The following is a 144,179-nucleotide window of genomic DNA, read 5'->3' as shown; positions in this document are numbered from 1 at the left end:
GACGTGCTTTCGAACCGCTAGGTTGGCAGGAGCAGGGACTGAGCAACGGGAGCTCACCTAGTCGCGGGGATTCGAATCGCCGACCTTATGATTGGCAAGCCCTAGGCTCAGTGGTTTAGACCAAAGCGCCACCCGCATCCCGAGAAGTGTGTTACTTTCTGTTAAATATTTTAAAAGCAGGTTTCTTGTCACATAGTGGGGGTGGGTAGGAGAGCAGGAGCCAGCAGTTGTTTTTGAATGCAGTTTAAGCAATTTTTGAAATTTAAATTTATAATCTATGTTCAACTACTAAGGCTTTAAAACTAAGATTGATCATTTTTCTATTTATAGGCTCCTGTCTATGCCATGAACAGGCTTACTCCTCAGCAGCACATATATACATATCAACAGCCAATGCATACTCCTCCACTGCAGAACACTTCTGCTTGCATGTTTTCACAAGAAATGTGTGGTACTCCCCTGCGTTTCGATTCTCCGGCAACCGGAATGTTGTCTCCTCGTGGCAATGAGGACTACTACAACTACAGCGTTCCGCCACTTCCCGAGCCAGGCTATTTTACAAAACCTTCTGCAGCACCCCCGGTCTCCCGGTCTGCAGAGTCAAAAGTGATAGAATTTGGGAAGCCTACCTTTGGGCACCCTGTACCACCAGTAGAGGGAGCAAAACCTTCCTTGATAACTTCTGCTCAGTCGACACAGCCAACCACTTTCAAATTTAATTCCAATTTCAAATCTAATGATGGAGATTTTACTTTTTCATCACCTCAGGTTGAAACACAGCCACATAGTACCCCCTATAGTAACAGTGACAGTCTTTTAGGCCTTCTTACATCTGACAAGCCTATCAAAGAGGACCGATACGCTGGACAAAAGCCGCTTGCTGAATATCCCACTGGACAGCGAAACATCTTCAGCTTTGGTGGGAAGAATGCGTCAGGCATTTCATTTACGGATAAAATGGGACAAAATCAACCCAGGCCCTCTGGTTTTAGTAAGGGTGATGGGTTCAGCTATCAGGATCCTGGCAAGCCTGTATTTGCTACTCCACATTCAGATGTAGCAAACAGAAGTCACGAAACAGATGGAGGAAGTGTCCATGGTGGTGGTGGTGAAGAAGAAGATGATGGCCCTCATTTCGAACCTGTTGTGCCATTACCTGACAAAATTGAAGTAAAAACAGGTGAAGAAGATGAAGAGGAGATGTTTTGCAATAGAGCAAAACTTTTCCGCTTTGATGGTGAATACAAAGAATGGAAAGAGAGAGGTGTTGGTAATGTGAAAATTCTGAGGCATAAAATAACTGGCAAAATCAGACTACTTATGAGACGGGAGCAAGTGCTGAAAATTTGTGCAAATCACTATATAAATCCTGGTATGACTCTGAAACCAAATGCTGGATCAGACAAATCTTTTGTGTGGCATGCCTTTGACTATGCAGATGAATCAGCAAAACGTGAGCGACTTGCAATCAGGTTTAAAACTCCAGAGGAAGCGATGCTTTTCAAGCAGAAATTTCAAGAGGCACAAAATATTTTGAGAGTATCTGAATCAAGTGATAGTCAACAGGCTTCTCAGGGTATTGTGTCATTAGGAGAAGCTACTGCTCAAGATGCAAAAGATTCTGGTAAATCTGACTCGGGACTCATGAGCTCTGGGTTTAACTTCAAGAGTGGGACATCATCTGTCAGTGGTAGCTATCAGGTTCCTGTTCCCGATGTGAGCAGTTCAGCTAAAAACACTAATGCCAAAAGTACTTTTACGGTTGCATCAAGTGCAGCTACACCTGCATCCTTCTCTTTTGCTAAAGAAGGGTCGGGAGTAAATGCTACATATGGATTTGGTGAACAGTTCATGTTAAAGAAAGATCAGTGGGAGTGCAACACATGCCTCGTTCGAAATAAAATAACTGCACAGAGTTGTGTAGCATGCCAGACTCCAAATCCAGCTAATCGGGAAGCACAGGCTGTGCTTCCTCCGGCAGAATCGACTGTACTTTTCAAACCCAACACTGAAGGTGCACACTGTAAATTTGGACCAATTCCTCCAAAAAAGGAAAACCAGTGGGAATGCAGGACCTGTCTTGTGAGAAACGAAGCCAGTGCATCGCATTGTATTAGCTGCAAGAATCCCAGCGGTACAAATGTACCAGTGTTTGGTTCCCAAACCACATTCAAATTTGGTCATGTAGAGGCTCTAAAAGTCCCCCAAAGTGGTTTTGGGGCTGCTTTTCAGAAAAAGGAGGGCCAGTGGGATTGCAGCGTATGCTTAGTAAGAAATGATGGCTCTTCACCAACTTGTGCTGCTTGTCAGGCTGCAAACCCATCTAGCGATGCTCCAGCTTTACCAGCTAGTGATCCTCAACTGCCTGTGTTTGGCTTCAAAAGCAAATTATCCGAACCCACTGGAGGACCACAGGGGACGGGTTTTAAATGTGGCATAACAGAGAAGGGTTTTAAATTTGGCCATTCTACAGAGCAAGGGAAGTCTTCTTCCTTCACATTTCAGGTTCCTGCTAGCAGTGAAACTAAGCCCTTAAAAGGAGGGTTTAATTTTTCAATGCCTGTACCTCCAGGTGAATTTAAATTTGGTATACAAGAGCCTGGCAAAGATGTTGTAAATGACCAACAGAATAAAAAAGGTGGTACTGATGAAAGAGAGGATGTGTCGGAGGAAGAAACGGCAATGAAATCTCATGATAGATCTAGCAAACCGAGTGGTGATTTGGTGTTTGGTCAACACAGCAGCACATTCACTTTTGCTGACCTTGCAAACACAACTGCAGGTGAAGGATTTCAGTTTGGTAGGAAAGATCCGAATTTCAAGGGCTTTACAGGTGCAGGTGAAAAGCTATTTTCTTCTCAGGCTGCTAAATCTTCATTCAAAGGAAATACTTCTGCTGATCTTGAGAAGGAAGATGAGTCATATAAAACAGAAGACAACGATGATATTCATTTTGACCCTGTTGTCCAGATGCCCGAGAAAGTCGAACTGGTGACTGGCGAAGAAGATGAGACGCTGTTGTATTCCCAAAGAGTAAAACTGTTCAGGTTTGATGCAGAAACAAGCCAGTGGAAAGAACGTGGTGTGGGCAACTTGAAAATCCTTAAGAACGAAGTTAATGGCAAGCTACGAATCATCATGCGGCGTGAGCAGGTATTTAAGGTTTGTGCAAACCACTGGATCACAACTACCATGAACTTGAAGCCCCTCTCTGGCTCAGACAAAGCATGGATGTGGTTAGCCAACGACTTCTCTGATGGTGATGATGGAAAGTTGGAGCAGTTGGCAGCTAAATTCAAAAGTCCAGAGCAAGCTGAGGAATTTAAATGTAAATTTGAAGAATGTCAAAGGCTATTGCTAGATATACCACTCCAGACCCCACATAAACTAATAGATTCTGGGAAAACAGCTGAGCTGATACAAAAAGCAGAAGAAATGAAAAGTGGTTTGAAAGATCTCAAAACCTTCCTGACAGATGATAAAACTAAACTTGCAGATGAGGAGAGTAAAGCTTCAGTGCCTGCTACAAACGCCTCTGATTTGGTTATCAAGCCACACGCTGAAAGCACTGGGCCTACATTAGAGTGGGACAACTATGACTTGCGTGGGGAAGCACTGGATGATAGTACAGACAGTTCTGTGTATGCTTTGCCTCGGGCCAGTAGCCCTGTGAGGAAAAACCTATTTAGGTTTGGAGAGTCCACCACAGGGTTTAACTTCAGCTTCAAATCTGCATTAAGTCCCTCTAAGTCTCCTTCCAAACAGAACCAAAGTAGGACTTCTGTAGGCACAGATGAGGAATCTGACATTACCCAAGAAGATGAAAGAGATGGTCAGTATTTTGAACCAGTAGTACCTTTACCTGACCTCGTAGAAGTAACAAGTGGTGAAGAAAATGAGCAGGTTGTCTTCAGCCATCGTGCTAAACTTTATAGATATGATAAAGATGCTAATCAGTGGAAGGAGAGGGGTATCGGAGACATAAAGATCTTGCAAAACTATGACACTAAACAAGTTCGTGTAGTCATGCGAAGGGACCAGGTATTAAAACTTTGTGCCAATCACAGAATAACCTCAGATATGAACATCCAGCCAATGAAAGGCACAGAGCGAGCCTGGGTATGGACCGCATTTGACTTTGCTGAAGGGGAACGGAAAGTAGAGCTCTTGGCTGTGCGATTTAAGCTGCAAGATGTTGCTGACTCATTTAAGCAGATCTTCGAGGAAGCAAGACACGCTCAAGAAAAAGACACCTTAATCACACCGCTCTCTTCACGGGCCAATACTCCAAAGGAATCGCCATGTGGAAAGATTGCTGTTGCAGTACTTGAAGAAACCACCAGGGAAAGAACTGATATAAAGCAGGATGAAGAAGAAACAGTTACACAAACTGCAGAGACTTCGCCAACAGTGGGCACTTCTGAGACACCAACGAAAGCAGTGGTATCACCACCCAAATTTGTCTTTGGCTCAGAATCTGTCAAAAGTATTTTTAGCAATGAAAAATCAAAGCCTTTCACATTTGGAAACACATCAGCAACGGGATCTCTCTTTGGCTTCAGCTTTAACGCTTCTCCCAAGAGTAAAAGCGATAGCTCAGTGTGTCATAGCACAAAACAGCGAGAACCAGATGGCACATATGATGCCTGCAAAGGTGCTGAGCATCAGGAAAGTGATGCTACTGTTTGGAAACACTCAGATGGCAAAGGAGAAAGTCAAGTGGCTACCTCAAAGGCAGAAGGACTTCCTAATTTTTCATTTAAAGGTGAGCATTTACATAATTTTTAATAAATTCAAGTTGTTATAAATGTACTTGGGTTCCACGTTATCCATCTTCATGAGTTTAAGTTGCCTGCTGGTGTACAGTTTCAAAATCTATAATGGTTAACCCTAGGTAAGAAGAAAAAACAATACTGAAAAATCTTTAAATGACTGTATCCTGGTTTACTTAAACATTATTGAGGAAGATTAAAAAGAAAAGATCTGGTATGCAGGACCCAAGCTATTTAGCACTTTAGAGATCAAAAGTAACTCTTTGAATTACAGATAAATCCATAACTGGTAGGTAGCACAGTTATTGCGCAGTTGTTCTAAGTTCTGACTTTGCCCATTCAGAAGTGGGCAACAGCACACTGCAGTTCAACTAGCAGGCCCGTGTAGGCCAAGTTGCTGGAGTCTGCCAAAATGTCATGGAGGATGAAAATTTGAGGGGAACTTGATCAGAATAAATATTGGCACTAATAAGTCAGTAAAAGGAAAACATGGTTCATGTTTTGTTTTCTTCTCTTTAAAACTTCGAAATGTAAAATCTTGAGTTAGACGAGAGTCTTAGCACTTATTTGCCAGATTGACTCCCCATGTTCAGAGACTGTATTTCTGAATGCCAGTTGTCACAACAGAGTGAGGGAAATTCTTACCTTCGTGTCCTGCAATGTTTCTTAGAAACTGGTTGGCTACTTTGAAAAATGGGGGTAATGAACCTTTGTTTTGGTTTTTTTAGGTATCTTGCATTGAATGCCTAACCATGTCAGCTAAGAAGTAGGCTCTGCAGTGGTACCTCGGGTTACAAACACTTTGGGTTACAGACTCCGTTAACCCGGAAGTAGTACCTCAGGTTACAAACTTTGCCCCAGAATGAGAACGGAAATCATGCGGCAGCGGGAGACCCCATTAGCTAAAGTGGTACCTCAGATTAAGAACGGTTTCAGGTTAAGAATGGACCTCCGGAACGAATTAAGTTCACTAACCCGAGGTACACTGTATTGAAACCAATGGGCTTACTCCCAAAAGTGTAGGGTCAGGATTGCAACATTACTTCCTGTACTGATAAAATTGTTTTGCTAGTTGAAAGCTAATGTCTTAATTGTTGGCGCTAGAAAGATCACTGTTCCAGATTACATTAGTATAATAAGTTATGTAAAATCATAGACAAGTCTGTGTGTATGTGACTGTGTGTCTGTGACTCTGTGTGTGTTTGGCAGCGCCCCTTGACCCTTTAATGAATTTAATTAAATACTTAAATCCACTTATTTTCTAGGATTTAATTTTAGCCTTTTTAAATCTAACCCAATGGCCTTTTGGACCAGCGCATCTCCCCCTCAACCCAATAGTAAAGGTATTTACATACTGCACTGAATGTCGTGTTGTATCACTTTTGGGTAAACACTGACAGCTCCCCAACTTTAGCAGACTACTATATTGGCTAATGGAATTATAGAAAAATTAACATGCATGTTAAAAGAGAATAATAATGACTGAATTTGCTTTACAGCTGTTGTGGTAAGAGATTGGTTCTTGAATTCTTGGATGTGATTACCTGATTCCTATGTTTTCTGAGTGCCCAGCTATAGACTTTTTAAATTTTTGCTTGCTGGATGGTAGGTAGGCAAGGACAAATGGATAGACATGGAATAAGTATGTTTCAGGGGTCCTTATTGTCCCCCAGTCTCGATACTAGGATTTTTGTTCTTGAACCATCCTACAAGGCAAAATATTTTTCTTCCTGGAGTGGGGAGGTTTATGCTAATTCATGGAACCTTTCCTGAACTACTATCCAACCTCATATTTTTTGCTTTTGTTTCACTTCATAATCTGAAGTCCCTCCATCTGATTAATTTTTTAAAATGTTTTTAAAGAACCTAGGAACTTCCTGGGGAAAGACCATTTTTCTTTAAGAGAAAATGGCTGCAGATGTTGAGTTCTATCTAGAGAAGTTTTCCCACTAGTGCAAGGGCTTCTGCATGGGACTTTCACACTTCCTCTTCCTCCCATGCACCCATCCCCCAACCCCCTGAAGCAGATTGGAAAGGGGGCATAAGGAAATAAGAAATTCCAAGGCTTATGTTTTACTAAAGCTGAACCTAGCACAACTACTTGTGGTGATGGTTTTTCTAAATTGTGCATTCTGAAGGAGACTAGAAGTCTGGAACATTTAACTGTTTAGGTAGGATATGGCTTGCATTCTTGTGTGAGACAGTGCACACTGATAATAAGCATGCATGAAAATGTTTTGTGTACTTGGCATGTATTATTTTAATATGTATTTATCAATTGACATAAAGACTTTGCCTTGCAGATGATTGTCTGAGCTTCAGAAATAGTTTTTTTAGTCAAATAGTAAGGTGTTATAGGATGAAGCTTTTGAGGAGCAGTTTAACCATTGTGTTGTTGGCGCTTAAATTGCATTACTGAAATAAATGCACTTTTCGACGATATTCTAATTTTCCGAGTTTCACCTCTAGTCATCTACCTTGTGCTACCTTGTGCAATAAACATTGTGTCTCATTCAGTGAGAAGAACTTAATGCCATGTGCTCAACTCTCACTGAAATCACGTTTTAGCTTTGTCAAAATCTTGTGATTCAAAGTCAGAGTTTGGGGCCATGCACACTTGCCAAGCTCCTGCTTGATATCTATAATGTGTAATTTGAATAATTTGAAAGAACCCGACTTTATTGTTATTACAACTGTTTAAAGTAAAATTGAATTCTCAGCTTCCAAATGAATAGAAACAGATCTGTTTCAAAGCCTATCAATTTATTCCCACTGTTAAGTGACATTAACAAAAGATACATTCATATTTTAATATCAATAAAAACCCAACCTAAATCAGGTCTAAGATAAAATGGAATTAAAGTGCTATCAAAAGTACATTTTCTTCTGCTTTACAAGTTTTTAACTTAAAATATTGCTATGCCATTTCACTGAACTTCCCAGAAGTATATTTTTTCTAAGCACAATACATGCACAGTGTAAGTTCTACTTAAAAGACAATAGATGGATGGAAGATTTGTTGTGTCTGGAAGCAGCTGTCTTACGAGAAGCATGGCATGAGTTTGGCTTTATGGAAAGGAAACCCATCTCATAGTGGCTAAACTCTTCTTATTATTGGTTTGACTTTAAATCTTGCTTGTTTTCTGGTTGAAAGTATTTCTTGCCTGCTTTGTAAATGTGTTAGTGTTCAAGTGCAGCTGCTACTTTCAGACTTGCTTAGACAATTCACTTCTTTCCCCAGCAGTTGAGATTAAGAAGGAGCCAGATGATACTGCCACTTCAGACGATGTTTTGATTGTATATGAGTTAACACCCACGCCTGAGCAAAGAGCTCTTGCAGACTCCCTTAAGTTACCTCCAACATTCTTCTGCTACCAGAATGAACCTGGGTATCAGAGTGAAGATGATGATGTTGAAGGTAAGAAGCATTCCTTGAAAACTCTTCTTCTTGCGGATTATCGATGCCTGTTGCTTTTGTACGCAGACGATGCAGTAATTCTTTCCTACTCTTGAGTTAGGCTTAAATGGAGCATTGAAGATATTTGTTTCCTACTGTCAAATTAATCATCTAGTCATAAATCATTCAAAAACTAAAATAATGATCTTTTCTAGAAGCCGGAAACAATATGCTTGGAAGCTCGATGGCGTGGTTGTGGAACAAGTTACTAAATTCCAATACTTAGGCATTCTCTTTCAACAAAACATGAGGTGGAAAGCAGAGATTCAGTATCTCCTCAATAAAGCAAAAGCCGTGTCTTATGCACTCCCTTCAATTTTATTTCATGGAATCGTGCCCTGCATGTGCCCTCAGGGTTGAAGGTGTATAAATTGAGAGTAGTTGCTCCACTTGGGGCTGCTTTGGCAAATTTTATCTCTCTTGAGACCATTCAAAACCAATTTTTACGCCATCTTTTGAAAGTCCCTACTTGTGCGAGTAACATGGCTATTCGTGTTGAATTGAGGGTGCCTTCCCTAGAGACACTCCTGTGGAAACGCGTCTTTAGCTATTGGCTAACACTTTGGCACAGATTACCTAATTCCTATCTAGCCCAATGTCTTTGGCGTGATGAGTTTAGCAGTCCTTGGGCCAGCAAGATTCATGCTAGACTTCAAATTCCCTCTTTCATAGATTCTCTAAGGGCCAAGTTTCGGTTTTATGTTCCTGTGATAATCGTTCGATTGAAACCCTTCAGCACATAGTGTTTATATGTCCTTTATATTGTGCTGTCCGGAAGAATTTATTGCTACCATTAATCCAAAAATTTCCTGGGCACCCGGCAGATTTCCATCTTGCCTTTTTATTGCAAGATACAGATCCATTTGTAACTTTACAAATGGCAAAAATTTTAACTTCTGTTTTTTCATATAAGAGACGTAATGGATTGCTGTATGGAATTTGAAATTTCCTTATATTTATATTTAATTTTGTATATCTATTGAGCCTTTTATTATTCTAAATTAAATTTGCGCGTGTATTTGTTCTTGTTTTTGTCTATCTATGAGCTTCTTTAAGTTACAAGAACACTATTAAAATAATGAAGGAAGCATTGGTCCAGTCCAGAAGGACATCATTTCTGGAAATGTATTTGTCTTCATGAATTAAGGGCGGTGGGGAGGGTATCACATGCACAGTGCAGTAGATCATTTCTCAGGGATCACAAAGTCTCCTGTTTCTGGCCCTTGTCAGTCATATAGAGCAGGATGATACTTAATAGCACTCTTCAGCTAAGCAGCACTGACTTCCCCCTGCATCAGCTGATGCAATGGAAGATCAGTCCAGCTTGATTTGGATGCACATGAGAGCCCCCTGTGCACTCAAATGTGCTGTTTAGCTGAACCTCGAAGTCCTGGTGTCAGGACTTCAAAATACCTTGCAGGCAACAATATGCTGCTAATAAAGGTGAAAACCTCGCTTTCAGCAGTGTGTTGCTGCCTGCAAAGTGCTTTGATGTCCCAACACCTGATGTCATTTGTGACCTACAAGACAGATCCTGATATGAATTTGGCTTGTGGAGCCAAAAAGGTCCCTCGCCCTATTCTGTGGTATTCCCTCACTTGGGACGCGTGTCTGGCACTCACTTTATCAGTATATTCATACCTGGCAAATATACTCATACCAGGCAAAACCCAGGTATTTTTAAGTTCCATAGTTGTCTAATTGCTGCATTTTATTATTTAAGCTATTTTGCATCTTTTGGATTTTCTCCATGCTTAAGGTTGTTTCTCCCTTTAAAGTAGTGGGGCATACAAACCTAAATACTTACTTGCTAGTGGCATAACAGATATGCAATGTAAACAAACTTTCATTTTCCTATTTCAGATGAGGACTATGAAACAGCCGTGAAGAAGCTTAATGGAAAGTTGTATCCTGATAAACCTGAAAAACATGCACAACTGAAAGAAACTGATACAAGTAAATTTTATTGGGAAGAAGATTGTAACTTAGCAAGCACAGGGCTATAATTTTGAATTTTGGGGGAATGAAAATACATTCTAACTCAATCTCGTTTGCCATGCCATTTATGACATGGTTCCATAACTTGAAATACAACATAAAAGAATGGGGAACTGTGTAGGGAAATGGTAATTTCAAGTTTGTAATGAATTTGCTCGCTATAATGGGATAAAAGCTGAAATAATTAAAGTGTTCCCTGTAGTACTAAACACTATTAGAAGAAGAATAGATTTAATAAGAATGTGTTACAATCCCATGCATATGGGGTGAAATCCCCTCAAATGCACTCTGTGATACCTTCCTAGAAACTTAGCAATTTTAGCTTCAGTTTTACAATTAAAGGCTGAGAAAACAAGTGAAAATACCAAGTGGTAGTATAATGAGAAATTTGTTACAGCAAAAGGTTGAGATTTCTGAAGATGCAAAAAGCAGCAGAGCTCCTCTGCTCCTTCTCTTTTACTAAAACCTAGATTCAGGTAGGTAGCCGTGTTGGTCTGGCACAGTCGAAACAAAAAAATTGTCCAGTAGCACCTTAGAGACCAACTACTGTAAGTTTGTTCTGGGTATAAGCTTTTGTGTGCATGCACATGAAAGCTTATACCCAGAACAAATTTAGTTGGTCTCTAAGCTGCTATTGGACAATTTAATTTTTACTAAAACCTCTTCTCCCTAGGCTTCATTATTTGAGATTTTAAGTTTATCATTGGAATATTTTGAGGTTTTACTTTATTCTAGTATTTTTCAATAAAATCTTATATTCTCTGTTTAGCTATTGAAGGAGAAAATGAAGCAGAATGTGGGAGTGAGTGTGTTCTTGTGTGGGAAAAGAAACCAACTCCTGAAGAAAAGGCTAAAGCAGAAACCCTGAAGCTTCCTCCAACCTTTCTGTGTGGTATTGGCAGTGACACTGATGAAGACAATAACTTAGAAGACTTTCAAACAGAACTTAGAAAGGTCCAAGAAATGAATGTAAGTAACAAAAGAATGGGATTTTAAGCACCAGTTCAGCTGGACTTGCTATGGTCCAAATGTGTGATTCTTGAAAATTAGCATAACTGGAAGACTTCCTTCTTCCTGACATGCTATACTTCTAAGGGAAGAGATGCTGTTGCTTTTTGTTTGTTATTGGGGCTGAGAGTTGGGTGGGATATATTCCACATTGCCTGCACCCTAATGCCATTTTGTTACTAGAAGTTCATGGAAGAGATCTAGAACACAACATACATCAGGAAGCTTAGTTTGGTCAGAATTGAGTATACATTTCCAGAGTTAACAATGAATACATTACTCCTGGTAAATGAGCCACCATAGCTGCTAGAGGGCCATGAAAATTTGTGTCCTGGGATTTTTAGACTCTTCTAACCATGTACTTGGCCACTGCTCCTGCCAACCTAGCAGTTCAAAAGCATGTCAAAGTGCAAGTAGATAAATAGGTACCGCTCCGGCGGGAAGGTAAACGGTGTTTCTGTGTGCTCCTCTGGTTTGTCAGAAGTGGCTTTGTCATGCTGGCCACATGACCTGGAAGCTGTATGCCAGCTCCCTCTGCCAATAGAGCGAGATGAGCGCTGCAACCCCAGAGTCGGTCACGACTGGACCTAATGGTTAGGGGTCCCTTTACCTTTACCCATGTACTATCTGAAACCATAGTGGCGCATTGGTTGCTAGATGTGAAATAGATCGGCATTATTTTCAGCTCTCCTACCCCACTACAGATTTGTTGGACAACTTTGGCTTCTTAAATTTTGAGGGCTGAGGGATTATGTCTACCTCCTTTATTCCAATAAGATATTTATAAGAGACTTCATGGACATTGGGTTGGATAACAGAGACTTCTGATTCCTTTTAATTCCCAATTCTAAAACAAGCATTTGATAGTATGATGTGAAACCATTTTGAAAGTGCAGAGGTGCTTGGCAGTTTTAGTTTCCTCCACTTGCCCTGCCAGGAAGATACCTATTCTAGAGATCAGCTAGTTCTGGTTTCAGATACTGTCCGGTACTTTACATATGCATTTACATAAAGAGGCTATGAAGACTTGGCACCAGTTTAAAAAAATAACTTAGTGAGTTTCTTTTTAGGAAGCTCAAGTAGAAGAAGTAACCAGTTCAACTGATGATGTGTGCTCCATTAAGGAGGAACAGCCTGCTGAAGCAGTCAGTAGAGCTGAAGAACCAGATTCTACCACTGAACCTATATACACTATACAGACGTTATTAGCAGCAGATGACAAACCTGTTGACTTGTCAACGAAAAAAGAAAGTGATGCCAGTTCTGCAACCTCTACAAACCAAGGTAGACTCATTTGATGTGTGAAAGACACATATACTATGGAAACTAACATTGCAAAGTCTTAACAATGCATACAGAGAATCTCCAGCTAATTAAAACTTCTATTCCTCTGGACATGTACTTTTAAGTACACTTAATTAGTATTTTGATTGTTAAACGCCATATCAATCGTTTTATTGTTCATGTAGAGAATTATGCAGAAATTCTGGTTTAATATGCTGGCTGTTTGCCATAATAAACATTCACTGACTGACTGTATAGAATACGAAGGGTTGAGAGTTTAACAGAAAGCGGCCTTGACGAGTGGGCAACACTCATTGTATCTCCAGTGGACTGACTAATGCCTTGCTAGTGTCCTTTCAGAGGTTACAGCTGACTTGTTCACTTTCTCCTTCTACCTGAGCTTATGTCTGGAGCTATAATAGTGGGGGAATGTGACCTATTATGCAATGTAAAATGGACCACAGAATGAAATGAACACTTTTCCTCCCTTTATTTAGAAAGCAAACCTTTCTCATTTGCCCTTGGCAACAACATACCTGGCTTGTCATTTGCTGACCTGGCTTCAAATAATTCTGGAGATTTTGCTTTTGGTTCTAAAGGTAAGATGCACATATTGTAATAAATCGATTCATCCATTCATTCATTCAAACTGAGGTCCAGCTCCGAGGGTCTTCTGGCGGTTCCCTCACTGCGAGAAGCCAAGTTACAGGGAACCAGGCAGAGGGCCTTCTCAGTAGTGGCACCTGCCCTGTGGAACACCCTCCTACCAGATGTCAAAGAGAAAAAACAACTACCAGACTTTTAGAAGACACCTGAAGACAGCCCTGTTTAGGGAAGCTTTTAATGTGTGGACTACTGTATTTTAATATTTTGTTGGAAGCCACCCAGAGTGGCTGGGGAAACCGAGCCAAATGGGTGGGGTATAAATAATATATTATTATTATTATTATTATTATTATTATTATTATTATTATTACATCTACTTAACTATTTATAGAAACTGCTTGCTGCTAAGAGAGTTACTGTGTGTGAAATCACATTTTGGGGGGGTGGGGGGATAAGAAAATGTAATCTCAGAAATATTTTTCTATAGTATTAAGATTCTCTTCCCATCTAAGCAGACAAAAACTTCAAGTGGGCAGATACAGGAGCAACTGTGTTTGGCGGACAAGTGGCCACTAAACGTGACAATGAAGATGATGGAAGTGATGAAGAAGTTGTACATAGTGATGATATTCATTTTGAACCAATTGTATCACTGCCTGAGGTAAGATATGAATCTGTTAAATAAAATAAGAGTTGGTCCTTTCCTCTAACACATGTGAGGACAGTGAGCTGCACACTTTCTCTTCTGTGAAAAATAGGGTTGTTGTTTTTACTTTAAAATGGAAGAAGTCTGCAGATCATTTATTTTTTAAAAAAAGCTCCCATAATTCAAGAATATACTACATTAAGAATGTGATCCTTTGCACACTAGCCTGAGATTAAGCCCCACTGTACACAGTGGAATTTACTCCTTAGTAAACATGCACAGAATTTATAATAACTCGGGAGCAGTAATCTGAGTAAATATGACTACTTATCCCTGCTAGGTTGAGGTGAAGTCAGGAGAAGAAGATGAAGAAATTCTCTTCAAAGAGAGGGCAAAACTCTACAGATGGGACAGAGAAGTCAATCAGTGGAAAGAACGTGGTGTGGGAGAAATAAAGATCCTCTACCATACACAGAATAAATGGTATAGAATCTTAATGAGAAGGGACCAAGTTTTCAAAGTCTGTGCAAATCATTTGATTTCAAAAATGATGGCTCTAAAGCCATTGAATACTTCAAACAATGCTATGGTTTGGACTGCAACAGATTGTGCCGGTGAGTATTTGTAAAGATATTCTATAACTTTATTTCCCATCCATTATATATGACATATTCCCTTCCTAACCCTTTGTGGTTGTGCTGGTTCCCATGGAGTGAGACTTTACCAAGTAGCTATGCCCCTGATAATGGGTGCTCCATTGGGCCCTTTCCGTGGCTGCTGCAGAAAGCAGGCATTGGCGTGAAGGTTTCCACAGAATCTGGAACCTTTCTGCATATAGCAAGTAAATGAAGAACCCCCTCAGTACAGATGCTTGCACAAATGTTGGGCTGAATGAAGTTTGCTATGTCTGGGGCAGGGCTACTCCGCACAACCCCTCTCCTAGCTTCCATGTTGCTGTAGACAGGACCAAATGTTGAAAGAAGGCTGCATTCTGATCATTACATCATGAATAACACTTTTAATCTTAATTTCAGATGGTGAAGCTAAGATAGAACAGCTTGCTGTCAGATTTAAAAGCCAAGAGCTGGCTGATTCCTTCAAGAGGAGATTTGAAGAATGTCAACAAAGCTTGTCAGAGTTACAGAAGGGTCATGTTTCTCTGGCATCAGAATTGTCAAAGGAATCTAACCCTATAGTATATCTTGAAGTTTCAGCTGATGACGAACCTCTAGGTCATGTAACCATAGAATTGTTTTCAAATATTGTTCCACGAACTGCTGAGAACTTCAGGGCATTATGCACAGGAGAAAAGGGATTTGGATTCCGAAATTCCATATTTCATAGAATAATTCCAGATTTTATCTGTCAAGTAAGTGAAAATACTAAGAAAGCGCATACATTTCATACCAAACATTGATTAACAGGAATATATTTTAAGGCTCAGTAGAAAAGTTCTAGTTTGCAAGCAAATTAGTAGAAACATGAAACATGATATGAGCCTTTCATATCATGAAAGTCTGGCCTTGCTTCTCAATTTATATTCCATTACTTCTGTAGTTTCTCTAGTGACAAGTTAGCTTCTCCTTTTCTCTTACCTACTTCAGTTATTACCAATAGATGTACACCTACACAGAGAATGTAAATGGATACTAAAGGCCAATCTCTTAAACCCTGGGGTGGGGAATGTTTTAGCCCTGCAAGCCAGATTGTGGGGATCATATTTGACATGTAGGCAGAGCTGCACTTCTGTCAAACACCTAATGTCACAATGACACCAGCTTTCCTGTTTTGCTTCTGGGGTGTTCAGATGCCTCTTTGAAAGCAAAACACCTTTTTGACTGAGTCAGGTGGGCACTGCAGGACAAATTGGGAGCTCTGGCAGGACCAGTTGGCCCCACAGTCTGGAGGTACCCCACCCCTGCCTTAGAAGAATTGGAATACATTTCTAGGCTCACTCTTCCCCTTCATTAATTTTGATCAGTGACAGTATGAAGGAACAAGGGTATTTATGCTAGCCTCTGAAGCTATTGGGACATAACACCTTACAGTCTTCTATATGAAAAGAAAGGCAATTGTAAGTGAAAACCATGACTGCATTCAAACCTGACAAACCATGGTTTGTTATTAATGTGTGTGAGTGGTGGTGAGCTTTGGGTTCAAATGACATCTACCTGAGACTTGCTGCTGCTTGTGTACATAATATGACACCATGGTTTGCTGCAATAGCTAAACACAGGAGCTGAATGAAACCACTATTGATTTAACAGTTGAGAACACCAGATGGCACACCACATTGTAAATGTATTTCTACACACATTTCAGATGTTTCAACGTGTACTATAACCAAGTGAATTTTCTCTATTTGTTTACATTCTAGGGAGGTGATATCACTAGACAAGATGGTACTGGTGGCCAGTCCATTTATGGAGAAGCATTTGAGGATGAAAACTTTGAAATAAAACACACTGGCCCTGGCTTACTGTCAATGGCAAATCGTGGCAGAGACACCAATAATTCCCAATTCTTTATCACTCTCAAAAAAGCAGAGCACTTGGACTTTAAACATGTTGTTTTTGGGTTTGTAAAGGATGGGATGGATGTCGTGAAAAAAATAGAATCTTTTGGCTCACCTAAAGGAGAAGTGTCAAAAAGAATTTCGATTACAGACTGTGGTCAAATATAAAATCATTGCTATGACCTTTATGTGGATTAAAATATTCTGATTTAGACAAAATTATGTTCAGCTTCTTAAAAAATGAACATTTCTGATGTATAAATGTAAAGTTACAGCTTATAGCTGAGTACTTTTTTAGTGTTTCAATTGACTGCATGTTGTGAAATAAAAGTTCAAACACTGGTAAATTTTAGGTGTATTTTTGGTTCATCCCCATTTTTGTATTAAATGATTTAAAATTAAATACGAGTCTGAAGTTCTATTACTCTGATTTGTGCAAATTTCCCAGTTTAATTGAATGGTTTAAATAAAATTACAAACTAGTGTGTGGTTACTACTTTCCTCTCTTTACTTCCTTGAAAAACAGACAACCCCAAAACATTTATGTTGACTTGCCTGCCTGCATGTGTAAATTTAAGTGTGTGGCTTTGGGCAGTCTGCAGTGGTTCATTCACATGAGCCATAATTGTATATTAGTGAACAAATCATAGAATTGGAATCTGTTGATCTCTATTCAGTACTTTTGGACACCATTTTTTAATTATTTTTTTATCCATTTTTATTTCATAAAATGTATACACTGCTTGCTTGTTTAAAAAAATACCCCAAAGTGGTTTACAAGAGGATAAAATAAAATTGAGAAAAAATTGCAACCATACTTTAAAGGAGATTAAAGTTATCTCAACTTTCTATCATCTGGATAAGCTTGTCTAAATGTATTAGCAGGTGCTAAAAAGAGCACAATGAAGGCACACCTACTTGATCTCAATAGGCAAGGGATTCCAAAGTGCAGGTACTGCCACACTATACAATGCAGTTCTTACAAATGCAGAATGGGTAGTCTGTGTTAATTCTGCCAGTTGAATGGGCATATGGGGTAAAGTGATCTCGTAGGTAAACTGGTCCCAAGTTGCTACTTGAACTTGGCCCAGTAGCAAATAGCAACTAGTGCAGATCTCTGAGCACCGATGTTATATGCTGACACGGCCTACCTCCTGGATCAAGTGAAAGGGAAGCCAGCCCCACATAGAGCGCATTGCACCAATCCTATATCTGAAGTAATCTGCATGAGCTGCTATAGCCAGGTTCGTAGTCCTGAAATGGCTGTAGCTGTCCAACCAGAGTTGGTAAGAGAGCCACTTGAGCCAACCGTGACAGAGCTGGACCCAGAAGCACCCACAAACTTACATTCCCCATGAAGGCTCCTCTTGAAGGTTAACTCCATCTTGGGTAGGTAACTGATCAATTTTTTGGACGCTGAAACTACTTTCCCACAGTGCCTCCATCTTGCCAAGATTCAAGCTCAGCTTGTTTTTCCTCATCCATCACATCACTGGCCAGACAATGGCGCAGGGACTGCATGGCCTCTCCTGATTCATTTGAGCAGGAGAAATAGAGCTGCGTGTTATCAGCATACTGATGGCACCTCACCCTGAAATGCCTAATGACCACTCTCAACAGCTTCATGTAGATACTAAATACCACTAGAGATAGTCCCCATAACAGAAGGGGGCCGATTTGCACTCTCCCAATGCTCTCTAGACTTGGGCCTGAAGGTAGGATCAGAACCACTGGACAAGGAGCAGCTACTCTTAATTTTTGTGTTATAACCACACAGTCCAAAAAGCGTTGGCAACCCCCAAGACAGAGGAGGCAGCTGATGGAATGATTTATGTCTGTTAATATTACATTGAACAATTTCATTTTATTTTCTAACCAATCAAAGGATTGCCTGGTGGCAAAAGGGGGGATTAAAAATTATATAGATGCATATAACTAAATACTGCCATGGTGATCATTCTTTGCTAATTGTGGTGGTGCTAGCTCTTGACCCCGTGTTGCTATGGAGAATTTGATCTCTTCCCCACCTGGCCCCCTGCTCATATGCACTGAACTGAAAAAGCACCGATCTCTTGCGTATGCTTGGAAGCGACTGCCAAGGAGTTCATTGGCATGCAAGTAGGCACCAACAGTATTGCATTGATGAAGGCTGCAAACACGGAGACCGTAGTTAACACTGCTTGCGAGTTTTTATAGCATCCAAGTCAGCCAGCCAGCAAGAGCCAAGTGTGGCATTTACAAAAGGTTTGCTGGTGGCTTTTTGCATTCCGAACGGTTGAAGCGTGCCAAGCGCCATTTCACCGTGTTGGGTGCACACCGGGGAATAATAGGATCTTGAAAAGAGCTGCACTAGATTACCCCCCCTCCCCCAGGGTCATCTCAGCCAAAAACCAGGAGCAACCTATGCTAAAAAAAACTTCCAGGTCATGGAGTGGGGAAAGCGGGGAAGTAGTTATGCCAAGTATGATCTAGTGGAGAATCCTGCTGCGTGGCGGGGGAGGGGGGAGTTGGGGGTTGGGCTAGATGACCCCATGGGGTACCTACAATTCCAAGGCAGGCAGCTCCTGTCTTCTACATAGAAATGGGACTACCCTCCAGGGAGTTCCCTCCCCTTCCTGCGGCGTCAAAGAGAAACAAGCTGATTTCCCCTCCCGCGGAGGAAAGGAGGGTCTTAGGTAGAGCGCCGCCTTGGAAACAGGCCGCGCGGCCTCCCGCTCCTTGTTGCCTGTGGCAACCGCGGTAATGAGCGTCTTCGCGCAGGCGCCCTTCGGCGTCTCCTCGGCCCTCCCCTTTCGGGCCGTTGCTGTGAGTGGCGGAGGCGGCCGCGGGCTGCTTGACTGTCTCTGGCCTTCCTCCAATGGCGGCTTCCGCCGAGCTGAGCCCCTCTGTCGAGCGCTGGAGGAGACGCTACCTGGCCGGACAGGTGGGGCTCCTGCGGGCGGGAATGCGTGAGGGAGGGTGGGCTTGCGTGTGTGGAACAGCTGCCTGAACAGGAGGGCAGACTACATATGCGTGTTCTTCCATTCCCACGAGACGCGGGGTGGGCCAGGAGTGCTGTCGGCTTCCCCCCCCCCACGTTCTCGTGTAGCACTTTTAATTCCGGCCGCTCACCTGTTCGGTTCTTCAGGTGCTGGGGGCTCCCGTCCTCCGGAAAAGCCTTCAGCCTGCAGACCTCAATGTAGGACGATGAGTTGCTGTTTGTCTTGGGTTGGGAAGCCACTCTGCACGTGCCCAGAGGCATACTCGGGCCCAGAGGGGGTCCCTGTCATTAAACAAACAAAAAGATGCACAAAACATAATAAAACACTCAAACAAAGAGTGAGACTTAATTCGCTTTCTTTGTTTCACAAAGGCTTTCCTAGCCTTTTTCTGAGTGCATACACTAACTGGCAGCTCTAAACTGTGTGTGTGTATGTGTGTGACATTTGGCCCTATAAAAACAAGCATAGCTGTCAGGTTTTCCCTTTTCTCGCGAGGAAGCCTATTCAGCATAAGGGAATTTCCCTTTAAAAAAGGGAGAACTTGGCAGCTATGAAAAACAAGTTGTGGAACTTTCTGACAGATAATTGCCCCTTTGTATGAAGACCAGTATTTGAAATGTCTATCTGTATTTACTCCCCCTTCTTCTTGGTGTTCTCTTGCTATTGCTATTGTTCTTGCTCTTGTGTGTGTGTGTGTACACACACACACACAAACACACCGTTGGCTAAATATTTTGTTTAAGGGCTGGCTTAAGGAAAACACCTTTGACTTCTTGTAAAGTTTTAATGGAAACCCCTTTCCTGTTTAAAGGTGAAATGTCACTTCAAAACAATAAAATAAACACGCATTGTGTAGATGTAACAGACCAACATATTTTTGATGTTAGTAATTATAGAACAAAATTCTTCTTTTAGAATAATTCTCTGGATGCAGCGCAGACCAAATGCAAAAGTAGAAGGTCCCTAATATCTACAGGTAAGGCATTTAAAGGTGTTTGATCTATTTGTTTAAAAGAATTCTTAAATTTTGATATGAAAAAGTTAGGAAAATAGAATGGGGATGCTCTTAGCACAAGGATGCGTCTCTTTTCTTTGACCTTTTCTGTCTGACCTTCCTATGCCCTTTAATCTTTTATTCTTCCCTAATTTGTATTGTCTATAGTTTGCAGCCTGAAGAAGTACCCATGCTAGAAGTACCTAGGAGTTTTAGGTGCAGTGGAAAGTTAATAATTTGGGAGTTTTAGACTGGAAGTAAGTCCCCCTGAGAATTCTGAGAAGATACGGTTAGGATTGTGGGCCAGTGCTCCCATGCTAGCTTCTTAACAAACCTGGGAATACCTTTAAAAACAAGTGGTCTCAATGTTTAAGTCAGAGAGTAGCTGTTCTGTTGTGTCAAAGTCATGCCTTCCTGGTCATTGCGCACATCCTTTCCGGGGCTGAAAGCGGTGCGTGTCTCGGCAGTCACCCATCAGTTGGGTGCTTGCAAAATGGTTGCCGCCTGTATACAAATAAGTACTTCTTTCCAACATGCCCAACACAAAAACTCTTCTCTCCAATTCTCTGTGAACTGTGGAGGTTGGGAGTGGTTTTTTCCCTTTCCACTGGCTCTATAAATGACGCCACGTGTCTTTTTAGAAGTGGAGAGTGGACAGGCTGCTCATCATTCTAATGGCTACATATTAAACCAGTTGCCAATGCTGAAGACTTCCTAGGATTTGCTCCTTCACCCAGAGTTCACTCTCCCTAGTCCCAGATTTGTGGGGACTGGCTCTTAGCAGGGTTTTCAGGTACTCGTGCTGGGTACATTAGCAGGATGGCTCTGTTTTTCTAATTTGCACAATCCTATATTGTTTCCTTGCAGAGAAAATGGACAGCTCACTTGATGATACAATTGCATCATTACTCGAATGCTCCTCACAGTTAAAATATACTGGCAATAGAAGAAAGCAAAATACAAAGCATTTTTCAGACACTTCAAAGAATGTTAAAAACTTAAGTCGGTAAGAAAACCATTTTTCTCTTTGAGCCAGTCTTTTCTTTTTGTTGTAAAGCATACCACTGAATCTCATCATTGTAGTCTGGAATATTATATTTTAAGATCTGAAAGTTTTATTGGATATCTTTCCCACTGTACAAGGAATGTGAACGAACATTATTTTATAACACTGTGTAGCTTAATGCAATCATTTTGTGTCTATTAGGCAGGGTGATGAGTTGGATTCTCTATATGGCTCAAGTCAGCATGACATACAGCCTGAGTTCATTGGAGATTTTCCCAGAGACACGTATTCAGAATCAGGTAATCATATTCTTATGATTTCTAATACAACTCAAATGAAATCTCATCTGATAGCCCATTTGCAACCTGAAATTAAATGAAATATGTAACTGGCAGCTCAGCTGATTTACTGCATGATTTTTTTCTAGCACTTTTACTCCAGGATTGGTAGTGACATCTTATACGAGGTAGTAAGTTACAGTTCAGACTATGCCTATGCCCCCTCTCTTAATTCACATCTTCACAGGTGAAGTTTTGTGTTAAATTAGTTGGAAAGCATGGTGGGTAATTTACCCTACCCTCCCTTACATGGATGCAACAGTGGCAATGATTGCTGTGCCAGTGGGGGAGGGATCTCTTCCGAATTCCAGACAGGTGGGTGAGTATCCCCTTGTTCTACTATTGGAAGCGTCTTGCCTGGCTGGCCTGTGTTCTTCTACACATGGGCAGCGGAACATAACCCTGTGTTGCTAGCTACATAACGACTCTTTATAGGAAACCAAGCAATGTATTGGAAGCATTTCTAGTTAACTGCATTTCTTAATGTCCAAAATTTACAACAGTAAGCATTGTTCTCAGAGGAAGGAGATGAAGCTTTTTCCCCATTTGAGATGAACCAAAGTATACCTCTAGACTGGGGATCCACTTAGACTTCTGTTCTGACCAAGGCAGAATGTTGTTGTTGTTGTTGTTTAGTCGTTTAGTCGTGTCCGACTCTTCGTGACCCCATGGACCATAGCACACCAGGCACTCCTGTCTTCCACTGCCTCCCGCAGTTTGGTCAAACTCATGTTCGTAGCTTCGAGAACACTGTCCAACCATCTCGTCCTCTGTCGTCCCCTTCTCCTAGTGCCCTCAATCTTTCCCAACATCAGGGTCTTTTTCCAGGGAGTCTTCTCTTCTCATGAGGTGGCCAAAGTATTGGAGCCTCAGCTTCACGATCTGTCATAACACAGATCGTGAAGGCAAACTACGTAGTGCAGGACTATTATTTCTCTTGACTGGGACACTATACATCTGTTGATGCAGCCTAGATTAACATTAGCCTTTTTGTTACTGCATCACACTGTTGACGCGTGTTAAGCTTGTGGTCTACTGTGACCCCAATATGCTTTTCACATGTACTGTTGGCAAGCCAGATGTTCCCCACCTTATATTTGTCCCTATTTAAAGTCATTTTGTTAGCTTGGGTCCAGTTCTCCAATCTGTTGAGATCATCTTGAATCCCATTTCTGTGCTCAGTTACATTTGCTGCTACTCCCCGTGTGGTGTCATCTGAAAATTTGATGAGCACCCCCTCAATACCTTCATCCAAGACAGAACCTTGCGGCACCCCTCTTGTCACTTTTTTCTAGGATGAAGAGGAACCATTATTGAGCACTCTTTGGGCTCGGTCAGTCAACCAGCTACAAATCCAGCTACACCAATACGAAACAAAAACCTAAAAAAACAGCATAGAGCACACAATTCCAAGAATCAACTGCAGTCTAAAATGCTTTTGCATAGTAGCTGTGATAGCTTTTCAGAGTCTAGTGGTAGCCAAGTAATAAGACATTACAACTTCAGGATGAGATTGCATTGAATGTCATAACACTGCTCATTCTGGACTTCTCAACAACATTCAGTAGCTATGGTATCCTGGGCAGGCTCTTCAAATAGTAGTTTTGCTCTTACACTGGAGAATTGACTGCAAAAAAGATCGCTTTTCAACATGAGAGTTATCATGTGAGGATTGGGAGTGGAGACTTATCAGTATATTGGTGACACCCAACTATAGTTCCCCATTACATCTGATTTAAATGAGGCAGAGAACATGGTAAATTGGTGTGTGGGATTTGAATCACTAATGAAAGCCAATAAACTGAAGCTCAGTCTAGGCAAGGTGGATGATTTGATGGTGGGTGCATCGGTCAACTTGGGGGGGGTCATCCTTTTCTAGGACAGGTCAACAGTTTTCAGGGTGCTCCTAGATATGGCTAGGTAAACCTATAAATGAGGGCTTTGAAGATCACTTCCGACTGGTTCACACATTATGTTGATTACTTGATGAATTATCAACAGAAGTAGAATGGTAGAATGGTAGAGTTGGAAGGGACCACGAGGGTCATCTTGTCCAACCGCCCTGCAATGCGGGAATCGTTTGCCCATCGCAGGGCTCGAACCCATAACAGTCTCGTGCTCTAAATAGAGGAATGGTACACTGAGCTTCTGAGCATGTCTGTGTCTGTGTCTGTTTTCACCCATTAGACATTACTCTGCCGTCCAGTTTGACAGTGACCACATCTTGTAATTATGATAGTGGTGGTGAACCAGCAAGAGAGAGTGTGAGAATTCATGAAACCCAAGAACTAAATGGGAAAAACTTGATACCATCTCATTTCAGTCAAATCTATCGCAAATTATCTATCATACATCAAAAGCTGCAGGTAAAAATCAATAATGATCAGTAGGTTTTTTAAAAAAATTAAAAACATAAATTTTAATTTAATGTACATCATGTATGTTTTCTTACTGTTCTCTGTCCTGCAGTGGCTTGCTTATTGTTAATATCATGTTTCTGTTTTTCTAATCAACAAATTTTCCTGAATTATTTGATTGTTTAGATGCTGCAGTGCTATAAACGTCAATTTTAACCAATGTTTCCAGTTTTTTATTATTGAATTTTACATCTGTATCAAATTCCATCTATAATGTGAATATTAATGTATGTAAAATACTATTTCAAACAAACTGAGGAAATTCAATTTTTTTTTTACCAAAGTTTGATCTCGGCTGTCATATAAAAATGAGTAACCTTCAGTACCATATGCAGCTAATGTGGTTATGACTGAGTTACTTTAATTGCTTACTTCAGTCTTCTTTGCAATATACAAGCTTATTAAAACTGCCTTCATTGTTACCAGTGTTCGGAAAAGATTCAGCTCTGCCCTTTCAGGCCAAAGGTACATTAAGGAAGGAAGGCAGACTAGCGCATCTTTTGTGGAGTGTAGTCATTTCTTCTGACACTTAATTGCAGGGATGACTTACATTTAAAGAGAAAATGCTGAATTTTATGAAAATTTACTCACAATACCACAGTTTGTGCCCCTCTTTGTGCCCCTCTTCTATTCTGATGCAGCAAGAAAAATTAGCCCAGGAGGAATATGCTTTAAAACTTGAAAGACGTGAGCACTGTTTGGCAGAACGAGAGACCCTGCTTTGTAGACATGAAGCTGCTTTGACCAAGATAAGAAGTGTGGAGGAGGAAGTTCACACAAAATTTCAAATTATGAAAGAGGTATGGTTACGTCTAAAAATGCTTCTTTACCAGGGTGAAATGTTTCTGGCTAAAATATTCACAAGAGTGGGAACTATTCTCACATCTCAGCTAAGCAACTCTCATTACTTGATACGTAGAATTGTAGAGTTGGAAGGGACTCCCAAGGGGCGTCTGGTCCAACCTCCTGTAATGCAGGAATCTCCACCAAAACACACATAAGCCTTGATCTGGAGCAGGCATCCCCAAACTTCAGCCCTCCAGATGTTTTGGACTACAATTCCCATCTTCCCTGACCACTGGTCCTGTTAGCTAGGGATCATGGGAGTTGTAGGCCAAAACATCTGGAGGGCTGCAGTTTGGGGATGCCTGATGTAGAGGCTGATGTATATTTTGCTCTAGGAGGCTTAGTTTGGTTAGAATCAAATATACGCTTCCAGAGTTAATGCTTTTTGGACTTTTCTACCTACAGTATTTACTATCTGAAACCAAAGGAACACATTGGTTGCCAGTTGTGTGTTGTTGTTGTTGTTTTTAGCTCTCCTACCCCACAACAGTGCACCAGAGGAAAATATTCCTTTTTAGGTTACTGCTCCATAATATTCTGTATGCTGTAGTGCCACAAGTAAAATTTCCCCCAGATAATTTGTGCGCTCATACAAGTTTATATTAAAGAAACAATCTAAATTAAAATAATTGCGCTCCTTTATCGCTTACAAGCCACATTCAATCATATCACAGGGTGATAAGTCAAGATATGAACAAGCTTTGCACACCCACAAGCAGTCACTTTGCTCCTCAATTCTTGTCAGGCAGGAGACAAGCCCCCCAGCTCTTGTGAAGGGATGTGTAAAGGGACTGGTTATGGGGGCAGGAAGCTAATCTCTCCACTTATTAAGCAGACCTACAATCATCCAGATGTAGGCATAGAAGCTAATTATGAAAAGGCATAAGGAAGAGAACTGGAAAACATAACAAGTAGCATTTTGGATGATCAAGAGACATAACGTCTGGATATTTAGGAGGGTGTTCAGAGGAGGGCTACTAGAAAGACAGAAGAATGAGAGGGATTGTATGGCCAAAGCTTATTCACGGGTAGTATGGTGCATAGACGTTATCCAGAGGACTGGACAGGAGGTAACTGAAGTGCCTATATCAGAATTTGGACATTCAATATATATGCTTTCATACAATTGGGGATCTATTTCTTTATATTTCACTTGGCACTCCTAAGTCTGAATCAGTTCGACTGGCTGTACCACTGAGCAGGGCAAGCACAATGACAGATAAGTTCCAGATTTATCTTCTTTTAGATTTTTCTTTTCCACCTTACTCACCTTAAGAGTCTTGGATTCACATTATGTCAAGAATGTGACAGGGTGGCTCATAGTTTCAATGTGATTTTGGACCTTTTAAATGCTTTCAAAAACACAAAACTTCTAATTCTTTTTTTTAACAAGTTCTTCGTTTTGTTTCTAGCAACATGAAGCTGAAATTCAACAGTTGTCTGAAGCTTTGAAAGAAAAAGCAAAGGAAAACAAAAGGCTTAAATCATCATTCGAAACTTTGAAGGAACTGAATGATGGATTAAGACAACAGGTAAGTGTTTTTTTATATTGTATTTTTATGTTGTGAACCGCCCTGAGATCTACAGATGAAGGGCGGTAAGCAAATTTAATAAATTAAAAATAATAAATAATAATATACACATAAAACAGGTGTTTTAAATGTTACAAATAGAATGTTTTTTGTAAAGTGTTCTAATACTAAATGGTTATTACAGTTTCTGTTAGCTTTATGGTGTATGGGTGATGCTGGGTAAGAAATATAGTCACCAGAATAGTTAAACATAATTCACACGTTATCTTATACTAGCCTAGTGTAATACTTGAAGATGTCTTGCAATTACTGTATTTTAAAAGCATATCTGCTGCACCGGAGTGTTCGCACCTAATGTTGTAGTTGTTTGCTTTTGAGTTCAAGTGCTTCTCTCTCTGTCAGCGGTGCATTCCAATGCTTGTGGGTCTCTTAGAGCTTCAACAAACTATGGGGTACCCATCTTTCTGCTGCAGGTAGGCTACATCTGTTCCATTTCAGGAGCCATTGTCTGTTTGGGGGAGCCTTAGCCCATTGTGGCTCTTACAAATATTGACCACACTTTTTTTAAAAAAAAAAACTTACTAGTGCCTCTCAGGCACCCAGAATTTTTAAGGACATGAGGTCAAGGACTTCAAACCAGAATGGGCAGGACTCACAGGGGGAGCCCCAGATGTGCTTCCACCAGATGAGCCTGTGGCACTGCTGTCCTCAAATTCTGAGACCCAGTGAGACCAGATGCTCCCCAGTTCTTATCGCAGTAGGAGGCTACTGCTGCAGGATGGGCCTCTAAGCACCTTCCAGTGCAGGCAAGGCTGACAATTGAAAGGCAGCTGTTGCCACTCTATAATTCCCAGTCTCATTTTGTTTGTTGCTCAAGTTCTGCATTTCGATAGCACAGCCTGGAATTTTGCCTCGCCTCACCACGGAGCAGGGCACTGCTTTTCAAAAACGCCACAGAAAGGATGCAGTCACCCTGAAGTGGCTTGTGTGTCTTTCGTCTCAACACCAAAAAATGACGTGAAAGCATGTTCCTTGGTTTCAGCAAAACTGACTTCTCCATAAATGTGTTTAGAATTGCAGCTGCAAACTCTTGGCAGCTTGATCTTTGCATATGTAAAGGAGGATAAAGGATGACTCTAGTTCTCTTCACTCTTACAAGCTGTGAAGGGTGGGGAGGACTTACGCAGACAGTTTTATGAGCAGGAGAGGAATTATTTGTGAACCGCCCGCTACATAACAGAAAAGTTTTATCTTTAAGGCTTGGCTCAACATCTTCCACTTCTTTTTTTAGCTAAATGACATAAGTGAGCAAAACAAGAAGTTGGAAGGCCAGTCTCGAAAGGTGCAATCTCGTTTAGAGAATTTGCAGGTAATAATTCAATATGCTTTGTATTTTTTGTCAGCTTTGCAGGAGGAAAAAGTCTAATGTAATTTCTTTTCATTCTGTCCCGTTACAGCGGAAGCATGAATTTTTATCCATACAGAAATCTAAAGACGCTTTCCACACAGCCCAGGAACGAAAGGTTATCAAGCCAGAAAAAACAATAACATCAAAAAGTTGCAAAGTAAGCTGTACACTATAGGGGGAAAGGGGAATTCCTGTCCACCTATAGTGTATCTATATCTATATTGATACTTGTATCTATATCTATATTTATCTATATTTATTGATACTCTTCCAAAGATATAAAAAAGTTCATACTCAATACAAAGTATCTTTTTATAATACACTGAAGTAAAAGAAATGCTTAATCTATAAAGGAATAGAGGCAGAAAGAAGGAAAGGGGTAAATAAAGGAAGGAAGAAAAAGAGAAAGGAGAGAGAAAGTGAAAAAAAATATTATTTGTATTTTTTTTATTTGTATCTCCCCCTCCCCGGCTGAGACTGGGCTCAGGGCAGCTAACATCAAATATAAACATTGATATAAAAATCAAACAATAATTAAATCACCTCTTAAAAACAAGTCGGGATAAAATTAAAATCTGAATTAGATGGCTTTCCGCAGGATTTGGGTTGGGAACAGTAAATGCTCATCAGGCCCAACTGTGTACACTGATCTTATATGGGCCTGTGAGAATGCTGGGAGGCCTCTTTCGTACTATTTCTTAGACAAAAAGGGAAGGGGAGTCAGGCTGAGCCCTGACCAAAGATAAAGACTTCTGGTTCTCTGTCCTGCACCTTTGATGTTTTATTGTGCTTTTAATTCTGTTGGGTGCACTCCCGAGTGGCTGGGGAAGCCCAGCTAGATGCGCGGGGAATAAATAAATCATCACCATCATCATCATCTAATTCTAGTATTCACTAATCAACACCCAACCATTTTATTTTCTGTAAGTCTGTAAGACAATATTTTTTCAGTAATCAATTCCAGATTTTACAAATTCATTTTCTCTTTCTCTTGCATGCACAGGGACATGTTGGTTTGGAACGGCTATATTTTATTGGGAGGGGAGTTGTAGGGTAAATAGTACTCTTGAAAATATTCTTTCCAAATATGTCTCCCATTTCAATAAGCTTGGGTTATATTTAGTTTTTGATGTTTCTGAGAAGACACTGGCTGGGGTTAGTTGAAACTGAAAAGGCAAAAAAACGGATTTCTGAAAAGAAGGAACTTGTAACTAGAAGAATTCCCCCTCCCCCCAAAAAGACTAATGACATACCCCAACAGAGGAAGGTACCAGAACTGTGTTTAGAAATGTAATAAATAATAATAATAATAATAATAATAATAATAATAGCTGTCCTCCTAGTGTCAATCCTGCAGGAATTCTCATCCATATATATGATGCTGAAATGGAGTAACTTTCCCCTTCTTCAAACCAGTACATCACCATCATCCCCAGGCAGATTTGCATATGCTCTCAGTGCACGTCAGATGTGTGTTGCAGTGCAGACGGCACAAGTCAATGCACGCTCTAGATAGTCATCTCATAGTAAAGAACTTTTTCAAATTGTGCCCTAAGAGATTCACTTTTATGTTTGCAGATACCAATTAATTCACACATATATGACCTTTTAACGGTGTTAATGGACTGGATCTCAGATCAGCACCTGAGCAAATTGGTAGCAGAGGAAGAGAAAGCTTCTGAATGTCTTCTAACAGGCATGCTTGCTTCCAGCAGAAACTACACACAGGAGAAGTGTATCAGGGTAGGGTTCCTCCTTCCTACATCTTGTTTTACAGTAAAACTGCTTGTATCATATTTGGATGTGTGTCTAACAACGCTGTAGGCCCCAGAATTGGTGTTCATTTTCATGTGATCTCCAAACCTGAGCTAGGGTGTAGTCTGTGATATAACCTTATGTATGATTGCAGCATTTCCATATATACAAACTTTGCTTATCTTGATTTGGATGCTTTCCAGGCCACTCTGAATAATGAATTCATATCATTGTATAAACCTATAAAGGTTGTATCCAAAATTAGTCATACTAAGAGTAGTTAGTCACATACATTAATTACTGGGGGCCTTTGGTGAGTATGGCTAATGTTGAATATAGTACTTTCCCCCCCTAAGTAGAAGGTGATATAAAATTACAAAACAAAGGTATTTTGTGTATCCTTAAGCTCCAATCCTAAACACTTACCTAGAGTTAGCCTTAATGGGCATAGTGTGACTGACTTCTATCGTAGGATTCCCCTGTTAATTCTGTACACATGTGGGACATGTTCTATCTACCAGGTTTCATACAGAAAATATTTAAAGGCTATTAATGTTGGAACAACTTCAGACATACTGTTTGTCAGAGGAACACATTTGTGAGTATGTGGAATGTTCGGTCCTTCCGTTGTAGTTGGAAAAATCTTAACTGCAATAAATACTTCATTAACTGGCTTTTGCCATCTCCATTAGCATCTGATCCAGCAATCTGTTCCAGATACAGTAGTTCAAATGCATGCATAGAGATCTGCTGCTCAGAATAGAATCCCCTTTCCCTGCATTTGCATTACTCTTATCAATCGCTTCCTATAATCCCAGATTAATTAGATTTCTATACCACCCTTCATCTGAGGATCACAGAGCAGTTTACAATATAAAAACACAAAAATACCTACCATAGTAACAAACAGAAGCACCCCACCCCAAACACAGTTTAAAAGGTTATAGGCCTTTTAAATTAGCCAGTGGCCTGGGAGAAGAGGAATGTCTTTGCCTGGTGCCTAAAGGTGTATAATGAAGGCGTCAGGCGAGCCTCCCTGGGGAGAGCATTCCACATATGGGGAGCCGCCACAGAAAAGGACTGCTCTTGTGTTGCCATCCTCTGGACCTTGTGGAGAAGGCACACAAAGAAGGGCCTCCTGTTGTTGTTGTTGTTGTTGTTTGAATTTATATCCCACCCCATACCTGGAGGTTATGATTGCATGGTCCAGGTTGGTTCATATGGGGAAAGGCAGTCCTTGAGGTATTGCACTCCTGAACTGTTAAAGGATTTATAGGTCAAAACCAGCAATTTGAATTGAGCCTGAAAACTAATTGGCAGCCAGTGCAGTCGGGCCAGGATTGGCATTCTATATTTAAACTGTCTTGCCCTGGTGAGCAACCTGGCCACTGAATTCTGCACCAGCTGAAGCTTCTGAACTGTCTTCTGAGGTAGCCCCACGTATAACGCATTGCCATAATCTAACCTAAAGGTTAGAATATCCCCTCGATGGGCTATTAAAAAGCAATCCAAACACAAGTGTTATGATTTATCATGACAAAGTAGTGATTAGATGTGGCATGAATTCTGTCTGATGTAGCTGTTGTTGTGCTTGTTCCTACTTGCTTTGGGTAGGTGCCTACAAGGCTCCTATTCCAACAGCTGTTGGCTGACGTGTTGTTCCTTGTTCACACCTCGGCATGGAGAGAACACCTGGAGTCAATAGCACCCACACTCTGGAACTGACGGTGCTTTTTCTTCCCTAGTTGTGCTTTGGAAACATCACCTAAGATAACACAGTTGCTTCCAGTTGTTGCCCTTGCTGGTGGTGCCTAACAGAAGCTCATAAGATCTGTCCTTGAGCTCTCATGTAAATAAATGCTGCCTATAAGAGTTTCTGTAGGCTTCTGTTGCTCACTGGGCCCCTCCCAGACGGCACTCTCCAACAAGATTGGGTAGTGTGTTGCCACAATAGCCTATACATGCCATTTGACTACACCATCTCCTTCAACCTGTGCAGCTTTCCCCTATATTGCTAATGTACTCAAAAGCCTTACATTGTGATATTAATGATAGCTAACTGATACCTCTGTGTTCAGAGGCATGTAAGATGCTGGGGACAAATAGCAGCTGCTGCTTGCATGCCCTGTTTGTGCACTCCAAGGAGTATAGAGAGAGGACAGGATCGGGGTTTCTCCCCACACTATTAGAAAAATTGGAAATTTCTGCAAAAAATAATAATAATTTTATAGTATTGTCTCTTTCAGAATTCCAGAATTTAAAGGTAGCAATATTAGCATTGACAATAGCATTGAATTCGTCTGAATTACTAAGCAAGGCATGCTCTCGGAAGTAAAGAAACATTCATGGTGCTAGTCAGCCAACCGTGTTGCTGGTTTTGTCTTTTTTTGCTTAGGTAATTTTTCATGTGGGATTATGCAGCATCACATGAAAGATATCCACTGGAAATAGCTTGCAAATAGGATCTATCAGTAGAACCCAAATTTTGGAAAGAGAAAAAAGACAGTAATGATGTGTTTGTGTTTTCCAGTTTTTGCCTCTAGTTGCTGAACAGTTTCAGTGGATGCCCTTTGTGAATCCTGACTTGCACATGCATGTGGTTAAATTCATTTACTGGGCTATCAGGCAGTTAGATGGAGGCACACAGGTAAGAAGTATTCATGCAAAGTAGTTCATTTGCATTTAACACTGCTTCTCTACGGGAGGTTCCATGTTTTACTTGATCTGAATTTGACCCGGAGTTGTTATTTATTATCATTTATATGTTGGGTAAATTGCTTCCAGTACTAATGTACTTGTGTTCACAATTATTTTGCTAGGTAGAGGGTTGTTATTTTATTGTGAATAGGGTGCCAAAATCAAGAACTTGATATTGCAGGAAAAGCTAGAATGTGGTACATTAAGACCACATAACCTTTCTGGGTTTTAATGTACCTTACTTCCGTGAAATGCAGTCATGGCCAGGATAAAGCTACATTCCATTGAAGTCAGTGATAACATGTTATTAATTCTTTTATATAGTAGGCTTTTTCAAACACCTATTTCAATTTTTGTTGGGAGTCTCAAAAGTGCTGCTTTATAGATCATCTGCGAGTGTTCTTCTCTGGGTGCTCTTGCTATCTGAAATGCGTGTCCGTCAGAAAGAGACAGCCTTCTGCATAGTGGCTTATAATACGGTGCTCACATATTGATTGGTGTACTTTGATATTCCTTTTTCCACCCGGACGTCTCAAACGTAAAGCATTTAAAACATGAATAATGTTGATGAGACCTGTTCAGAGTAATTAAATGACGTTTGCATTTATCCTGTAGAATGCTATGTTCACTTCATACAGTTTTATTGCTTGTATAACAGTATGCAACAATGACATCAACGATGAGAAGACTGGGTGAAGACCTGTTTAAAGGTGTTGTGCCGAAGGGATGTCAATATAGTTCCCCTGAACATACTACCGAGCCCAAGCCAAAGTCCGCAGCGTTCTTTAAAAGCTCCAGCTTGCCTTTAAGACTTGTATCAACCTTAATTATAATCAAAACAGTGACGCAAGGTAAGTTCTACCAATACTTTTGATGTCCGCATGCAACATATAGTGCCTCCAGCCACACTTAAACAGCAAACTACAGAAAGACTGTTCTTCCGACTGACTGACCCATGAAGTAAGTTTGATTTATTTATTAAGTTATTTCTGTACCACCCTCCATCAACTTGGTTACAGGGCTGTTTGTGTCAGAATAAGGCAGTTCAAAACATCAAAGCCATTCTCAACAAACACATGGCCTAACCAGCAGTGTCAGAACTCAGAAATCACTTCACCCATCATTCTCTAAAAGCCTGGCAAAAAAAAAAAAGATAGGTTAAAGAAACTTGATTTTTAAAAAATGGGGTGGGGGCTAAAGTATTTCAGTATGCATTTTAAGGGGTAATGGCTAGTTCTGTCTGCAGAGCTAAACTTCTAGACTTTTGCATGTTTGGCAGCCCAAGAGGGCCATAAACATACAGTGTAAGGGCAGTTCTGCTGGATCAGGCCAAAGGTCATTTAGTCCAGAATCTGGTTTTCCACCATATGCCTCTGGGAAGACCTGCAAGCGGAGCTTGAAGAGCAAAAGCTGTTGTTTCCCAGGAAGTGACATTTAGCAAGATAGGGAAGCTCTGACGAATACTCATTGTTAGATATTTCCTTCAAGAGTTTATTTTATCCCCTATTTTTTAAATCCATTGGCTATCATCACAACTTGCAGCAGTCAAATCCAATGTGTTTGTGCAAATTGTTACTGTATGTAGGCATGATTAAATTTCAGTGATCACCTATCACATTAGCACTTAATAGAATTTGGATTTTTTTTTTAAATAAAAAGGTTTTGGAAGAAGCAAGCAAATGATGGGCAGGAGGGAGATCGGGGTAAGATAGTGGGATAAGCAGTTGGCGCGAGTGATTATGGAGATGTGGTTAGAGGCCCTGAGAGAGTGGTGCTTCTTTATGGAATGGATGAATACCGGAATATTTTGGTAGTCACTGTCTGCATGTGTTTGAACTTACTTCCATAACCAGGAAACGATAGAACAGGAGTGGGAAAGCTCTGGCCTGTGTGCCTAATTAGACCTGGCATAGGTCCCAGTTTGGCCTGAGAGGTCATTTTCACCTGACATCAGGTGTGGGGCAGATGGGGACATGGCTGCTGGTGCACCATTGGGAGCCTTTAAGTGCATTCCTGATTAGGCAGAAAGCCTCTCCTGCCAATGCACCATCTACTGATAGGCCAATCCTAGTTGGCTTGCCCTCTCCACCAATCACCTGATAGGAACTCAGTTTAAGTGCCCTGGGATTGGCCACACAATTAAGTTTCCCCATGTGGAACTCCATAGCTAGCTGGTCCATGAAAGGGCTTGCAAAGAGCTGAGCAGCGGTGCACTGCTCTTTGAAGCGCCAATAACCAGCTGATCAGCAGTGCTTCAAAGCACCACACAGGGGTCCTTGAAAGGGGCCACCTTTCAAATTTGGCCTGTGAGGGGTAGGGCCAGATCCATCTCTCCACCCCCTGTGCTAGATCCTTAGGGCATGGAAAGTAACAGTCCCCACACATATAATCTGTAAATATTGTTTAGTTTGGCTTGCCATTCTGAAGCCAATGAAAACTATTTGTCACAAACATGTTACTGATAATGTACCGGTGATCTGTAGGTCATTGATTTCTCCCTAGGTATACTCAAGAAAAGGGATGGCAAACCTGTAGCCTTCCAGGCGGTGTTGGACTACAAATCCCATAATCCCTGGCCAATGGCTAGCTGGGACTGATGGGAATTGGGTGTTGAACAACATATGGAGGGCTACAGATTCTGCACTCCTGCTCAAGGACAAAATGGCCAGGAATACTGACCAAAAGGGGTCATTTACCTTTCTACAAAAATAAAACTTGGTTTCTAAGATGGTTATAGTTACACCTAAAATATTTAATATACATGAACAATTCTCTGTCATCTTATTGTTTTAGTGTAGAATCTTTAGATAAAGTAAGAATGAATATACAATATAAAAATGCTAGCATAGATTGGTATATAATTCTAGATAGTTTGTAAGAAATGTTTTGCTTTAAAGTCACAATGCAGTAGGGGGCATCCTAATTAAGGTTTTGTAAGTTCAGGCATGATTCAGTTTATGTAATAATCCTTTAATGCAGTAGAATAAGTGTTACTGTGGTTTATTATCATTACCTGAAATCTGCAATATTTACTTTTGATGGAAAGCCAACATACCAAAAAATAGCAAAGGAAACCTTTTCTCAGTCAAATCATTGGGAAATTAAAGGGGACTTAAAATGTTTTTTAACACAGTTAGTAGTGTTTGAACATGAATGCAATAACTGATTACCAAAGGAAAATGTGATTGGTATTCATATAGCTAGTTAGTAAATGCATATTTATTCTTGTTTCACTAAAAATTTGGGGCCACCCAGCACAAAGCAATGCTATTCCTTGACTTGTTGAATAAAAGCTGCACAGCAGCAGATATTCAGAGGACATTAAAGCCACTAACACCTTGTTTATAACTGAATGTTACTAAAGTTAGCATTTAACCTTTAAGTTTGGAGAAATCCTTTCTTTGTGTAGGTTTAGGTTCTAAGCATAGTGAGAAGCGTTCAGCAATGTGAATGCTAGGCAGGGTCAAGGCTTTATGAACTTTGGCTTCAAAAACAACAACAACTCAGCTTCAGTTACACAAACCTAAATGGTTAAATACAAAAGGGTACGAAATGGGTGCTATAGGACCTTCTGGATTCACAGACAACAATGGTTTCCTGTATGTGCTGCTATTGTTTTCTATCAGAGTAGATAGAAACCGATTTTATTTTTGAAACCTATGGGTGGTTTGGTTTTTTAAATTGGATTCTTAAAATTTATAGAATGTTTTTTTCTTTTTTAAAAAATAACCTGGTTAAAATCAAATCGGAATACAAACCATGTTGCAAGTCTATGGAAATCTCTGGGCCCTAGGTTGTGTCTAAAACAGTCAAGAGGGATAGTCAGGAATGAGGAAAAGTTTTTCATTCTAATGATCCCCCCCTCTTTTTTTCTATGTTTTTTATTTTATTTAGATTAATGTTGGATTTTAAAAAAGATATTTGGCATTAAGTTTTGTATCTTTTTATAAACTAATAAAATTTATTTAAAATAATAATAAACATTGTAAGGACAGGAAATGTGAAAAATGAAACATTTTATGGTTATTTGATTTAAAAAAAATATGAGTTGTAAATATGATTTCCTTCTAGTAAAAAAAAAGAATGAACGAGGCTAGGCATTAAATAAGCAACACACTATAAAGACATTTTGTTTTTGATATCCCATTATATCAGTATCCTCTTTTGCCTAGCTTGTTTGACAAGTGACCCAAAATAGTGGTGCGGTTTTACTGTTTTAAATTCTAATGCATATTCTCTAGCTGATTACCTGGCTCAAGCCTTTGATTCCCTTTGCGTGGATCTGAAGACAGATGAAGGGAAGGCCTTGTTTTTGGACTACCAAGCTGTGCCTGTTATCTTGAGTCATATAAGAATATCGAGTAAAGGTGTTCTTTCCAACGCCGTTGACAGTTTGCTTCAGATGACAACACAATCCAGTAAGTGTGCTAAGTGACGATCAACATTTTCATACTGCTTTGCTCAGCTTTCCTAAATTGCAGGTTTCCTTTGAATTGGCCTTTTGCTTGGTCGTCCAAGTAAAACAGGCTTTACTTCCCGCCCCCAAAAGTGTCTTATTTTAATGCTTTCATTAATTTACTAGCAGGCAAGCTAGTAAAAGGGGGAGAAATTATTTTCTGTAGATCTAATGCTTAGCTTTCTACTTTTCACACTCAGAGAGAAATCAAAGCGAGGAAGAAGCCAGTAAGCAGGCTTCTCTTTAAAATGCAACAATCCCCTGACTTCTACTTAGCCTGTTTGGTAAAACATGACACGAGTAGGGTAAAGCTCATTCTTCTCCTTTCCCAGAAGACACCTGTCCAAAGCGCACAGTAACTTGCCGTAGGATACAGTCTAGAAAAATAACTGCAAATGATTCACCCATAAATTTAGTGGGAGGATACGATGCTTTATCTTCTTCCTCTTGAAACATCTGTGACTGTACAAAAGGAGTATATACCGGCCTGAATAACATCTTGGGGGGGGGGGGGCTGATATAAACCCTATGTGTGTTTCTAATGATTTGTGAGGGAGAGGAGTAATCAAGATTTCACTTACCATCCCCAACATCCACCATGCTTCCATGTCCGTGCATTGGATATCGTGTTTGCATAGGGATTGTGCATTGCGCATAGTCTCCAATTGCATAGTCTCCACTCCTTATTCAGTGCTTTTTTAAAAAGAAAAAAAAATGGTGCTGATACTCACCATGAAGTTGTTACAGTAAATGCCACACTTTTAACCCTCGAGTACCCTGTAAATTCTTCATTATGTGAGGAGGTTAGACATGCATATATCTGCATGGCGGAGTGTTTTGTGTACAAGATTACTTTGTACAGCATATCTCATATAACTGTCTTAATTTGTGAGATATTTACATTGTTACCTGAAAGAATGGGCTATATCAGGCATCCCCAAACTGCGGCCCTCCAGATGTTTTGGCCTACAACTCCCATGATCCCTAGCTAACAGGACCAGTAGTCAGGGATGATGGGGATTGTAGTCCAAAACATCTGGAGGGCCGAAGTTTGTGGGTGCCTGGGCTATATGATATCCTTCGGTTTTAAGTGGCACCTTGCTTTGAAACCGTTGCATCAAGTCTACAGTATTAGAATGCAGTTGTTTCAGTCTCTCGAACTGCTTGCTCCTGGATAGACTCTTCCACAGAACTAAGATCCCCAGATGTGCCTCCAACCAAATAGAATAATCCTTCTGCATTAAAGACCTGCAGCTAGTTGAGCTAAGAAATGGAGAGCTCTTATGCATTCCTATGCAAACCAGCCTGCTTGATCTTCCACTAAGATAAATCACAGCTTGGGACTCATCCCACGCTTTCTGCCTAGGGTGATTATGCTGTTTTATCTTAACCAGGAAGTATTACTCCTTTTTATCTTCAGCCCCCTACAAACTAATGTCAGGAGAGCAATTTTTGTGCACGTCATATGTGTTGGATGCACTTTCCTTCTTATTTCAATTGCACAAAATGCCCGGAAGGCGTGATACCGTAGCTTAGGACCTTTGGTGAAATACAGCTTAGAAGCAAGTCTCCTTGCAGGTAACCAGGACTTCCGATATCACCCATTACCTGGTTTTGTACTGAGTGTTCACTTGATAGGGGGCAGAAGTGAATTCCCCCCACCATCTCTAACGAATGTGCCCGTATGATGCATGTGGCTGTTAACAGTTTTGAACATTATTTTAATGGTTTGTTTATTTATTTAGTGTTCTGATGGTCGAATGTGAACTGATGCATTGCAAGCTGTCCTGGTGCTTTAATGCATAATTAAATAATTAAATGATTTTATACTTTGTAGTTTTAAGTGTACACGTGAAACCTCTTGTACGCACACCAAAAACATAGAATGTGGCTTATAGCAAAAAAGATCATTAGTGGATGAGCGTGGAGTTAGCCCTGCGTTTTGTAGCGAACTGTAAGTGTTACACATTCAGTAACAAAAAACCTACCACAGCTTTTATTGTTTCCCATGGCTGGAAAACAGCCTGGAGATGCAGAGAGGAGCAGAGTCACGCAGAGCGAACTAGATTGGAAAGCGGAGAGACCAGGTGGGCTGTGGAGGATGGAGCTGTTGGAATTTAGGAAACATAAGATTAACTCCACCAACCATGGCTTCTGGGGCAAGCAGTGTGAGAGGCAGAAAAGAAAGGCTATATCAGCAATTATGAAAGGGGAGCAGGGCAACAGCCACAAGACTGGGATCAAACAGGTTGAAGAATCATGGAGGGTAGATGGCTGCTGTCTGGGTGAGAGAGTGGCAGATGGAACAGGAGAGACAGCGAATGGCACTGGAAGAGAGGAAACCAGAGGGTGCTCTAATGCCACAAGCCACCAATGGGATGCTGAGGACAATGTAGGGGACAGTAGACTAGACTCTTCAAGGAATAACAAGGGGCTCTGAGAAACAGAGGACTTGACCTTGGCAGAGCAAGGCCTAAGGTGCTGTGCAGTCAATCTTGTGGCACATTAGGCTTCTTCAGCGGTTATTTCTTGCAGAAGGACATGAATGAGAATATTTAAAGAAGCTACCTAGCTAGATGGAACTACACATCATCATCTACAAATTAAATCCCACCTTCTTAATTTTTATTATGTATTTTGTGTTTTTATACAGTGGTACCTTGGGTTAAGAACAGTTTCAGGTTAAGAACAGACCTCCGGAACGAATAAAGTTCTTAACTCGAGGTACCACTGTATTTTGGAGAGTCCTTTACTGGACCTGCTGTGTGCTAATGCAGCTTCCCTCGCCCCACCCTTTTACTTGCAGCCCCGCAATGCAGTGTGGAATTTCAGGGTTGTTTCTTACGGCTCTAGAATACCGTATATTCCGGCGTATAAGACGACTGGGCGTATAAGACGACCCCCAACTTTTCCAGTTAAAATATAGAGTTTGGGATATACTCACTGTATAAGAAATACGACCCGGCGTATAAGACGACCCCAGACTTTTGAGAAGATTTTCCTGGGTTAAAAAGTAGTCTTATACGCAGGAATATACTGTATATCCCTTTTTCATACAGTCAAAGCGCCCTCCATTTTTTAGAAGAGTACTACGGTATTATACTTGCGTCAAAAGTTCTCCCAACAGCCAGAGCCACTAGAGGGAGTGTGCTTGTTTTGAAGCTGCTCATGGCCGGAGTTGCTGTATTAGCTTCTTCAGCTTTTAAAGATCTACTCCACCTGTTGGCATTTCTTTCTACTCTAAATCCCAGTTAAAAGGGGTTCTTGGTGGAGGTTAGCAAGAAAGTCGGGGCAATGCTCTGCCTTGGGCTTGTTGTGCACTCTCCCCCTGCTTCAAGAAGAACACAGGGCCAGGCTCATGCTTCAGGCTGTTTAAAAACATGCACCTGTACAGGGCTTTAGCTGTTTCAAGTTGCTGCACATGTGAGCAATTGAGCACATTACAGGAATTTTGACCCGTGCCTTTTATTTGGCATGGCTCTTGTACCTGACTCTTGTTAAAAGGTTATAAAGGGCTCAGATCTGTGTAATGGTCTACTGCAGGCATCCCCAAACTGCGGCCCTCCAGATGTTTTGGCCTACAACTCCCATGATCCCCAGCTAACAGGACAAGTGGTCAGGGATGATGGGAATTGTAGTCCAAAACATCTGGAGGGCCGAAGTTTGGGGGTGCCTGGTCTACTGGAACCAAGCATTGCTTTCCCTGCACAGAACATGGGTGATAGTCAAATATTGGGCTTCTGGCATTTTTAAAGAGCAGTTACCACTTCTTCTTCTTTGTATAATAAAGTAGAAACATGCATGTTCTTAGCCAGATATTTTTCTTCCAAAAGGGTCGCATTATTCTTGACCTTGCCAAGGTTGTAGGAGGATGGCTTCTGCTTTAGACCAACTTCTGCGTAGCGTTAACTTTGTTTTAAGAGTCTAAATGACAGTACAGGCAGCGCTGCAAGGATTAATCCATCACATCCATTACTCTTCTAAAGGGCAGGTGCGAAGTTATCTTGAAGAGAAACATTTGAAGTAGGAGCAGAAGAAATAATTTATAGCTTATGTGGGATAAGCAGTGAAACATCTCTTTAAAGGATTCCCTTCCTTTCCCATCCTGTCTCTCTTTGTAGTCTTCCTTCCGATTATTCATCTAGGATTCTCTTTCTCTTCTAGAAGCCGAGCTCGGCATTCAGCCAATGTGGTGCTGATCTGTGTAGTGCAAGGCTGGGAGTTTTCATCTGTCTTGGAGCCTTAAAGAGCTGTTATCTTTGAATAAAATCTCTCTTCCATGAGAAGCCTGTTTAGTATCTTCCATCCTTTGTTGTTGTTGTTGTTAAAGGTAAAGGGTAAAGGGGCCCCTGACCATCAGGTCCAGTCGTGTCCGACTCTGGGGTTGCGGCGCTCATCTCGCTCTATACGCCGAGGGAGCCTGCATTTGTCCGCAGACAGCTTCCGGGTCATGTGGCCAGCATGACAAAGCTGCTTCTGGCGAACCAGAGCAGCGCACGGAAACGCCGTTTACCTTCCCGCCGGAGCGGTCCCTATTTATCTACTTGCACTTTTTTGATGTGCTTTCGAACTGCTAGGTGGGCAGGAGCTGGGACCGAGCAACGGAAGCTCACCCCGTTGCAGGGATCCGAACCGCCGTCCTTCTGATCAGCAAGCCCTAGACTCTGTGGTTTAACCCACAGCGCCACCTGGGTAACCTGTTGTAACCTGGGTAACCTGTTGTTGTTAATGGCCTTCAATTACTGATGCTGCCTCTTCCTGCTTTACTGTGCTGCTTTAGATTTTGCTGTCATTATTAGGATTTGCATTCCTATAGCTGCTAAAATTCCTTGCACCAAGACTTTTGTTTTGCCCAGATTTGTTATCCCAAGGTTGATCTACCATGAAAACCCTGACCTTTGAGTTAGCTATCCTGGCTACAGCCAATTTTACCCTTCGCCACTGCAATTTGAACATCAAATGCTGCATTGTAGGTGGAGCTGGGTGGGTCAAGAGGGTAGCAGGACATGTTCCAATAACCATCTTTGACGCAAACCATCCCTCTAGAGAGGAAGATGGCTCAAACTGTCAAAATGTCAACTGATTTCAGCTAAACTGAAGACCAGGGTTTCCATGGTAGAATGTTGTTGTTTAGTCGTTTAGTCGTGTCCGACTCTTCGTGACCCCATGGACCATAGCACGCCAGGCACTCCTGTCTTCCACTGCCTCCCGCAGTTTGGTCAAACTCATGTTCGTAGCTTCGAGAACCCTGTCCAACCATCTTGTCCTCTGTCGTCCCCTTCTCCTAGTGCCCTCAATCTTTTCCAACATCAGGGTCTTTTCCAAGGATTCTTCTCTTCTCATGAGGTGGCCAAAGTATTGGAGCCTCAGCTTCACGATCTGTCCTTGCCACAAGTCTGGAAAGTAGACTGTCTGTTCTTCAGGTGTTAAAATTAAAGCATTTGGGTCAAAATAATTTCCAAAAGAGGCTTGAGTAGTTGTGCTGGCCTATTCACGAGGCTGGCTAAGAACATTTAGAACCTAGTTCCTACACTTTCAAACTAAGAAAGATTTACTTTGTTGCACAAGAGAAAGGAGAACTTATGTAGACGCTTGTTCATGCTGCTTCCTTACCAAACCAAGAAAATAAGCAACCAGAGGCACAGCTTTAACAACGTCAAGCATCTGTCCTGAAACAAGAAAACCCATTTTCACAGCTATTACCCAGCAGTCTTTGCTGCTAGATACTAGTGAATCAACCAATCTTTCAGAGCAACGAGTGAGATGGTACAATTGGTACATTTCGAAGAATCCACTAAGGGCACTACAGATGTAGAATAATTCTACACCTGTCTACACACATTATAATTGATTCTTTAATGATTATCGAATCAGTTCATTTTTTCAGCTGCCTCTGCTATGCCAGGATATGTGATGTTCTCATGTTCTGTACTTAAGGGCTGCAGGGTGCCTGTGCTTGAATCTGAATTTCAGAGTATTCTTCTAAAGTTGGAAGCTGTGCAATATGCCTTACATGACTAGTTTTATTAATTTGTTTAAAAAACCTTTTTCTTCCTTTTTCAACTAATTATAATTATTGGTCACTTTATTCTACAGGGTTTTTGCATCCGTTTCTGGAAGCTTGCAGTAATGAGACCTTTTTTCGCACTTGTTCACTGTTGCTTCGAAACCCTAAGCTAGATACACAGATATTGGAAAAACTTAGTATTCTGCTGCAAAAGCTCTCAAAAATCAAGTAAGTCTTGTAAACTTTTTCTTACTATCCAGTTTTATTATCCTCTCTTTGTCATCTTTTTCAACCCATTTTCAGGTTCTTGTATTGTGTAATAGGCACATTAACTTTATTTCCCCCTCAGCATCATACTAATATTTAAGAGGAAATGATGACAAATGAATTGTGATCTCCACTTGAAAATAATAACTGTAGGTAAAAAGTGAGTGGGGTAGGGGAAAGTTCCCAAACTTTCAAATGTAAGCCTTAAAAATCTTTATTTAAGCTAAAGAAAAAAAATTTAATTACGGTTTTTGAGACAGTATTGCCTTAACCACAATTCCACAGTTCATGCTTTGTTAAAAAAATAATAATCAGTAAACATTTTGGTTAGTTTCAACAAGCTGCCTTCAGAAACTATGGTCTGAAGTGAGCCATAGTTAGTATTAACCATAATTACTGTTAATCACATACAAAACCACAGACTGACTGATCAAAGAGCTAAAAGCTTCTAAACTCTTCCTGGCCGTGTGTTTAGGCAGAGCATATGAGCGATGGTTTGCACATGTTTCACTAAAACAGTGGTTGGTAATCCTTGCACCTAGGGGCCAAATGTAGCCCTCTATACCCCTTAGGATTCTCCTCAGACCATGGCCCATTCCTCAGACCACATCCCTCACTTCCTTTGATGCCCTCGAGTGCTTTTCCCTCACCACAATGTATCTTTGAACTATGATAACATCTATTGTTTGCTTGGATGGGAGGCTGTGTGTGAGGATAAACCTCTAGCCTTTCTGTAGTTGGAATGTAGCCTACTGTACAACAATAAGGGTCACAACTGTTGCTCCACCCACATTTGCCTCTGGCCACACCCACTTTTTGCATCCCACCCTGCTCGCTACTGGCCTCAGAAGTTTGGCTATGAGGAAATACAGGCCTCACATTTAAAGCTTCTTCAACCCCCGCTCTAAACCATGATCTAGCATGATGTGCAAATTTGGCTGCTGTTGGCAGATGCCATTGTGGGATAATTTGTAGACACCTTTATTTAACAAAAAGTTTTCCGCGGCTTTACACTGCTGTTAAGTCCATTTAGCTTCATAATGAAAACCGAACACATCTCAAATCTACTACAATATCTCTTAATACTAAGAAAAGCATTTATTTTTACTTCAATCAATTTTCAGTTGCTCTGTAACTTGTAGTGTTCAGATATAATTGAAATTCTTCCCGTCCTTCAGAGTGATCAAAATGATGTTCCTTCACTGCCTAACATTCTTGGAAAATAATCTTACAGGGGCAATAAGAAGATGTTTGAGCTGTTCACAATTCACCTGATGATTCAAGAGCTACAGAGGACAACGCATCCAGATCATGCTTTCTTATGCATTAACCTCAACTCAATTCTCTTCAATTTGGGACTGACTAAAAGCAACCCCAAAAGCAATAGTTTAAATGGGAGCAAGTAAAAGATTGCATTTTATTAAGACGTTTTCTGAAGCATGCTGATTCTAAATGAATAAATGGGGGGGGGGTCACGATGGACATAATCTTTTATGCCAATATGCTCCTCAAAATAGACCTAGGACAGCTTTTCATTTTATTGAATACTTGATTTACCTGCCCCCTTTAAATATTAAAAGTTTTAGGGTGGTCATGATCCAGAGGGATGTACAATAGGTAATCTGTGCTGCCAAAGCTGACAGTGATCTTTGTGTACAGCCCTAACTCTCATGATATGCAGCCCCTTTTGGAAGCAGTTCCTCATCCGTCAATGGCCAAATTATTTAACCTGTGGGGGGGGGTGTCAAATCCTCCCTGGCCATAAAGTTGTTTCTCCCTCTCTCACTAGATGACCATCGTCATCCCCAGTTGAAAAACGTTTGCTGCCAAATGTGAGGGTCAACCTCTCCTGACCCTCATCCCAGCAGCATAGTGAGAAGATATCCCAGAGATATTTTTTGGATGTTGCAGAGGCCTCTTGGGTTCTTCTCATTGGGAGAGGACAATTGCCAGTAGAGAGAAAGAGAGCCTTTGAGTGGTGTCAGTCTCTGGCCTACTTTTCAGCTTCCAGGCACTTCTTTCAGTAAACTGGGATGGGAAAGTTGATGGAAGTTGGGAGTGCCAACATCACCTGGAAGGCCACAAGTTCCCCACCCGTAAGACAGAACTTCATAACCACACAGAACTCAGACATGGCTGACTTGGGCACCATGCTGCTATAGTAGAGGATGCCCTGATCCCATCCTCAAAGTCACACCAGTGAGTTATCCTCTTGTAGAAATAGAGTTCCTTTTGTACAGGAATTTTTTAAATGTTGGTTTGCTAATTTCTGTATTGGGGGGGGGATATCAGCTACTGAAGTCAAGCTTGCAACTGATTTGCGCTTTGACTGATTCCCTCTATATGTTTGGTAACTCAGAGTTCAAAGGCATAGTTGCCTGTCACTTTTATATGTATTTATTGGCTATTACTGGTCCTTACTGATACATGACTATTCTGGAGTGCTCTATTTGTATTCAGCATTTTAATATTAAAAAGAAGTCCACAAAATTAAACTACACCAAGAACTTAATTCTTCAACAAAAAGAAATTGCTTTTCAGTTTTACTTAATACTAAAAGTAAGCCATCCTCCCCCCCCACACACACACACACTTCCCCCTTTGGGTTTATACCTTATTTGATTATGAAGGCTGCAATGCTAAATATGTTTACATAGAGGTAAGTCTTACTTAATTCAGTGGGGAGGATGAAACTCTTGATTATTCTGCTTGCACAATCCACTTGTTCACTATCTCATATAAGAGAGAGAGAGAGAGCGTAGACAGGACAGGTTTCACGTACACGAGCACTTTCCTTTTAAAAAAATGTATGTGCTATCCTAACTGGAAATAAGGAAATAAATATTTGAGCACCTGCTTAACTTGTCCATGAAACCTCATAACAAGATTCCTGCCAGGAACAAGATATTAAAGTCACCCCTCTGTACCCTGTTTCTTTGGCAATGGCTGTGCCAGGAGCCTTGACAAAAAAAGGAAGTAGAAACCAGCACCTTAGTTTCTCAAAGCAAATTATTATAAGGAAGGTGGGTATACCTCTGTCTCCCTTGGGGCAAAGAAGAGATACTGGCTTGGCTAGCAATGATTAGCCTGCATGTACAGCTTCCTAGTGATTCTGTACCCCAGATGACATCCCTTTTGCAAGCTGGCGATGCCAGTAAGAGGGTGAGTGGCAGATGGGTAAATATTTTCCTTCTGCAAGAGCTTGCTGCCTGCCCTTGTGTCGCTGGTCAGCTGGCTTCACTCCTTTTGACAGCTCTGTTGGGCTGTGCTTAGCTGGCAAACTCGTCTGGGGGAAATGCAAGGAAGGACAAAGGTAAAGACCCTGGAATGTCACTGAAGCAAGGCTGGATCACTGTCATCTTCCCATTGCAAAAAAAGTTGCCGTTTGCTGTCAACTCAGTAGGTCCAGCCACTCTGCAGAGGCCTTTATGGGATTGTTACCTTTGGGTGGAAAACAAGGGGGCGTTTGCTTATTCAAGTGCTTCGGTTTTCCACGTTAAGAGCTTGTGGGCAACTTTTGTAACAATTACTTTGTGTGCTCACAGCTAAATGTTTCCATTCCCTTACATTTTATGAGACTGGTGGCCTTAATTATGAGCACAAGTTAATTATACCGTACCACCCACCCACAGTGCACAGGCATGGTTTTCCTATATTGCAAACATACAGCTTGCAACAAAGAGCAACAGTTCCACGCAGTTCTGTGACTGGAGTTGACTATATTTGTGATTAAAATACTTGGTTGAAAAACTGTAGCACGGGTGGCTTTTTACCACATGTTTATGGCTTTGCCTACTGTGCATGTCTATTACATACAATTCTTATTTGCGTGCACATAAAGGCAAGTTGTAACTTGAAGAAAGGGAACCAAATGTTAGCTTTTATAAAAGCACATGTTAATTTGACAAGCGGGATAGTAGACTCCCCGCTTCCATTTCCTTCCCTTTCTTTATCCCTTGCTTTCAACCTCTCCATCCCCCTGTTTCTGTCCAGATTAGACAGGTAAGAAATACCCACCAATGCACACCAGTGCTGGTTTGGGAGCACACTTGAGGTCAGCAGTAGCGGGCAAAGGGAGTTATTGAAGCAGGCCAGTAAGTTTTGTAATTTGCATTAATATACCTCCCACAAACAAAAAGAAGACCACGTATACTGGATTTGGTAAACTCGTGAAACCAACACCAGAAAGGAAAAACATTGTAGGTAAGGGTTGGCAACTCTATTCCCTCTGTAGATCAGGGTTTCCCAAACTTGGGTCTCCAACTGTTGGACTACAACTCTCATCATCCCTAGCTAGCAGGACATGTGGTCAGAGATGATGGGAATTGTCCAAAACCAAATGGAGACCCAAGTTTGGGAAACACTGGTGTAGATCCTTTACTCTTTCAAGTTTGTTGTTTCCGGTATGATGGAATGCGAGAGAGGTGGAGAAATAGCTCTTGTATGTATACGATGACTAAACTAGACAAATGCCTGAACAATTTGTCACATGGGGTTGAAAGAGAGAGACTTAAGCTCTGTTCCTTTGCCTCTCAGTTTGATGGAGTAGCGATCTGAGAGGTAAGAGGTCCAGTCTGACATCTTCACTTCTCTCGGTTCCAGCTCCTTCCCATCGAACCTCGTCCTCTTGCTGCAGCGACCTGACCCGTTTCCATACTACGTTGTTCTGGGCAAAGGTCTTTAAGGTGGCACCATGTCCTAGAACATCCAGTTTGTTTTCTCTATGATAGTGCCATTTTACCCAGACAACAAAAGGAAAAATATATATATTTATAGGCCTAGGGTTATCAACCAGTTTATGAACACTTTGCATGCAGCAAATCTGCAGCTGCGTTTTGTAAACCGCATTGAGGTTTTGTTCTTACAGTCAAGCAGCGATGTCATAAACTGGCAGGACTATGGAGAGGAGGGAGTGGATCCTGGCTAGGGTTGTAGCCAGGACACACTGGGACAAGCAGGGGGTGGGGAAGGAAGTATTCTCAGAGTGACAGAGGATGGCAAGGCAGTTGGGGGTGAGTGCACAGGAATCAGAGCAGCAGGTCCCAGAGCCAGAGGGCCTCCTGTCTTGATGAAAACATTGGGCTCTGAGGCATAGGGAGGAGTGGTAGGGGAGCTCTAGGAAGCTGAGGCAGGCAAGGGCCCACAGCTCAGCTCCTTAGCTGGCCAGGTGGGGCTCTCTAGCTCTGGAAGAAGCTTGTGATTCTTCAGCTGAAGTAGGCTCAGAACAGGTGAGGGTCACATATCTCATTAAGCCCAGATCCTGCAATCAGCATGCAGAGCACAAAAGGGAAGCAGAGCTGAGGGGCTGTGTCTGCTCAACTGCTGCCCGTGTTGATAGACTTTGGCTTGGATAATCCTGAACTTCTAGGAGACTGTGCTTTGGGTTTGACTCTGAACTGTATCCTGACTGCTGGACTTCAGACTTTGCTTACTTGGATTGACCCTGGACTTTGAACTTTGGACTTGACTTACTGACTCGCCACCAGGTAGGCCAGGGGTTCAGGGCAAGTATAAACGTTTCCATGAAATATGGAATAAATCACAGTAGCATTGCATCCATGTTTCGCTTAACATTGCAGGCATTAGCCAATGTTTAAGAATGAGGTTGGCAGTCTTTGAAACACAGTTTTCGCCCCTTGCAATTTTGTTTCCTGTTTGAGAGTGGTGGGGCAGGTGAAAACAAGAGTAGATGATGTAAAAAACAAAAAAAGGCTTTTATGTGCTCTTGTTTTCTGGATTGTGTTTCAGTGCTTTAATGTGCTTGGTGATCGTTAATGGCACTGCATCAAAAGGAGCAGCAAGGGCATCTGATAAGAAGGAACCGGTGTCCTGCTCAGAACAAGTTGCTACAGGGCCATTTGTGGTTGTGTCCTGAACAGAAGTTTATTTGATTCCCAAACGAATGGGATGTGTCTATATATTTTAAGCCTGTAACAGTATTTCTAAAACTACATCAAGGGTGGGTCTACAATGAGGCCTTCAATCCCAGCTAGCATGGCTTAATGGTCCAGCTGTAATATCAGAAGGGTCAGAGGTTTCACATTCCTGTGGTGTAGCATGAGGGGGTGCGACGTAAGAGGTCCCCACCTTACGCCTTTTGTTTCCAAACCTCTCAAATTATAAAAAGCACTAATAGGGATTTCTGAGGTAACACTCAACCTCTCCACTCTTCCCTATAGCCTTATTGTAATCCCCCTATCCCTTGTAGGTTTTACAATTAAATGAGAGTACTTTACCAGACCGAACGTGGCCCGGTATCTTCTTAAGCTCTGGGGTGAATATGAGACTATTCTTAGTGTACACACCAGTAAGGGGTTCTCCTCACTTGAGCTTTTCCCACTGTGAAGCTTTCCTCCCTCCCGAGGAAACTTTGTGTCACCCTTGAACCAGTCTCCCTCTTCCTCCCCCTCTCGGTGTACTCAAGGGACAACAAACTATCCTTTCTGCCTTAGCTAGGGGTTTTGTCCTTTTAATGAGTATCCCCACCAGATGAGCAATAGATACCTCTGCTGGAAAGATCACACCGACGATAGTTTAAATGGCACTTTAACTTAACATTTAATGTCTTAAAATCTTAACAGTTGCGTTCAAGTTTCATGTGTACAAGCATGTGGTTTCAATAAAACTGTTCTTGTTAATTGTATAATTACAAACCTAACCAATTCCTCATCTACACCTACTCTAGTAACCTACTCCACAATCTCCCACACGCTTCCGCTCCCCAAACCCTCTCTCTCTCAGAATTAACGGCTACCCAACCTCTTTAAACCCGTGGCTGTCCCGCCCCTCATGGAATGGAATGCCGTCAATCAACTAAGAGGGTGGGTTTAACACTTAACACCCTGGAGTTCTACTCAAGCCAGCCCAATTGGCATCATTGGTCCATGCCTGAGATCCATGCCTCATTATGCAACCCAGTGGCAATTCATGGAGCCTCGTGGCCACCTTGCTGTCACTGCATGGCCACCTGCTCTCTTCAAGCAAGGAAGGAAGTAGGGACACTGAGGGGAAGCAGAAAACCTCTGCATGATTATCTCTCTCTGGGAAATGAAGTGAGATATGGAAAGGAGGGAGGAGAGAAGCCACATGTGAAGGGCTCCTTCCAAGAGTGTCTTTCCCAAAGCCTTCTGAAAACCTGGCGCTGTACAGGATCTGGCTGTGAGTCGCAGCAAAATATGGCAGCTCCGGGTTATGAGTAGGTGGTTGTGGCACAGAGATACTTTCTACGTTAAAAGATCTTTCATCTGTATTTGCAGTTATGCTATCCTCTAAAACAGACATCCCCAAACTGCAGCCCTCCAGATGTTTTGGCCTACAACTCCCATGATCCCTATTTAACAGGACCAGTGGTCAGGGATGATGGGAATTGTAGTCTGAAACATCTGGAGGGCCGAAGTTTGGGGTTGCCTGCTCTAAAATATATACTGTAGGTGTAAAAAATATACCTTTAATAAAATAGTTTACTTTTTTTTAAAAAAAAAGTTTGGTTTTTTTGGAAATCAGAATTCAACCCCACCCACCCCCAATCAGAATTCACAGGTATGTTATTTAGGTCAATGAATTTTGTCTCCTTACACATCTTGTGTACTGAAACAAAGGGGAGACATTAGAAACCGGGGGGGGGGAGTCCAGAAGAGATAAATAATTAATTTTAATTTGTGTTATGCTGAAAAAAAAAATTATTAAAAAAAATCAATAAATTTTGTCATCAGGTGATTAGAAGAGTTTGCTCGAGAGCACTGCTCATTCTGGAACCTGTACAGGAAGAATTACCAGCCTTTAGATATGTCCTTTCATAGTTTCATAGCAATTCCTCTTTTAGGTATGATTTAGTTTTACTTAAATGCATTCTGTGGTGTGTGTGTGTTTTTAACAATAAATTAATGGAAACCGTTTTAGCAGATGCATTTAACTGAAACTTAAGAAATGCCCTTGGCGATAGCAACCCCCCCACCCCTTTAGAACTTTCATTCACAATGGATGTCACTGTTCTGTATGGTTTAATTTATCAGATCAAATTAAAGAAGAGCTGTGAGCAAAACTCAGTAATTCATAGCTGTCACAAGTGTAGCCTTTATAAGCTGAGCAGGTTTTTTCACCCTTAGGATTTGATTTGTTCAGGAAACTGACGATCTGATGCAGAGCCTTTCATCTTCTATTCAGAGTCTGCCTGGGCAGGTAGTTTCTAACATTTTGGTGGGTTACGTGGAGCATGTTGAAAGTTTTCCCTTCAAATTTGTGGCAGTGAGACGAGAGAGAACCTTTTGCACTTGCGACTTGAAGCGATGGCAACAAATAGTTAAATTGCCACTTGACTTCACACGTTTTGCTAGGTGAAGAAATCTTGGAACTAGTGTAATTCCACATCTTAAAAAAGTAAATAAGACAGCCTACGAACAGTTACTGGAAGCCTTGGTAATAAAAAATATTTTCACTGGATACCGAAAAGAAAATAATCCCTCTGGAAAAAACCACTACAACCAGGAATGGTCTATTTTTGGGGCGGGCCCTTGTGTCACCTCCAAAGGCAAGGAGTTTGGAGACATCCCTTTAAAGATGATTGTAATAGATGGGCTGGTTATTTGAGGAATGAATTGTCCTTATGAGCTATGCTGTTCTTTGGACAGCAGCATTTCAGGTTACAGCTGCGGGGCTCACAGGACTGAAAACTCTTCCATAATGAATCCATTCTCTAGGCATAAAATGTGAGTATATTAACAAGCAAGCTGGGCTAGAGCCCTTTTCCTCAACACCTCGTTTTCTTTGTGTAGTGAACTGTGCTTGGAGAAACAGGCTACCCTGTGAGGGCCTCCCCCCAAAAAAATCTCCAGTTATCCCATGCAGAAGACAGTTTGCCTCCTTGTCTACTGTCCATAATGGAGGTACTTAGAATGCTAGTTTTATTGTGGGAACATCCGTTAATTCTGACACTTTGAATCTCCGCCTCGGATCTTTATTGGTCCAAGCCAATACCCAATACCAGAAAACCAAAGAGACCAATTCAGGAACTGGAGAATACTTGTAACATACTTTTAGTGTCTCATCTCTGTAAGGAGGTGACCCATTGATTTCAATTCTCATTAGAACATCACAGTGCTATCCAAACCATGCCTACTCATAAGTAAGCCCTGCTGGATTCAGTAGGATTACTTCCAGGTATGTGGAGTTAGGATTGCAACTCTGGGCGTCAAAGGCACAAAAATGACAACTGATAGTTACCAGAGTTCAGTTTTGGACAGTGGTACCTTGGTTTACAAACTTAATCCGTTCTGGAAATCCGTTCTTAAACCAAAGCATTCTTAAACCAAGGCGTGCTTTCCCATAGCAGTGGGGGACTCAATTTACAAATGGAACACACTCAACTGGAAGCGGAGCATGTTCTTATTCCAAGGCAAAGTTCACAAACTAAAACACTTACTTCCTGGTTTGCAGCATTTTTAATCCAAGTTGTTCATAAACTAAGCTGTTCTTAAACCAAGGTACTACTGTACTAGCTTCTTCAGGGCTTCAGTACAAGTATGTCTGGATAACGTGTTATTCAGATTAAAAGTAGATTTATCATGCAAGAAAACATTTAAAATGTAAGCTTCATGTTATGTTAGTAGAAGACATGCCTTCTACTGTTTCTTGGGGGAAACATCTGAGGCATGAATAATGTTCATTTTAGGAACTTTCTTTGGGTTAAGTTAAATCCAGTAGGAGCAGATGTGCCTGGATTTAGAATTCGAGGTCTCAGAAATATGTATCCCAGTCCCACTGTGTGTGGGCTAAGATAAAAATCAACTAGATGGGAGCAGGGGGGTGGGAAGCTATTTTGTTCCCGAGGAGAGATTTAGAAGGCTGTATGGAATCTATTCAAAGAAAAGTTGGTTTGTTTCGAGCCAACGATGGCTCATTAAACATCCTCCTCATTTCACAGGAGTTTGGTGATTAGAGATAAATACATAATGGGAAGATCCACTTCTCTCAAGCGGAGACAGCCGCAAAGAAAGTGGGCACATTTCCCACAGGTTATTTCGTTAATAAGATAACCCGCTCTCTTTATGATGTAAGCATGGCAACTTACCGACTGGCAGAATGGGAGTTTATTTAATTGCTGCTTTTCCTTTAAAAACACCCCCCAGGAACAGAACAGTGACAAAGAATTAGATTAATCTGTTGAAAAGTCTGGTGCCTGGTAAGATGTGAATAGTATACCTCTTGTCTGTATAGGGAGGTGCCCCTCGCTTTCGGGGTGGCCCAGCAAATAATGTGAGCATTTCCACCTTCTTTTAGACAAATGAGGTCTATAAGGAGATATTAGAGGAACTAGGGAGGCATTTAAGTCACTTTGCATGAGCCCAAAGCTCCTCAATTCTTTTGGAATGGCTTCCTTCGCAGAACAGAAGGAATGGAATAAAAAAATTCCTTCAGTAGCACCTTAAAGACCAACCAAGTTTTTATTTTGGTATGAGCTTTCGTGTGCATGCACACTTCGTCAGCGGTGTATCTGACGAAGTGTGCATACACACGAAAGTTCATACCAAAATAAAAACTTAGTTGGTCTTTAAGGTGCTACTGAAGGAATTTGTTTTATTTTGTTTCGACTCAGACCAACACGGCTACCTACCTGTAACTAGAAGGAATGGAGGGAGCCCTGACTGATAATAGGGGTTGCGCTGTGGGTTAAACCATAGAGTCTTGGGCTTGCCGATCAGAAGGTCTGCGGTTCGAATCCCCGTGACAGGGTTAGCTCCTGTTGCTCGGTCCCAGCTCCTGCCAACCTAGCAGTTCGAAAGCATGTCAAGGTGCAAGTAGATAAATAGGTACCGCTACAGCAGGAAGGTAAACGGCGTTTCTGTGCACTGCATACCTCCTCCCCGCCAAAGCAGCTCAGGAGCCGGGTGGGAGGGGAAAGAGGCGGGAACGTGTGCCGCCTCCTCGCGCGATTGCCTGGCTATGATGTCCACGCCCCCCGGAGGGGAGGCAGCGGTCACGCGGTACTCCGCAACCACTTTTCCCTGCCGGCCACTTTTTGCACTGAAAAAAATAGTGTGATGCTACAGCTCGCAGCACGAGCTATAATTTATACCTTTCCCCCCTTCCTTTTTAGCTTCTAGGGGGGGCAGCTGCCCCCCCCTGCCCCTGGGTGCGCCCATGGTTGTCAGTCTGCTGTTGTGCTTCCGACCCCCTAGAAGCAAACCCTTAAGTTTGCTTAAGCAAACTGGTACCCAATGCCTAGATGCTGTTACTGGCAGCACGAATCTTCATCCAGGATTCAGGGCAGCAACATCAGGGGCCTGTTTTATTATGTTTACGTGGTAAATAGATCCAGCACTAAGAATCATGAAAAACATGAACAATATTAAAAATGGGAAGGGCCATCAGCAATGGTTAGCAACAATATTGTTGTTGTTGTTTAGTCGTGTCCGACTCTTCGTGACCCCATGGACCAGAGCACGCCAGGCACTCCTGTCTTGCACTGCCTCCCGCAGTTTGGTCAAACTCATGTTCGTAGCTTCGAGAACACTGTCCAACCATCTTGTCCAACAACAATATAGGTGCCTGTATTGCAGTGATGGAAGAGAGGAAGGAGGGAACAGAATACTGCTCTGGGGTGGTGTAGGGTGCAGAGCCCTACAGAGAGGAAGGCCCTCAAAGCACTTCTCTGATGGCTTTTAGAAGGATTTGCTGTTCAAGAGGGAAAAGTTTAGTTTAGGTTAGTTTTAAAAAAACAAAACCCATAGGACTAGTGCGCAGTCTCTGGGCATGCCTTAATTAGCTCTTTGGATCCTGGTCGTTGAATATACGAGTTTGAAATTGGTTAATAGTCCTGGAGGGGAAGGCAAGAAGCGATGTAGATATAAAAAGTAAACTGTATAACCTTTTAACAAAAATATCACCACACATGTAGCATTGCTTTATCTTAATACCTTATTTATTTTTTGCATAATGTACAACAATAATAAGTTATATATACAAGATTGCTACAATAGAAACATTTTGGCAGAAGTGCAGAATTAGTCTTCGCTTTCCCCCCCGACCCTATTATTTATTTGGGGAGGGGATTTAATGCAAGAAAACAATTTTTGTATGCAAAATGAAATAATTTGAACCAGGCCTTTGTTCATGCTGGGACTGCACAATGGCGTATTGTTCCCAAAGCTTTGAGGGGGGTGGGAAATAATTACTGTACTTTTTTTGTGAAGTAGGTGGAAGAATAACCAAAGCAGGCTACCTTTCTAAGTTGTAAAATAACAGTGTAGATAGGAACTGGGGTAGGAAAGAGAGGTTTACTGTTTATGTTAAGTACAGAGCTGCAAAATGAGGAACTGAAAATGACCACATGTGGTGTTATAAGCCAGCAATTGTGTTCTGCAAGTAGGAAGAGGTTTGTGCTTGCAGCCGGACTTTTGTCTTGGGGCTTCTGCAAACCAAACTATGGGAGCACAAACATTTGCAGAAACCGATCTCTGCACAAGAAGCAGTGGCCCCTCCCCAGTTGACTACAGTGCACAGGAATAGCTTTCCTCTGAGCTTTACAACTGGAAGCTAAACCTGTGCACTAGACTCCAGACCAGGGATTCCCTAACTTAGGTCTCCAGCTGTTGTTGGACTAGAACTCCCATCATCGCTAGCTAGTCAGGGATGATGGGAACTGCAGTCCAAAAACATATGGGGCAATGGTGAGATCCAACAGTCTGACCAGTGCTCAACATGAACTAAGACAGCATTGGAGAACGTACTTCAGAACCCTTTGGGATTCTATGTCTGATCTAGACCATATTGCATCATTTCAGAGCTACTGACTCAAGTTGATAGTTGTGGGTGAGTGGGGCTTCTCTTTATGTGGTAGAATGCTTCAAAGCTTCAGGAAACTGCACTGGCCAGGGAGGAATGAACTGTCATCAAATTACACATTTGCAAATTAATTACACAAGGTATTCTTCATCATTATTCAGAGGGGAAAGGACATTTCGGAGATAGTAAAATATAGTTAGAAATCCAAAGCTCACAGGCTAACAAATTGGGTACCACACATGGGAAAACTAAATGGCAACATTGAATATTCATCACATTGAACCCATTAGAGTGGAGTCTTTCGATTGCCACTTGTTTGCAGCTGAAGAGGCAGGGGGCAGGGCTGGTTATAATTTTAAAGAAAATGAGTTATAGTTCTATATCACTTTTGCTCAGTCATGCAACTTCTAATTAAAAAAATATTGCTTTTTGAGACATGGTGTTTCTTTTAATAATAATAACTTACTGAAATCTGCCAGCACAGCACTTTGTGGAGAACTGAACGGTAAATTAATAAACTTGCTAATTAAACTGCCCCTGGCCCCTGGACTCTGTAATTATGAGTTCACGAGGACCCCCCATGCCAAGAAAAATACGGATTTCCTTGAGAGGAGATAGCCCTCATCTGAGCCCTAGGCCTAACTACCTGCTCATGGACAGTCTGCCAGCAACATTAGGTAGTTCTTGTGATCATTGCATAAAGCCATTTTTTAAAAAAAATGTATTGATCTTTAGAAATGTGCTGTTTCTTTTCTACTTTTCAAATGAGAAAAAAATATTGCTTATTTTAAACATATATTAAATTGAATGGGGTAATTACAATGGTGAGACCACACCTCACGCTAACTTTTGTAAGTAGTTATTTAATTATCACCTTAATACGGTTCACACTGACCCCTTCTGAGAAGCTTCGGACATCTGCAGTAGAATCCCAAAGGATTCTGAAGTACATTCTCCAATGCTTTTAGTTCATGTTGAGCACTGGTCACACTGTTGGATCTCGCCATTGCCCCATATGAACTGAGGGCAAACTCAAATACATGTCCAAAATTCCCCTGCACATGGACACATACTGGGAAATTCTGGTAACAGCGAACACGTTGACCCACTTCAGTGACAGTGGCTTATCATGTGCTCCCTATTCCATCTTCTTCTCCTCTCTCCAGTTGCAGAAAGAGATAAATCACCTATTTTTAGAGTTCTTTGCTACATCTATCTGAATTTGAGGTCATTAAATCAAACCAGCACCAAACCACAGTCTGATATTCTGGTTTGTATTCATCGAGATTAGAATGAACGATAGGTCCCAGAGTTCAGGCAGAACAATGAACTGTGGTTAGCTCAAAAGCAAGAGATTTTGGTCTCTTCATGCCTTGGGGCAGGGGAGGGGGAGCAGGAGCAACGAGGCTCACACAGTCTCATTCTTGTAATGACAAAACATGAAAATGAACCAGACTGTGGTCTTTCAGAGAAACCTGCCCATCAATATTGATCTGATTAGTCAGTGCCTTGAAATCATAACAGTTGTAGCCAACACAGAAGTAGCATTTCAAAATACCCTCTCTGAAAGGGTTGCAATGGTAAAGAATTTCATTAAATCTAAAGATGATTTGAACAAATAAATGAGCAATATTGACTGAGGCGTTATTATTTCCTACCTCGGTTGTGATCTAGTTGAAGATAGAATAAATGTCACCACATACTTCTATGCTTAGGTCTATTTTTTTTTCCCCCTTCTGCAGCATAAAAGATGGTCAAAATAATATTTGTACTTAATGTATGTGTATGAGCATATTCATAAATAAATTCTGCTAATTTTATAATTGACATATATTTCCATTAGTATATGTGACAATATTTCTGAAATGTCTGTGTGGATCACATATGCCAAGACTGTAGCATACGCTGAAATTTTGAATAAACTGGACTCTTGTGGTCTACTTGGTCTAATTTCAACACACATCCAACTAATCTATGTCGTCAAAACCTCACATGATTTTTTAAAAAATGGTTAATCCTTAATGTTATTTGAGAGGAAACTGACATTTGGTTAAATGCTAGATTTAGTAGAACTGACATTCACATTATCTGTATCAGGCAACACTATATCTGATAGTCGTTACTAATTGCTGAGGACTGAGACAAAATTAAACCATAGTGATTACATCAGATTTCTTCAGAGCCTGCAATGATACTGCCAGGCCGATCTGTATCTATGCTTGTAAAAGGAGTCTGAAGTGAACAACAATATCTTCTTAACAGGCCAAGTCAGTCTCATTCAAGAAGTCTTCAGCCAGTGAAGCTTCTTTCATTTCTTTTATGATGAACCAGTAAAAATCCTTGGCTCGATTTATACTTGCAACAACAGAAAATGCTACTGAAATCTGAAGGCCATCCATGCTTTTCAGATTCCATTCCATAGTGAGTCCCATTGCTCTTGGAATCCATATCCTCTTGAAATGAAGGCAACTGAGACACATGTCACGAGGCCACCACTGGATCAGGTTTAGGTATCACTTGAGCCCATTCCAAGATATCCGCGCAGAGAGACTCCACGGCATCTAGCCGCTCAATCTGCACTAGTTTTGTTAGCAGTTCTGGAATACTGTAGCCTGCTGTGCTGATGCGGTCGAAGAGCTGCATGCCGTCTGTCATGCCCCCTATTTCGTCACGCTTCAGTCCAAAGCTCTCGGCGAGGTGGCGCCAGGTCTTCACAATGGCTTTCTCGGTGTTGTACGTGGAGCTGAGCATCCGGCTGGTCTTCTCCAGACAATCGAACGGGAGCTCTGTGGGACTGAGGCCTAAAAAGAAAGTTTAGAGGGTCACGTTTACTGAGCTCTCTTCTCCATGTTTGACATGTAGTGCCTCTTCCAGGCAGGGCTAAGGAACCTGTGGCCTTCCAGAAGGTGATGGACTCCAACTTCCATCAGCCCCAGCCAGCTTGGCCCATGGCCAGAGATGATGGGAGTTGTAGCCCAACAACATTTAGAGGCCCTTAGGTTCTCCATATTCAGAATATTTCTTTATTAACATTAACGTGTACTCGCAATGCTTTTCATCGGATCATAGAATTGTAGAGTTGGAATGGACCTTGAGAATCATGGAGTCCAACCCCCTGCAATGCAATAATATGCAGCTGTCCCATATGGGGATCGAACCTGCAACCTTGGCATTATCAGCACCACGCTCTAACCCAGTGTTTCCCAACCTTGTGCCTCCAGATGTTTTGTGACTACAATTCCCATCATTCCTGACCACTGGTCTTGCTAGCTAGGGATGATGGGAGTTGTAGTCCAAAAACAGCTGGAGGCACAAGGTTGGGAAACACTGCTCTAACCAACTGAGCTATCCATATTTGTTTTATAGTATTAAAGTTATCTATGAAATTACCCCCCCCTTTTTTACTGTTGCATGTGTTTTCCCACACACTGATTATTCTTCCAGCACAAGGTTATTAGTTTCTGTTACTTTCATTTCACCTTGCAATAGAAATAATATCAATTAATCCAGCACATTCCCCTTCCTTGTTTTGCTGCTGTTTCCTTTCCGCATCTTCCTGGCATAAGCTGATAGCCAACCTTCATATTAGGCTGAAAATTTTAATTGGGAGGTCTTATGCCTACAGGCAGGGCCCGATTTAGGTTTGATGAAGCCCTACGCTACTGAAGGTAATGGGGCCCGTTATATGTCCAGCTGTCCTTTGTCAACAACAAATTGTCACTGTTTTTTGTGTTGAATATATGGTAATTTATGGACCTAATTGGTATCTAAAGCCAATATGTATTTTATCAAAATAAATGTTGAACTGAAATACAATTAATACAGTTTTTTTCCTTTTATTTTTTGGGGGCCCCGAAGAGAGTGGGACCCTAAGCTATAGCTTGTTTAGCTTATCTGTACAGTGGTACCTCTACTTACGAATTTAATGCATTCCGAACACACATTTGTAAGTAGAAAAAAATTGTAAGTCGAATCCCATAGGAATGCATTGGGAGAAAAAATTCGTAAGTCGAAGCAACCCTATCTAAACCGCATCCAAGATGGCGGACGGAGCTCCGTTCGTAAGTAGAAACATTCGTAAGTAGAGTTATTCGTAAGTAGAGGTACCACTGTAAATCTGGCACTACCTGCAGGAGAGGTTGAAGCTTCCAGTTTTCATTAAAAGCAAAAAGTGTCCATTGAAGAGCACTGGAACCCCCAACAAAAAAACCCCATTTTTTTTAAAAAAAAATATTGTCACCTCAGGGCTGACATATATTTCAAGGAAAGGGTGAAATTCCTAGTGAGGCCTACCACTTTCCCCATCTTATCCTGAGGTCAAAAACAAGAGAATTTCCCAAACACATCTTCTGAGGTAAAAAGGAAAAGCAGGGTTGGGGGTGGAACAGATGCAAATGCTTCTGGAAAGAAAAATGCTTATGTGGCTTTAGGTTTATTCTCGCAGACCGTAAATATCTTGCTATGGCTTATGTTCTTGAAGAATCTTGCAACCAAAGTGGGCTTAAAAAGAAAAGAAGTGCTGTAGTAATCAAGCAACGCTTTCCCTCACTTCCTCCTGCCAAAAGCTCTATGGTATATTTATTGTGTTGGTCTCTAAATGTCACAGGTAAAGGACAAGTTTTGATAAGGGGCAATAAATCATAGCTGACATGGCGGGAGGAGTGTCTCTTTATATATATATATATAATTGGTTGCAGAGCTGTGAAGGGCTGTTAACATATTTGTCATGCAGTGAGACCTACATACATCTTTTCGAAGCTTGATTGACTTGAGTGGGATTTCTCGCAAGTAAAAGTGTATAGGAATTCAGGCCAAAGCGCTAGTCTTAACTATAGCACTGGGTGATACTTTATTCTGCCGATCAGACAGATTGCTTCCAAAATTACCTCACCTCCAGAGTTGGATTTCTCTGAATCTATTGCCTGTGACATATTAGCCATCTTGAAGCTATGTAGCAAATAATGTGGCTATAAATGAATGTGTTTTCTTTTCACTCACCTTCTGCAACGCTGCATACGTTGGCATACAGATCAAGTATCTTTTTCCGCCGGCTTTGTATCTAAGGAAAAATAAAAGATTATTTTTATTTTAAAGTGGACCTTCATCCTTAGATGTTTGATGAGCAGAGGGGAAGGAGTTGTGTTTATTCTACGATTCCCTATAAAGAATGGGATTTGGTATTGGGTGCAGAACGCTAATTCCTATGAATTTCATTGGTGGTGGTGGGGTCTTTATGGGGATGGTAAAGCCCGCTTTTAGCTTTTGTAGCTGTGGAGACATGCTAATTCCCCCCCCCCCGGGCATTGTCTAGTGAAAACTCACATCAGAAGTGTGGCTAAATACAGTTTTCAAGTAGCCAGGGTGGGCCTTCCATTGCCAACCCATATAGCTATTTCCCTAGTTACGTTACAAGCAGGATAACAAAATTTGTGTTTTTAAAAAAGTCAACACGAGCATAATTGCATTGTTTAATAGGCTGCTGAATCTTTAATATGAGCCAAAGGTGTGTGAACCCAAGGCAATTCTACTCACATAATGTGGCCCCCGTGGGAAGAAAGATCATCCCACTGGTAGGCCGGTAGCAGTGGCGTAGTGTGGGGGGGCAGGGGGGCCCGTTTTCACGGGCGCACAATCTGGGGAGTGCATGAAACAGACACCCTCTGCAGAGAACCCCATCATGCGCCCTCTGCCCCCTGCCTGGCGCACGAGCGCTTGCCCAGCAGGGACAGGATTGGTGGAGCAGAGCTTGAAGAGCACCCACCAGCACCTGCCCAGCATCGTTGGCAGCGAGTGCTGGATGAGTGCACTCCACCTCTGGCTGGTGTGCATGCGAAGCATACCTGCCCCAGGCACAGGCAAATGGTAGTACACCTTCCACACCCACACCCACACACCCATGTGCATTCATCAGTGAGGCTTATAACATCCGCATACTTCTGAGAAGAGGGCAGGGGGCATTGAAAACGAAATAATAAAGCAAGCAACCCCAAACTTTGGCCCTCCAGATGTTTTGGACTACAATTCCCATCTTCCCTGACCACTGGTCCTGTTAGCTAGGGATCATGGGAGTTGTAGGCCAAAACATCTGGAGGGCTGCAGTTTGGGGATGCCTGTAATAAAGTATACAAAGTTTGAGTCTCGATCCTGTCTTAGTGTGTCCTCCTTTGACAGGAGCCAACTACAGAAACATCTTTGTTTCGTCTTCAGTTACATTTGTGAAGCTTCCATAGGAAAGCTAGTTCTGTGAAATTAATGACCGGACTAAGGGCTTTCATGCTGTACAGTATGCTGCTGAGGTGACAGGCGAGTTAAAAGTCTAACAGATGTGGAGTCTGTTCAGGTCCACTATCCCTTGAAGTAGATCATCCTCTGCCTTGGATCAATTGGACATTTCTGCTAACATTTTCCAGCGTTTAATTGCTCTTTGAACAGACACTGACCAGATTTTGCAGGAAGAATACATAAAATATCACGGTTGTATATCATGGCCTGAGACCATGTGATTCATAGGGCACAAACATCTGTGGTGAATCAAGCAGTTCTACCTACACCTCCTGAAAGAGGGTTATATAAACTGAGAGTTAGTGGCCCCATGAAGAGCCTGCTTTGCCATGAATCTTGTGAGGAGAACTGATGGAGCAAAAAACTGGTTTCATAAAAGCTTTTTGGCAAGCTTCATTTAGACAGTACTGCTGTATTGGCAATACAGCCAGCTGCATAAAGGTCCCACAACAGCCCTCCACGGATTGCAACATCTCATAGATATGAGAGGGAGCAGCGGGGTCCTTAGTGCTACCCTTTTACCTGAGCCACGTGCCTGTAACCATTCCAGGACATGGAGACAATGTGGAAGGGACTGTAGCTCACTGGCAGAATACCTGCTTTCTGTGCAGAAGATCCCCGGTTCAATCCTGGCATCTCCAGGTAGGGCTGGGAGAGAACCATGTCTGAAATCCTGGACAACCAGGATAGCTGTCTAGACAGACTAGACAGATGCAGGGGTTGCCTTTCAATAGCTACCTAAAATATGAATGAACATGTGCATATTTCATATGAATGAAATATGTGAGCTCAGTCAGAACTGTTTTGCTATTTCATTTTCAATCCCAATAACTCTGTAAGATTAAAAACTGGATACGGTCTTTCTCCATTATCTAATGGAGGCTCTCACTGAGGCCATGCCACAGAAGTTAATGATATTTTATGTATTCTCCTTTCCAACAATGCCTGATGGAAGATCAGCTAGCTAGCTGCTCAAGCAGACGGGGAAGTGGCACTTGACCCAAAGTCTCCCAGGTGAGACTTACGCCAGTGGATTTGTTGTTTGTGGAAGATTTATCTCTGGCCAAATGGACGAGAGACAACAAGCACAGTTCCGGCGTCCCTTGCTTGTCAATCGCAGCTTCTTCGTCGCTGTCCATACTACGACTTAAAAGCCTCTCATTCTCTGAAGAAGCATCATTTTCACTGGAAGAGGGGGAGGAAAAACAGACGGGTTGCTTTTCTAAACGATAGCATAGGTGATTCCAGCATCTTTTAAATATATATGCATGGTCTTTACTGAATAGGCTCAGCCTAGTTCTTGCAAAGTGTTGCAATGCGATTTCATGAGGCAACAGGGCTTCTGGGGGGGGGGAGCCCTCTTCTCTCATACCCTCCATTGCATCCTAATCTGGAAATAAATGCCCAGTAAGATACTTTAGTTTGCCTACTCTGTGCTTTTCTAATTCACCCCAAACCAGCCGTCTATTCCAGGTGTGGAAAACTCTGATGCACTCAGGCCAGAGAGCTCCCTGCTTCAGAGTGACCTGCTTGTTGATTTCCACTGAGCTTTTATATTCCTTTGCTGGCAGGGGCAAGACTCTCCAAGTGACAGTCCCAGATTTACAGAAGTCACCCCAGTTTCTGATTTGACCCCGGAATGTCCCGCTTTTCCTTAGGACGTCCCTATTTGCATCCGTAAAATGAGAGTATGGAATAGGATGTCCTCTGGGCTTTTTCTTAGCCGGAACTCACTAGAATTAAGTTCCAGCATCTCTCAGATGGGTACTCAAAGAGAACTAGGAAGGCATTCATGGTAAGTTCCGGCACCTCTTTTTTTTAAAAAAAAAAAGAGAAATTTTCATCAGAGAAATACTGGAGGGTATATGCATGGATTGATGCCTCACATTAGATAGAATTACTGGTGACTGAGCCTGGCGCAAGGGATTCTTGTATCCACCTGAGCACCAGGGCTTTAGCTCTTTGTAGTTTTAATTTCAAATCAACTGACGGATGTTCAATCCTTTCCTTTAAAAACAAACAAACCACTGTAGTGTTTGTCCTGCCACATTTTCCTGCGACAAATTCCTTCATGCCCTACTCCACCACCCACTTAATGTAAATAAACTTTCCTTCCAGATCTCTCTCTGCTTTCAAGACCGTAGGCACCTCAAGCCTGGGTCTAAATATGCCCCTCCAGGTCTCTTTTCCACAGGTTTCAGGATCCTCCCTGGATCCTAAGAGATTCTTAGGTGCATCTGTGTGCACACTCATCTATCTAGAGATCTAGGTCACATCCACCATACATTTTAAGCACAAGGCTTCCTGCGAAGAACCCTGGGCACTGTGTTTTATTAATTGTAGCTGGGAATTGTAGCTCTGTGTGAGGTAAACGGCAGTTTTCAGCTTTCCTTGGGGGAAGCTGCCTGCCACTATTAATGATATAAATGTGCTTTAAATATGTGGTGCGGATGTGATCGTAGATACAGTGGTACCTCGGTTTACGAACTTAATCCGTTCTGTATGTACACCTCTGACTTTAGTTTGGCTGGAATGCTGCCTACTGTCGAGAGTTAAGTGTCATGTCCTGTCGACTCCTTCCCTGCTATCAGCATGCTTGTTTTTCTGTCACATACCTCTTGACAACCTTCGCTGGAGTTGCAGTTAATTTTCCAAACTCATCTTTCTCTGAGAAAATCACCACATTTTCTGCAAATAAAAAAAAGGAGGGAAAGGGTTTGAAACGGTCAACGGATCACAGTTGTGAACGTAATTCCCTCGCTGGCACCTGCGTATGGGTGTTTTGGGACAAATCACCGAATTGTGGTGCTGAGCCTTAAAATAGTCAGGGAAGGGATTGCAGGCAGAAGGATGTTTTCAAGGTTACATAGATGCCTTCCCAATTATTCTTCTGCTAAATGGAATTTGAATCCGAGCGGTTTACAGTTTAAATTAACACGGGGCATCACCTCAGGGCAAATTAAGCCGTGTGGGATCTGATGTGTGTAAAAGGCAGAAATTAAAAAAACTGTTCAAACCTTGTACTTCTTTTTTCTCTCCCTGCATATTGGCCTGGGCTTCTACGGTCTTCACAGAATGGCTAGTGCAGCAAGCTGGAATTTAAAAGCACACCTCTTGTTAAAACCCATTCTCGGCAGATGCCTATCACAGCATCTCAGAAGTCAGAATTCTCTTTACTGACGGGCAGTTACCTTGAGCCGAAGTTTTGGTTTTCACAATGTAGAACATGATGATCAGGACAATAGCGATTGCCATTATGAAAATAGTTGACATGGCAATGATAAGAGCAGTTGCAAGGTGTCCTTGACTGGAAAGGTCGCCTGAAAACACAGAGGCAGATTATTAGAGCTGTGGCTGCAACCCCATTAAAGGCATTTCAAAGTATTAACCATATGAGCTTGTCTCTTAGTCACCGATTATGAATCACATTTGTATAGGATAACTCAAATATTTCTGAAAAAGGAAGCACACTTCCTTTACTTTTCATATCTGCTGCCTGGATAATCGGGGGGGGGGGGCACTTTTACCATTATTAAGGCTGAGATCCCATATCTACTTAAGCTGGTAGTAAGTCTCATTGAACTCCATGGAGCTTACTTTTGAGTAGGGCGTGCACAGGACTACAGTGGTACCTCGGTTTATGAACACAATTGGTTCCGGAAGTCTGTTCATAATCTGAAGCGTTCATAAACTGAAGCGAACTTTCCCATTGAAAGTAATGGAAAGTGGATTAATCTGTTCCAGGCGGTCCGTGGAGTACTTAAACTGAAGCGTTCATAAACTGAAGCGAACTTTCCCATTGAAAGTAATGGAAAGTGGATTAATCCGTTCCAGACGGGTCCGCGGAGTACTCAACCTGAAGCGTACTTAACCCGAAGCATGGGTGTAATTGGTTCCGGAAGTCTGTTCATAAACTGAAGCAAACTTTCCCATTGAAAGTAATGGAAAGTGAATTAATCCGTTCCAGATGGGTCTGCGGCGTTCGTAAACCGAACATTCATAAACCGAGGTTCCACTGTATAGTGTAAGGCTACAATGTCAGGCACGTTAACATGCAAATAAACTCCACTGGACTCAGAAGAACACTAATCTTGTGTTGTGTATTGAGTCAAAGGATTTTATATCTGTATTACTATTGTATGTATTTGCTTTAGGGTAAAGTAACTGCCTTTTGGTTCCAGAGGGTACAGCTACTATTGGTTCATTTAAGCTGCTGTATTTGGATCCTGTGTCTTATTGGTTTCCTCCAAAAGGCAGCACTGTGATTGCCTGATATTGTTCCCTCCAAAATGTATCCCTTTCTAGCTAGTCCCCCGTCCCTATAAATATAGCTTTCCTCCCCTCAGAGCTCAGTCTTGTTTGCTTTAATAAAGAAGTGTTACTAGAGAACTGTCTCCAGCATATTATGTCAAGAGAGCTGAAATCACGAACCCCACGTCACAACATCTTGTATTTTCATTTACTTAGCTTGCAGTTTTTTACTTGCAGTAGAATGCCAGATGTAGTCTTTATAATTCAGAGTCAGTATTGCATGTGTGTCTGTGTCCCCACATGCACACATGCACACATGCATACACAAATACGTATTTATCACACACATCAGGTCCTCATAGGGAGCAGTTTCGAGGATGCACCTGCTCCAGCCACCTCACAGTTTGGTCTCTAAGGGTGCTTCCAAGTGGCCAGGATTTGCAGGGTGGATTCAAGTCCATCGGGCAAAGGTGGGTTTGTACAGTTAAAATGGATTAAAGCTCTCTGTTGCCCTAGCACAACATATCCATGTAAAAAACAACAGTGGATCTTTTGCAGTTAGGAAAGTGATGGTGAAAAGTGTGGGATTAATGGAATGGTTACTGGGATAATGTGCAAACGCCCTGGAACAAAACCAAGAGGACTGGTCATTGTCATATAACCTCCCTGTAAACAAATTAGAACGAATGCTCAATAAAGTCTGAATATCATCTAACTGCCGTTTCAGCTTTGTGCAAGGAAATCAGGATAAATGCTCCATAAATAGGTTCCTTAGCCCTAAAACTCAAACTCAAACTGCCTCTGTCCACTGGCGGAGGAAGAGGAGTGCGGGGGGAGTGCACCATCCCCAACAGCGCGATCCCGGTGGGGTGCCATTGCGGCTGCCTCCCACCTACGCTGGGCACCATGCCCCTGCAGGTGTCGTGCCCCGCGCCCAGAACGTGTGCCAGCCCCGCCCCTGCCTGCTCTCTGCCCCCCGGTGCCGGAGCATGAAGCTCTGCCACTGTTTCTGTCCCCCGCACACACGGCACAGAGCACATTTCTCAGACCACACTCCTGCAGGTGAAATTGCCCATTCAGGAAATTGTCATTTAACTGTTAGCAAGCTTGCACTACTAGATTCCCCTACCCTAAATTGTTTGTGAGTGTATCAAAATGTTGCTGAATTTGAAAATTTTCAAACAAGCAATTCACTTTTCATATGTGCCAATGCAGACCTTTTCATAGTGGTAGTGTTGTGTGTTGGGTTCCCGCCCCCCCCCCCCGAAAACCACCACTAATGAGTAATTGCAAGTAAAGCCCATTTGCAGCCAGCAAAGTTTTCCAGTTAGAACACTCCAGAAAAGGTAAGACTCGCACCTTCAATAGAAACAGATTTGCTGTAAAATTCTCTTCCCCAGTTACTTTGAAATGAATAAACAAAATACTTCTTTAGCCTTCGTGAACAACCCATTTATATAAAAGCTACTCTCTTACAGAGAAATCATCTGGTTTTGTTTCATTTTTCTGCAATTTACTTGCTTGTTTGAAAGACACTCTTGATACACATTTCTGGGCTAAGGTGAAACACCGCAGTCAGTTGCCAATATTCATTAGTGTCTCAAATCTTTCTGTTTGTGGAGCTGGATTTGCTGAATGGATGTGTTCCCGATTCAAGAGTAATTGGCCCTGCTTAGCAATTGTGTTTAAAATGGGCTAAAGTGCCTCTTGCTTTGCAGCGAACAAAGTTATGATCACTGTGAGTTCCTTACACACATTACCAAGCCTTTGAATCGGGATCAGTAGATGACTCCCCCCCCCCAAAAAAAACCAATTTTCTGGTGACCTGGTACCCTTGCCTTGACTGTGCCCCATAATGACACACCTGACTGTATTAGCACCTAAAGAGATTGCTCACATCATCACATGGCTGAAATGAACTAAATTCCCACAATCCAAATAAACCTCATTTGATGAGATAAAGGAGCTAAATTAACTTTTCATCTCAATAAATACACCTCATTTTCAAAGTTCATTGTAAAACTCATCTCTGCTGAAGCATGTGGATTGCTGAAGAAATATTTTTAATGATCTATGAGAAAACCGTGAAATGAAATTAAAACACATACTTTAAGCCTGACAGACCCAAAGGCTGAGTAAAAACAAAAACAAAAAAACACGTTTAAATAGAAACAGCTCAGACTCCTGGGCACATCAACCCCACATCTCTGTAGGGAAGAAGGCATCTTGTTCCCTTGGCTGCTCAGTCTTCCAGCCTCCCAGGATTACATACCAAAAGCCAACTCAAGAAAATGCTAAAAGGAGGACTGGGCTGCTTTTCTTACCTTTGTGCACATGCTGGAAAGGAGAATGGGTACTTGTTTCAGAAGTAATTGGAAAACTGGCTGACGCACCAGAGGTAACGCCTGCACCTATCATAATAAAAATAAACAAATTTGCCATAATTTTTCCTGGTGACGCTTGTAAAATCTCAGCCATGAATTGATGCATTTCTGAACTGAGAGCACAGTTACTTAACTTGCATGAATTTCCCATCCATTTAAAAGCCAATGCTTACAATTCAAATGTCAAACACCTAAATGTGGATTTATGGTGCCGTGCTGTGAAAGACGCATTTGGCACGCATTTATTTCCGAACCTAGAGTTGTGCCAGCTGAACACCAACACAAGAGGCACAGCAGTGCAATCCTAAACTCCCCAAGCCCACCCCCCGTTTTTGTAGAAGCAGCTCCCGTTGAAACGAATGGTTTCAACTGGACTTTCAGGTTTGCAGCCTTAGACTTATTATATATATTCAGCCTGCTTCTAAGATTGTTTAAAAGGCATTGGCTTGTATTATCAGCATTTAAGACACTGAATCTCTAGCAAAGATAACATTGGGCATACGAGATGGGAGAATTTATTTGGCTAAATTCATGCCCCAATGAAAAAATGACTGATGTTGTTCTGCAGTTCTAGGAAGTTGAGAATTTTCTTGGCCCAGCTCCATCAGACAAATGTGGCAGGAAATTAAGTTCTCTTGTAGTGCGTGAAAAACTTCTCGCAGCTTATGAAGTAAAGAAATGTGCACGCTCTAAATAAAGATGCATTTTTAAAAATAAACGAAGAACTATTACACAATATAAAATGCTCTAGACAATGGCAAAGAAATATGAGCTGGAAACATGGCCAAAAAAAGCATATAGCTCAGTGATTTCAAATGAGTTTTTCCTATAACAGAGCAAAGTACCTTCCAAGCGTGGCTAGTTCTTAAATGTCGTATGTGCCTTTTGTAATAGACATTTTCATTTGAAACCAAAATAGTTCTTATTTTTATGCAGTGTTGAAATATTAAGGCATGCAATATACTGGTATATCTCCTGACTTTAAACTAGGTGGGCATAAGCCTGATAGTTCTGGACATTTGAAGACGGTGAATTAGGGCGGTCAAATGAACTGGAGGCTTAGTTAGGAAAGCTCTTGTGTGCTTTCTTCCCATTTTGTCTGTCTTTCATCAGTTAGGATTTATACTCAAGGGAAGATTTCAGGATGCTATTGGGCATGTTGCAGAATACACCCACAAATACCTGCCAGTCTGGAGGGGTGTTTACAGTCTTTACAGAGCTTTAATTCTGGATTATTTGCAGGACTTGTTATGCAACAATGAGAATTCACTGAAGTGCTGAGGAAATTTTAAAAAAGAAAATTCACAAATTGCTGCAGAAATGCGGAGAACTGAATTGAAGATTGGAAAAATGAGAATCAAAGTTTACAGTTCTTTCTACCCAAATGCTAAACTTTGCTGGGGGGGGGGCAGGCATGGCATGGCATGATTGGTGTGACTTTCTGGATTGTGGTTTAGGTATTGTTAAGAATTTGATTTTTTTATTGTAAATGAAAACCTTAGTTTTGATTTATTAAAAAAAAGCCAACAGAACATCCGTGTGACTCAGTAAACAAGCCTTTCAAGCTGCATGGTCACATTTTCTAATGAAGCTTTCCCCCACTCCCCCTTTTTATTCTCGCCCTAAATAAAACAGAGAACCTTTTAAAACAAACTCCTTCTACAACATGCCGGCTTTCAGGGGAGTAAATAACAAGAAACAAATAAACCCAAGTGTAAGCTCCCTTTCCCGCCATTCTCAGCTATGAATGTTCAAGTATCATTTACAACCCAGACCACTTAGTTGGGCAGCCACGACTCACACATTTTCTAAAAAGATTTATGCAGGGGAACTCAAGGACAAATCGCCACACATGGAAATTTCTGCATTTCGGCGTCAAAATGCTGATGACTGAAATTCAAGGACACAAATGTGGGTTGTGTGCTTTTAACCACCTGTACGCAATTCAGCAGGAATGTTGTGAAGAAAGCTATAAGCGGTGCGACAGCGGAAGGTCTGTCGGCCTTTCCATTAAACAACGTTGCTATTTGGGAGATCATAATTTGGCCTTTAAAAAGTTTTTTGTTTTTTTTCCAGTGTATCATGTTCTATTTACCACAGTCCCTTCCTTTAGATCCACATGCCAAAAAGTAAATAGGATTATTCTTTTTAAAAGGCTTTAAAAGGCTTTGTGCATTTTAGCTGCCACGCTGGAAGATAACCCCGTGTCGGCCTTTCATGTTGGGAACGCGACAAACTGAAATATGTAGAATGGCTTGGATCCATTAAGGAAGTTCCTCTTCCTTAAGGATTGCCAGTGTGAATAGTGCTCAAAGTGCTGGATGAGGACCAGTATTCAAATCCTTGCTCAGCCGTAAAGTTCGCTGGGGGACCTTGGGCCAGTAACTGCCTCTCAACCTAGTCCACTTCACAGGGTTGTTGTTAGGATAAAATGGGGCATGGGAGAACCACATTTACCATCTTGAGCTCATTGGATACAATAAATGGAAAAGGCTATATGGATTGCCAATATTAAGCCTTGGGAAGCCTGTTTTGTGAAGGAGGAGGAAGAAGGATGGACATCTCTGTGGATGTGGTCTTGCTTATACAAGGCTCCGTGGAAGCTGGTGCCAAGCATGTGCATTTGCGGTTGTATCTAAAGTTTAGTAAAGCACTAGGATGTCTGCTTGCACCTTGGGAATTTACCTCCCGCCATGCCCCCCTAAATCTGGAGCAGATTTGGGGAAGGTTTGCACCGGGAGAAAGAGGAGGGGGAAGCGGAAATCCTTGTGCTGATGGGAAACTGCTAGTTGAATACCACCCTTGGTTTTGTGCATCTGCTTGTCTTGCTACTGGCGGCTTCTGCACTGCAGCTATTGTTTTTTGGAGTAGCAAAATGAAAAACCACCATGCGAAAACTCTAGGTCAGTCTTTCCCCATGGGACCTGCCAGATGTTGCTGTACTCCAACTCTCATCAGTCACAGCCAGCGTGGCCAAGTGGTCAAGGTTTATAGGAGTTGTAGTCTGGAAACATCTGGAGGGAACCAGATTCAGGAAGGCGTCTCTAAGTTATTTTGAAAAGAAAGCCATGGAGATTCACGTGCCCTCCTCCATTCTGTGTTGCTGAAGTGTGCTCCATTTTAAGGCAGGCTCCATTTGTCAACTGGCATATTGCTCAGGAAAACTTCAGGCGGCGTTTTGAGGTCTCTTAAGTCACAATACAACTAAATAGAAATCAGAATGGCAATACTTACACTCTTTCGTGTTCGGGGGTGCCAGGGAGCATGAGTAGCAAACCATCCCATAGATATTCCGTGGCCTGTTTTCTAGCATGTAGTAACTGCAATGAAAGGACAAGGCAATGAAAGGACAAGGCAGGAAAACACACACACACACACACACACACACACACACACACACACACACTAGAACTGGGTTGGTAGCCTTCAAATATGCTTGAGAAGTAAATCACTCTCTTTGCAAGATGAAATCACTAACTTTAAATTTTTGTGCTTCTCGTTTAATGGCATTATCCCCCTTTTATCCTGCTTGACTAGAAACAGTCTCTCCTCCGCTGCCCTCATAAAGGCAATTAAATCAAGCATTCGAGTACATGACATGAGGTGGTATCACTGCCTAAATCAACATAAGTTTGTCCACTGCATTTGCAATGCAGCTCAAGACATGTCTCTGAAATGAGACCCTCTGTGCAAGGATAACCCCCCCCCACACACACACACACAGAAGTGACGTTCCAGACAAGCACCAGCTGCCTTGATTTTGCTGGCATGCTGAGTATTCCGCTCCAGGCTAATCCTCCTGGGCAGAGAGATGGGGACTGAGAGAGAGAGAGAGAGCAACTTATGCAAAACTTACTACAACATCAAGTTTAGAAGACAAGCAGGGCGAGAACGTGAGGCTCTTTGTCATGGCCTGTGTGCTTTCTGACATATAGGAATGCGCTTGCGTAAACCATAAGCAGAAACTTCTACAAGGCTCTAAAGACTCAGCTATACAGCTGGAAATAAAATGTTTTAAGTGTTGTAAGTGCAATATACAATGTGACACTAGATGGCAATGGTGAGCCTTATAGAAAATTCAATGCTTATTTTCAGAAGGGTTTTTATATGTGTGTAGATTCCACCTTGATCAGAAGTTTCCCAAACTTAGGTCTCCAGCTTTTTTCTCTTTTTTTTAGACTACAACTCCCGTCATCCCTAGCTAGCAGGATCAGTGGACGGGGATGATGGGAATTGTAGTCCAAAAACAGCTGGAGACCCTAGTTTGGGGAACCCTGCTTTAGATGTGTGGAAGCACTAGACCCTAATCTCTTGTACATCCAAATTGTAATTAGTACAGTCATACCTCTGGTTACGTTTGCTGCGGGCGGGTTGCGTACATCATGGGATACGAACGCGCCGAACCCGGAAGTACCGGAACGGGTTACTTCCGGGTTAGGCGATTCGCACATGCGTAGAAGCGCCGAATGACGTCACGCGCATGCGCAGAAGCACGGCGAGCATGTGCAGATTCGGCGCTTCAGGTTGCGCACTGTTCAGGTTGCGAACGGGGCACCGGAATGGATCCCGTTCGCATCCAGAGGTACCAATGTAATTTTTTGACTTAAAAAAAGCAGGAACACATGTTTTTAATTTACATTTCGGGATGTGCTGAAGTTTAGTCATGTAACCACATGCAGCAGGGATTTAAAAAGACTCTTCCCTGAAACCCTGGAGAGCCACTGAAAGTCTATAGAGACAGTGCTAGAGTAGATGAACCAATGGTCTGGCTTCGTAGAAGGCAGCTCCCTGTGTTCCATGTGACCCTGCTGTCACTTTGAAAAGACAACACACCTGAACATGTGATACCAGCTGGACTCTGAGCCAATTCAGCCAGACACGTGGTCAGGAATCCTATGCATCATGTTAGTGGTGGGAAGACTGTGGCCCTCCAGATGTTGTTGAATTTCAACACTCAACACCCCTGACCATTGGTTATACTGGCTAACAACTCCCAGCACCCTTAAGAAACTATAGTCCCCACAATATTTTTTTTTGGGGGGGGGGAGAGCCATGAATGTTAAAGTGCTTTAAGCATAAAAATAATAAAAAGTGACTTTAAAATCAATATGGCTTCATTGAACCTAATACTTTATTAATAAAAAGTAGTGATTTACTTTTACTAGGGAAAGAAAAATAAATTTAACTGCTCTGGTGTGTTATTTAACGTCACTATAAAGATCTAGTGATGCAATCAACTTTTCATATAAAATAATGAAGGATCATATTCTGACCATGTTGATTTTTCATCTTATCAGAGCGATACTTCAGTCTCCTTTAGGGTAACCAAGAAACACTGGTTTCATTTTGTTTCTTTTTAAAATTCCAATAATTTGGTAGTCTAAAGTTTATAGTTATATTGACATCCTTATATGGGCAAGCTTCCTCCCCTTCTAACATCAAAAAAACATGTTCTTCCTCCTAGTTCTTATTGCAAGGCACTTGTTTTAAATTTCATTTGCTCTAATAGCATCTGTTACTTTCCTTGATTTAAAACATGCTTTTCCAAGTGCTTATATTATTTACATAGAGTTAATTATTGTGCGCTTAAATGGATGCAGAAAGTAGTGTGGCCAACAGCAGGAATGCAACAAATATGCTAATGTCATTCAGCATAACACGAGTTTTTGTTAAGAGACCAAAGGCTCATAATTAAATCCTTACCCAGGGAGGCAAGGCCCACATTCTGCATCATTCTCTTGATCTCCAGGTGTCATAACTGTTGCCCGAAAGAATCCCTCGCAGTCCTTGTGCCTTCTACATATCTGGTATCCGCCTTTAGAAAACTTCTCCAATGGACAAGGAACGCAGCCGTAACCATCGTCTCTGGTGCCGTATCCACACGTCTGTGGGGGCGGGGGGTGGTGGTTAACAGAGTCTTTGAATGGAAAGTGCCACTTTTTAAACCAACTTTCAAGAAAATAAAAGACAACGTTAACAGCCCATTAACACAGTGTCTGAGGCCAAAGTGTCTGAGGTCCTGCAGTGTCTGAGGCCAAAGTTGGTGGTCCTCTGACTCCGTAATTGCACTATATATTAATGGAGGAGGAAAGCTCAGAGAACTTTCTGCTCTGTTGTTCTCCAAACTCAGTTGTGAATAAAAAGGATTTTTGCAGCCACATCAAGATGTTCTTTGCTGCAGCATGTGAAGCGGCTTTGAGTAAGCTTTGATACAGCAGTGGTGGCCGGTGCCCATTTGGTAGGTCAGAAGGCAGATAGGCCAAAGATGAGTGGAGCCAAAGCAGGACCAACGACAAACATCGCCAACCCATTCCAGTTTAGCCCCTGTCCTCTTTCTTGACGTGTTCGACAAAGGCAATACTGAGAGTAAAGAGAGTAAAGAGGCTGACAATCAGGGCCATCTCCTGGGCTGCTTGGAAGAAAGAAGGCAGGCAGGTGGGGCTGACTGAGTAGTAGACTGAGGGCGATGGGGCAGAGCATGGGCAAGCAAGACCAGTTTTTTGTAGATTTGCAAAAGGAGCAACAATTAAATTTAAAAATACATTTATTGCATGTTGGTGTTTTCTCTAAAACAGGGGTGGCCAACTCCCAAGAAACTGTGATCTACTCACAGAGTTAAAAACTGGCAGTGATCTACCCCCCTTTTTGAGGTTCAGGTCAACATTGTTGAGTTTTTTCAGGGAGGAGGTAAAATGTTGAGCTTTTCTTAGGGGAGCCCCAGTTGTTCAGCTTCTTTGGGGGGAGCCAATGATCTACCAGTGATCTACTGCAGACATCCAGTGATCTACCGGTACATCACGATCTACCTGTTGGACAAGCCTGCTCTAAAACAAAGCCGTTTTATTTTCTTGTTTGAAATTAGTAGTTCAGGTGCCTTTTGGGGGTGGGTCTTTTCCTTTTCCTTTCCCCCATAGGTGTCATAGAAATAAACATACCATAACACCCCAGCGACTTCACTCAAGGGTGCCTTAAGACTTCTCTTTCTCTGTGTTGCACTAGCCACAGAGAGTCTCTGTCAAAGTCCTTAGGCTACGCCTCCTTCCGCTCTTCCCTCCCATTCACCAGCCAAGACCCTGATCAAAGGAGGTGGGGAGGATGAGATACATAAAGTGCAGGACTCTGGCAGGACTTCTGTGGCTGGTTACATTACGGGGAGGGCCTTACAGAGCCACTTGGCTGGGGCAAGAGTGGGTAGAGCCAATGCTGTGTAGCCCTCCTCCGTTCGAAATATGGTCCCCATTAAAAGGCAAATGTCGACGAGGACAACAGAACACAGGCCAAACAAAATTTCTTGATTTGGTGTAATTATCTGAAAGTGCCTTGGAGAGAGACTGTTTCTGCCCTGCTGGCCTGTGCCAGACTGCTTTAACATTCCTCCTGGAAGCATGGTGGCTGTTTCCTTCGCAACAGCCATGTGGTGACCATTTTCCTGACAGCGGAGGGAATTTAGAATAATGAGCACGGGGCGTGAGAAATAACAGCACTTGCAGGAGCGTGTGGTGTGTTGGACTGCGACTGCATTCAGCAGTACTGATCTCCTCTCGGTAGTAGTGAAAAGGAAGGAAGGCTGAGCAGTTATTAAAAGCAACAACACTGGACTTCCAGAAGTGTGTAAGGACCACTATGGATAATGCAGTGCAGATGTTCCTATTGCCACCTCTAGGATAAGATTGCAAGTATGTAAAGAACTCACCATATAAGGTTCTTCTCCTGGCTCACATTGCGGACAATCATGGCACATTCCGGTGGTCTGGTTGTAGTACTCATTTTCGCCGCAGTTGGAATATTCGGCATTAGCAGAATAAACAAGTGACGCCTGTCACCAAAGGATAAATACTGGTTAATTCCATTGCCCAGTTTCCAAGTTGTCAATGCATCACATTAGCCTAAAAACAATACCATCAGAGGGTGAACTACTCTGACTTTTAATCTCTCTGCTATTGCCATGTCTTGTCACTCTCTAGCCAGGGGTCCGTCCGTCCCCCAGTCTTCATTTCTCCAATTTCCACATCACTTTGCAAAAAAAAAAAAAAACCTGCATAAAGTTGTGCATTTTTGTGTGCTTTTCACTTAATGATCTTCATCTCTGTATGCAATTTGGACTAATTGTTGTATGCTTGCAGTTTTTCCTAATACAAGGTATTCTTGTTGCTGATATCCTTGAGATGCAACAGTTTTAAGAAAGTGGTTTGATTTCGTAATATATTTCAAAATATTTTCTTGGGCAGAAATCCTGATGATGTCGATAAGGACTTCATCTGAAGCAACTGTGCAAAGATTAAATAATGTTTGCTCAGGTTAACAAAATTAAAATTATGCTTATTGTTAATTTTCTAGGGTTTATAACTGTAGCGACTTTTCTGAAACATATGTCCTTGAAATACCTACCATGATAAAAGGAAACATTTGACTCCATTTACATTCTCCCATGTGCAGCATATTATCCTGAGGATTTATCTGAAAAAGAAACATCAGTTGTTAATTGTAAGAAAAATATTTAACAGTACAATCCCTATTCATGTTTAGTCTGAAGTAAGTTCCACCCTCCAGTAGCTGTAGTTAGGATTGTAGCTTCAACTTTAGCAGTAAGTTCTACTGATTTCAATATAACTTAGTCCCAAGTACGTTGACCTAATGATTCTAAACACAATTATATCAGCTAGACGTGCATCAGATCAGCTAGAGAAATGTTCTTTGTTAAACTTATTTTGAAAGTCTCTCATTTTGTGGGTGGGAGTATGTGTGTGGAAAAATTTAGTGCATTAAATTTGGTTTAAAATAATGGTTTCTGGAGGCATGAATTAATCAAGCCTATACCAATTTGTAAAAATGTTGTTTGCAAGGAGAAGGAAATGGATGAAGTGATACTGCTGCTAATTAATTATGTCTGTACATATGAATCATTACCAGTACAGAGGATGGTTGCCTAATTTTCAGTGGCTCTCTACTAGCAAATATATATTAATTAAATAGTTTCTAAGGCTGTGTCAAGCTGAACAACACTATTTAACAGAAGAGCAAGCCCAGGATTACTGATGAAATTATCCTGTAAGTAGTGCATTTCTGTTCCCTGGAAATTACTTCACTGCTATTATCATTCCCCCCCTTTTTTATTGCAAATTAGTGCTATGTCAGGATAAACGAAAAAATTAGATGAGACCAGTAATTAAAGCCATCCTCCATTCCTGCGGGAAACAGGATCTACCTCATTACAGGGTTCATTGAACCCAAGGCTATGTTGAACAGGAAGCAATAAGAGGCAGAGGAAGCTGCTCTTTCTAGGGAAGGAAGCTTCTAATTAAAGGCACAATATCCCTGAACAGTCTCAGTAGTTGGTTGCCCTTGCTGGCTGTCCACGGCATTTTAATTGTTTTTTTAAAGGGGGAAGGGAACCACTTCAGATCAGATCTGAAAAATGACAGGAGACATAAAACAACACATTGGCAACAATGTAGTCTGGGTTCCCCATTAAAAAGGGAGCATAAAATTATGTTAAAATATTGTTAATTGCTCGAAGAAGAAGAAGAACGCACAATCTGATATTTCATTCTGCCTTCCGCCCTGCCCCCCTGCCCCTTTTCTACTAGAAATAAAGATGGCTTTCTATGTATCTTGCTTTTGAAGGTTTTGCCCAAGATTCACTGTTTCCAGTGTTTGATTTCCAGGAAGACAAAATGTTCATCTCGAAAAGCCAGTTTTTGGAATCGTGCTCTGCTTATGGAGCGCTGTCTGCCCCAAGTCTGCCCCAAAGAGTGTGTTCCACTGGGTTCAATGGGGTTACTTCCACGTAAATAAGTGCAGCATTAGCTCCTTAATATTAGGTTCCCATGTCTAGTTGGTGGCCTTATTCTTATGTGTTCCTTCTTGTCTTTTTCAAGCCTGATTTTTTTTGGAGGTGCTTTGTTGTTACATATGTAAAACATTCTGGGAAATCCTTAAGTCTCCCATATTAAAATTTAAAAAGCTGGCATCTAAGAATCTCACCTAAGGCACAACAGAAATTGATAAGGTTCATTAATCTTCTCTCTCTCTCTCTTTTGAGAATTGTATTGGGAGAGGAAAGAGTTAAAAATACTGCTCTGAAGTAGGATAGCGGGGAGGTGGGGGGAGCCCAGTATTAATGCTGCTGCTACAACATGGTATATGCTGCAGGGATTGAACAAATTAAATATCTCTGAAGTTTTGAGGTGTGGCTGCAGCAGTGTGGTCTTCGCAGAAAACATTAACTACCTTTCTAGAAATTCATTTCAAAAGCCCGTGTCAAATTAAGAGCTTTCCCTAAATCTCAAGGCAACTGTGGCTGCATATGTGCTAAAAAAAAATCTCTTTTTTTAAATCACAAAAATATCTCTTTTTTAAAATTCGACATAGTTGAAGCAGTGATTATAACTCTTAACCAGCAAGCAGTGAACTTGCTTTGCATATTCCTTCCAGCAAGTAGACTAGCTCAGACAAGTTACTGTATGGGGATGGGGATTGGAAAGGGATATCTCTCTCTCTCTCTCTCTCTCTCTCTCTCTCTCTCTCTCTCTCTCTCTCTCTCTCTCACTCTCTCTCTCACTCACTCACTCACTCACACACACACACACACACACACACACACACACACTGCTTTTAGAACACAATCCAAGCAATGTGGGGCACTTTTAAAAAGTCCTATTGATTTCCACAGGAGAGAGTGAACCGTGTGCTGCACTTTCTCATTAAATCGATGTGGTTTGAGCTGTGCAACTTTGGGTTGTGCAGCAACGAAAAAACACAACCCTACCTAGATTCAGGCATTAGAGAAAACAATATAATTACTATTTTCTTCTCTTTCCTCTCCATACACACATTGGGAGGACAGAACCATATATCTTATCACTGTGGAAGGAAAAAGGCCCCCTGCCTTAGGTGAACAGTTAGTGTGTTTAGATTGGCCAAACATTCCAGCTACCTGTGCATCATTGCGTTGGATACAATCCAAGAGCGCACTCCTCCCTATGCTGTATTTATCTGTTCCCTAACTCTGGCACAGGTGTGGAGAGCTGGCACATAACTAATGTTATGGTTGCTTCTGCAACTGTCACTGTAGACCTATTGGCCCTGATTCAGACAAAAAGTAGCCATGCTTGTCTGGCTGAAAAGCAAGCAATTTGGGATGGGTAACCTAAAATCTACGGAGACATCAGTATGTCCACTGTGCTCTGGGTGACAGCTGCTGTGTTCTTTTTTTAAAAAAAAAAAATTTTTTAATCATCTTTATTCAATAACGTTAAAATGTTACATAAAATAAAAGGAAAAATTAAATAGCCAATAACAGACAAACCAAATTATAACACACAATATAAAGCAATATGCACATAAGCAACAAGCATAATAATAATAATAATAATAAAGAGTAAAGAAGAAAAAAGAGAGAAGAAAAGAAAAATAATATATATATATATAAATATAAAAGCAAAATTTTTGACTCCCTATTGTTTATACACCGCTTTCCTTTAATTTTATTTTTTAATAACTTAACTTGCTTATCTTAACTATTAGTTACATTGATTCTATACACTTCCCTATATATATTTCAATTTAAGCAAATCACCAATTCAATATTTATACCTTCCTTAATAAAATAATCCTCAACATATTTCCATTCATGTGTTCATTGTGGCTCAGCTTTAATAAAAAGTCTGTTGAGCCGGAAATACCCTTCCCTCTGGAGCAGCGTTCAAAACTCCCATTGTTCTAGGCACGTTTTGCGACAGGGAATTTCATTAATGTTTCTGAGCTCTGGGAGCAGTACTGCGCCTAAGATTTCAGATTAAAACTGCCACTGCTGGAACGAAAGGAGGACCTTTTTCTGCCTCCCCACTTCCAGCCACTCTCTGAGGACGGGAGAAGGGACCCTCATAAGAATATTAGGGAGGCAGGCAGGGGAAGTATGGCTTTGTTTTTTGAGGACTAGACCATGTGAAAAATTAATACAAGACTTTAGCTGCAGTTCATTCATTTTCAGCTTTGTTGTATTGTTATTAAAAAAGCGCACCTAGGCATTCTGTTGCGGCGCCCATAAGGTGCCATTTAGCTCCTAGCTTTCATATCTCAGTTTCTAACACTGCTCCGGAGTCACAGGAAATCAGGGTCAGCCCTACCATTGGTCAGAATGAAGCAGCTGCCTCAGGTGACAGAATCCGTGGAATGGCAGCAACTGAGCACCCACCCACATGTGCCTCTGGCTATTCCCATTCTCATGAGCTGGGGCGGCAACATTTGCTTAGCTGCCTATCTTGCCATCGTCTTCCAGTGTGTACCGCAGGAAAATTGGGAAAGGCATGAGTGGCTGCTAGCTCAGACCATGCTTTCCTGCAGGCATTTCTTGCATGTGTTGTTCTGCTCATTAGCTACAAACTGCACCATCTGCTTGAGCAAGCAGGCCCAGGGTGGAGTGGCAAGGTGTTGGAGGACATGAGGGCTGCTCACTAGGCTAGCTTGGTGCCCGTCGGATATGGTGGGCGATTGTGTCCTATTGCCAGACGACAAATCTAACATGGGTCAACAGTGTGATGCAGCAGCAAAAACGCTGATGCTCTTCTAGGCTGCATCAATAGAAGTATTTGTCCCGATCAAGGAAAGCCATAGTCCTGCTCCGTTCTGCGTTAATCAGACCTGGAGTACTGTGCCCAGTTCTGGGTGCCATAATTTAAGACTTCTATATTGGCAAGCTGGAGCATGTGCGGAGGAGGGCAACCAAGATGTTCAAGGACTTGGCAACAAAGCCTTATGGAGAATGGTTGAGGGAGTTAGGTATGTTTAGCCTGGATAAAAGACAGAGAGGAGGGATGATAGCCATCTTCAAAGATCTAAAGGGCTGTCACATGGAAGATGGAGCAAACTTGTTTTCTCCTGCTCCAGAGACTAGGACTCAAACCGATGGCTTCAAGTTACAAGAAAGGATATTCCAACTAAACATAAGGAAGAACTTTCTGATGCTAAGAGCTGTTAGACAATGGAACGGACTCCCTCGGAAGGAGGTGGACTCTCCTTCCTTGGCGGTTTTTAAGCAGAAGTTGGATGGTTGTCTGTCATATTATGATCTAGCTGAGATTTCTGCATTCCAGGGGATCAGACTAAATCCTTGGGGTCCCTTCCAACTCAGCAATTCTATGATTCTCATCACCTTTCTGATCCTCCTGTGTCAGGTGTTGCTGACCTACAGTCCCCAACTATGGCCATGCAGGTTTGGGTTGGTGCGGGTTGGAGGCCTATAAATTTGCCACCTGTCTCATGTGTTGTCAGTGAGAGGCAAACAGTTCCCTCTGGTTTTCATTACTACTGTATATCATTTACAGAGTGTTTTTCTTGGCCTAAGGTGTTACAGTTTTTCTCTTTATTTACTCTCACAGAACCTGTTGTTTCCATTTTTCATTTGTAGCAACTGAGGCTGTTAAGTAGGTACGTTAAGGTACATTAAGTCCACACGAGAACGGGTTGTGTTTGGCACAGACTTCTGGTTAGAGAAGTGATGTGGAGATTAATTAAAACAACAACAAACTCCCTTTATCAAACGGCCTGCATATTGAAGGAGGATCACCCAGAACCCCGTTACCCAACAATTTCTGCCCCCTTACCAAGGTCATTCCCTGCTTTCCATCTTTCCATTCCACCCATATCACTCCTCCTGACTGCTTTAGGAAACTCCCCTTTAGTTTCCCCCTTAATCCAGGAGTGGGGAACCTATGACTCTTCAGATGTTGTTGGACTTTAACTTATATTAGCCCTAGCCAGCATGGCAAATAGCCTGGAGTGATGTGATGTAGTCTAACAACATAGGGAGAGACACAGGGTTTCTTCATCCCTACATGATTGGTCTCACCTTTGACAACAACGCTTCTTCCTAAGAGTGCTCTGCACTGGGAAACCCTGTAACGAGTATCTTGCCTCGTTACAAAAACAGGTTAATTATTCCCCCGCCCCCAGATTTCTTCTATTCCTCCCTTGGTAAGTTTGTTCTAAGGTAGAAGGTAGTTTCTTATGCTATCAGGTGAACGGGCCAAAGGTGTTTATGGACAAAGCTTGATGTGCCAAAACATGTCACGAAAAGGAGGAAAAACAGTATCATGAGGTAAATTCTCCACTAGGGAGCAGATGACTGCCAAAAATTTCTAAGCTGAGTGATCATCAGATTTCAGACACACAAGGTATACTCATCATACGTGTGGATTATGATTCCGGTGTCTATATATAGACATCACTTTTTTTCTCCCCAGCCCCCCGTTTTGGCAAAAAAGATTTTGAATTAAAACAGCCTTAAGATACTTGCCAAGATTCTCACAATTCTGTGTTGTTTTATCAAAAAGGGATTGTAATGTACATGTGTAATGTAAAAAAAAAAAATTGGAGCCAGCAAAACACAGGGGGCCAATTTTCCTTATTCCATTCTTTGTGTTGAAACATTCTGCATCTTTCCTGCATCAAATGAGCTGTCCGTCTAATCCAGTATCCTGTTTTCAATGCAAGTTAGGTGATTCTGAAGAAGACCTTCATCAGAAGCAGATGCGGTAAAATAACCATAAAAGGAGAAGAAATGTTTATCAATGCAGAAGAGGCTTTTCAAAATTAACCTTTTCCTCTACCCCCCCCCCAAAAAAACAAATGCCTTCAGCTGTATTTTTCATGTGTGGTGATGATGGGATTGTTTCTCCTATGTCAATGTGGAATTTGAGGACTTTTACCTTCATCACTTAATTCCCTTGGGTATCCTACTCTCTTCTCTATTCTAATTTAGAGTTGAAGGTCACACCCACAACATACGTTTAAAGAACATTTACAGCAAATAGCTCCCTCCAAGGAATCCTGAAAACTGTAGTTTAGAATAACAACAACAACAACAACAACAACAACAACAAAATTATTATTTATACCCCACCCATCTGGCCAGGTTTCCCCAGCCACTCTGGGTGGATCACAACAGAATCAATCATGATGATGATTAATAATAACAGAAGACATAAAAAACTTCCCTAAACAGGACTGCCTTTAGATTTGGCTAAACCAGGTGAGGGTAGTTGACGGGTCTCAAGCCCTCAGTGAGTTAGAGACTTCCCTGCATGTGAAGACAGGCTCTTCACAAGACGAGACCAATTGAGGGTCCAACAGTCAAGAAGGCAGTTTCTGCCCATGCTGTAGAAGGAGGTGAGGGGCAGATGGGGCTTGTCAGCCTGGGAAGGTAGCCCATCTAGGAGAAGGAAAACTCTGAACCTAAATTTCCGCTACCTTCAGGAGAAGAAAAGGCTAGGGTGTAAACTCTACACAAATCCAGAGCGGAGTCCCTAAGAGGGTTGGATGGTGCCTTATATGCCTCCTTCCAGCAAGTCCTGCGGCCAGGCTGGTGCCAAACGTCTTGCTCTGCTTTCTAAAGAGGTCACTTTGGTGCCGCTAAAGCAGACTTCACCCATGGAGGCACACTCCATTGTCACTCAAGACAGACGGATATCAGCAACAACTAGGGATCGAGCCTGGGACCTTACGCATGCAAAGCAGGATCCTTACCACTGAGCTACAACTCTTCCTCCTGGTGAAAAATGCATTATCCGATAATAATACATTACTAGTCAAGGCTGTCATTTTGAGACATTTGTTTCTTTAAAACCATCTCTAAATCGCTCAATATTTAAAATTTAAAAACAATATTATAAAATTCTATTTCTCCCGTCCTCACTTTCCTACAGCACCCTCCCTTATTCCTTGCCCTTCTCGTTCTCTTTTCATCCTCCAGCAGGAAATTCATTTTAAATGTGCCCTTTCTGCAAAACTATCACCAGATATGTATGTATCCATAGCTTGTGATTGCGCTTATGGCTCCTTTCCCACATAACAATATTTTGCTTTGTTTCCACTATGCTCTGGTGCCTTATTTTCCATTCAGATCAAAAGTGCAATACGAACAAAAGGGTTCATCCAGCAGTTCTGAGGTTGCACTGGCAGATTTTTGGGAAAACATGAGCTAGTTGCACATCAGGGGCGCACTGCAGAGGGGCCACACGACCTGAACTCTCTGCCTAGCACACATTGAATGCCTGCCTTCTACCCCAGTGTTAGACTGCAGCTTTTGGCTGGTATAGAATCCTACTGTACCTAGAATATTTTCTTATTGCGGCTAGGATTGGGGGTTATTTGCTGATCTCTATTTTGTTGTTGTTGTTGTTGTTGTTGTTGTTGTTCCGTTGGCCTTTGTTGTATTTTATTATTTCTGCTCTTAGCAATCTTGAAGTGCATGAGGAAAGGTGGAATGAAGCGACTCAGCCTAAGCCCTGCTGCACTGGAAATTGGTGCAATTATGGCATATGCATTTAAATTGTCAGGAAGCAGCACCGGTCCTGGGTGGTCCTGCATCGCATTATGATTCCTCTTTTAAATTTCACACAGGGTGGTTTATCTTGTTGTAATGCCAATTGCTGACGCGTCTCATGAAAGGAACTTCTTTTCGCGCTGCTTCTGGGATGTGTATCGTATTGAAGCCGGAACCCGGAGACCTTGATGAAGGGTGGGTGGTAATGGCATACAGATTTAGAAGGCTATGCAGAGTACTACAAAGGACAAAACATTTGAAACGCTCAACAATACAGGATGGGAGTGGAGGGGGGGAGAGAATGTTTGTATAGGAGAGCTTGTATCTGTCTGGAAATTCCCCTTTCCCTCTCGAAGCTTGATAGGGGGTTGGCTGAGGCTAAAGTGTTCCTTGAAGCCTCCGGGAAAACATTGGAAGAGCTGGAGAGGATCAGATAAGGGCAACCAAAGTGATCAAGGGACTGAAGCAACTTTCCTATGAAGAAAGGTTACAGCCTTTCAGGCTTTTTAGTTTAGAATAAACCTCAGATTTTGCATGTCATGGAGAAAGCTGATAGGGAGAGGTTTTTCCACCCTCTTTCATAATATAAGAACTGGGGCTACCTAACCAACATTGGAAGGCTTCAGACAGACAAAATAAAGTACTTCTTCGCACCGTGCATGGTTACAGATTTTGCTTTAAAAGGGGATTAGAAAAATGAATGGGGGACAAGGCTCTCCCTCCACCATTTGTGGCTGCGTCCCTCTGAGCGCTCATTGCTAGGAATCACAAGTGGGTAGAGTGCTGTTGAGCTCAGGTCCTGCTTGCTGGCTTTCCATAGCAATCAAACAAAATGGCGGACTAGATGGACCACTGGTCCAGTCCAGAAGAACTCTCCTTATGTTCTTACAAGGGCTGACAGGCAGTTTTCTGTGGACTGATTTTGGCCCAAGGTGGGGGAAGTCCCCATTCACTAATCATTGTTTTAGGAACAGGATAGGGTCAAGCTGTGTCATCTGCATATGGGTAGTAACATGAGAACGGAGTCTTTTCTGCAGTGGCTCCCCGCTTGTGGAATGCTCTCCCTCGCAAGGCTTGCCTGGTACTTTCATTACATATCTTTAGGCCCCAGGCAAAAATATGCTAATTAAACAATCTATAGCCTTTAAATCTGGTGTGTGGTGTGGAGGTTATTGTTTCGTTTGTTATTATGGTATGCATTTTTGTGCTTTTATATTGTAAACTGCCCTATGGCCTTTGGATGAAAGACGGTATAGAAATTTAATGAACAATTTTGCTTGCAAAAATGTGTATGTTAGGCAAAATTGCACAGAAGAATGTGTACATTAGGATAAATGTGCACCAGAATGCTAACCCAAGTTTCTCAAATGGATGCAGAAATATGGCCAATGAGTAACTGAAACTGACGCATTTGTCTATCTCTAATGACAGGTGCCTGGGCCTCTGAAAATCTGCAGTCAGAAGAAGATGCTGAGGACAAGTGCGACTTGCTCCTTCATGCCCTGACCACAGTAAGTGCACAGAAGCTATTTTCTCCTTGTTATGGCTGTAGGAGCAGCAGGGTTTGCCGCAGAAGCAGCAGGAAGAAGGAGCCTTAGGAAGGACTGCAGCATTTCATCCCACTCCTGTGCCAACTCACAGGCCTGAGCAGGATCGCTAGGAATCTGAAGCCACACAGGCTGCAGGCAGAATTCATACATGCCGTGAGCTTTGCAAGCGCTTGGCTGTGCTGAGAACGGTCACGTGCCCCTCCCAATTGCACAAGTCAGGCAATACCCTCTCCGCGAACGCGAGCTGGCTGTTGAACAGGTTGTAAATCAGTGAGCTGGCAAACATTGGAAGAACAGACCAGGAGGAGAAAATCAACCATACACGTGGTAAACAAGAAACGTGGAGAGCAGACATACACCTGGGTGCTCATGTGCCATTAATAGCAGTAATAGTCATAACACTGGGCTCTTGAATGCCATCATTATGGATATAGCCCTTAAGATCTATTCCAAGGTCTGCTTCATTAATTCCTTCCAGATCCCCCGAACCTAATTCTTCCCAGATACGGCAAGTTGGGTCACAGATGGAACAATGTCCACCAAATTAGATTCTGCATTTGAAGCTACACAGAGCTGCATACATACTATACCTTTTAAACACCTTCCCCCCCCTCAGAATTATTATTCCCAGCAACCATTAACAACCCCCCCCGAATTCCCAGAAGCCCTTTCACCACGCTGCCGTCCGCCAAAGAAAAGCTCAACAACTTTGGATGATTGATCCAAAAAAGCTCTTGAAATATGGCAACCCTAGCTTTAAAGGTTTACTGTGGATGCTGTCTTGCCAGCTAATAACTGTTAAAATAGCCCCATGTCCTTTGAAACCTGTCTCTCTTGCCCCCACCCATTGCCTTTAAGCGATACCTCAGTGTCACATAAAACAGTCTCCTGCACTGAAGAAACACAAACACACTAAACAATGTTTGCAGGCTGAGTTGTGATAACCACATCTGCTAGTCAAGAAATAAATGATAATTTGATAGCAAAAAAAAAACAACACACACACCCCTAAGTAGAGTTGATGTATTGGCACCAGGATCAATAGATTCTAAATTAGCTACAAAGCTGCAGGGAGTAATGAAGCATTCAGGGTTTATTCTTCTTAATATTAAGTTCAGGGGGGTGTACCCCCCTCCCAAGCCCCAGAGGAACTGTAGGAAGGTTTGATGTTCATCTGGAGGGTTGTCAAGATTGCAATAGCAATTTAATAGGCTGCCAACATGGGTGGTTGTTGCTTGAAGGCATTCCAGTGCGGTGATTTTCGTATTATTATTTTTTTGGTCTGCAAACTAAAGATGCATGTCAATCAAATTTTGTGTAGAATAATTAAATTAAAAGTGGGAAACATAATGTCGGTACAACTCATGTATAAGTTTTTAAAACCCAACATAGCTCTTTTTGCTAAATATTAAAAAGGCTTTACTTGTCGCAACTGGTGGATGTATTTACCGTAACGTAAATGGTAAGAATCTGGCTCATTAGCGAGATGGGTGTGTCTCTTAAACCTGAACATTAGTGAGGAGGAGTAAGACCAATGCTGCAAAAGAGGTAAGCAGCCTCTTCTTCTGGTTTTCCACCGAGCCCAGGTCTATCCTGCCATTCTCCTATAATATATGGCAGGGGTGGCCAACTCCCAAGAGACTGCGATCTACTCACAAAGTTAAGAACTGGCAGTGATCTACCTCCTTTTTAGGGGTTCAGGTCAAAGTTGTTGAACTTTTTTTAGGGAGGGGGAAAGCCACATTTTTTAGGGGTGCAGGGCAAAAATGATGAGCTTCTTTTAGGAGAGCCCGTGATCTAACACAGACATCCAGTGATCTACCAGTAGATCACGATCTACCTGTTGGACGTGCCTGATATATGGGGTAGGGAGCTGAAACCACTCCCATCCACAATGATCCATTCAAAACCTCTTGTCTTTCTATATAAGTTTTTTTTTCCTCCCAGTGGAGATTTGTATTGGGGGGGGGGGAGTGAATAGCATTGGGTTTCAAACAGTGGTCCTTCCCAACCCTACCCGGAGACAGCAGCGATTGAACCAAGGATGTATGGCATGCAAAGCAGATGCGCTACCCTTCCTCACTAAATGTGAGCAGTGCTTACTCCAGACATTTTGCTATCTAAAGCAAGGCGCAGGAACCTGCCTCCCCACTCCCCCCATTCCATGTACAGTTAGTTCAACACTGACAACAGGACACTGTTGGGCTAGCCTGGGCAGGAGGGCAGGACAACCTAGCCCAGGCATCCCCAAACTTCAGCCCTCCAGATGTTTTGGACTACAATTTCCCAACTTCCCCGACCACTGGTCCTGTTAGCTAGGGATCATGGGAGTTGTAGGCCAAAACACCTGGAGGGCCGCAGTTTGGGGATGCCTGACCTAGCCCAAAACTTTGCTGCCTCTCCTTAAATACTAGCACTTGCTACACGAGGGAGGCGCATCAACACTGCCTAATGGTAGGACCAGCCTTGACTAGATAAGGGGGCTTATGCTGTACTTTAAATCTGCCCCCCCTCCCACAACGCTGACACTTCATTCAGCTTTGGCAGCCGGCATTCTGCACACAGGCCTGTGGCCATTACAGCTAGTTTTCACCGTCGGGGTTTGAAACGGGATATACTGGGGCAACATCTAGAAACCCACACTAAAAACTGCAGATGTGGGAGGAATCCATCAAACCTGAATTCCAAAGTGGACTGGTTTGCGCGAGCCACTCTGTGCAGCTTCCAACATACATAAAAACATAATTTAAAAATCAAACTTTTTTTAAAAAAAACCTTCCATATAAAGGGGTGGCTTGGGGGTTGGACAACTCCATACCCTCCAACTTTTCTCCGATGAAAATAGGAATGTCCTACCGTACCCTTCAGCTTTTATCTGATGAATACATGGTTGCCCTAAGGAAAAGTGGGACATTCCGGGATCAAACCAGAAACTGCGACGGCTTCTGTAAATCCGGGACTGTCCCTGGGAAATAGGGACTGGGATCTACTAAGAGCCTACCCCCACAGGGGCCCCACTGTCAGGAATCTCCTAAACCTGCTCTTCCTCTATAGGGTTGCAACCTGCTCCTTTGCACACCCACCTCTGGTTTTGGCCCAGAGAATAGGGAGAGCGGTAGTTGCCACTTCCTGGTTGCTCATTGGCTCTCTGCTTGGCAAGAAAGCAAGCACTAGCAATGAGAGGAGGAGCAGCGAGCTGGTGACAATGGCAGTGAAGAGGTTGACCCACTGAGGGAGTGGGGTGTCCAGGGGCTCTCCAAAGCTTAGAGACAGCAATAGACTTTGCATTCCTCCTTTCCTTTTCTTTCCACTACATTGTTAACTTGAAGCCCAAACTGCAGTGTTTGAGCTGAAAGAGCTTTTTGGTGTGGTGCTGGCCTGGGTGACTTATTCCATATGTAATGTTTGTTTCGTTCCGAATGCAAATCGTTTTTAAATAGCAGACGCCACTGACAAACAGTGTCTGGTAGTGAAAGTCTAGAAGGCCTTGGAAACTAGGGGAGAAAAGCACTTATTTCATTTCTGTCGCTAATCATTTCTAAATAGCATATCCCACTGGCAAACACCAGGCAAACTTGCATTGCGGCACACACCAATTTATCCAAATGACTTGAACATTCAAATAATGGAAGCTATGAAAATACATGCCGCGGCAATCCATTATGGACAGAGTTAGCCCTGACAACCTGAAATTTTGGGAAATAAAGTAGTGATGTATTTCAGTAGCGGCAGTCAATATATTTAATGTACCTTCTTTATGTTTAGGCAAAAGCTTGAGGATCTGAAGTATTTTTTAAAGTAGTAGGGGTCTGTAAAATAAGTTTATACATTAATTTTGAAGCTGTCTTTTCCCACCCTTGGGTTAAGGAAGCTTCTATTTCTGCGTGCTTGGACACTGAACTAAGTCACAGCAGCAGATGGTATTTGATTGATCATAGAAGTGACTGAGATGTTCAAAAGTTATAAATAACCATGTGATGTCCTCTCATGAAGAAACCATCCTGAAAAATTCGAGTTCAAGCATGAATCAAACAAGGAATAAATTTGGGTCTTTTCTGTCAGACCTGATATCCTGTTCTACTGGTTCATGAGGAAAATATGGTGTTATCAGTGCTTTCTCCCCTCAAGAATCCCACAGAATACAAAACTACCTGTGGATTTTTGAGGACGTCTGTGTGAAGCCAAGTGACATCATTTTGCCATGGCTATGAGTTGGCAAACATTTCAGATACTGTTTACAGAAGAATAGACACCAAGAAACCTGCAGGAATTATTGGGATTCAAAGTTAATCCTTTTATTAATGTCTTGATTTCAAAAGTAAGGATTACTGCTATTGAAACCCGAGATATAAATGCGTTGTCAAAAACTTCTTTAAAGCCATCCGGCTGTCTCATTTCTATGAAGAGACAGAAGGGTATTAATTGATTCAAAGTTCTTTCAGAATAATATTTTAGGAATTTTTGGAAGATGTTGCCAAGGCACATAGTATGAAGTATGAAGTAAACTTGTAAATCTAAGTCACATTGAAGAGGGCCTATACCAGCAATTTCCAGAGAGGTAGGCGTGCTTGTCTGTTGTAGTAAAAAGTACAAAGAATATTCTGGCTATATTTCCTGCTGTGTGTGTGCATGCAAGCATGTGAAGAGAGAAGTGGAGTGAGTGCAGGCGGACCATGCCAATTTCGGCAACACTCACTTTTGTTATGTTCGCAACATCTGCAGGCATGTGCCCTTCAGAGGGCGGGCCAGCAGTGAACCCCTTGGTCTGCAAAATGTTAGGCACCCCTGAGTTAAAACATACATTTCAGTTCTGTTAAAAAGCCAGAAGAAATATAACAACAACAACCCAGCGGCCAATAAGCCTTTCAAAACCAGAACATGCACAGTTTTTTCCAGCTCAGGTCATAATTACCTGCTAGAGGCCATGTAAAATGATGGGCCATTTAGACTCTCTTTAAAAATATTGAAGCTGGAGCCTGCCTGAGTTCATGCAGAACTAAAATTCCACAACCGTGAAGTTAAGTGTCAAAATGACCCTGTTTTGGATCCCTGTTGGCCAAATAGCCGTCGCAGGTGAGCACTCCGGCAGAGCCTTCAAGCTACAGCTTAAGTTACAAGCAGGTATCGATGCCCATGTAGGCCCTCCCAAACTGCTTAGGACTACTGAAGCTCTAGCACTAAATGTTATTTGTGTTAAACCATTTCATTAGGTCACTTTTTCGCTGTGTAAACAGTGAGGGGTTTGGGTTTTTTTGGCATTCATTTATTTTCAATCTCCTTTGAGTTTGAAGAAATGATGATAGACCTAGGTTGGTTGGTTGGTTCCCTCATGCATATGTATCTTAGTGATGGTTTGAATGAGAGAAAAATCTGCCACAGCACAGCCACAATGACCAGCCACAGGCAGGAGATTTTGCATCAGCTCAGCTGCAATGTTTTCCACTGGATTCAGTTCAAGCATTCAGCCAGGAGCCATCAAGGGTCGAGCAAATGTAAGCTTAAGAAATCATGATGGGCATGCATAAGAAAGCCAGCCTCAAATTACCCAGTCAAAAAACTCCAGGTAGTGCCAACGGCCATCTGCCCATGACTCATGTGTCTACCTGTACAGCAACGCTTCCCAGAGTTTTGATACCTGGGGTAAAGTCCCCACCCCACCCATCCACCCACCAGAATAAAATTGGAGAGGTAACATGCAGAAAGATACATATATAGTCTCTCAGACAACTTCCAGAACAAAGGGCAGGCAACTGCCTTGCAGCTGCCGGATAGATCAGTTCATATAGGAATTGCTGATATCCTCCCCTCCCCTTTGCTTAGTCACTTAGGAGTCAAGGGACAGTGGATTTTAGATCATTGTGATGCTTCCAAGCAGGCTACCTTTGAAGAAGTCCTTGCTCCCAGTCTTGGAGTGCCATATATATCAGCAGGAATTTGGGCTGTGTGGGACCTCCTCATACCAAGGAGCATGGAGTACTTGATACATGCACACTTCTTTCCAACATGCTTCAGTGTGTCTGATAGATGATTTAGAAACGCTACTATGGCACAACAGGCCCTGGGGCTCTTGAGCTTTAAGAAAACAGAAGTGAGACCTACAGAAGTGTGCAGATGGTAGCATTTTAGCTACGTAAGCAATGGCCCTCAACCTCCAAAATATAGGAAACGGTTTGCATTTCTGTGTTTAAACGTGCAAAACTGTTGGGTGATTTTTTGCACATTTCTTGGAACCAAACAGAACTTGTTGCCAAAGACCTAGCTGTAACTGGCAAAATGCAAATCGAAAATATTTGCAGACTTTCAAGGTGCTTTCAAAGAGCCGAGGCAGCTGTTTACTGACGGTGGCTTCATGCAGATGCTCACATCTGGACCAGGGATACGGCTTTCAATTGACACAATTTGTTTAATCAAAAACATTGTGTGCCTTGAGTTAACAACTATAAAATGGCCCCATTATAACAATTTGCAAGATAAGTGCATTATACGCCCCTTGGCGAGAATGATTTCCAACAACAGCAACGTATATAGCCTCTTTGAGAAAAACACATTTAATCTGTGCCTCATGAGCCATTAAAAACAAATCGCTAGCACTTTCCATGCCCAGTCCACTGTTTGAAGTAGAGGTCAGTATCCATAAATCCTGAAGGATGTGAAGACTGGAAAGCAATAGGTGCATGACACTACCCCGTTTCCACATCCTTCAGGAATCGCACCATGGATATGGAGTGGAGCCATGCCTGCAGGGACTGGGGATACAACACACGCCTCCTGATTGCCCTCAGTCGAGATTAAACATGGTTTTTTTAGAGTTCAGTGTGAGCCTGGCCTTCCAATTTAGTTGTCCCTTTCCTGATGCCTGGCTGGAGAAGGCAATGGCACTTGGCGGAGGATTCCCATCAACCTGGAACATGCCCCAAAGGGCCTCTCATTGGCTGCGAATGATGCATAGAGTGTCATTGCTTGCCAGGGGCCATAGTGCATATGGACAGGCCCCATGATCCCCAATGGGAAAAGACTCTTTGTGTGCCATTTGCTGCCAAGGAGAGGGCCTCTCTTGCATTAATGGGAACCACCTGATACCCCTCACCCTTCCACAGGGTGAGGCCCTTCTTTCCTTGCTGTATTGAATTCATTATATGTTGTCCTTCCTCCCAAAGGAGCCAACACAATGAACAAGAGAGAAAACCAATACTTTTTTTCCAGCCAAAATGCGCCAGAACTCAGTTCTGGCACCTCTCAAGTGGGTGCCATTGCCATTACAAGAGAACAAGGGAGGCGTACGCAAGTCCCAGTCAGGGGCGGAACTATTATGAAACACATGAAGCTTAAGCTTCAGGGCCTCTAATCCCAGAAGGCCCCCAGAAGCGATTTTGGTCCACATTGCTTTAAAAAGATCGGGTCTTGTAGATCCAATTTTATCTTTTATCCAGGCAAGCAAAAGTCATTATCAGAGTTCAGGGGCAATTTCTAAAAACTGCTTGGGGTGTGTGGCAGGCCAGTGAGGGGTGTGGCCTGAGGAGAATTCTGAGGGCCACACAGCAAGGACTGAAGGACCACATTCAGGCCTAGGACCTGAGGTTCTCTACCATAGGGCACACATTTACAACGGTCGCAGCTTATTTTTTACGCAATCCTTTCTCCAGTTCAAGACTCATTGTGTGTGTGTGTGTGTGTGTGTAATTTCCATTATTTATCATGCACCTTGCCAACAGAGGGAATTATACAGTACATGCTGTAGGCAATAAAATTGATGATGAGGCCTGAGCAAAGACTCTGGATGAGAAATTTATTCTGGTATAGAATTTTTGCCAACTTAGTTTATTGAGGGTTGTAGCCTTTGGGAACAATATCCCAAAAGAAGAAACACACACACACACACACACACACACACACACACACACACACTATACAGTCATGATATATGTTAGCATAGGTACTCTTTGAGTCTGCGAGACCTATAATTAGCTGAACGTAACAGTATCTTGGAAAAATCCTGAAACAATTGCTCGTTTCTCCCCCAGAGCACATACCCTAAGTCAGCACAATGAAAATATGCTGCAGGTATGGTTTTGTCTTTATGGGCTGCAGTTCTACAAGCATTTACTCAGGAGCAGGTTCCATTAAAAAAAAAATCATTGTGCATAGCCGAGGGCCTTTACAATGTATAGCAGAGGGCAAGAACAAGGTTTGCCTCTGAGAGTAGGTGCCATTCATCTGAATGGGGACTAGTTAGGCGGGTTACAGAGAGATGCATAGCTGCCAAGTTATCCCTTTTTTTTAAGGGATTTTCCCTTATGCTGAATAGGCTTCCTCGCGAGAAAAGGGAAAACTTGGCAGCTATGGAGAGATGAGCAACTCATGCAACAGACCACCTCTATCAAAGCTCCTATTTACAATTCAATATCATTTGGACAATCTGAAGCCCATTCATATAATGAGAGTGTGTGTGTAATCGTGTCTATCATATGCCTCCTTCCAAGGGGAAAAACAAGGGGAACAGCTGAATGGAGCTTTGATACTGCCTGGTTCCTAGATATTGCTTCTACTATTCTTTGTTTGGGGGGTGGGGGCCTTTTCCCTCTCTTGTTCTAAAAGCTTTAAAATGGCTGGCCCTTGTAGGATCTACTAACCACATGTTTCCCATTTACCAGTACATGTCCTTATTGAAATCAGATGATTTATGAATAGCTCAGGAAACGTAGAACAGGAGCTTTTATCACTTGGGTTCTGGCACAGGCTATCACATCTGTCCCTCCCCTTAACAGCAAAAAGGTGTCAGTTTTGGCCAGGATAACAGATGTGCCAACATCCATTCTCTGGTGATAATTTGTATATAGATCCTGAAAGCCTGAGGGAATGGCAAAACACAGAGCCTCTGGCATGCCCCAATTGTGGGCACGCCTCAAGTTGCCTTCACCAGATTTTACATGTCACAAAGCAGTAGTACACAAATTCTAATCTATGAGGAAGCAAATATTAACTAAAGTTGATTCTCCAAGTCAAGTAATTCTTTAGTTTGCAAATAAAAATAAAATACTATAGCTCTAGACAAACTTGCAAAGATTTAACTTTTCAGAACTGAAAAATAATCCAGTGTCTTGATTACTACTAAGAGTGAGTTTATCATTCCTTTTCTTATGAAAATTATAAACTCGATACGGTGTAGTTATTTGAGCTATGGCGCATCAACCATCACGAAGTTTAAAGCACCTGACTAAACTTCCAGATCACCATAAAATATTTATTGCTTTGTTCAAGTTTTCAAAGTAAGGAAACATTTTCTACCTGAGGCCCTGAAGAGCCGATGCAAATGAAAACAGAGACTGTAATACTGAGCTAGGTTGACCAATGGCCTGACTCAGTAAAAGCATTGTATGTTCACAGGCAGTGGTGTAGCGTGGTTGTCAGTGCCCGGGGCTGCGCAGAGGGGTAGGTGGGTGGGAGGGAAATGGACAAAGTATGCATGTGCATTCAACTGCCTAATGGCATCTGTGTCACCCGGGAGATCGCAACCACAGAGATAAGAAAATAATAGTCGTTTTATTATGTGGAGAGATTACTTCTTGGTTCTCATGGAGAAGCCATTTTCCAAAAAAGCCCAGCAATGGAGGTGTGCAGTTGTTGAGGCAGCACCAGGTGTAGAATTTTTGCGCCCCTAACAATTTTGCACCCAGTGCAACTGCCCCTGTAGCCTCCCACGCTCTGGCACTGTTCATGGGAGCAACAGGAAGAATGCACACGAAAGCTCATACCAATGACAAACTTAGTTGGTCTCTAAGGTGCTACTGGAAGGAATTTCGACTACGCCAGACCAACACGGCTACTATTCAAAATCATTGTATGCAGACTGTGTTAATTGGCTGATCTGAATTCACCTAGAATATAGTTTTCCCTAGCAACTGGTGCTTTGCCTTTGGATGGATTTCTGGCACTGCTTTAGAAACCAAACTTGCAAACAGCCTTAATACCACATGGCATTAACATTGGCATTAACATTTTAAATTAGCATTGTCTTGTAAGCTGGCATCAATCACACTACGTGTCTGTTTTCCTTTCTTTTCTTTCTGCCAAAAATGAGGCAATCGGTTCCCAAACATCCCTGCTGTGAATATTTTCTAGAAGAAAAATGAGGCAAAGTAACTCATAGCATTTGAGAAGTGGGTTGGTGAAGAGATGCTCGTTGCCTGCTGGGTTTATATTTTTTAGAATGTAATCACTCTAAAATAACTTCATGGCAACAGAAACACATACAGTTGAGTGGGATGGGGAAAAGATGGATGGGTTCCTTCTTTCCTTTAAGAATAAATACCTTGTTTTGCAGGTATTGTGTGTTCACCTCTAGTAAGCGTCAATAGCATACCCTCCAACATTTCTCCAGCGAAAACAGGGACATCCTAAGGAAAAGTGGGACATTCCGGGATCAAATAAGAAACCAGAGTGGAATCTACACATACATAAAAACCATTCTAAAAATGCTTTTTAAAAAATACATTGAACTTTCCATAAGGCTAGTGTCGCATTATATATTGCACTTAAAACATTTTATTTGCAGCTGTGTAGCAGGGACGCAGGTGGCGCTGTGGGTTAAACCACAGAGCCTAGGGCTTGCTGATCAGAAGGTTGGCGGTTCGAATCCCTGCAACAGGGTGAGCTCCCGTTGCTCGGTCCCAGCTCCTGCCAACCTAGCAGTTCGAAAGCACGTCAAAGTGCAAGTAGAGAAATAGGGACTGCTACAGCGGGAAGGTAAACGGCATTTCCATGTGCTGCTCTGGTTCGCCAGAAGCGGCTTTGTTATGCTGGCCACATGACCTGGAAGCTGTACGCCGGCTCCCTCGGCCAATAATGCGAGATGAGCGCGCAACCCCAGAGTCGGTCACAACTGGACCTAATGGTCAGGGGTCCCTTTACCTTTACCTAGCTGAGTCCCAGGATGGCTTGGTGGGGACACTTGAAGGGTCTGTGGAAAGCTTTGTGGAATTAAAGTTGTTTTCCCTTATGAAACTAAAACACTTGCTGATTTTAACAACAACAACAACATATTGACAAGGACAGTGGGTTGTAAGGGCAAGTTGTTCATTTAGTGAATGATATTCCTCCATGGGGCAGGGTATAGATGTTGTTGTTGTTCCTTGTCACTGAGAGTGCTGGGTGGTGGTGTCTAAGCTCCAGGGAAGGAGAGAGAATATAAATGTAGTTTTTAAAAGACTGTAACAACACTGGGTGCCCTTTAGCAAAACTGTAGATTTCCTTCCTCCTCCCTTTTTTCAAATATGAAATTTTATGTTACCATGGGGCGGTGGTAGGGGGGTTGCTAGCAAATGGAGCACAGCATGTGACCTGTGCCCCATTTGCAGTTATATAGGATGGTTCTTTACCTGTGGCAAAAGAAGCCAATCTCTGAAATGATAAAATGGAAGCAACTTCATAGGATCAGGCCATATGGTTCTAACCCATAAATCAGTTACACCAGAGTAGTCTCACTGATGTCTGTGGATGCCTTTGGAGCAAGCAAATTTTTTTGTGAATTATATTGTAGGTTCAAAGTCTAAAGGATCAAGGGAACTATTTCCCCCCCTCTCCCTCCCCTATGAAGCAGAAAAAGAATAACATACTCTGAACCCAACCCATTATAAAACCTTTTATGTGTTCTGAGCTTGAGAAGCAGCTGGCCCTATATCTTGCTCTGCTGATTCACAGAAAAATCAATCTCTTCCTGCCGTTCTTTGAACTGACACACATCATCAATCAAAGTCACCGTGGATCATTCATTCATTCATTCATTTCACATCCGCTTTTGGATTTCTTTTAAAGTTACCAATGCTCTTGTGGTGACGCAAAATAAAAATGGAGGCATGGACTGACACAACCGGCAGAAGATTGTGCCACTGAGAGGCAGTTTGGGGTTTGTAGGTTCCTGAATTGTTACTTTATAATCAAATATCCCATTGGCGATGCCAATTCAATGACTCCTTGAAGCAGCGCAGGGGAAAGTTAATCCGCTCTACCAAAATTCCCAGTGGCAAAGGCAATTTGGGATTTATTTATTTACATGTAAAATCATGAAACTGCTCTGCATTTCCTTTTGAAGTTTTGGCCCATGCATACATTTGCCTGAAATAAACCTGTTTATGGCTTCAGCCTTATAAGATGTTGGGTGAGCTCAGTTCCCACTTAAGCCAATCTGTTACGGCACCACCTTACAGATGCTAACCTTTTAAACTGCTCTTGTAAAATAGGTGTTTCATTTCCATAGCAATGAAGCAGGCAGAGGCCTGCTTCTCTTTAGAGAAGGCCTCTTGGTGTGTGTGTGTGTTGTTGTTGTTGTTGTTTAAAAAAAGAGGGATGGAGAACCTGTAGCCCTCAAGACCAGTGCTGGCCCTGCCATTAGGCAGTGTGAAGAGGCAGCCTCGGGCGGCTGATTTAGGGTGCCATGAAGGGTAGCAAATTATTATTGTTGGTACTGTGGGATTTTCTGCCTCTGGTGCCAAAAAAACCTGACCAGCCTTTAGGACTGTGCGCCTTTGACTTGAGGAACACCATTTGCTGCTGCATCTCAGGCAGACAAATGGAGTTGGACAACAATTCTCATCATTCCTGTTGGGAGTTGGAAGTCCAAGAACATCGGGGGGGGCACAAGTTCCCCATCCCTGATTCAAAGTGTTGGGTTTCAGACCCTAGTCCACAATACATGAAAGCCAGAACTATGAGACTGGTGCACTTCCTTCACTTTCTGAAAATCCAAGCAGAGGCCCCAGGCCCTAGTTTACCCAGGACCTGATTTGTGTCACTGGGTGCAGGATGGAGGGTAAGGATCCTGTCACTGGGTGCAGGATGGAGGGTAAGGATCCTGCCATGGGTGCATACCTGGGAATGTTAGAAGGCCTCTGGGGAGGACCAGGATGTGCGGGTAATCAGTAGTGCTGAAGGAGCCAATTGGCCATGCTGGTTGGTTGGAATGGACCTGAGTGGAAACTTCCCTTTGGTCCACCCCACAGGACATATCAAAGGGGCCTGGCTAGTAGCTCTGGGAGTACAGACACTGACTTCCTGACCCACCTGTCCTTGGGCTTGGTCATTAATCTTGCAATGTCACCCTTTGAGAGGGTTTGTTAAGGAATAATTATACCAGTGAAGACACCACTCAGATAAATGGCCTTGCGCTGGCAATAGTTTGATGGTTCCTATTGCAAGATGAGTCCTATATACGTGTTGGCCAAGTGTAGGGCACTCACAGTTTCAAGCCAGAGTGGAAGATCAGTGCCATACTCTGATGTTCAGAATTTGAGTGTGGCTGTCTGCAAAAGAAGCCTCGTGCATTAGTATCTGCTCACATTTAGGGGCTGTACATGATCAGAACACAAAATAGGGCAGGGTTCCTGCTTGCATGGGGTCTCTCTGAGCAAGCAGCTATTTGTGGGTCGAGCTTGCCTTGCAGACACAACCACACTCAGTGTTCAACCATCAGGGGGAAGAGGTAGTATTGCAACATGGTGTTGGGAGCAGTGGAAGAAGTATACCCCCCCTTTAAACCTGGCACCCTACATGCAAATAAAACATGGAAAGAGCCATGGCTGTCTGCTAATGGGTGGTAAATATCCATATGCTGTGATCTTTCAAATGTAAAATCTATATTCAGATTGCAGGATAACACTAAGTCAGTACAGGCAACCCCCAGTTTGCGTGGGGATTGTGTTCTGGGTCATTGCGTGCTTACGTGAAACCGTGTGAAACTGAAATGCCCCGCTCTGCCCCTGTGACATCTTTTGTGACGTTTTTGGGGTCACTTCCGGATTTGGCCCTGTGGACACATACAGGTCACATATAAAATGGGAGTTGCCCGTGAGTTTAATATGTACTCAGTAATATGCACCCATAGTATGAATGTGTTTTTGAGGCATTTGCAAATACAGTGGTATTTCGGGTTAAGAACTTAATTCGTTCTGGAGGTCTGTTCTTAACCTGAAACTGTTCTTAACCTGAGGTACCACTTTAGCTAATGGGGCCTCCTGCCGCCGCCGCACCGCAATTTCTGTTCTCATCCTGAAGCAAAGTTCTTAACCCAAGGCACTATTTCTGGGTTAGCAGAGTCTGTAACCTGAAGCATCTGTATCCCGAGGTACCACTTTAAACATGGATCTGTCTCCATTGTAAGTTGACAGCAGTGAGTAATTGAGCAGGGATGATAATAGCAATGAAACTGGCACCAAGACCCCACATAAGAGATCAGAGCTTGCAACAAAGAAGCAGTGTGTGGATTAGCGCTTTAGGCACTTCCAAATGTTTATCCATCATAATCATTTGCACATCCCTTTAATCAAAGATAACAATATAAAGAAGAATATGAAACGCTTAAAAATACCCACAGTGAAAAAGAATCTGAGTGAAGAACAGAGTGTTTCTTTTCTTCCTGTGCTTGTTACAGAACTGTCCGTGCCTACCCTACCTTCTTAAATAATCTTAGTAACAGTTTTGATCTTCATTAATTATAGGTCAGGAAAGCTTATAGAGGGAACCTGTCTTTTTAAATACAAACAAGATTAATTGCAGGGCTCCTCCATAAGGTGAACCACCAGCAGTTTAACAACAACAACAAGCGCACACACTTGCTTTTGAGAAGCCCCCATCTTACAAAAAGAAAGAACCCTATATAGAAGTTTTAACTGTTACAGGAAGCAACGCAGCTGCCAAATTATTATGCCTGTGAGCTTCACCTTCATTATTAGACTAAATGAATGCCCCCACTCCTCCACTTTCATCCTCTTCCAGGCAGAGGGGAAAGAAAAGGAGGGGGGAGGAGAGAAAAATCACTTTGCACAAAGAAGTGTCTCTGAAGTTTGGAATGCACGCTGGTTGTTTGAAGAATTGATTTATACCTGACACCTTTCTTTAAGCTCATTGTTGAGACTCGCCTGTTTTCAAATCAACCACAGACTGACTGCTTGAGGTTCTTCATCTCACAACGACCACATAAGCTAAGATAAATGCACAAGGAATGGATAATGCTTTCAAGGTTAGGAAAAGGTGTGGGGGAGCATAGGGGGTGGGAGAAGCGAAGGAAGGAAAAGATAAAGCAAATCCTTAATGCAGCTCGTCATGAGCCCAAAAGGGTTTGGGGGTAAAGATGGATAGATAGAGGAAAATAAATGTCACAGAAAAGCAAAGAGGGAAGGAGCAAGATGTTCTACAAGGAAATCTAGCAGGGTTGGCTGCAGAAATTACCCATTCAGCCAACTCTGTTAGAAAGCCTGACTACAATGACGGATGCTGTAGGACCGAGAGTGATGCATAACCATCTATTCTAAACCATCATGCTATCTCATTTCATTTCATTTTATACACGGCAATGTATACATTTGCTTTTCTGCAACATCCCACACAGCAGTCCTAGGAACATGCTGAGGGAAGATTTGCTTATGAAATCACATGCCTGGACCAGTTTAGAGAGGACTGCATCACTGAGCTCCAGATATAAAAGTCACTTTCCAGTGATTTCCCATGAACACAGTGACAGATTTTGGCAGCTATATACAGTATAAGGATGGAATGGCCAGACACTGCTTAATTCAGGCAGACTACACAAAGCATGGAACACAAAGCAGGGATTTGATAGCTCTAAGAAATTCTACACCTCAACTCCCTTCTCAACCCAACTTCTTAATTTTGCATCCAGAAAACAACCAGCACAAATGAATACACATCTCCTCTGGATTACGTGGTTTCCAATGATTTCCTTCCTCTGGTGGAAAGACGTTAATCTGACAGAAGGGGTCTTTTTCCAATAGAAGAACTCCTTCTGGATGCTACATCATGTTCTGAAGTCATTCGAGTGACTTCTCAAGGGGTTTGACCCAAATTTAGTCATGCTTGGAACAGACCCATTTAACTAAACATAACAGTGTCAGTCTGGATTCAACGCAGCAAACATACATTTTTAAAACATTCTCTTACATGATTTTTCTTTTCAACAATACGGAATGGCAATTCCAGGAAACAAAATAAATAGACTGGACAGGTTTAGGAAAGATGTGGACATTTAAAACTGGCAACAGAAAGCAAATGAAGGACGTAAAATATCTATGATGCCAAGCTCTTGAATCTATGTATAATGGTCACAAGCCAGCACAGAAAAAAGTCAGTGCTAAAACCCATTGATTTGAATGGGATTTTAGAATGACTTACGGTACTTTGTGGATGACCACCTGACATTTGGCAAATGAGACAGTTCTATTTTGTATGTCCACTGTACATACAACTACTGCACAACTACTGTATTCTGGTTGTGTGGAATTACATCACAATGCTTTTAGATTGTTGACCAAATAAATCCTGCTGCTTTCATACACTTTCACACAACCCAATGCAATAGTGTTGCAGGACACTACACCAGGCAGTTGTAGATATTGCAGCACAGCAATGCTGCGCTGATCTGATGCCTTGATTTGGTGCTGCATAGTATGAGTCCCTCATGCTTGGCCCTCATCTATTACACTGATCAACCATCCTTTAACCCAGCCAACAACTCCCAGCATCCTTGACCATTGGTCATGCTTGCTGAGGCTGATGGGAATCGAGTCCAACATCTGTACAATGACAGCCACAGCACCCCTAACTTAATGCAATGATTGATTACAGGAATAAGTTGAAATCTCTCCATTAATATGATTATGCCCTAGATCCAGTGCTGCAAAATGGTCCAAAACTGAATTTCTGTTTTTCCAAGTTCAGAAAATGTTTTTAGTCACGCAAACTTTGAGTTCACTAACGTTTCTGCTCATTTTTTAAAATGTACTTGAAAGAATTTGGATGCTGATCCAGATTCTCTGGGCATATTGACGTCTAATGTTATGGTCCATAAATATTTAGAAGCCAGAGCTATTATTTTCGTCCATCTCCCAGAGAACATTTTCTACAGCTTGAATCATTAGGAAAAAGCACCATATCTGACAGAAACTGGGCAGGCCATTACATGTCAGAATAAAGTAGGCGAGTGAATATTAAGGTTTTTGCTTTTACAAAAAGTGTGGCGGGGGGGGGGGGCTTCTTATGTATCATATGATACATCAGCTATGTAAGTGAATAGCAAAGCCTTTTGCACTCAGAGTGTCAAGCAGTGTTGCTTGCCTGCATCAATGGATAAAAGAGTGCATGTTAGTTCATAATCTAATCTGACTTCCTGCTCACCTACCATTGCCTTGTTCTCTTCTCCATGTTGACCATCCTGATCAACTGTTTGTCATGAAGTGAGAGCCAGCTATATATTTTATTATTTAATTGAGAAATGGCCGCCTGGCACTCCACAAGATGGACCCAGTCTTCAGCGGCTGCCGACTGACCTACCAAATTTTTGCCAGCCACTTTTTTACCTATGAGGAAAAGTTCAATGTTGTCAAGTACTGTATATCACTATATTATCCCCTCCCTCTCTTTTTTATGGATTTGGTGTGGAACTTGAAAATATACATATTTGTTCACTGACATCTGTCAGTTCTATATTTTTCTACTAACAGTGTAATCCTATACATGTAAACTCAGAAGTAAGTCCAACTGAATTCAGTGGTGCATCTTCCCAAGGAAGAGATTAGAGGATCACAACTCAAAGGTACCAGTTTGAAGGCCTTCCTTGAACAAATAAAGTGAAATTATTTTTGTACTTTAGTTTTCAGGAAACACCCCTCAGTAACATTTGAAAAGGTACCTCAGAGTGACATGACCTTGATAATATGATTTGAAATGACTGCCAACAAGAAATAATTAGAAAACCAACCAATAGTTATGGACAGAAACCAATCAGCTAGAGCAGCTATTCTTTATTCTGATGACAGATCGTTCCTCAAGCTATAAGCATTCCATGTTGCAAACATTAACTTTCATCACTGATCAGGAAAAACGACAAGGATTTAAACTTAGTGCTTACATTTTGAACAGGCCTTTGGGTGGAAGGCTGTGAAGTTAACAGCTACCGAAAATGATCCTTCAAGAATTGCACTGGTACTTAAAGAATTTCACACCATAAAGAATGAGGGGGGAGTGATAAATTGGTTTGCATCATGGATAAGGAAGCTTTGACTCTCCAGATATTGTTGGACTACAACTCTTATCATATTTTCACCATTAACCATCCTAACAGGGTTGATGGGAGTTTGAGCCCAACAAGATCTGAAGCGATACTGATCCCTCATCTCTGGTTAACCTAATGAATGACACAGGTCTAAGACAGCCGGTGGAACAGATACTTGCTCCACTAGCCTTATCCAGGAGGCTCTCTTCTTATGTTCTCAACAAGATGCTTAGTTAGAACATAGATATTTTGCCAGCCTTCTAATTCAGGGTATGTTCACATTAGTGGCTTAAAACTGGCTTATAAATCAAAGGAAACAAACTGTGACATTTAAAACAATTAGCATGATTCTGCATAGAAATGCTAAAGACAGCAGTTCTCTTCCCCCTTCTTGCAAAAATAATACTTATGACCTGGATCCCTCAGTTACAGTAAACAATCAGAGGAAAACAATGGAATTCCTGTTGAAGCATGAAAAACCAAGGGTCACCTTTCCGCTTCCACGGGGATGCAGAGAGGTAAACAGTACTACGGTTTCTAGCAAATCGTCCTAAAGGGGGATGGTGGCACAGTGACTCAGAAATTATTTTGCCAAAAGGCCATGGGAATCCTGATGCTTAGATATGAGTCACTGATCCAAGCAAGGCAAAAGATGGAAGTCTCTATGTGGTGCCTCTCCAGCTCCTAGCAGAACACACCTCATCACAGGGACCCGACTGTGCTCTTCTCTGTACACCACACCTTACCCTCAAGCAATGTTTTAGTGCTCCACTGAAGTTGGTTAAGCACAAATTAGAGCCGATAATAGCATCACCGTACACAATGGAGTTTACTAGAGGATAACGCTTTGGAGAACAGTTTCTCCATGCATAATGCCACACCTCTCTTTCCTCAAGGCAAGGGAAGAGACAGTGTGCCTGAGCAGCATATCAGGCTGCACCCTGCGCACAGTAGTCATGCCTATCTAGTGTTCTTGTGGCTTCCACTCATCTCAGCACATGCCATCGAGGGGTGTCACTTGTGGCTAAAATCCTGCCCTGAATAACCACCGAAAAAGCAAGATGAATAGGAGCGACATAAGAAAGATAAAGTCTGTAAAATGCAACTTTCCCTTCCGGCAAGCCTACAGATGCCATCCTGTGATGGCAATAGCCTGAAAGATACCATCTGTTTCCTAGAATCCTTCAGGTGCTGAGCTACATACAAAAGTGAGACAGCATATATTCCAGGTAGAAGTAACGGGCTGAACCAACAAAGCATTTGGGTCAGTTGAAGAATGTACTCAGTGACACACACAAGCCAAAGTCATTTCGGAGTCCACCAGAAGCGGTTCACTATGTGGGGGACCCCGACATCGGTCAACCCCGTCTGTTGACCGACAACATATCAACCAGCAAGCAAGTTGAATCAGTAGATATAGAGGAATGCTTGCGCTTCATCTCGTTCTATTATTGCTGATACATTAGAGCTAGAAAGGAAATCGACACCTGGTTTGTGAGTATCTACCTGCCATAGCATCACTTAAGGATCAGGTGTATTTGTGGAGGTGGCAGTGTGAAACCCAACATTTGGAAGCCCTCTGAGAGTCGAGCATCTTTTGCACACACATCCTGTGCTCAATATGCTGTGCATATGACCCTCAGCACACACCACAACAACAACAACAACAACAACCACAACTAGAAGCCCTGCCACCTGCTTGGATTTCTGCCTGTACATCTTTTATATGCTGGCAAAGACTGTAGAGGAAGTCCCATGACCCCATAAACTTGAATAAGTTTCCTGCATTTGTGTACAGCAGCTACATTACAGCTTAGTGCTCAGCTGACTTCCTTCTGTTTTTTAAAAGATTCCCAGAAATCTATTCCTTGATGCCAAGTACATATAACATTACATGGTATCAGCTCACTCACACTGCAAGTGACATTTAATTACATCCCTAAATACTAACGTTCTTCCAGTGATCTGCATTGAGCATTTTGACAATCAGGCTATTGTTCTGCTCAGGTAATCACCTCCGTTAGAGATGCTGGTGTCCTAAGGAAAGGGTGTTAACATCTTGTATGGTATGTTGTTTGCACTTTGTGCCAGGAAATGTAGTGGGAGAAGTTTTTTGCTTCTTCCTTTCCCCCCTTTTTCTTTTTGACATTCAACTTTGCTGTGCGTGGTTGTCAAAACGAATGTCTTTCTATTATTAAATCATTTTTATTATTGCAGATGGAGAGTGTGGGGCTCATTTGTGCTTCCGTACCTGGGATAGCTCAGTTGGTAGAGCATGAGGCTCTTCATCTCAGGGTCGTGGGTTTGAGCCCCACACTGGGCAAAAGATTCCTGCATTACAGGGAGTTGAGCTAGATGGCCCTTGTGGCCTCTTCCAACTCTACAATTCTATGATTCTGTGCTCAGGTACTGTATATAATTCACATCCAAAGTCTCGCTCTCAGGCTGGCTGTCCCAGGACCAACTGGGCAAGCCAATACAGTACATGCCTGAAGCACTTTGGTACCCCCAGCAAAATGATGCCCCATGCCACAGCATGCCATGGGTCTCCTGAGTTTCGCCACACCTCCTCTTCAATCCCTGTTGGCTTGTCATGCCCCAGTGGGACTAACTATACAAACATACATTCGCAGAGGAACCTGTTTCCTGATGGAGTCCCTTGCTTGAATGATAATTGCAAGGAAGGAGATTGAAACTAAACTTTGGGAAGAACTTGCTGATGGCCAGAACTATTTGACAGTGGAATAGACGACCTCAGAAGTAGAAGTTGACTCCCCTTCATTGGAGGTTTTTAACAGTGGTAGGATGGCCACCTGCAAATCATCCTGAGGGCTACCAGATCTACCCACTGCCTGTTTCTGTACAGCATTTAGAATACATCCCCGATGGAGTTTAGTTGACATACAAATTCATTGGCTTTCCTAACTATTATATATACTTTTCATACATACCAGTAATCATGTCACCACCTACATGGATCCTCTTCCCACAGATTATATTTGGTGGCATATCTGCCCTTCGGGGTCCTTCAGAGAGAATTGTTTGAGGTAGTGCTCCTGCTCTATAATCAATGAGGCTTCCCCCTTCGGGGCGCATGTCTTCCGCTACGATGATGTAATGCTTGAGTAATTTGACCCTTAGGCGCTGGAGGAATACATATCTTATTGAAAAGCACAGAGATGTAGGGCTTAAGGGGGTAACCTGAATCCACGGAAGTCAGCGAGCATTTGGCAGCGACTTCAGTGAATCTGGACATTTTGATATAAGGAAGCATGCCCTCCAGAGAAACCTACACTTCTGCAAGCATAAGCACAGAAAGTTTCCTTTCTTTCTCTAGATTTGCCAGCAGATTCTTGCATGTTAAAAAAAAATCATTCGCATGTGGCATGTTAAATGTTCTGTATGGTACATTGACAAGTTTCCGCCTTCCTCCTACTTGCATTTACTTGCTAGTAAATGCTAGTTCTAAGTGTGCTGAGGCTGTCGGCAGAAGTAAGACAATGTTACGTTTGTCATTCATTTTTATGAAAACCAAAGCCTTTAAAGGCTACGTTGGAATCAGTAAGTGAATCGCAACCATGCATTATCACAGTCTTTGAACTTTTCTCTTTCTGTGCAATGCTGGATTACGAAATAGGCAGAGGGGCCACATGCCTTTTAGCGACCCCGCGATAACAGATCAAAATAATATTGATTTGATCTTGAAAGAAAATTACAATCAAGCTTTCTTAGTTCAATGTTATTGCACTAGAGCAAGTGCATGGGAGGTCCCCTGAGATTTCAACTGCTTAGGGTCCTCCACAGAGTTTAATTTGGCGCTGTTCCTATGGCCAAGTGTAGTTTACACAAAAACAAGACAAGAGTTACATCTGTACCAGGATGGCCATACTCACGAGATACTGAGACTCCACATTGGTTCCATATTTGCAACCAGTGCAGGCAAAGCATCACTTCTCTATTAATATAGATTCATTGAAAAGCTGGAAAAATAACAAATCCTTTAAATGCTCTAGTCCTGTAATCACAAATCCACCAGTATTAAAAATCCTTGTTAGATAACCTCAAATAGATTATATACACTGAGAATTGAGGTAAGTGATGGGATTGTTAACAATTCAGTAACATTTTTTAAAGGATTAGAATATGTAACAAATCCTATTCTTATACTGTGGTTGCCCAAATGAGGGGTGGTTTAGAAGGAGTGAGGAACCTGTGGCCTTCTGGATGTTATTGGACTCCCAAGTCCCATCAGGCCCAACTTGCATGGCCAATGGCCATGGATAATGGAAGCCAAGTAGATATGGAGAGCCAGAGTTCTTCATTCCTAATTTACAGGGAAGGCATGGGGTTTCAGGGAGGGATGGAATCATGAAGTTATGGTGGCACATCCCCCAAGTCCAAACCTGGGTGGATTGAATGTCCCCAGCAAATGCCCCTTCATTGCCTTATCATCCGTGTGTCAACCTTGCGAAGAAGGTTGCTCAGAAAGACCTGCTGTTTTCTTTTTATGATGCTTCCCGGTATATTGTTTTAGAGGGGTGTCAAATAAATTCTGCTCCGTTTCTCTGCTAGCGCTGGTGATAGGAGTGGAACCCCAACCCATAGCTCTTTGCATGCAACACCAACTCTTCACACATGACTGTGTTATGTATGACACATGAGCAAGGGTCTCCTTCTCTCTGACTGCATCTCACCTACAAAACAGATTATTGCTGCTGGGTCATTGGAGGGGGTGGTGGAGAAAAATAGACGAGTTTGTTTAGAAGGGGGGGCTCATGTTCAAAAAGTATGAGAAACATTGAACTAGCACAGACTCTCCTGCTTTTACTAAGCTTAATATACCTCTTTATTTGAGTGTAAAGAAATGAGCTATGTGAGCATTGTTTGTTCACCTCCTCTTTATTGTTTCATTAAATTGAAAAGCATAGCTAAGCATAGCAGACCCCAGCATCCCTAATAGCCCTTCTAAACCCTTAAAAATGCTCCTAAAATAAATTGAGATTGCACGGTTGTAAGAGTTGACACAGTTTGCACTTACTAGCCAGAGTACTAAGGGCAGGGTGCAAATGTCACTGAAATCAGTACCAATCTAGAGTTTTTATGCAGGTTCTTCTTTAGTGTTTTAATGTGTCCCAAATGGTGGAGAGAAGAATGATCCTTTATGTGTCAATTCAAAAGTATATCCCACTTATTTCAATGAGGATGATAGCCAGGTCATCAGATACAATCTTGCAGCCCCAGAAACTTTATTTAAGGCAGAAAAGCAAAATAATTTAAGCATGTGTGAATCATTTCTAAATGCACCTTTCATTTCTTATTGCGATTGATGAAACTCTTGAAATGACCTGTCCATTGGTGCTTATTACACAACAGGATTTTTTCACCATTAAAACAATCCATTTCCACCAGAAATATATACTAATTGTCACTTGCAGTTTAGTACAATGACTTGCTCACTATTTTCGGTTTAGTTATCTTTGATTGCAAAACACACACACACACACACACACACACACACACACAAAGATGAAATCTATTGTAACTCTGGCAAAATATCCACTTTGGTAGAGAGCTGTAAAGCAATAATTCTAATATCGTCTCTTACCATTGCTCTGCTTCCTTCATTTTGCTCTTCCATCACAACAGGAAAACTGCTCTGAAGCTTTTGCCATGTCTAAAACCCTACCTAGGTTTCACACCTGATCCTGGGAAGGCGGAGCAGCTTTCTAGCTTGGGAGGGAGTGCAAGACGGAAATAATTAAATCAACTTTTTGATCTATGCCAAACAGTTTGAAAAGGAAACCATCCAAGCTCAAAAGCCTTAGAGTCTAACCCAGGGTTAGACAACTTACTTGGTGTAACTTTAGAGCACATCGAAAAGCACATCGTGGCTGGAGGGCTGTAGATTTTAGTTACAGCTAATCATCAAATCTGCATATTTTTTCCATTAACACGATAGGTGCCAAGACGAAGTTAATAGACATGTAGGCCTTCCTCTGTGACATTCCCACCCCCTCAGAATTATTAACTCCGAATGCGAAAAGCCACAAATCAAGAGCCTCAGCCGTCACAAAATGTACTTGGGAAATATGAATTGCACAACAATTAATGTTAGGCTTTTCTGAATCGGTCTTAAGAGCTTCTGAGCTTGTGGCACGTTTTGATTCTTCTCTCCCTGCAATCACAGGGGCTGGGAAGTAACATTTTAGCAAATGACAGCTTTCAATCTTGGCTGCAGGATGCCCTGAATAGTTGTTTTCCTCCCCCCACCCCTACCCGTTTGAAAGACTGGCATGGGCCCATTCCACAAAATGAGATTTTACTAGGGGTGTGTGTGGACCTCCCAATCCACCCTGTGGTCTTGATCTGTGGCCACCAGATCAGACCAATTCATCCTGTTCTCCCGAGGGGTGGTGGTGGTGGTCATCAGATCCATCCCTAAATCAATTCAGGGGTGTAGCAAAGGAGTTTTAAAGGGTTCTTTAAAAAAACCTATTTGAACGTATTAAAAATATATTTGGGAGGGGGTGTGCCAACACCACAAAGGATCAGATTGCAAAGGAGCAGCACCACACAGGACCACACAGGATTGAATACTCCTGTTCAACAATTGTAAAGAAGGAACATCAAGTCCTGCCCAGTGCTGCTGTAGGGGCAGGAAGAAGGAGAGGCGTGGAAGGAAAGTCTATTCCCCTCCTTCTCCAATGAAGACACAGCTGTGTGGTAGGTCCCTCCTTTTTTGCAGTTTGTCCTTCTCACTCACACCTTCCTCTCCTTCCTTCCTGAGGTCCAAATCCTTCTGAATACACACCCAGTTTGGCTCAGGATTTCAGCCCCAGAGAAATCCAGTGCACAGCCTTAGTTTTTAATTCACTAAACGTTGTGTTCTATCCTGGCACTTCTCCACTTGTTCTTCCATTGTAACAACAACAACAACAACAACAACAACAACCAACAACCACCACCACCACCAACAACAACAACAACAACAACTTTTATTTGTATCCCACCCTCCCCGGCCGAAACTGGGCTCAGGGCGGCTAACATCAAATATATAATATTAGTATAACACCAAGCAATAATTAAATTACCTCCTAAAAACAAGTCAGGATCAAATTGTAGGCTTAGTACCTTTTCCAAATGCTGTATGTGATATATTTACTTTCTACTATATATTTTGGGAAATTGTTCATTTGTTGGTTATCCATTTGGACACCACTTAAGACATTGTAACCAAACTTTGCATGATGGTTAGGGAACTCAAGGAGTAGGTTTTTGTCTATGTTGACGGCGATTCGCCACCATTTTGAATCAACATGGTGGGCTGAATCTCTCAAAACTGCCCTGATTTTAACAATTTTTTGCAAGATGCTTCATCAGATCAAGGAGTAGGTTTTCATCTACCTGTGTATTTGGATTCAGTTGAATGCCATTTTTAATTAAAAAGCCAGAACCTTTAAAAACTGAACTGATTTTAATCACTCATTTCAAAACTCCTTGATTTTTCTTTCTTTCTTAGAATTCCCAAACAACACTCAATATTTTATATCTGAGGAAATAGTGGTATTTTTGTCTTTGTAGTCTGGCTGTATGTGTTTTGGAAATACCTAGAAGTTACTGTGTGAGTATGCAAATACAAGACACACCATTTCTCTTCACTAGGGGCAAATCTACACTGGTCAGTTATAACGTTAAAATGCATTATAAAAATGTGACGCCAGAGGGCTCTGTAGAACAGCAATCCATCATCAATGGGAAACTGCATTGAGAGCTATTATTACATTTTTTTAAAGCATTTTTGCAATTGGTGTAGATCCCGCCCAAATCATGCCGTGTTGTGGGTTTGAGAATAAAATAAAAGTTCTTGAAGGATGTGAGCTCCCCAGTTTTGTAATCATGAAACGTTTTATTTAAAACACTAAGAGATAACAAATCCCATTCCTGTCTGACAACCTCACAATGTCATTTCAATAATCTCTTATTCCATTACTATTATTCTTCATTTTCTTTTCCTGTTGATTATGTTGTTGCACAAAGTATGGCAATCATTCCCTTTACAGGAGGACTAGATGTCCTGCTGGTGTGGGACTTCGTTGCTTGCTACCTACAAATGCTGTTTAGGGCATGCTTGTTCTGAATTGCCTGGAAAAACCCTCGATTCCCCCAAAGTAAGAGAAAAACACACATCTAAAATATTGTTTAGTTGCCATTTGCCAGCAATTAAATCTAATTGCAGTTCTTATCTAGATGTGGAAAGTAATTCTCTGGAAGGTAATTTTCTGCACCGAGGTGCTACAATCATAAAATGTATGGCCCAGTCCTAAAACTTGCCGAACCAAATAATAGCTTAGTTTATAATCCTGGGGTGAATAATGAGAACAAAAGAATGGGGAACTGCATTGCTCAAGATGAGCAAAAGCCTTTGTCCAGCCTTCTGTCTCATACATCAGTCACCGGGCACCCTGAGGGAAGCTTTTAAGCAAGACACAATATCCTGCTGTTGTTCCTATCTGTAAATATGGAAATCCCATCCTCAAATATCGCCTTTGATAGGTATGGCCCTATTAAAAAGTCTTAGCTTTCTTTAAAGAATGTCTATGCTGGTGGTTGTCATAAGATCTAGTGACAATGTATTTCTTAAGATCCGAATTGTTTGTTGTGGTTATACTCTGAATCGGGTTACTGTGTTCATTCCTTCCACACCCACTCTGAATCAGTTTCATACATTTCTACCTAGTGTCTCTTAGGAAAATGCACTGGGAAGTGTGGAATAACATTTGCTTTGATGCAACTTCATCTAATCTCCCAGCAAATAAATCTGAGTAAGAGTCCATTAAATAGCCAACATCCCCTAATCTCTTTGCAAACAAATCAGGATGAATGTTCAGCAAACAGGCCATCTGAGAGCTCCCTTATTTTTTTAAATATAAATTATGAAAAGCCCAATGCTGGTGTAAACTTTCTCAAGGAGAAGCTCCACTGCTTCCACCAGGAATTGAGGCTAGGTTAAACTATTGGTTTTTTGAGGGGCTTTTTAAAAAATAAACCAGGATCAGAAACCGCAGTTTGATCCTGGCTTGTTTCAAGAAAACATAGTTTAAGCACAGTTTCTTTCTCCTTATTAAGCACAATAACAAACCATGGTTAGTTTAAATCTAGAAGTAGATTCTTCCAGTATCCTCCTTTGGCGGGCATAGGGAGGTATACAAATTTTAATAATAATAATAATAATAATAATAATAATAATAATAATATGGGCAGGCGGAATGGTCAACCACCAAGTCTTAAGGGGGCTTGTTCCAACAATGCTAAGCTATGGCTTAGTGTTACATCCAAACCAGGCCATTTTTAGGGAGCCTCAGCAAAAGTAGAACTTGAAAAGGTGAGAGAAAAACAAAAAGTAGTTTTACAATGGATCTCCTGTTCAATAGGTTTTAATTATTTGCAACGTTTATTTAAACTGTTAATCTGCACGTAACTTGTCGGGTTTGAAGATAATAAAACACATACAGGCATACCTCGGGTTAAGTACACTGCAGGTTGCGTACTTCCAAGTTGCATACTCGGCGGACTCAGAAGTGTTTGCTTCCAGGTTCCACCGTGCGCGCATGCACATAAGCACTCTATCGACGCTTCGCACATGGGTGCTATCGCCGCTCGGGTTGAGTACTTTTCGGGGTGCGGACAGCACCCCAGAATGGATTGAGTACTCAACCCGAGGTACCACTGTAGTTTAAATCTGTGGCAGCTAGGAGAATGCACAATGATTGTTGACACTATAGACCCCCAAAATGGGGTCACGTGGGAGAGGGGAGACCTCAGGAAAACAGAGAAATCTAATTACTCGGGAACTCCATAGAATTCAGGGGGACTTTCTTTCTAGTAAACATGTATGGATTTGAGCTGCAAAACTATGAATGTACTCCAGTCCTTGTACTACAATACTCGACTTCTTATTCTAAGAATAAGAGTAATTATTCATTGTTTCAGGGTTTTTGTTTGTTTGCAGAGATCAAGGCCCAAGGCAGAAACCAGCATCCTCCGCACACCTTCAAAGCTTTCATTTAAAGTTAACGTTTCATTGCTTTTCATCTCAGCCTTCCCCTCCCCCCCCCATATCTGTGAATAGCCTTGTGATGATCTTGGTCTGCTACAGATGGTTTCCTGTTCTTTGTGCCAAATGTGAAATAGCTATAAAACTGGAAAAGGGTTTGAGGTTGTCACTGCATGAAAAATTACATTTTAGGGAGAAAATTAAATATGAGCCTTATCCTTTAATTGCTTCGCTTTAATCTTGTTTCATAAAACGAAGTTTTTTTGTTTTTTACCCCGAAAACCTAATCTCCAAAGTTTCCGCTAACATGACCTGAAGGGCAAAAATATTGTTAGGCGTTTCAGTCAGGTATCCTTCAACAACAGCGGCGGCATCAACAACAAAAGAATAATGAGCTAGTTCCATTTCAGTTACAACCAAAATGACACACTCTTCATTTGAGAAGTGTTGTTCCTTTGGCTCCCCTCCATGGTGATAGGGAACGAAATCCCAAGTAGCAAAGATAAAAGCTATGGGATACAGCTTTATATTATGTAAAACCTTCAGTCCAGAGATGGGAGACTTGTGGTCTTCCAGCTGTTGAGAGGCTTCAGCTCCCATCAACCCCAGCCAGCATGGCTAATGGTCAGGAATGATGGGAGTTGAAGTCCACCCCTGCTGTAGTCCATTGTGTTGGCAAATTATCCTTAGAGTCCATCGGGGAATAAAGGTAAAGGGACCCCTGACCATTAGGTCCAGTCGTGACCAACTGTGGGGTTGCGGTGCTCATCTCACTTTATTGGCCGAGGGATCCGGCGTACAGATTCCAGGTCATGTGGTCAGCATGAGAAAACCGCTTCTGGCGAACCAGAGCAGTGCACGGAAACGCCGCTTACCTTCCCGCTGGAGTGGTACTTATTTATCTACTTGCACTTTGACGTGCTTCCGAACTGCTAGGTTGGCAGGAGCTGGGACTGAGCAACGGGAGTTCACCCCGTCACGGGGATTCGAATCTCCGACCTTCTGATTGGCAAGCCCTAGGCTCTGTGGTTTAACCCACAATAAGGACCCTAATCATATCTGCTCAAAAGTAAGTCCTTTTGATCCCGACTTTACCTCAATGGGGTACACTCCCAGGTTAATGGGTTTAGGCAGCCTATGAACACTTACCTGGAAACAAGCCCTATCAAACACAGTGGGATGTACTTCTGAGGAAATATGCATAGCATATGCATAATGAACCCTCTGTTAATGAATATTTATACAACAACAAGCACTGCAGAGAAGAGATTCTCATAGTAGCTTTCCCCCTGAAGCTCTTATTACTGTAGCTTGATGGAGAAAGGCAGGTATGGCTTCACACATAGTTTGACTCTTCGTCTTTCAGTTTCTCTTTAGTTCTCATGTATATGGATCGTCTGTAAAAATCGAAATGATGTGTGTGTGTACGGTCGGATCTAACTCCTAGTGAATTTACCGAAAATAATTTACGGGAGCAAATTGTGGTTTTGAACTAATTACCAGTTTACGTCACTGGGGACCAGATTAGGATCATGAATTCCCCCTTTCATTTCAGTCACTCATGCATTAGTTACATGGATTGTGCTTCGCAATTTTAGCCAAATATCAAACCCATTTTGCAGTTTCTCCTTCCTGAGGCCACACAAACATTTGTGGCGTGAAACCATACTGGTTCATCCTTGATGTTCAAAAGTGCATCGTGTATACGCTCCAACATTTCTCTGATGAAAATAGGAACATCCTATTCCACACTCTCCAATATTTTCCTGAAGAAAATACACACATCAGCTCCAATGTTTCTCTGATGAAAATAGGAAAGGCATATTGCATACCCAATGTAAATAAGGACGTCCTAAGGAAAAGCAGGTCATTCCAGGATCGAATCAGAAACTGGAACGGCTTATGTCAATCTCGGACTGTCCCTAAAAAATAAAGACACTTGGAGGATCTGATTGTGCTGTATTTGACTGCATACAGCCACTGCTGTTATCTGGTACCTCTTACAGCACCTGGCCATTTTTTTTAGGAAGCTGGGGGCCACAAATAGGCTCAAGCTCATTGAACTGAAAGAGGAAGGGTTAACACATCCCATCAAAGCTACTCATCACTCCATCCCAGAATGGCTAGTAGCAGCTCAGGGTGGGGGGAAACAGGTGGGCAGGAATTGGTTGAGTCCCTTCTTCCAGTGTTGTGGTCTTGATCCAAACTGGATCCTTCACACAGCTGCTTTTAACAGCAGCAGCAGCAGCAACAACAACATCAGGAGACCCATCAAGGTCTGCACCTCACATCTGGTTTGCACCTGAATGTTACAGCAAGGCTATAATCATACATACTCTTTCCTGGAGAGTAAGTCCCACTGAATAGGCATGTATAAGATTGCACAAAAAAGCACTATTTGTGTCTTTAAAATGAAAAAAAAAAAACAAGCCTCCATGTCGGGCACCATCAATTGTCAATTTGTTTCAGGGCTGTGGAAATGAGCTGACAGCTGAGTCAGATGAACACTTCTGCAGGTCATGGATCCATATGCTCCTGCTCACCACCCTCCTACACTGCCATACACTTTTTATAAGAAACAGTTAAACCCTACATATTATTTGTATAACTAGAATTCTTTTTTAAAAGGGGGACTTTTGTGAGGTGAGAGCTGCAACAACTATCTATTGTCCATCCTGCTAGTCTCACTGTAACAGATTTAGGTAATTTCAATATACAGTAATTATCTCTGTCCCTCCTACCATCATGTGAATTCCATTTGCCTCTGCAAAATGCTTATAACCCCATAAAGTGCTTTGGCCACTTGTTTCTTCAGGCACATGAGAGACGTGTACAGTCATACCTTGGTTTAAGTACACTTCGGTTTGAGTATTTTCAGTTTAAGTACTCCGCGGACCTGTCTGGAACAGATTAATCCACTTTCCATTACTTTCAATGGGAAAGTTCGCTTCAGGTTAAGTACGCTTCAGGTTAAATACTCCACGGATCATCTGGAAAGGATTAGTCCACTTTCCATTACTTTCAGTGGGAAAGTTCGCTTCAGGTTAAGCACTTTTCAGGTTAAGTACAGACTTCCGGAACCAATTGTGTTTGTAAACCGAGGTACCACTGTATTGGATCCTCTGTTTCTCTTCTAGCCACATTAGGATAGATAACAACAGCACTGTTACCAGGGCACATGAATGATTCTCATTCATACTAAGAAGAGGCCCTCGAGATTATGTATGGGGATTCTGAGTCCCTGATGATGATTTTAGCTCCTGTTCACTCAGCATGGTCTGGGATGATGGGAGTTGTAGTCCAACTATTTATGGAAGTACAAAGGCTCCCCATCTCTCCTCTAGGCTCCAGTGTTTCCAGATGTACAACTCTGATCCTCCAACCAGCACTGGGTACTAGGTCATGATGCTCTTCAGCGGTTGCCTAGCTTGCAGCTGGCTTGTTTCTGAGCCTTGAGGTTTCCAATATTTAAATCGTGTTCCAGAATGAATAAGATAAGAATCAAACAGCGCATGATGATCAACACATCTAAGAGCCAGTCAACTCAAATATATTGCTTTTCATCATAACAGCTGTCTTTTTAACCCTCACTAGATAAGCCAAGAAAAATATTTGTTTGAGAAACACCCGCATTGCATTATATGTTGTGAAAACAGGATAAAAATAGCAACACGAATACATACAAAAGTACGGCAGTGCTTGTTTTGGAAGGACACAATAACCATCATCATCAATAATAGCGGCCGCGGTTCTCTTGAGTGCCAGTTCTTATGTAGCCAGAACTGTGCCACCCACTCGCAAGAGGGAGGGACCAGCATGCTTGGGAAATCCCTGAGGTTTGCAGAAAGGCAACAAACATTTAGAAAACCTCAGGGGGCCAATAAAACCAGGCCGATGTGTCCTGAGCATGCTCAGTAGGCATGGAATGCTGACTGACTATTTTGGTGGGAGAGAATGGAAAAACTGATGGGTGGGGGAAATTGCATGGAACGCTGAGCAAATGCATTCCACATTAGAATATTTTGGAATATTGGAATATACACGTGTGTGTGTGTGTGTGTGTGTGTACACACACCACTTGCTCATTTACAGTTTGTATTTGGAATAACTTTTAAGGCACTTACCCCAGTCACAGAAATATGAGTCAATTCTTAGAATGCTAAGGATCAGATAAATTCTCATAAATGTGTGCAAGGAAACAATTTGGGTTTCTGTTGTACAAGTCCAAGTCCTTATGCTAACAGGGCAGCTTCATTTGATGCAACCCTTTTTGCATTACACTCCAGAATGAGGCCCCAGGATGGTAATTTTCAGTCTGTAGCCTAATCTGCACTATCATCATTATCATTCCAGGGGCCATAGGTTGGCAGTCCAAGTCATCCGAAAGGGGCATTACCCACTAACTGGAAGTCTTACAAAAGGTTTCTGCATATATAGCGTGGTCTAATAATTCCAAGGCAACTGGGGGAAAGTATAAATCTCTATATCATCTTGCAGGAGAGAGGGGAACTCAAAGTGTGGTGACTGACAGGATTATTCTATGAAAGGATCATAAATCAAAACCAGCAAGCAAGGGGAGGGGGGAATCTCCTGAGAGTTGCCAAGACACTGGACATGTATAAAAGATTAGATGTCTAGAATCTATGCCAAAATGGGGCAAGGATCTGGGATGGTTTTAAAAAGTACTGTCTCCTCCAATAGACTCAACAGATTATTAGCTAGCTTGATGCTTATTTTTTTCTCCACAGTGTAACCCAAAGATTGTAATTTGTATCCAAATGCCGAATGTTGCAGCCGAGTGGTGGTGCGGAGCCACAAAACACAACAAAATACAATCTTGTGCAATTCTATGAAAACACAGATCCTATTATTACAATATAGAGTTAGATATTCGTGCATATTTTTAAAAAAATGCAGTAGTTATAACACTCTTGAAATCCCACTCCTGTATGATTAACTCCTTTCCTTTTTGGGTGTATGGGGTGTTAGGGGAGGGTAGTACATCTGGGGGAACACGTCGTTCTCCTTCTAGGGTAGTTTGTCCATCTTTGGTCCCCACCCTGCGATCAGGGGTCCTGTGGCTCCTAGAAGCTGTCAGCATGTGACAGCAGCCACACCCCAGGAAATGAACAGGCAGCTAAACCGGGTGACGATAGCCAATGGGGCTCAAACCCTCGGTTACTTAGGGACCTCCCCTGCATGCAAAGACAGGCTCCAGCTGATTGAGCAGATGAGACACTAGAGGGTTCAAGAAGGCAGTTTCTGCACGTGCTGTAGAGGGAAGGGAAGAGAGGTGCTGTTTGGGCTCGTCACCCTGGGAGGTAGCCCATCTAGAGGGAAAACTCTGATCCTAACTCTCTGGTGCCTTGCGGGATATATTCTGGAGAAGAACAGGCTAAGGAGTAAACCATACACAAATCTGGAGTGGAGTCCCTAAGATGGTTGGGTGGCGCCTTGTACGCATCCTTCCAGCAAGTCCTTGCAGCCAATTGCTCTGTTTTCCTTTGGACCACTTCAGCAAGGCCCGCGGGGCCGGGGGGTGGGTGTCGTCTTGTCATCTGGGCAGCCCAGGATCCACACTGTTTTGGCTTGCACGACAGGCCGTCATTTTGGTGCTGCTAATGCAGCAGTTTGATTTCACCCTTGGAGGTGAACTCCATTGCCTTTCAAGACAGACTGATGCCAACAATTTAGGGATTATTACTACAGTATCTAGGATAGGATTGCCACATTTGAAAACACGAAAATCCGGACACAAAAGTTGTTGGGTGTGTTTTGTTTTGTTTTGTTGTTTTTGTTTTGGCAGAGCTGTTGTTGTTAGCTATTTTTTTATATACTGTAGCTGTCATACGCTTATCGAAAATCACGCCCGGATGCCAGTTTCGACGGAAGAATCCCAGCTATGTCCAGGAAATTCTGGACATATGGCAGCCCTAATCTAGGATTAGATATTCATGTATATTATAATTTTTCACAGTAGCTATAACATTCTTGAAATCCCACTGTATTGTTAACTCCTTCTAGGGTGTTTAAGGATAATATACCATGGGCAATTAGTAGCAGTATTTGCATGGAACAACACTTCTGTTATATATAGAATTACATAACCTGAGTAGTAAAGAAAGCCTATTAGATGTGTTTTCACGGGCAACAGATGTGAGCAGCCATCCTGTTTATTTAGTGTTTTCATTAAGTCATTTTCATCCTGCTGTTTGGGAGCCAAACCGAAGACAGTTTACAATATAAGAAATCAGGATTAAAAAGTTAATACAATACATGTCAAAACAATCTATAAAACAATCCATAGTCACTACTTTTCAGATGTCATTGTATGAATTGTTTTGATATGTATTGTATTAATGTTTTAATCCAAAAGCAAATATAAGCACATAACATCAGATTAAAATGTTGTCACCATGTTTTAATTTGATGTTGCTTAATTGCTAGTTTTGATATATTAATACGGCAATCCCAATTTCTTATTTTGTAAATAATGCAGTGGAAGCTGGAAAAAATTCGTAATTTCAGGATAAGTTTAAATACCATGAGAGGGTGGCCACGCAATGTTTTTGGGGGAGTTTCACTGACGTGGGACCACCGTGAAGGAGACCTCATCCTTTATACCCTGATATTTCTTAGTGGCAGATCAGAGAATAGGGTCACAACCACACCATTCATTAAAAGCACATTGCTTCCCACAAAGAATCTCCAGAACTGTGTGTTGTTAAGGGTGCTGGGAATTGTAAATCTGCAAGAGATAAACTACAGTTCCTAGGATTCTTGGGAAGAAGTTATATGTGCTTCAGATATATGGTGTGGATGTGACCTAGACCAATTTAAATTCTGTTCCCATTCTACTCTTGTTTAAGAGAGATAATAAACTTCTTTTCTAGCTTCTGGACACCTAGAAATGTCCATGCATGTATAAAGAGCCCTTCCAATAAATTTCCCAAATAGTCAAGGACTTTGATAGCAACACTTTAAATTGAGCCTGAAAATTGTCCCATAGGCCATCTTATTCTCCATCCAGAGCTAAGATAGTGCAACATCTGTCTGCTATTAATTAGCTAAGAATAAGGTCCATAGCCCCCTTCATGGATCAATGCCTTGTCGTGGCGAAGGGGCTTGAATAACTCAGAGAAGCTATGAGCTATGCCATGCAGGGCCACCCAAGATGGACAGGTCATAGTGGAGAGTTTTGACTAAACGTGATCCACCTGGAGAAGGAACTGGCAAGCCACTCCAGTAACCCTGCCAAGAAAACTCCATGGACAAAGACAACAGGCATATAAAAGTTATGACGCTGGAAGATGAGCCCCTCAGGTCGGAAGGCATCCAACATGCTACTGAGGAAGAGCGGAGGACAAGTACAAGTAGATTCAGAGCTGATGAAGCGGCTGGGCCAAAGCCGAAAGGACGCTCAGTTGCGGATATGCCTGGAAGCGAAAGGAAAGTCCGATGCTGTAAAGAAAAATATTGCATAGGAACCTGGAATGTAAGAACCATGAATGGAGGTAAGCTGGATGTGGTCAAAAATGAGATGACAAGAATAAATATCGACATCCTGGGCATCAGTGAACTAAAATGGAAGGGAATGGGCGAATTCAGTTCGGATGACTATCATATCTACTACTGTGGGCAAGAATCCCGTAGTAGAAATGGAGTGGCCCTCATAGTCAACAAAAGAGTGGCAAAAGCTGTAATGGGATGCAATCTCAAAAATGACAGAATGATCTCGATACGAATCCAAGGCAGACCTTTTAACATCACAGTAATCCAAGTTTATGCACCAACTACCGGTGCTGAAGAAAGTGAAATTGACCAATTCTATGAAGACCTACAACACCTTCTAGAAATGACACCAAAGAAGGATGTTCTTCTCATTACAGGGGATTGGAATGCTAAAGTAGGGAATCAAGAGATAAAAGGAACAACTGGCAAGTTTGGCCTGGGAGTTCAGAATGAAGCAGGGCAAAGGCTAATAGAGTTCTGTCAAGAGAACAAGCTGGTCATCACAAACACTCTCTTCCAACAACACAAGAGACGACTCTACACATGGATATCACCAAATGGGCAGCATCGAAATCAGATTGATTATATTCTCTGCAGCCAAAGATGGAGAAGCTCTATACAGTCAGCAAAAACAAGACCTGGAGCTGACTGTAACTCAGATCATCAGCTTCTTATAGCAAAATTCCAGCTTAAACTGAAGAAAGTAGGAAAAACCACTGGGCCAGTAAGATACAATCTGAATCAAATCCCTTATGAATACACAGTGGAAGTGGGGAACAGGTTTAAGGATTTAGATTTGGTGGACAGAATGCCTGAAGAACTATGGATGGAGGCTCGTAACATTATGCAGGAGGCAGCAACGAAAACCATCCCAAGGAAAAGGAAATGCAAGAAAGCAAAATGGCTGTCCAACGAGGCCTTACAAATAGCGGAGGAGAGGAGGCAAGCAAAATGCAAGGGAGATAGGGAAAGATACAGGAAACTGAATGCAGATTTCCAAAAAACAGCAAGGAAAGACAAGAGGGTCTTCTTAAATGAGCAATGCAAAGAAATAGAGGAAAACAATAGAATGGGGAAAACCAGAGATCTGTTCAAGAAAATTGGAGATATGAAAGGAACATTTCGTACAAAGATTACCATAATCAAGGACAAAAGTGGTAAGGACCTAACAGAAGCAGAAGACATCAAGAAGAGGTGGCAAGAATACACAGAGGAATTATACCAGAAAGATATGGAGGTCTCGTACACCCCAGGTAGTGTGGTTGCTGACCTTGAGCCAGACATCTTGGAGAGTGAAGTCAAATGGGCCTTAGAAAGCACTGCTAATAACAAGGCCAGTGGAAGTGATGATATTCCAGCTGAACTATTTAAAATTTTAAAAGATGATGCTGTTAAGGTGCTACACCCAATATGCCAGCAAGTTTGGAAAACTCAGCAATGGCCAGAGGATTGGAGAAGATCAGTCTACATCCCAATTCCAAAGAAGGGCAGTGCCAAAGAATGCTCCAACTACCGCACAATTGCGCTCATTTCACACGCTAGCAAGGTTATGCTTAAAATTCTACAAGGCAGGCTTAGGCAGTATGTGGACCGAGAACTCCCAGAAGTGCAAGCTGGATTTCGAAAGGGCAGAGGAACCAGAGACCAAATAGCAAACATGCGCTGGATTATGGAGAAAGCTAGAGAGTTCCAGAAAAACGTCTACTTCTGCTTCATTGACTATGCAAAAGCCTTTGACTGTGTCGACCACAGCAAACTATGGCAAGTTCTTAAAGAAATGGGAGTGCCTGATCACCTCATCTGTCTCCTGAGAAATCTCTATGTGGGACAAGAAGCTACAGTTAGAACTGGATATGGAACAACTGAGTGGTTCAAAATTGGGAAAGGAGTACGACAAGGTTGTATATTGTCTCCCTGCTTATTTAACTTATATGCAGAATTCATCATGTGAAAGGCTGGACTAGATGAATCCCAAGCCGGAATTAAGATTGCCAGAAGAAATATCAACAACCTCAGATATGCAGATGACACAACCTTGATGGCAGAAAGCGAGGAGGAATTAAAGAACCTTTTAATGAGGGTGAAAGAGGAGAGCGCAAAATATGGTCTGAAGCTCAACATCAAAAAAACCAAGATCATGGCCACTGGTCCCATCACCTCCTGGCAAATAGAAGGGGAAGAAATGGAGGCAGTGAGAGATTTTACTTTCTTGGGCTCCTTGATCACTGCAGATGGTGACAGCAGTCACGAAATTAAAAGACGTCTGCTTCTTGGGAGAAAAGCAATGACAAACCTAGACAGCATCTTAAAAAGCAGAGACATCACCTTGCCGACAAAGGTCCGTATAGTTAAAGCTATGGTTTTCCCAGTAGTGATGTATGGAAGTGAGAGCTGGACCATAAAGAAGGCTGATCGCCGAAGAATTGATGCTTTTGAATTATGGTGCTGGAGGAGACTCTTGAGAGTCCCATGGACTGCAAGAAGATCAAACCTATCCATTCTTAAGGAAATCAGCCCTGAGTGCTCCCTGGAAGGACAGATCGTGAAGCTCAGGCTCCAATACTTTGGCCACCTCATGAGAAGAGAAGAATCCTTGGAAAAGACCCTGATGTTGGGAAAGATTGAGGGCACTAGGAGAAGGGGACGACAGAGGACAAGATGGTTGGACAGTGTTCTCGAAGCTACGAACATGAGTTTGACCAAATTGCGGGAGGCAGTGCAAGACAGGAGTGCCTGGCGTGCTATGGTCCATGGGGTCACGAAGAGTCGGACACGACTAAACGACTAAACAACAAGGTCCATAGAATTCCATGGCAAGCTTGGTCCACAAGAGGCATAGGCAACCTTGGCTCTCCAGATGATCTACAACTGACCACTGGCCCTGTTAGCTAGGGATCATGGGAGTTGTAGTTCCAAAACATCTGGAGAGCCAAGGTTGCCTATGCCTGGTCCACAATAAAACCGAAACAAATACCCGAGGTTTCATGCAACTTTGCCCATCAGATTTTTGCACGAGATTTCAAAAACATAACTCACATTTGCATTTTGAACCTTTGGATTTGAATGCTTTAGACTCGTTGGCACCGTTCGCTGGCATTCTTCAAATGTGAAACCTCGTAAGATGTCAACTGTCAAATACTAATTACTCTTGTGTGTTATCTTGCAAATCACGTCAAAAGCACCTGGCAGGATACCACCATCAGCTTGTGCCATTTGCAGTCCCAGGGAGGCGTCAAAAGCAGAAGCTTTCTCAAAACCCTAGCGAGCTGTTGTTCGTGGAGGGTGGGTTTTTCTCCAGGATCAATGGCACTATTTCAGAAAACGTGCTTGGAGAATTGCAGCCAGAAGGCGCCTGTGAAGATATTAACCATCACTCTATCCGCCTTAGGCCCTTTAGCGAAAAGGTTGCGGTAAACACACAGTTTGCTTCACATCTGTATGTTTTGAAAATCACACCATGGCAGTGTTATCTCATGACTCAGAAGCGTCTCTGTAGGCAGTTTGACTCTTAACAGGCCTATCTGCGATACACTGACTAAGGCTTGTAATTCATGAATTTCCTTTCCCTCTTAGATAGTGATCCTGTGGGTTTTGAAGTGTGCTCTTCCTCCCCCACCCCCACCCCGGTTGCCTTTATTTTAAAATAGCATCCCAGGTTAAAAAGAAAACACTCGAGTCTTTAAGCTATTGAATACTTATGGGTCAAAGTAGTTCTACCCCACCTTTCTAATCTTATCTGTGAGCATTCTGCATGTGAACTTGATTGCTTGTTCCTTGATTACTCATCGCTTGATGACTTTTAGTCAAATGTGTGGGCTGTCTCATTGAAAGGCATGCTGTTGTTTTTTGAGGTGAGCTGATGCCAGATGAAAATTATGAGTGCGGTGTGCAAATTTTTCCTTTGCACCTGCAATCCATCACTTTAGCTATACCCAATCTACATGTGTGAACAGTTCCTGTTTCAGAAAGAAGAAACATGTGTACATACATCTTTAAAAATGAACCCAGATATCTACTTTGCATAACGGGGTGCTTGGTTTCTTTGCTCTCTCTGCGAATCACCGAGATTGTCCCTTAGAGGCTCCTCCAACCCCCCAGTGCTTGGGGCAGAAGATAAAGGAGATGCCCCACAGCAGAAGTAGATAGTATGCAGGGCCGGCACCTCCATTTAGGCAAACTAGGCCTTGGCCTAGGGCGCCGAAATGGAGGGGGCGCTGTTGAGCCTGCCCACCAGCCGCCCGCGCTGCCGCCACCGCCGGCAGCAACGAGCGAGCGGTGGTGGTGGCGGCGGCAGTGCCCGTAGCTGAAGCCTTCAGCTATGGGCGCTGTTGCTGCCGACGCCAACGCTCGCTCGCTGCCGCGGCCGCTGAAGAGCTCACAGCATCCCCTCCATAGGCGGGAGGCATGCGAGCCGAAATGAGAGCTCAGCGCCCTCCCGCCTATGGAGGGGACGCAGCGGCGTCAGCGGCATTGTGCACGCGTCATGACGCATGTGCCGGGGGGAGCCGCCAGAAGGTGATTTAGCCTAGGGTGCAAAAAGCCCTAGCACCGTGCCTGATGGTATGTTGGAATCTTATCCTGTGTGTTTTGTAAAAGGAGGGGCTTCTGCAAACTGCAGACGAGTGAAACCTACTCTATGCTGCATACCCCTGGAGCTCTGGCATTCAGGCTGAAAGTAGGCCATAGCTCTGCAGGTGGTTTTGGTGTTATACAGTCAGCACACATGAAGCTTTACAGAATGATAAATGAGGCAAGTTTCCTACTCCTAAATAGCAGCAGATGTGAAAGAGCATGCATGAAAGATTGATGATACAGAGCTAACACCAATAATAATAATAATAAACCCCAGTGTAGATTCAGTTCTAACAAAAATGGGGGAAACCAAAAAGGTCCATGCCCACTTTACTGATGTTAACAACAACAACAACACCCACCACATCTGAAGTATATTTTATCCTTTATCTTTCTGTTCATGATGATTCAGACTTATGACTCCCTGTATCATTTCAAATGGGTACCCTGTGACCCCTGCTTACGAGCTGGCCAGGTATATCAGGCCTAAAAGCTTTAGACCCAGAGGAAAGCTAAATGGGATACAAAGCTGGTTCATCTAGGTGAATGTGAGACTGCTCTACTAACCCCAGTCTGCTCTCTGCCAATCCCCACCTGTCCAAGTGATGGCACTGCCTGTCAGCTTTCTCCTCCTTAGTCTCAGGATTTCATGTTGTATAACTCAGTAGCGAGGAGGCTGGAAGCAAAACTAGAATTAGTTGGCTCTGCCTGTCATTGGCTCTGACTCCACCTATTCTTGGCTTCCTGGCCTTCCACCCCATCAGTCCTGATGGGCAGCAGCTACCACCGGGGGCAAATATCCAAAACCACACGCCAGTGGCTCATTTTTCACATTTTTCTCTTTGTCGAAATCAGGCATGGCCAACTGGCGGTCCATTGGCCACCTATAGCTTGATTTGACCTGCTTCTCTCTCCTGTCCCCAAACCATCCCTGCAGAGAATGCTTGTGAGTACATATATGTCCTGCAACACATGAAATAGGTAGGAGGATTGCCTTAAAGTGGAAGGGGAAAGCTTCAGTGCTGGTGTGAGCACCTCTACATCTGTGGATACCTTCCTGCTGTGATGCCTAGTGACTCATGCATGCTCTGAGCCTGACAGCAATAGCATATTTGCTGTGGGATTATCTGCCCCACAACCAGTCAATGAGATTGTAGGCCTCCAAACTCAGGAAGCAGGTCAGCAGGAGTCTATAAGTTGACATTTCACTGCATTGTAGAAGGCTCACTTAGAAGCACATTTCAAGTCTTTATTCTTGACATTAGTGGTACCATGCATTTGCGGTCCCTCCAATGCAGAGAAAGAGCTTGTATTGGTGCAAAGGCTTCCTCCATGGTCTTAATCTCTGCATAAACAGCCCAACCAGACCATTAGGTTATACTTGGAATTGGCATAGATAAGCATGACTGAAGCAGATCAGAGTCCATTTTTATGATTTTTACTTATGGGATCCTGGCTGAAATAGAAATACTTTATTGTCACTGTACCACTTGTTTACAGTGGGATTAAATGAGCCCCCCCCCCCAAATCTCTCAGTCCTTGTTACACTCTGGGTGCTGTCGTACGACCAGCAACCCCGAACATCAGCTGCAATGTTGCTGTCTTCCATTCAGCAGCCTCACGGCCCACGGGTGCAAACTGTTGGTGTGGTTTATCGTGCTTCTATATCTCCTGCCCAAGGGCAGGAGATTAAAAAGGTGCTGGCCAGGGTGTGAGTCATCCATGAGAATGTCCCTCGCTCTTCTTAGGCAACAGTCTCCCGCGATGACATCTAGCGGACTCAAGGACGATATCGTTTGCTGTCTTCACCACCCTCCGTAGGGACTCTCTGTCCATGGCTGTCAAACCAGCGTACCACACCGTAATACAGTGGTACCTTGGTTTAAGTACACAATTGGTTCCGGAAGTCTGTACTTAACCTGAAGCGAACTTTCCCATTGGAAGTAATGGAAAGTGGATTAATCCGTTCCAGACGGGTCCACGGAGTACTTAAACCGAGAGTACTCAAACCAAAGCGTACTTAAACCAAGGTATGACTGTACAGTATGAGAGAACACTTTCTATCGTGGACCAATAGAAGGAAATCATCAGTTGCTGTCCAACCTTGTTCTTTCGAAAGACCCTAAGGAAATAAAGTTTCTGTTGGGCCTTCCTAACCACCTTGGCTGTATTGACCTTCCAAGTTAGGTCTTCATTAAGATGGACTCCCAGGTATTTAAAGGAAGAGACTCTCTCCACACAGCCCCCCCCCCCCGATATACAATGGGGCTAGCTCCCCTCTCTTGCTCCAAAAGTCCAACACCATCTCCTTTGTCTTGCCAATGTTTAGGTGCAGATTGTTCTCTGAGCACCATGTGGATGGTGAAACCATTAAACATAATTTACAGGGCAATGCTGCATGTCCACTCAGAAGTAAGCCCAACTGAATGAAACAGGGCTTAAGCCCAGGAAAGGGAGTGTAGGATAGGATTGCAACCTTAATTTCCTTTAAAATGCAGCATTTAATGACATGCATATTGCATTGGGTCAAACCGTATTCTAACATACAATTTGGCTTGTATTGCAGGATGGCTGATGCAAAACTGCACATCCCGAGCAATATTTCTTAGTGGTTTATTTCTCAGCATTAGAAATTTGTTTCCTACCTATTTTGAATGAATTTGAACTTTGCACATTTCTTAATATTTTATCTTCCTCTTCTAGGTTAGAGAGCATTTCATTATGAAATACTTTCTCCTCGTTAAAGTATTTATACCCTGTGGACAACTCACCTCTTCAACTTTTTTTTGATATGATAAATAGCTTGATCGTGTTAAGTTGCTAGCTGCTAGGCTTGTTTTCCAATCCTTAAAAATTCTCATAACTCTTCTCTTGAACGCTTTCCAATTATTTTTAATGTCTTTTTGTCAAAGTGGACATAATTCTAAACACAATGTTTCAGCAGTGCTATTAACATCACCTCTGCCCTCCCGCACCCGGATCCTCAGTATATTTGCCTTCACATTTATTTCACAGTTATAAGTAGTAGTGTTTAATTAACTGATGGTCTAAAGCTGCAATTCTGTGCCCACTTACTAGGGGACAAATCCCTTTGAGCATTGCATTAATTACTTCTGAGAAAGATATGCATAGGATTGGGCTGCATATTATTTGCACTTCTGCATCGCATGCGCAAATTGGCATGTGTGACGGTTGCTCATGCATACATTTTCCTGTGGTCCCATGTGGGATACATAGACTCTGGGCCATTGGGCTTCCTGCATACCCAGATCACAAATGATTTCACTAGAAATCAAAGAGCAGTATATAACTCCAGATTTGTGTCAGTTTAAGCAAGGTCAAACTTTGGCACAGGGAATGTTGTTTGAAGCCAAGAAAGCAGCTGCCAGGGGCAATTTATTTCCTTTGCTTAGCTTTTTCCTTTTCTTTTGCCTGTGTATTCAAGAATGAAAAAGAAAATGTCTTGGGGGAATAATTACAAACATTAACATTTAATAATTATTTTCTCCTTGGTGGCTTTCTTAAATGAAATATTTGAGAATTCCTCAGCCAAGGAAGATTAAATTAAATACTTCTAATCTGAGTCATTTAGCTGACTTCCTTTTGCCCACCTGAGCCAATTACTACTTTTTTTCCATTTTGATTATCTTGCATTCATTTGGCTCTTGTACAGTTTCACTGACTCTGCAGCAGCTTTATATCCAGAACGTATCTGATGATGGCCACGCTCAGTTCTGCCCCTATCAGCAGGAAACACCCCAAGGGGCTCCTGTCATGCCCAGTCCTGTGGCCCCTCGCTCAATAAGTTTTCAGCAATGAGCCTCATAACATATTGCTTAGAGTAGATCCCAGAATCAAAGCATCAGAAACTCAGAAGTACATAATGCCCCTACATAAATTAGCACTGCACAATTTATAGAAGCCAAGTCTCTGCTTCCAAGTGTTCATTGGCACAGTACAATAACTAGAGTGGCACACACTGAGACGGCGTAGGTGCCGAGTTGCACATCAAGCGTGCGATGCACATCTCGTGCATATGATGTCACACACGTCACATGCATGACAGACAACTATTGCATCAGGAGAGTGCCGACCAGGCATCTTCCCGATGTAACATTTGTGTGCCAGGCCGCACTGGTCTGTGCATCTCTCCTGGCACTGTGCAACCCTTCTCTGCCGTCTCAAGATAAGAGGGGGTACAGACATTGGGGGGGGGGCTGTAGATACCTCAGCCTCATAGAGTTGGCGCGCCTGCACTGAGAGACTAGAAAGTTAGACTCCTCCAGCTTATGAAAGTAAGGAGGGAAGAAAAAACTGCATAGATGTTGACAGAGATACATATTTTGTTTTACTGCCATGCATAATAGCAGCAATAAAACAGAGCATGGTAATAAAATATTGGGATAGTTTTAGCAGCAACAACAGTGGATGCATACAGCATCCAACAGTTGAGAGGGGAATTTAAGGGCATATATAATTCATACTTTGGTCCCTGCAATATGTATCATATACTGCAGCAACTGAAATGTCAAATTATTAGCACGGGAGAACACAGAAGAAAAAATCCAGCCCATAAAATTTAGAACGGGCTCCTTCCCCACATGTGAAATTGCTGCTCCCCATCATCCTTGGGAGTATGGAAGATACTGTCACACCAACAAATTTGATGTTAATTTGTAAAATAAAATAAAATGGAGAAGTAAGAAAAATTAATTGGCCCAAAGGCAAGATGTTGACTGGATGACTTAATAAGGACGCGGGACTTTTTCCTAATGGTCAGGGTCTGACCGCACTGGGGTGGGGAAGGAACTGCCTGCTGTATTAGACTGGTTAGTGACCAGAGGGATTGGTGCCTTCAGGGCATGGCTGGCTAGCTTGCGTCGGCCGCTATTCACTTGACCTGACTCTTCATGTGGTGTGCTCTTCTCTCTGCATAGCTTGATGAGGGGAAAGCAGGTTGGAGCAGAGGCAGAGACCACCCTGCTTTTTAGCAGGAAATTACATTAGTTGGTGCCTTTGAGGAGGTAGTTTGAAGAGTTGATCCTTGCAGAATCACACTGCCACGAAAAACAAGGAAAGCTATTTTTATATAGCTGAGCTGGAACGAAACACAGGAATATCGGGAACTGCCAAAGTGGTCAGGGCATGCTTACAAAACTTAGGTGAGCAAAGACTGTGTTCCACCCTATGGAGCGAGGTATGTTCTGTGCCTTCAGGCCTTGATCCTCATGATAAAGATGCCCCATGCCTATGCCATATAGCAAACGGATGGAAGTGGAGAGCAAACAGCTGCCTTTTCTTGTCCTATCCATTTGCAGGAATGTAGTGACCACTGCTGGCCAAAGGATGATTAGATGGGCTGTTGGTCTGCACAGCTCTTACGTTCTTGCACAGTGCAAATCAACGTTGGTCTCGAGATTATTGCAGATTTTAAGACAGCTGAAGATCAGATCCATTATAGTCATGCAAGGAACAGATCCACTAAATGTTTTAGCCTGTATGACTGTAAAAACAGCATTACCTGGAACTCACAGATGTCTCCGTCTACCTTTCCACTGCTGGTCAGAAATGCTAAACAACATGCTTAAAGATCTAGCAGAATGCAATCATTTTCTTTCTAGCGCTTGGGTTCCCTGTTGCTCTAGCAATATTGAGAAAACTTTCTCCTGGAAACAAAACCGTACATGCTCCTAAACTTGTATTTACAGGTATGTAATTCCCCACATTCAATCAACCTCATCCCGGCGGGTGCCGAGGTGCCTTGCAGTAATATTCTTTGTTCCCGTCAGCATATAAGTTATAAACATATTGCTGGTATTCTGTACAACTCAAATAACGAAGCTGCAATCTCCAAGCACAAACTCTAAAATGCCAACAACAACAACAACAACAACAACAACCCACCTATCAAAGCTTATTGCCCATTATTGCAAATAGCCATATAGCAAAAACCCAACTTCTTGGATATATGTTCCATGCTGTATTACATGGGCACTACAAAGAAACACAACATCACACTTGGATGAATCCTCAATGGAGAACGTGCACACAGTTGTTCGGGAGAGATATGGGGGTGGGGGGGATAAAAATGTGGAATCCAGGGCTTTCAGCACATCCCATGAGCGGAGGCGCGTCTCGCGAAATATTAAAAATGACAAGTATTTTGAAAACATTTTCTGACTGCTTTTATCCCGATCGCCGCCACGAAGAGTATCTAGCTTCTCCAAACATAAATTTCTTATGGAAAAAAATCTTACCTTGCGCAGAATTTAAGAACAAAGCCGAAATCCAGCCAAGCAAGCAGTCTGTCAATAAAATGCTGACAATATCCAGTTTCAAGCTACTGAAGCTCTTTTCGCAGTTGCCTATGGGCATCCCACCATCAGATGCTGCAAGGCAGGTAGGTGGACCATATCTCATTGGTGTTCCAAGACCTGCTGCTGTCCATAAAGGGCCACCATGTACCCTGTGCTTCGCTTGTCCTACACTTACTTTGCAGTCTCAGAGGACTTCCCGCAACTTTTCCCTGAGTGGCTTTCCTTTGAGTTTGATAGATCTGAAAACTGCTAAAATAATGGGTTTCCCTTCTGTGGAAACTCACCTGCACCACCTAGGGGTCTAACACAGGATAGGAAAAGCTACTGGAATAGGACATAGGCTCCCTCCCTCGCAGAATTCTTTTGCCTGGGTTCACACTACAGTTTAATGCTAGATCCGATACAGCCTTGCTTTATTTAATATTATTTATTGTGATTATTTGTATCTTGTATTTGAGGATACGGATCATTCCAGGACAGCTTAGTTACAGATGACTGTGCATTTAATCTTTGTACATTGAGAAGCTATGGTTGGGATAAATCTAAAAACCATTGTTTAAAGATTCTTGAAGATGGGCTAAACGTTGCCTCCTCTTCCCTCCCCATTTTGTTGATTGACATATTTTCGCCAAAATCCACATGGTGCATTTTAACTCTTGTGAATGCAAATGGAAGAGATTTAATTTTTTTAATAGGTATCTAAAGCCATTTGCACATGTTGCCATTCAACCAGTCCATGCAGAATGTAGGCACCCTATATATAGAAATGAGCAAAGCAGAGATATTTTAGGGAGCAGGCTTGCAGGCGGGGCCCATGACTTACCGTACATCATAGGAGCCTACACAACACAAAACGCTGTTGCTGTATGTAGGTTTTATTTCATTTGTTTTTTATCTTATATTTTGGAAATGTACATCCAGTTTTTTTTCCCTTTAATTTTTTTGGGGGGACCCCAAGAGAGGGGGACCCAAAGCTATAGCTTGTTTAGCTTATACGTAAATCCGGCACTGGTTATCTGCCTGTGTCTTGTCAGCATGACAGTTCTGAATGAATACAAGACAACTCCGTGAAGTGAATTTCATAAGGGGTTTTTAGGAGTAGGCAAGGATCAGGTGGTTTGATCACCTTCCAAGACGCAGGCAAAGCTGAGATAGGAACCAGCATTTTTATCCTGGGTGGCACCGGGGCTGGGAATGTCTGCAGAGTGTTGGCAACACAACCTGACCTTCCACCTGCTCAGCTCCAGGCAGTTGGCATGTGGTACCTTTCTGCTGCCAAGCAGAGTTTCAGCTGAAGGCGACTGCATGAGGAGGCACCTAGGCGCCACCACTGGGGAAAGGGAGCCAGCAGAGAACCACTGAGGGGCAACCAGAAAATTACATTTCTGCAGGCCAGAAAAGGGGCCAAACTGCATGCGTTGTTAAATGTGTATTTTGCACACTCACACAAATGGCATCCGCTGGGGGGTGGGGGTGGATCAAGGACAGGCATGGGGAGGGAATCTAACCCTTTCCTCTCCTGCTAAGCCCTGGAGAAAATTCTGGTTCTGAATAAGCTATTTTGTATTGGGAAGAGATAGAGCAGGCATCCCCAAACTGCGGCCCTCCAGATGTTTTGGCCTACAATTCCCATGATCCCTAGCTAACAGAACCAGTGGTCAGGGATGATGGGAATTGTAGTCCAAAACATCTGGAGGGCCGAAGTTTGGGGATGCCTGAGATAGAGGATGGCCAGATTGTGGAATAAATTGGTGCTCCTGCCTCTTTAATAGTCTTCATGCAATCTAGGCAAGAAGTCCTGGCTTCTATTCAACTATTAAACATTGCAAGAGCCCTGTCCCTTTTTGTGTGTCTGACTGTCTTAAAAAACACTAATACAACAGGGCCGGGGGGGGGGGGAATCAGAGCATTATTTATTTATTTTTTGCATTGTGGATGTAATGAAATAAATTATAGGTGAGGAACCAATAGTATTTCTTTTTTATATATATAATAATTTTTTTTGATTTTTATAGAAACAAAACATACAAAACATACAAAATAAGCTCAGTCCCTTCATTTACCCTCCACCCACAAGACCACTTCTGCCACCAGTGATACCCATGGGCATTGGGAAACAAAGGGGTCCATTTTAAGCTGGGTTTGACCTCCCCCCTCCCTCCTCCCCCCTCACCCCCCCCCTGCCACTGAGAGGACAGAGGCGGAGGATCTCTGAGGTTTGGTTTGTCCCCCAGCTAATTCTCCAATATAACACTTTAGTTAACAACAAAACAACAGATAGGGGAAAAAAAGAAAAAACAGGAAAAAATAAAAAATAAATAAATTCCAAGTCTTATTCTCTTAACAGTTTGCTTGCGGCTTCCAATAGTATTTCTTTATGCCCTCCCCACTATCAGTAGCTTATTAGGGTTGCCAGATTTCAAAAAGTATAATTCCTGACAGCCACAAAGTTGTTGGGCTTTTTTTTTTTTAGGAAGACCCCAAAAAATTTCAGTTTTTTTTTTGAGAAACCCCCAAAATTAGTGATTTTAAGCTTTTGGAGTTAATTCAACAATATCCCCCCCCCCTGATGTCATTTTTACACATGACGTGTCAGGAATTTTCCGGGCGTATGGCAAGCCTATTTAATGTTAAAGATGTGGATATGCCACTGGCAAAAAGGAAAGGGAAATGTAAGTACTTGATTCTGCTTATAATTAAATACATTTAATTATATCCCATTCATTTTTATCAGACTTAATGTGCATGACTGTTCATGAGACTACAGCCTCGGTGTAAAAGTTATTGTAGGCACGTGTGACTTTTGATGGAGTAGGACGTCACTGTTTCACATTTCCATACCAAAGAGGATCGTTGAATTATTAGTCGGTCGTCATAAAGGCTGGTAGTCTACATTTGGCTTGGAAGTCATGCAGGCCTGGTGTATTTACTCATATGGGGAAGCAACGTTGTAAGCTATCCTTGCCATTAAAATAAAATAAAATGCAGTCCTATTAATCAGGACATTTTAACAGGCCAGATGAAGAAACGTTTTTGTGCTTCCTTTCATTCTATTGGGGTTGTTATGGAAGATGTACCTAGTGAACTTCCTCCAATAGACAGAGAATAGATTATTTTATGGGGTCTTGACATTACTTCCAAACAACGGAAGAGCTTTCTCCGTCAGTCAGAAATAAAGAAGGAAGGAAGGAAGGAAGGAAGGAAGGAAGGAAGGAAGGAAGGAAGGAAGGAAGGAAGGAAGGAAGGAAGGAAGGAAGGAAGGAAGGAAGGAAGGAAAGTGCTTGACTATGCCGTGATGTTGGCATGCACAAGATTTAGTTATAGGCATGCTTATAGGCAAGGCCACCTTCAGAGATTTTTCACTGCCCTGGGTGGGTGACAGGCCAAGTCTGGAGCTCCCCTTTTGGTTCTAGCAAGACCTGCTTCTCATACAAACTAAGCATGTGGCCAGTAAATATTTGCGATGTCTCAAAGTATGCTGGGCCGCATGGTTGATTTGCATAGTGAGATGGCTGACCAAACTGGAAAGAGCTCATTAGCTGATATTATACGCGGCTTTTGGCATGACAGGCACCTCTTAAATTGTGCCGCCCATGGGAACTGGCTAGCATGCCTTTATAGTTGATGTAGCTTATGTAGATGAAACTTCCTAATGTGGAAGGGGGAAGATGGTTCTCATAACTTCCTATTGCCGTTTGAGCTCATTTACCTCCGCTCTTAGTAGAACCCTATACTAATTTGCATGGGCACATCAGCCTTCTATGCCTGTATTACTGGCAGGCCTTAGCCAGGGCTTGATCCTGATCACTGGATACCAAGAGAAGGATATAGTCAGGATTGAGACTGGAGAAGCAGCTCAGGTTCCAAGAGGCCAAGGGCATAGGCAAAGCTAAACTGTAGATCAGGCACCAGGAAGGTCTATCAGGGGCATAGCTCAGGGCCAGGCTGAGGGTTACCTTCCAAGGAAGATGATGAGGCACAGCACTAGGAGGCCGCTCCTTTTTATGGTGAGCATTTGCTGAGACCAAGGAGCTTGATAGGCCTAGGTGAGTGTTGCGAGTTGTTCAGTGGAATCCCTTCTCTGGAGCTTGTGTAGAAATGAATTCTCTTCACCGCAAGAATGCGCTTCAAAGCTTTACTGCAGGACAGTAGGGCGATCCTAAGCTTGTTCATCATTGCAGAACTTCTCTGAAACATGCTGCCGCTGCTACTGATACTAGCCATCTCCAAACAAACAAACACACATGGTCCTCAAGTTTCAGCTTCCTGCTGTGAGAGTGTCACGGTCCAGTCGGTGCGCGGTTGAAGCCCTGGCTGAGGACGTCAGGACCAGAGGCAAGATGGTGGTGTAGAAGCAGGAACAGGTGCAGGGTTGAGGGTCCAGCAGCAGGCAGTCGCAGGGTCAAGGAGCAAGGCGTCGGCGAAGGTCTGGGAGTCAAGGAGCAAGGCGACGGCAAGGCAAAGGTCCAAGGGTCGAGGATCAAGGCGTCGGCAAGACAGAGGTCCAAGGGTCGAGGATCAAGGCGTCGGCAAATGCAAGGGTCCAAGGAGCAAGGCGTCAGCAAGGCAAGGGTCCAAGAGCAAGAGGCCAGATGCAACCAGGCAGGGATAGCGTTGCTGTGGCAAAGAGCTGAAGGGAAATGCTGAGCTTTTATCCCTCCCAGCTCCTGCCACCAGGTGCAGTAAGATATCAAGTGGACCACCTGAGTGGCCACTCCTTGCCTCTCCAGCACAAGCTGAGGCAGGCCCCAGTCCTGCAAAGCACGACAGGCCCCAGAGCCTGACTCCTGCCCATACTCCTGACAGAGAGCTCTGCAGCCTGTGTTTCTGGAGATTAGTCATCAGGTAGTTGATCTCCCTCTATTGGACAATTACCAGCCTTCTCTGACGCTTTTGCCAGAGTGGCCTTTTTGCTTAAGGCAAACCAGAGGAGGCAGTATTACTCCTTGCACTAGAATGCTCAACCATCCAGATTTCTTGCTGGATGCCCTGCTCAAGTATTGCTGGATTCCCTGCTCAAAGTATTGCTCAGCAATACTGCGATGTGACTGTTGGAGATTCATTCCCTGTGTCTGCAGTCATGGGATTGTTGTCTGTCACATGATAGTGTATGTTTTCATTCCACAGAGTGGGAAGTGACGGAGACAGGTTGTCTGTGTTACAGTGTTCCGTGAAGGGGGACTATTGTCCTTTGTTCTCTCTCTTTGCTGTCTGATGCTAGAGAGAGAGGGAGCCATGTTGCAGTGCTCCGTGTGTGTTTATATATAAACAAAGTTGGGTAGAAAACTCTCCTAATGTTCAAGTCCCTCCAAAATGATCACAATTTAATATTACTGGCTGATCTTGAATTTATGTGCATGGTAATTTAGATTTTTATTGCATTCTGGCATGTGTTTACGCTGCAAGATGGTTTGCTTATTTGATTACCTGCCTGCAGAGTCTGGATATATTATGTGACGCCTTTACTCATAACAATCATTTTCATTTATCTGTTTCTTATTTTAAAATTACTATATAGTGTGTTGCATGCTCCATATAGCTGAGCAGTGATGCTCCACATCCTTTCTCTGGTTCCCACTAGGGCAGGCATAGGCAACCTTGGCTCTCCAGATGTTTTGGAACCACAACTCCCATGATCCCTAGCTAACAGGGCCAGTGGTCAGGGATCATGGGAGTTGTAGTTCCAAAACATCTGGAGAGCCAAGGTTGCCTATGCCTGCACTAGGGAAAGTTGGACGGGTCCACCCCTGTTCCCGCTGAGTGAATAGGTCTAAGTCCATCCTATCCAGGCAGACTTTTAAGGGGGAATCCATTGAAATCCATGCAGAAACACAGATTTATTAATCAGTATGCAAAGTACAGAAGGGCAGCAGAGCTGCGGTGTCTGCTCAACTGCCCGTGTTGATGGGCATTGACTTGGATGCTCCTGGCCTCTATGGGTTTGACTCTGGACTGTATCCTGACTGCTGGACTTCAGGCCTGCCTACCTGGATTGACTCTGGACTGTGTTTCCTGGACATTGCTTGTGTGGATTGAACCCCAGACTTTGAACTTTGGACTTAACATACTGGCTTGTTGCCAGGTAGGTCAGGGGTTCAGGACAGTGAAGTTCCAATCGGCAGTTCAAAAGTTGGCGACATTTTCCTTCCCTGATAAAGTCTGGGGGAAGTAAGTACTGGCAAAAATATTGCCGTGCATGGCTAAATACAAAAATGAAGCCAGTGACTCTGCCAGTACTGCAACATTTGCCGAGGGAGCCACCTAGCAGGTGCTATGTGCAATGTCTTTCATTATGAAATTTCGGTTAAATGAGTCTTGTCAACCTTCTGGGCCCTTGGGCACATTTGGAAACCTTATAAACTGTCATGAGAGGCTACACTTTGTCGGTTTGCTTTTAAAGAAAAGGTCTCCTGAAAATTGATCAGCATTTTGTTGCAAATTTATCCTAACGCATTTACTTTTTTTTTTATGCAATTTTGTCATAATAGGCACACTTTTGCAGAGCATTTCTCTCTAATATTTTATATGTCATTTTCATTAATATACAGCAGGGGTGGCCAACTTCCAAGAGACTGTGATCTACTCTCAGAGTTAAAAACTGGCAGTGATCTACCCCCTTTTGGGGGGTTCAGGTCAAAGTTCTTGAGCTTTTTTTTAGGAAGGAAAGCCCTGTTTTGGGGGGTTCAGGTCTTTTTAGGGGTGCAGGGCAAAGGTGTTGAGGTTTTTTTAGGGGAGCCAAAGTTTTTTAGCTTCTTTGGGGGGGAGCCACTGATTTACCAGTGATCTACCACAGACGTCCAGTGATCTACCGGGCAGATCACGATCTACCTGTTGGACATGCCTGATATACAGTATTCAATTTTATGGGTGCTTTCCTCAAGGCCATGCATTTTTTGTTCACACTACTTGACTGGGGAACTGCTTGCAAAATTTAGAGAAGTGTGAACTTTGGAGGATGGCTTTGTTTGAATACTGTTTCAGAAAGTGCAAATTTGGTAGGTGAACTGAATCGCATTTCTTCTTCCCCTATCCCTAGTTGTAAGCAAGTGCCCCATTGCTGATCATGGGGCACATCCAATAAGGCATGGGCTTGTAATTTCCTACGTTGTGGATCGTGAGTCAGTCAGTAATGCTTATTCTCTTAATGGTTCCAGAACAAATGCAGAGGAGATAACTAAAAAGATATTGAACTTGAAAAATTGTATTTTTCAAATAATTGTACTGGATTCTACTGCTGACTTTGCATGTTTAAATGAGGGAATGGGGAAGTGGTGGCCCTCCGCATCCGCCCCCAACTAGCATGACCAATGGTAAGGAATAACAGTTGTCTCCATCCATGTTTTAAATGCTTTGGTTTATCTTCTGGATGTGAAAAGTCTTTGAATTGATGAAGGCCTCTACAGTCTAAATCAGGGGTCCCCAGACTTACCGTGCGGCGGGCTGGTGCCCGCCGCGCCGACCGCGCGGTGGGCCGGAGGGCAGGGGAGTGCGCGCGCAGCGGGCCGGAGGGCGGGGGAGTGCGCGCCCGTGCGCATGCGCACACGCGCCCGTGCGGGGAAAAAATCGCCGAAAATCGCTTGTGCGCATGCGTATGGGCCTCCCCTGACCCGGAAGTGCACCAGAAATGACCTCTTCCGGGTCAGGAGAGGCCCATACGCATGCGCACAAAGGATTTTCGGCGATTTTTTGCCGATTTTTTAGATCGTCGCTGCGCCGCGCGCCGTGAGAGCGGGCGGCGGCAGCGGGCAGCGGGGGTCGTCGCGGGCCGGATTGGAAGGCCGATTGGGCCGCATCCGGCCCGGGGGCCGTAGTTTGGGGACCCCTGGTCTAAATGGAACAGAGGAGGAGGTGGCAATTTTCACAAATTTCTCCATGTAGCTCACCCTATCACATTCCATGCTATTTTGGAGAGTCAGCAACTCTCTGCAACACATTAGGGGTGGAGGGACACAAGGAAATGGGAACCAGACCCAGAGCCATAGCTAGGTGCTTACCTTCCAAGTCCCGGACTGCAGAATCTGGGACTGGCAGCCGTGCGACACCGGAAGTTGCGTCGATGTAACTTCCGGTGTCGCTTTGCCCTTCTATGGGCACCAAAAATGGCCACCGCCGGCTTCAAAAGTAGCTTCTACGCATGACCAGAAGTGTGTCGACGCAACTTCCGGTGTCGCCCCGCCCATCTATGGGCACCAAAATGGCCGCCGTCGACACCGGAAGTCGCATCTATGCACTTCCGGTCATGCGTAGATGCGACTTTTGAAGCCGCCAGCGGCCATTTTTTGTGCCCATAGAAGGGCAAATCGGAAAGGAAAAAATGGCTGCCGGCAGGAGAAAATAACGGAGAAAAACGGGAGACGAAGTGATACGGGTGACCACCGGGAAAAGGTAAGTAAAAACGGGGGTTTCCTGGGGAAAACGGGAGACTTGGCAGCTATGGCTAGGTGATATTGCGCCCCTGGCAGAACCGTCCAGATTGCGCCCCCTAGCCACTGACAAATTAGCTCTTCTTTCCGTCTCTCCTCCAACCCCCTTTCCACCCATGCAATTCACCCTCTATTTAAAACCATTTCTTATGAGGCAATAATCGATATTTATATTTATGGACATATTTTTAGCCAATTCTGTGCGCCCCCGTCGCCTGCATCCCTGGCAGGGGCCCACCTCACCACCCTCTAGCTATGGCCCTGGTGAGACTAAACAGTTGTTTGCTACATAAAATACCCTTCCACAAATGGACAGGTGCAATTGGATCCAGCCCTCTGCATAGTGACCCTGTGTATGCAATGATTTGGGCATAATTCTCATTGAAATGTACTTCTTGAAATAATAGACTGGACACTGCCCTGTGCTGATGACGCAGCACTCATCTTGATATACTCAGTGAAGTCCAAATTGAATATTGACAGCCATTGAACTGCTTCGGTGAGCACAGGTTATTTCAGTGGAATCTGATTGCAATTAGCTCTCTGTGTTAATTATATGTGACGTAAAACCAATAAGGTGTTTTGTTGTGTTTTTGAACATGTGTTACTCTTTAACTTCAGTAGGAATACTGTTTAAATATTCATTTCTTGAAATGGCTGGCCATCGACAGTTCAACCTTAGCTAGCCAAAAATACAGTGCGGAGTTCACATACTGAATGGAAGTGGGCGGCATGGTAGGGTACCGCCCCTCAACTGACTGCTTTACCAGGGGGTAGATGAAGGTTGAGGTTGGTGTAGTGCAAATGCATTGACAGGAGACCTGGGTTAGTTCTGCCAGTGAGCTTACACCATGCTGACCTTGCCGCTGCCTCGCCCTTCCTCCTCTATCTCCCAGTAAGCAGCAATGATGTAACAGACTGGAGGTCAGGTGAGAGGTCACAGTCCACCATGCCATTTGCATTTTGTGCTTAGCAGTACCATATGTACACAATCCAGTGTGACCTAGTAATTAGGGAGTTGGAGACCCACACTGAAATAACTGATAAGCCACAAAGCTTGGTCTACCTGGCAGACTAAACTATCTTAACTTACATGGCTTTTGTGATTATTTAAGGGGGGACCTTGTAAACTACCTAGAATTCGTTGATAGAAGGGTGAAAGAAAATATAAGGAACAACAATAATAGATGTTATCATTCATATCTTGGACTGAAATAAATGTGCTGCGTACACATAGGAATGAAATAAATTTGCTCCCCAGACTTCTCCTGCAAGAATTTTGATACTGAATATCTGTATTTGGCTTCAGGTGGTATTTTATTCCAATATCTGATACTTTCACTTGACAATTTATATTTGATGGCATCTCTTAATTGGCTTCCTTTGGGCAGGTAATAATCTGAAAGTGCTCAGATTTCAGGTTTGCACTAAACGTTCACATTGCAAACGTGGATTCAAATCTTTGACCTGAAAAATTCACCAATAAAATATAAAGATTTTGTGTGGCTGATTTTGGTGAATGCTGAGTATTGTGAATTCAGTAATTTTAAGTGTAAGCATCATAACAAAACTGGGACAACTTTTGTCTGATCCTGAGTCTAGAGCAGAGCTTTCCAAACTTTTCATGTCGGTGACACACTTTTTAGACATGCATCATTTAACGACACAGTAAATCAGCTTTACTAGCAAACTGGAGGTTAAACTAACCCCTTTCCAGCCCCACGAGAAGTGCAGGGAGCGTTCACGTGACACACCTACACACTGCAGCCAACGCACTAATGTGGCGCGACACACCATTTGGAAAGCTGTGCTCTAGATGAATACTAGTTCTCAGTTTTTTTGAAATGTTCTGTAGTGTCAGTATGAGCGTGTACAGAGACATCAGGCTCTGATTGTGCAGAGACAGAAAATTAAGTACAGTGGTGCCTCGCTTAACGAATGCCCTGCTTAATGATATTTCCGCTTAATGAAAGGATTTTTCGAGTGGAGCTTGCCTCGCTAGACAAATGCGTTTTACGAAAAATTCGTCTAGCGAATCGCGGTTTCCCATAGGAATGCATTGAAATTCAATTAATGCGTTCCTATGGGCAAAAAAAAATTTCAATGCATTCCTATGGGATTCGCTAGACGAATTTTTCGCTATAAGAAAAGACCCATGGAACGAATTAATTTCGTCTAGCGAGGCACCACTGTATTTGCTTATTCATAGGACACCTTCAGTGTGCATAGTGCATTACAGAGTGGAAGACAACAGTGCCCTGGAAAGCTTACAATGTCATATTTTCATGGGGAGGGGAAGGGAAAGGATTCAACAGGAGGGAAATCTGTGATCATGTCAGTTATATGCACTTAGGCATAGTTGCAGATCAAGCTGGAGGAATCTGTCAATTCTGCTTTCTCCCAATTTCAGTCTGAATTTTTTCATCATTTACACATTTTTCCAAAGCATTTCCCCCAAATATAACACATCTTTTATGTTATTTTTACTAACATAGCCATTTATGTGTGTGCTTTACACTAGTGTGTGGATTTTTGTACCTACGGTATTACTTGACCGGAGACCTGCAGTGCATAATTCAGAGAAATGCACATTTTAAAGGATGCCGTAGCGCTCTGGTCTCATGCGGTTTCCAGCAAGTAGTACTCAGAGGCTAGTTCGAAGCCACTAATAGCCATACCCTC

At 42.5% G+C, this 144,179-nt stretch overlaps 3 protein-coding genes across 8 annotated transcripts in view; 2 read left to right on the top strand and 1 right to left on the bottom strand.

The window, feature by feature from the left end:
• LOC118084821 (E3 SUMO-protein ligase RanBP2) overlaps window positions 1–16,779 on the top strand; it is a 36,838-nt gene extending 20,059 nt beyond the window's left edge. Inside the window, exons 20-30 of one of the 5 annotated variants that reach the window (XM_035114834.3) lie at window positions 331–4,765; window positions 6,038–6,115; window positions 8,014–8,190; window positions 10,093–10,185; window positions 10,997–11,196; window positions 12,306–12,519; window positions 13,017–13,118; window positions 13,641–13,786; window positions 14,112–14,385; window positions 14,806–15,140; window positions 16,149–16,779. In XM_035114834.3, coding sequence (XP_034970725.3) covers window positions 331–4,765; window positions 6,038–6,115; window positions 8,014–8,190; window positions 10,093–10,185; window positions 10,997–11,196; window positions 12,306–12,519; window positions 13,017–13,118; window positions 13,641–13,786; window positions 14,112–14,385; window positions 14,806–15,140; window positions 16,149–16,454 — 6,360 coding nt within the window. In that variant the 3' untranslated portion in view covers window positions 16,455–16,779. Of the gene's footprint in view, window positions 1–330; window positions 4,766–6,037; window positions 6,116–8,013; window positions 8,191–10,092; window positions 10,186–10,996; window positions 11,197–12,305; window positions 12,520–13,016; window positions 13,119–13,637; window positions 13,787–14,111; window positions 14,386–14,805; window positions 15,141–16,148 lie in introns of all 5 variants that reach the window. The other 4 variants (XM_088667577.1, XM_035114837.3, XM_088667575.1 and 1 more) reach the window with 4 other exon arrangements.
• A 2,241-nt stretch (window positions 16,780–19,020) lies between these two features.
• On the top strand, window positions 19,021–45,490 carry CCDC138 (coiled-coil domain containing 138). The gene is made up of 15 exons (XM_035115550.3): window positions 19,021–19,209; window positions 20,183–20,243; window positions 21,129–21,267; window positions 21,469–21,566; window positions 23,793–23,971; window positions 24,664–24,822; window positions 26,281–26,400; window positions 27,692–27,769; window positions 27,858–27,965; window positions 29,387–29,551; window positions 32,094–32,210; window positions 32,919–33,111; window positions 36,502–36,678; window positions 42,813–42,951; window positions 44,225–45,490. Exons 1-15 carry the CDS (start codon window positions 19,144–19,146, stop codon window positions 44,394–44,396), a joined length of 1,971 nt encoding a protein of 656 aa, XP_034971441.2. The 5' UTR covers window positions 19,021–19,143; the 3' UTR covers window positions 44,397–45,490.
• A 9,395-nt stretch (window positions 45,491–54,885) lies between these two features.
• On the bottom strand, window positions 54,886–133,255 carry EDAR (ectodysplasin A receptor). 2 transcript variants are annotated; one of them, XM_088667574.1, is made up of 13 exons: window positions 133,015–133,158; window positions 96,871–96,955; window positions 77,076–77,144; window positions 76,381–76,503; window positions 74,391–74,572; window positions 71,922–72,007; window positions 68,628–68,714; window positions 65,244–65,372; window positions 65,070–65,144; window positions 64,668–64,740; window positions 63,078–63,237; window positions 60,769–60,829; window positions 58,113–58,571 (listed from the first exon to the last, which is right to left on the bottom strand). In XM_088667574.1, the coding sequence occupies exons 3-13, from the start codon at window positions 77,124–77,126 to the stop codon at window positions 58,252–58,254; spliced, it is 1,347 nt and encodes a 448-aa protein (XP_088523700.1). In that variant the 5' UTR covers window positions 77,127–77,144; window positions 96,871–96,955; window positions 133,015–133,158; the 3' UTR covers window positions 58,113–58,251. The 2 variants fall into 2 exon arrangements, with proteins under 2 accessions (XP_060129383.2, XP_088523700.1); XM_060273400.2 differs by lacking the exon at window positions 96,871–96,955 and having other exon boundaries at window positions 54,886–58,571; window positions 133,015–133,255.
• Between the last annotated feature and the right edge of the window lie 10,924 nt (window positions 133,256–144,179).

This window comes from Zootoca vivipara, chromosome 4 (genome assembly GCF_965207765.1).
Source record: "Zootoca vivipara chromosome 4, rZooViv2.hap1.1, whole genome shotgun sequence".
In the NCBI taxonomy this organism is placed as follows: Eukaryota; Metazoa; Chordata; class Lepidosauria; order Squamata; family Lacertidae; genus Zootoca; species Zootoca vivipara.
The sequence above is the reverse complement of the archived record's forward strand: the minus strand, read 5'-3'. Positions and strand labels throughout refer to the sequence as shown.

Coding starts and splice junctions, on each gene's coding strand:
- CCDC138 (XM_035115550.3), top strand. CDS start 19,144: ATGGCGGCTTCCGCCGAGCTGAGCCCCTCTGTCGAGCGCTGGAGGAGA. Junction 23,972..24,663: donor TCATACATCAAAAGCTGCAG/GTAAAAATCAAT, acceptor ATTCTGATGCAG/CAAGAAAAATTAGCCCAGGA. Junction 29,552..32,093: donor CACAGGAGAAGTGTATCAGG/GTAGGGTTCCTC, acceptor TGTGTTTTCCAG/TTTTTGCCTCTAGTTGCTGA.
- EDAR (XM_060273400.2), bottom strand. CDS start 77,126: ATGCTGCACATGGGAGAATGTAAATGGAGTCAAATGTTTCCTTTTATC. Junction 76,504..77,075: donor AAATGTTTCCTTTTATCATG/GTAGGTATTTCA, acceptor CTTTGGTGACAG/GCGTCACTTGTTTATTCTGC. Junction 65,373..68,627: donor TTTCCAGCATGTGCACAAAG/GTAAGAAAAGCA, acceptor CTGTGTTTTCAG/GCGACCTTTCCAGTCAAGGA.